The 121,896-nt window shown below is 43.3% G+C and overlaps 7 protein-coding genes, 2 non-coding genes and 1 pseudogene across 15 annotated transcripts; 6 read left to right on the forward strand and 4 right to left on the reverse strand.

Moving 5' to 3' along the window:
* Positions 1 to 7,807: 7,807 nt before the first annotated feature.
* Positions 7,808 to 7,914, forward strand: LOC136502444 (small nucleolar RNA R71). Its single transcript, XR_010770582.1, has one exon. It is a non-coding gene; the product is annotated as a small nucleolar RNA R71 (small nucleolar RNA).
* A 65,037-nt stretch (positions 7,915 to 72,951) lies between these two features.
* On the forward strand, positions 72,952 to 73,407 carry LOC136500190 (ethylene-responsive transcription factor ERF020-like). The gene has a single exon (XM_066495568.1). It carries the CDS (start codon positions 72,952 to 72,954, stop codon positions 73,405 to 73,407), a length of 456 nt encoding a protein of 151 aa, XP_066351665.1.
* A 2,532-nt stretch (positions 73,408 to 75,939) lies between these two features.
* TRNAE-CUC (transfer RNA glutamic acid (anticodon CUC)) lies at positions 75,940 to 76,012 on the forward strand. The gene has a single exon. It is a non-coding gene; the product is annotated as a tRNA-Glu (tRNA).
* A 236-nt stretch (positions 76,013 to 76,248) lies between these two features.
* LOC136501556 (uncharacterized) lies at positions 76,249 to 77,960 on the reverse strand. The gene is made up of 5 exons (XM_066497076.1): positions 77,349 to 77,960; positions 77,209 to 77,254; positions 76,959 to 77,044; positions 76,799 to 76,857; positions 76,249 to 76,536 (listed from the first exon to the last, which is right to left on the reverse strand). Exons 1-5 carry the CDS (start codon positions 77,901 to 77,903, stop codon positions 76,431 to 76,433), a joined length of 852 nt encoding a protein of 283 aa, XP_066353173.1. The 5' UTR covers positions 77,904 to 77,960; the 3' UTR covers positions 76,249 to 76,430.
* Positions 77,961 to 78,015: 55 nt separating this feature from the next.
* LOC136501432 (putative L-ascorbate peroxidase 6) lies at positions 78,016 to 82,370 on the reverse strand. Of its 7 annotated transcripts, XM_066496963.1 has the most exons (11): positions 82,148 to 82,370; positions 82,017 to 82,054; positions 81,417 to 81,507; positions 81,016 to 81,143; positions 79,829 to 79,899; positions 79,712 to 79,754; positions 79,517 to 79,613; positions 79,307 to 79,390; positions 78,983 to 79,104; positions 78,774 to 78,840; positions 78,365 to 78,614 (listed from the first exon to the last, which is right to left on the reverse strand). In XM_066496963.1, the coding sequence occupies exons 1-11, from the start codon at positions 82,228 to 82,230 to the stop codon at positions 78,551 to 78,553; spliced, it is 888 nt and encodes a 295-aa protein (XP_066353060.1). In that variant the 5' UTR covers positions 82,231 to 82,370; the 3' UTR covers positions 78,365 to 78,550. The 7 variants fall into 7 exon arrangements, with proteins under 7 accessions (XP_066353065.1, XP_066353063.1, XP_066353059.1 ...); XM_066496968.1 differs by lacking the exons at positions 81,016 to 81,143; positions 81,417 to 81,507; positions 82,017 to 82,054; positions 82,148 to 82,370 and adding exons at positions 80,377 to 80,391; positions 80,598 to 80,874 and having other exon boundaries at positions 78,016 to 78,688; XM_066496966.1 differs by lacking the exons at positions 81,016 to 81,143; positions 81,417 to 81,507; positions 82,017 to 82,054; positions 82,148 to 82,370 and adding exons at positions 80,377 to 80,499; positions 80,598 to 80,874 and having other exon boundaries at positions 78,016 to 78,688.
* Positions 82,371 to 82,860: 490 nt separating this feature from the next.
* Positions 82,861 to 84,653, reverse strand: LOC136500191 (chitinase-like protein 1; annotated as a pseudogene).
* Positions 84,654 to 87,009: 2,356 nt separating this feature from the next.
* LOC136500470 (chaperone protein dnaJ 10-like) lies at positions 87,010 to 91,528 on the forward strand. The gene is made up of 10 exons (XM_066495821.1): positions 87,010 to 87,310; positions 87,397 to 87,456; positions 88,558 to 88,640; positions 89,055 to 89,214; positions 89,385 to 89,514; positions 90,080 to 90,238; positions 90,397 to 90,575; positions 90,671 to 90,751; positions 90,831 to 90,968; positions 91,095 to 91,528. The coding sequence occupies exons 1-10, from the start codon at positions 87,224 to 87,226 to the stop codon at positions 91,188 to 91,190; spliced, it is 1,173 nt and encodes a 390-aa protein (XP_066351918.1). The 5' UTR covers positions 87,010 to 87,223; the 3' UTR covers positions 91,191 to 91,528.
* Positions 91,529 to 91,676: 148 nt separating this feature from the next.
* On the forward strand, positions 91,677 to 96,070 carry LOC136500469 (uncharacterized). Its single transcript, XM_066495819.1, has 3 exons — positions 91,677 to 93,552; positions 94,249 to 94,935; positions 95,053 to 96,070. The coding sequence occupies exons 1-3, from the start codon at positions 92,452 to 92,454 to the stop codon at positions 95,638 to 95,640; spliced, it is 2,376 nt and encodes a 791-aa protein (XP_066351916.1). The 5' UTR covers positions 91,677 to 92,451; the 3' UTR covers positions 95,641 to 96,070.
* Positions 96,071 to 96,412: 342 nt separating this feature from the next.
* Positions 96,413 to 98,291, forward strand: LOC136501670 (tetraketide alpha-pyrone reductase 1-like). Its single transcript, XM_066497186.1, has 5 exons — positions 96,413 to 96,538; positions 96,670 to 96,836; positions 96,957 to 97,151; positions 97,251 to 97,413; positions 97,739 to 98,291. The coding sequence occupies exons 1-5, from the start codon at positions 96,418 to 96,420 to the stop codon at positions 98,101 to 98,103; spliced, it is 1,011 nt and encodes a 336-aa protein (XP_066353283.1). The 5' UTR covers positions 96,413 to 96,417; the 3' UTR covers positions 98,104 to 98,291.
* A 20,625-nt stretch (positions 98,292 to 118,916) lies between these two features.
* Positions 118,917 to 120,102, reverse strand: LOC136500192 (uncharacterized). The gene is made up of 2 exons (XM_066495569.1): positions 119,140 to 120,102; positions 118,917 to 119,045 (listed from the first exon to the last, which is right to left on the reverse strand). Exons 1-2 carry the CDS (start codon positions 120,100 to 120,102, stop codon positions 118,917 to 118,919), a joined length of 1,092 nt encoding a protein of 363 aa, XP_066351666.1.
* Between the last annotated feature and the right edge of the window lie 1,794 nt (positions 120,103 to 121,896).

Below are 121,896 nucleotides of genomic sequence, written 5' to 3' on the forward strand. Positions count from 1 at the left end.
TATGAAGAAGGAATTGCTGCCTTCAAGTCAAGAACCACTCAAATCTAGCCTTAGCTCATGATGATGACTTCTATCTTCAAAACCCAACAGCTGCTCCACCCTCTTCGTCCTTTAAAACTATTGTAATTGTAGTCCTCTTAATCTTTGTCTGTCTCCTATGGAAGAAGCTCTGAGCTCGTGTACTGATTATAAGTGTGATGGTTAGACTTGATTTAGCTGGAATTGTAATGGTTATAGCTCCATTAACTGCTACTCTAGTTTGAGTTATATATATCTATGTGGTGCTACTCTAAATTTAGATGAGGTCGTACCATAAAAATTGTTAATGGTTATTAAAGTTGCACTTTGGTATGAGTTATGGACTTCACTAATGGATCTTTGTTGGATTATTTTCCTTAGTGATTTCATTACTGAGCAAGCTCTCATCTGACTGCATGCACACGATGAAATGGAGGGGGCCCCTATTAACATTTCTTAGCATCACTCTTTAATAAGTTGTCATCCCTAGCATGATGCTAGAAATGCGTTGTTGGTAATTATAAATGACACTTGAAAACTCAGACAAAAATTATATATATATATATATATATATATTAAAGTATCCGCAAGTGCACAGATAATATACCATTGTAGCATTTCACCCGAGAGTATGCCAAGTATCCTTATTTATATTTTATCCACATGGAGGAGCTATGGAGTTGTGCTAGCATAGAGATATTGACAAATATATATACTTATGATAAAACCACTCTCATGCTTTGGAAGATGTAAGTCAAATGATAAATGAATAATAAGTGTAAGTAATAATGGTATTCTAGAGATAGAAATAGAGAGTCATACAATGTAGTACGACTAAGCAGGAGATTTATTAAGGGCAAAAGATTTCTAAGTCATTCCTTATTTACTAAGTCTTTTGTACACCCAAGTATATACACTCTCATCTATAGCATAACTAACTTTGGATCTATGCATAAGGAACATTACTAAGGAAGATCAAGAACAGAGCTTGTCTCCCTTTGCAATCGCATTCTACTTGCTCTACAAACAGGGAGTGGACTACAAAGGACTCAACGAGAGTGTCACATCCACGATCTACCACATGAACTAGAGTGCAGAATGCAACCGCAGGCAAACAATATCTAAGCACCATGCTTACATAGTGTTGACCACTTAACTTACTCGAGTACTGAGCTAAGAGCTTTGCGACATATGCATAAATTCATCATCAATCATAACTATATCAAGCATATAACTAGAGCAAACTAGGAATATAATAAATAGCAACATAATATTAAAGTAGCACAAAGTCATCAATTTAGAGATACAATGGCTATACTAGTCTCCAGATGGCAGATCCGGAATCCTGAGCAATAGCTCACACTCTACTTGAACTTGCTAGCTAGCCAATACTAGAAACTTAAAGAATTGGAGCTCTATTCTCTTCTCTCTGGAAATCTTAATTTCTGGTCTAATCTTGACTTATGGTAGCGTGCTCTAGAGGGGAGGCAGGGGCTAGTTATATAGGCTAAAATGTCAATCCTAAGCCCTTAGATCAAATCGACTTGAAAGAATGGCATAGATGCAATCCTTAAGGTGGTGGAGAACTGATGTACGAAGGAGGGACTGCCAGGTGGGGATAGGGGGCCGGTCGACCTACAAGTGGGGCCGGTCGGCCCCACATGTCAGCGTCTCGGCCTCCGCTTTAGTGTGGAGTCTTCTCGAGTCTTCTGGAACCTTCTAGGGTAGTTTTTGCTGTGGATAAGCATGTTTTTATTTGACGATTTGATCCCTCTTGATAGTTTTCTAGACAAACCTTGCTGAAAACACAGATTCACCAAAACTTATGGAAATTGTAAGTTTAAACCCCTAAATCTATGTTGGTGATCCTGTTTATGCATTTATTCAAGTTAAGTTGATGGTTTATGATGGATGATAACTACCGTCAACAAAATCTCCCAAGCTAAACCTTTGCTCATCCATGAGTAAAGCTAATCTTAACAATAGATCAGGAGTTATATCAATATTTTCACTCCTCAAAAGTACACATGCGTTCAATCAAGAATTCTCCTCCGGATTAAAATTCATCGATCTGACTTTTAAACTTACCCATATTACCTTTAACCATGGGGCTTTTGAGCTTTCACTTGGATATTGAGCAATTAAAAGACAGAACGATCAAGCCAACCACTATGTCTCAAGTTCTTTGTTCAACCATTATTCTGGAGTTTTTGTAAGTTTTTCAAAATAAAACTCAGAGATTCTATTGTATGACACTCTCAAGTCTCTTAAATATGTGGTATTTGTGGATCTTCACAAGGCAATAAATGATGATATGCTTTTCTTTTCCTACAACTAAGGCTTATGTGGAGCTCATAGGAATGGAAATTGCATGAAACGGCATATATATATTGTAAAGTCAAACCTCGGATCCAAAGAGGGTTGGGTCATACAATCAAATCAAGATGTGCATGTGTGTGAAATATGGTGGATATATGGTGGCTAGCCTAATTCTATTATGCTCCTTAAAAACATATCTCTCTTGGAATCATCTTTGCAAGAAAACATGAGCTATCTTATTCATCTCATTTCATTCATTTTTCCAGACGGGCATCTAAGTACCCATTTTTTTAATACTTCAGACACTTGTCCATTTTTACCAATGTTTTTCTTTTCCCTTTTTTATGAATAATTTTTGCAAAGCCCATGCCTCTTTTCTGTAATAAAATATTTGAGAGATAACAATAGAACTTGAAGCATTTATGTGATGAAAACCTATGAAGCATTTTTTAGTGTTTTCTCCTAGTGTAGGAGTAAAACATTTTTGGTGAATCTAGATGGAAAGCATGTTTTGCGCCTATCCCCAATGTAGGAGTAGTGCATATGTGGTTGGTGTGTACGTGATCTTGATTTTAAGAGCATGACAAACCTCTCACAAGGCATCAAGAAAGCTTGACTAAACTCTATGCAAAACAAGTAGCATATAAGTAGAAGTTTTTCCTAGCCTAGATATCATGTTTGGCTCTGGTAGGAATTCAAGCTTTGTCATACAGGAACTCATCATGTTGCATTTTTAGGTTTTCAAAAGAAATCTCCAGAATTTAGTATCACTTGGAACAAGATAAATAGCAGCTTAGACCTTCTCATATCATATGTGTTAATTACCTAGATTTAGATCAAGCATTTGCTACCCACGAGTTTCAAGTTCAAAGTAAATTTTCATGTCAAATCAATTTTCATCCAAAACTCGGGAGAATTCTAGGCTAAAAACTAGGTACTTAAAAGGAATTACAACAAAGCAACTATTCATCATTTCTATCATGTGAGATCATCTTCAAGTTCTTATTCATTTATTTGACTCTTAAATACAAGAAACTAAGGCATACCTTAAGCAAATTAAACTTAAAGCAAACTTTGTACACACTAATATATATAGAAGATAAAGACAAATTTTTATTTTTGTTTTCTTAGTTTTGCATTTTTTTAATAATACAAAGTCAAAAATTAAATAAGCTAAAGAAAATAATAAAATACCAGAAAGAAAACTTACCCAAAGTAATGGGGGCTCCTCCCCCAATATGGGTATTGTTGCGGTCTCTCAAAAAGGCGGGTCAATGTGGAGACCGTGGAACAAGTATCGCCAATTGTAGTTCTCCTGCTCCTAGTGCTGCTAGATGGCGGCAAGGCGTTGTCCTGCTTCTTCTTGTCACTAGGAATGTTGGTGTAGGGTGTTCTGGATCTCATGCTGGCTCTCCTCGATGGTGGTGAGCCTGGTGTCAAAGCGAGCATGTTCCATATGCTGCTCATGGTAACCCATGGGCGGCGTATGGTGGCCCATGTCTAGATCATGATGGCCCTAGGGTGGTCATGTAAGCCACAAGCAGAGAAGGACATATGTCCTCCCTGGTAACCACTAGAGACCTCCTCATATGGCTGCTGCTAATAGTAGTCGAAGTTGTCATCCTACCATTGCACACTGATGCCAGGAACTCTCCGAATGATGCGGAGAAGGCTTCTCCCACCTAGCATGTTCAGGTTAGTGCATATGGGAAGATCTTGGCTGGTCCCAGCCTGCATGCATAGGATGGTGCACCTAGGAAGGTCCTGCTTGATCAAATCCTATGTAGCTAATGAAGGCAGGGCCTTCTAGAATGGAGTCGTCTCCATGGTATCGAGGCTACGGGTTGTGAGTGATCCTCGTAGGGGCACTCCTATGAGGTGCTTCCTCCTTTCTCTGTAAATCAAAGATAAACAAATCCACTACATACAAACCGAGGTTCTAGTCTAGTAACGGGAACTCGGTTGTATAATCCATATACATCATGACAAGTTTCCCATCCTTACCCTTTTTTAACATATCTGCATGGTTAAAATAGTCATAATCAATAAGCCAGCAGGGAACATCAATGTAAGTAACAAAAGCACTTGTAAGTAACAAAAGCACTTGCTAGCAGACCCAAATTTTGAGCTATCCGGGTGACCAAAAATGTGCACCCAACATCTCCCTTAAGACCAGGAATTTCTGACCATTGTGTCATCATGAATTTTATAGGTGAGACTTTTTTTCTTTTCATCATGGCATAAAGAAGTTTTAGTTCATCATTCCTAACTATGCGAAAATCACTTCTAGGAAAAAGAAAAAATCCAAGCCATTTGTGCATGAATCGTAAAGTAGGATGGTCAATTTCATTGGTGCAAGAGTGGTAGCAAACAATTTCTTTTGAAATCTCCCTCCAAAACTTATTCCTATCAAAGTCTTGTATAGCGGAGTCTGCATCAATTATGCACTGAGTGAAATCCAAGAAGTTCACTAAAATTTTTCTAGAGAATAGAAAATTCTATTTTGAAAAGTCTAAATGAGACTTCTGAATCAGTGGGTTGCAGAGTGCATAAAAATTCAGTAGTCAAAAGCTTACGCCCTGGCTCATCAATTTCCCAAGCATCCTCCCATCCTATGGCCTTAAAAATAAGTTTGAATGCAGTGGTCATACCTGTGGCTTGTAGTAGGGCTAGATCGTAGGCAGGAGTGAGGATGAAATCCTAGGTCTTTAGCATCTTGTAGATGTTCTTCTCCCTATCTCCCCGGAGCTTGAGCTGCTTCTCTTACAAAAGAATGTTCCTCTCTGCGGGGGCTGATCGGGATGGCGCTCCAATAGCGGGAGATGGAGGATCGGCCTCCATGTCGGTGCTTGCTCGGGATGAAGAACTTCTTGTTGAACGGAACGATATCGCCCGCTTGAGCTTGCCGACGATCTTGCTCATTTTCCTGCAAAATATACAAAAACAACATAACTCATGGAATGGGATTAGGAAAATAAAAATGTTAGTGGTTAGCTGTCCAAAAGTCAAGATTGTGGCATGACTTCCACCCTAATAATTTTTTATTTCCTCTCTTGATTTGGACAGCACTACCACTCTTAAATTCTATTTTTCTTGCTCAAATTTCAGCAGCACCTCTCTTTCTCTTTCTCAAGATTTTAACACTACTTTCACACCCAAACTTCCTCACACTCTTTCTTACGCCAACACTACTTCTACCAAGGAAATTTCTACTACAAAATTTTGAACTAGAATTTCAAACTTGGAAGATTATTTTGTGTTGTGCCTGAGGCCGAGAGCAACTAGGAAGAAGTGGTATTTATAGAGGGGGAGGTAGCAGGCTGGCCAGCCTAGTGGTGGGGTCGGCCGGCCTCACACCATGGCCAAATGACCTCTTCATTTTCCTGGTGGATCTTTGCTTTGTGGTTAAGTAAATGGAGTGCTCCTTTCAGTGGATATTTGCTCTGGACAGTGTAGAATGGAGATAAGTAGAGATATGGTGAAGATATGGAGGTGATGGTGGAGGTTGAGTGGAGATGGAGGTGACAGTGGTGGGTCCCAAGTGTCTGTGGGTCTCGGTGCCTATATTTCTACCGTATATATGTATAAAAATGCAATGCAAAAAATATTTTATGATACTATGAAATATAAGAAGATGAATGATGGTATTTTTAATTTTTATGCCTCCACGGTAAATATTTCTTTATGGGTTTATGTGCTCCATAAAAATTATTTTCATGGGGCTTGAATTTTTTTGAAGCCATGATATGAATTTTTATTTCATTTTTCTAAGTATTAAAAAGTAAACATGCCAAAGAAAAATATAACATGAAAAGTAATTATGGATAACTACTGAGCTACCTCCCGGTGAGGGTTCGAAATTTTGAGTCCATCAGATAGGACTTCTCTGTTGGAGTTTATTCTTCAGGTATATCCTTCGATCCTGGAGATGGAGACCTTGATACTCGTTTCTCATGCCACTCTAGATTGGAGCATTGTTCTGATCTTGGCTTGAAAGCGAACCACTCTTCCTTTCCATTAATATGGAATTTAATTACTCTAGCTCCGACATCAATTTGAGCATTTGTAGTACTCAGGAAGGGTCTCCCAAGTATGAGGGGTGTCTTCATGTCCTCCTACATGTCAAGTACTACAAAATCTACAAGAACAAAAAAATTCATATTTTTACTGGAATATTCTTAGCGATTCCTATAGGGTAGCTGATGGATTGGTCGGCCAGTTGCAAACACATCGATATTGGTGTGAGTGTTGAATAGTCGAGCTTGTCAAAGACCTTTTTGGGCATGACACTAGCACTTACTGCAAGATAGCATAACGCATTCTCAAAGTTTTGGCTCTTGATCGAACAATTGATAGTGGGACATCCTAGATCCTTCTTCTTGACAGGTGAAGTGTTTAGGATGGCCACACTGCACTCCTCTGTTAACTTGATTACCTTAGTGGAAGGCAGTGGCCTTTTGTTGTTGAGGATGTCTCTAAGATACTTCGTGCAGGTAGGTACATGTATGGCATCTAGCAACGGAATATTGATATATAACTTTTAAATTACCTCTATGAACTTACCAAACTGCTCATCCATTTTGGCTTTCTGATTTCTGCGTGGAAACAGTAGGAGGGTCATGTCATGAAAATCTTGTTGTAACTCTCGCTCTTATGGCCCCACTTCTTCAACTTCATCGGTTCTCTTCTCCTCTTCTTGTACTACCACTGGTGTCTTACCTGTCCTTGTCGGATATGATGGATCACGAGTAGACTTGCCACCTCTTGTAGTTATGTGTTTACCTTTGCAAGGTTAGTGGCAAAAAGGCAGAGCCACTAGGCTAATTGTGATTCTATCTTTTTATTATAGCTAAGTCGGTCTTTTATGACAGAAGAAAAACTATCCATTTTAGTATTTATGTTTTCTAGGACCTTATTGTTAAAAGCAAGCTTCTTAGAAATATTCTCATTAATCCTAGCTTGTTCTAAGATCAAGTCTCTCAAGGATGGCTGTTTAGAATTAGAAGAATTATTGTAACTACTCGGGTACTTACCTTGGTAATTTAACCATTGTTGTTGATTTCATCCTTGTCTCTGTTGTTGTAGAGCAAAATTATTGATGACGATATTTGCATCCTCCTGATATCTAGGGAATTCAATCCCCAAATATTCTCCACAGGTGTTTTGAGCATTAAATGCATCTTGAATGGCCTAATGATCACTCTTGTAATTGGCTCGCTATTCAAGCCAATTCAATAAGACGTCCATCTTAGTTGACAATGCACACACCTCTTCTGGTACTTCTTCTCTCTTATTGCATAATTGAATGTTGCTTGATGACTAGCCTGGATTAGAGGCTATCTTTTCCATAAGAGTTTTAGCTTTTCCAAGGGTGAGTGACATAAATGATCCTCCAATAGTTGCATCTAGTTGTTCATGAGCTTTCTGAGTTAATCTATGGTAAAAGTTTTGCATGAGCAACCAATCTTCCATCCCATGATGAGAATAATCTAAAATGTATTCTTGGAAATGTTCCCATGCTTCTGGAATGGTTTCTCCCTTCTGCTGTTGGAAATTGGAAATCTTTCCTCTTAAGGCATTAGTCTTGCCTATAGGGAAGAACTTTTCTAGGAAGGCCTTTGAACATTTTACCCACGTGTTGATGTGATCTTTGTTGATGTAGAACCATAGCTTCACCCATCCTTCAAGTGAGCATGGAAATAAGCGAAGTAGTATGATGTCTTGAGCAACGTCCTTGATGACGACGGTGCTACTTATCTCTAGAAAATTCTAAAGATGAGCACTAGCATCTTCATATGCATTTCCATTGAATGGGGTAGGTTGCACCATGTTGATGAGGTTCGGCTTGAGCTCAAACTTGAGATTGGTAGTTCTAAGTGTTGGTCTAGTACGAATGTTCTCGATGCTTGGAGCAGAGAACTCACGTAGGGTCTTATCAGCCATAGCTTCAGAAACTGGTGTTGAGCTTCTCTTGATTTGGTTGATTCTGATTGATGGAAATTATTGGTAAATCACAACCAATCCTGCAATACCCTGTATAAGATATGAACAAAGACAAACAAGGGTAAGCCTACTAAAGCAGAGGTGTTATGATTTTATCAATAAGTATTTATTTGGTCAATTCTCTTAGCCATGTGCCCCTCCCCAGCAATGGCGCCAGAAATGCTTGTTGACATTTCTTAGCATCACTCTTTATTAAGTTGTCATACCTAGCATGATGCCAGAAATGCATTGTTGGTAATTATAAATGACACTTGAAAACTCAGAGAAAAATTATATATATATTAAAGTATCTATAAGCACACAGATAATATACCATTGTAGCATTTCACCTGAGAGTATGCCAGGTATCATTATTTATATTTTATCCACAGGGAGGAGCTATGGAGTTGTGCTGGCATAGAGATATTGACAAATATATATACTTATGATAAAACCACTCTAATGCTATGGCAGGGCTAAGTCAAATGATAAATGGATAATAAGTGTAAGGTAATAATGGTATTCCAGAAATAATAATAGAGACTCATAAAATGTAGTATGGCTAAGCAGAAGATTCATTAAGAGCAAAAGATTCCTAAGTCATTCCTAATTTACTAAGTCTTTTGTACAACCAAGTATATACACCCTCATCTATAGGATAACTAACTTTGGATTTATGCATAAGGAACATTACTAAGGAAGATCAAGAATAGAGCTTGTCTCCCTTCGCAACCGTGTTCTACTTGCTCTATAAATGGGGAGTGGACTACAAAGGACTCAACGGGAGTGTCACATCCGCGATCTACCACATGACCCAGACTATAGAATGCATCCGTAGGCAAACAATATCTAAGCACCATGCTTACATAGTGTTGACCACTTAACCCACTTGAGTACTGAGCTAAGAGCTTTGCGAACATATAAATAAATTCATCATCAATCATAACTATATCAAGCATATAACTAGAGCAAACTAGGAACATAATAAATAGCAACATAATATTAAAGTAGCACAAAGTCATAAATTTAGAGATACAATGGCTATACCAGTCTCCAAATGGTAGATCTAAAATCCTAAGCAATAGCCCACACTCTATTTGAAACTTGCTAGCTAGCCTATACTAGAAACTTGAAGAATTGGAGCTCTATTCTCTTCTATCTGAAAACCCTACTTTCTGATCTAATCTTGACATATGGTAGCATGCTCGGAAGGGGGGACAGGGGCTGGTCATATAGTATAAAACGTCAATCCTGAGCCCTCGGATCAAACCGACTTGAAAGAACAGCGTAGATACAATCCTTAAGGCGATGGAGAACCGATGTATGAAGGAGGGACTGCTAGATGGGGACAGGGGGCTGGCCAAACTACAGATGGGGCCAGTCGGCCCCACATGTCAGTGTCTTGGTCTCCACTTCAGTGTGGTGTCTTCTCAAGTCCTCTAGAATCTTCTAGGGTAGTTTTCGCTGCAGATAAGCGTGTTTTTATTTGACGATTTGATCCCTCTTGATAGTTTTCTGGATAAACCCTACTAAAAACACAAATTTACCAAAACTTGTGGAAATTATCAGTTTAAACCGCTAAATCTATGTTGGTGATCCTATTTATACATTCATTCAAGTTAAGTTGATGGTTTATGATGGATGATAACTACCGTCAACAACCCCCAACAAGAGGAATGTAGTGGCCAGCCTCATGGATGATGTCTTTGTCAAGATCCTCCACTGCCTCCTCTCCTGCTCCTTATTGTGCTACAAATGTGTCTGTCGCTCCTAGAGATGCCTCATCTCGGACAACTATAAGTTGATGTCCTAGACTGTGGTCGACTTCTTCTACGATGAAATCTATGGCCAAAGAAACTTCAATAGCATCATCAGTGTTTACCCCTCCTTGTCTTTCTTGCCCTTTAGCATGAACAATATAGCTGTCTCAGATTGCTACAACAGCCTCATTCTATGCACAGTCTTGGGACTGATGGATACCGCTATGTCATCTGTAATTCGGCAACCCAGGAGTTGAAGGTACTACCGCCTAGAATCCATTCTGTTGGTGAGGCTCGATTGGGGTTTGATTCAATAGCCTCCTCACACTTCTATGTGTTTGAATATATGGAGGAGGATGGTCAGTGCATGGGTGTGGACATCTACTCATCTAAAATAGTAGCATGGATCTTCAAGGAATCTAAACGGGGCGAGAAGGTTGAGTGGACATTGTCAAAATCAACAACTGTGTTTCTTAACGGTTGTATGCACTATATTGGGTTATGTGAGGGTTGCCGTCGTATACTTGCTGTTGATATGGAGGGAAAGGCACGAAGGAAATTTTCTAACTGGCCACATGGTTTTTCACGCTCCATCCATCATGCTTAGGGTCACTTGTGTAAAAGTATTGTTGGTGGTCGCAATATGTCCAAGCTTTCGATCTAGATCCTTGAAGACTATGGTACTAATAATAAATAGACATTGAAGCATACTATCAGCTTGCGTAAGTTGTTTAGAAATACTAAGAAACAAATGGGTTACTTTGATTTTGAGTCATGCTACACAGCGGATATAATTCACCCAGAATGGAATTTTGTTTTCTTTGTTGGGGTTGGGGTGGAAGGAGCCATCATCGCATATAACATGGACATCAGAAAAGTTCATGTCATCCCTACACATTACATTCCATATGGTAGACATGACATCCTACCAGAAATCATTGGCAGACCTTACTATCTTCCCTATGTTCCCTTGTTCTCAGAGTTAGATTCATTAGCAAAGTAGTAAATAAAGCTGCATTTGATGTATCTCTCTGTCATGACATGTTTAAATGGATCAATGTTGTTTGATTGACTATGGACATGTTAATTTCCTCTTGGATGGATGTTGTCATTATTTTGCAGCAACTTTAACTTGTTTGTAACATAAGCTAATGTATGTGCAGTGTGTCAGATGTGTTCAAACGTATAGAGGTCAGACTTTCTTGCGTGTGCAGTAACATTTCAACACTAATGGCTCCTCTTTGTTCTCCAAAAAAAACACCAATGGCTCCTCTATAGTAGTGATATATTAACCGTCATGATCTCTTTCCCAACTCCACATGTTTTCCTTCCTTTCCCAAGCCCTCCCATTCCCACTGTAGATCTAAGATCACCAGGAACGTGTGGTTGCCTTCTCCAAACCTACTTCACTCTTAGCCACCGCCATGGTGAAGGGAAAGCCTTCTGCGAAGCGCGCACGAGAGGGGGATGACGCCTTGCCCGTGGTGAATCAAGATGAACCTCTGGTGGATCCTTTTGGAGATAGAGACGATTGGGCTATTAGTATCATGAGTAAGGCTTTCTTGAAGATCAGGCATGTGCTACAGAACACCTGGGTGGGCACCCTCAACCCGCCTCAGGAGGAAAAGGTGAGCATTTATGTCTTCATTTTTCACCAAATCACTGATGTCCTGGAAGAATAGCCAGCCTACCTAAACAAGAATCGCGCGGACAATGCAGAGTACATCCTTGCCTTTACCGGAGCCAAATAGATGGTTGACACTAGCATCACAATGTTGGGAATCAGCACCACCCACAACATCGAGAAACACTGGCGCAACCTGGTTCATGCTGATGCTGAGCAGGTGGCCAACCGCATCACCGCTGACGAGCAAAAGGGCCTCATGGCTATAGAGGAGGAGGGCGGTGACATTGATATGAATGACGAGGACGAGGATGAGGACAGTGATACTGACGATGAGTAGAGGAGTAAATAAAGTTCCATTTGATGTATCTCACGTTGCATTTGATGTATCTCCCTTATGTTGGGAGTATGGATGGAGTACATGTTGTTAATCTTCCTTATGTATCTTCCCTTGCATTTTATGTCAGACGCGTTCAAATGTATAGAGGTTTTGATTTCTGAAGTCTGATTTGCATGTCTATGTTTACTTTTGTTGCACTTTGTATTAGGTGGGGTCAAACTCTGTTGACCATGGTGTAGATCAGGTTCTTTGGTCAATTGGTAGCCGGTTTGTAGCCACTGTTGGTTGATTTTGCCTGCAGGTTTCTTTCTGGTACTCTTTCTAATCTGTAGTATGGTAAACATGCATAACGAAATTCATCAGATCAAGTCTCACGTTGATGTAATGCCTAACGTAGGAGCCACATAGCTATTCAAATTTTATAGCACATGTAAGAAAGTCCAAGCATCATAAATTTGACCAGACCAGACACATCTCATGTTATATAGGGAAACCTGTTTTATACAAATACATTCATTGAATCCCTAAAGAAAATAAATAAAATTGAAACTAGTTACATGTCTGGCCCGTTCAAATTTATGCTGCTCCGACTATCAGGCGAGCAAATGGTTTATAAGAAATAGGTAAACCTCATTTCGTCGAATATACTATAGGGACATGGTCAGGGGAAAAGTTGTGATCATTTGTTATAGAGTACACATGCGTGGTATGGTAACTAGTTGCCATCTGTAAGCATGATTTTGGTTAGTGTCAATAGACGGAAGGGGAAAGCCACTCAAGACTACTACTACTAATGCGAATGTTGTGACCGAGTGCACTTCATATGCAATAGTTTTACTCATAGCTCTGTACTGTATAGTGTCCAATGAGATCAAATGTGCTACATTCAAACTTTCTTGCAAACGTAGTAAAATATGGGAATGAAGCAAATGCGGCAGGAAAGCTGGACACAAGAAGTGAATCGAGAAAAAGAGCTTTTGACCACCATGACATGCTTGAGACTTGAATGTCTAGTGTGGTTATGATAGGTATTTTCTATACTTATTTCACTTCAATCCAAGCAGTCACGGCAGTCGAGGGGTAGACTGATTGCTACGACACTCTATTGTCCTATAAGATCAAATACACAGCGGCTGGACTATCTTGCATTCACAGTAAAAGTCAACAGCTTTGGCTCCTCCGTTCTGCATTAGATCAAGGCGAGACTTATTCAGATAAACTCCTCGCTACATGGTTCTTTCAAGTTCAACAAATTTTATCAAAGACATGAGTTGACTTTAACAAAGATCAAAGGCACTCATGAATGCTTAGGAAATTAAGTTTTAGATCAAAGACAACCAGAAAGAAATCTGCAATGAAATGAAACCAGCTACAAAATGACCAAACTACCTGAGCTACACCACGCTCAACAGAGTTTAACCCACCTAATACAAAGTGCAGCAAAAGTTCACACAGACATGCATGCAAATAAGAGTTCACATATTCACAAGGGTGTTCCACAGATCAAACCTAGTCATGGCTACTAGTACTACTAGTACGTCCCATAGATAAATGGTCAACGTGGGCATGTACGATCTCATCCATGTCCACCTTTGCTAAGATGGGTTGTCGGCTGGCTCGAAACTCTTGACCAGATTGACGATGTCATCGTCCTTTGATTCTAGCGAAAACCCCTGCTCCACCACCTGGACATTAACCACTGCGCTAATCTGAAGCTGAGCAACAGCCAGCACCGTGGCAACCCCTTGATGAACAACTTTGGTCACCATGGCTCGAAGGCAGGCCGGCAGGGCTCAGAACAGCTCCTCTGTGGTGAATAGATTATCCACTGCTTGCATGGGGAAGCCTGAGTTAATGGTGGCTTGCACGCACAGGATGAGGGTATCGACCCACGTCCTTAGATCTATAAGAAGGTTCATCATGTTTTGGCCCTGCTCCAGGTGGATCTCCCAGTTGACTTGCGCCTTGGAGACCTTAGTGACGAAAAAAATAATTGCGTCGCACGCGGCGTCCAGCTTAGCGCGCAACATCTCGGTGTTTAGCCTGGTCAATGATAAATCTGCTTGGGCCTCATTGTAATCCTTCAATAATAGGTGGTACTCTACATCATCTGAGGATTCACACTCTTTTGATGATTCGCCCACTTCAGAACCAGAGGGCTATGTAGGGACAGACAGGCTCAGCGGCGACAAGCGGCGATGGGATGAGTCTTCGGCACCACTGAGGGAAAGCCCCATGATTAGGGATGGTGCTGCCATGGATGAAGTGCTGCACAATGCAAGCCAAGTTCAATCCCATATAGGATAAGGGAGAGAGCGATCTGATTGAGAAGGCAAACGACTTTTAATGAACTAACCGACGCAGCAAGGCACGGAATCATGAGCGGCTGCCTCCATCGGGGGTGCCTCGTGGGGCCACTTTCCGAGCAAGATCGCGAACAAAGAACCAAGCTCTAGGGCCAATGAGGCTCGGGATGCCATCACGCCCACGTCCTCCTATTTAGATAGTAGGTAAATTCTAAATACTAGTTAAATTAAATAGTATGAACACAAATACTAGTGTGAGCATTGCTCGCATACTCTAGTTAAATGAAGATAAACAACATGAACAACGGTATGGTGATGATCCACCTCCAAAGGGGGAACTAGTGGGTGAGAGACCATGCCAACGAGATGTCCATATGTTGGTGGAGGATTGCAGGCATGGAAGGCCTCTGGGGCCTCCCCATCGACAGACAACCTTGTTGGCTCTCCCATGGTCCTAGCAGGAGGCATCGGTGGCGTAGTAGGGTGGAAGGCAAAAGCTTTGGGATGGATTCGAGAGCTCTGGAGGGAGAAGGCAGTAGGTGTATACCCTTCCCTCTCGCCCTTGTCTCTACTACTATAGTTTGGGTGCCGTCGACCACCCCACGCTCAAGATGTTTGCGAAGGTGGATGGTGGGGCTTCGCCCCATCACGTCAATGCGATGGGCCAAAAGTGATGCCCCTGCTATAATAGGCTACGGACGCCACCCATGCGTGCCGCCTGCGTAAGAATGCAGGAGCACGCCATTTGGGTAGTCAAGATTTTAGGTGGCTAAACCTTGTGTGATCCTATGAAGTATAAAAATTCTGAATAAAAATAATCTTTAATGCATGGTTCTTGCAAGTTCAAATCTTATCAAATACATGAAAATAAGATGAGTTGGGTTCAACATAGATCAAAACCACTCTATGGCAGTAGTTTTACTCATAGCTCTGTACTATATTGTGTCCGACAAGATGAAATGTGCCGCATTTGACTTTCTTACGAGCGTAGTAAAATATTAGAGTGAAGCAAATGCGGCAGGAAAGCTAGACACAAGAAGTGAATCGAGAAAAAGAGTTTCTGACACGCTTGAAACTTGAATGCCTGGTGCAGTTGTGATAGGTCTTTTTGTACTTATTTGATTCTAATCCAAGCAGTCACAGCAGTCAAGGGGCAAACTGGAGAGTGAAGAGTGAGATGTGTCCAGCTCAATTAGATTTGGTCTATTGGCTCGATCAAATTTGGTTCATCGGTGGTAAAGTCAGAGTGAGTTAATTCCCAACTACTAGTACTTGCATTACCATTAGTTGCACTTCTCCATCTTTGGCTGGCCTATTTAACCTAGGTCTGGATGCACCTCTTGGGCTTAATCCACACACTCTTGAATCCACACACTCATGAGCCAATCATCTTTCTTCATCGCCTAGAGGTGCTCGTGCAAGTTTTGTGAGGTGCTCCTTCTCCATCCTTTATGAGGTGCGGCCATTGAACAGGAGCTTGACCTAGATGATTGCAGATCTTGTGTTAACAAAAGATCTACAATCATCTGGTTCTCTCCTATTTAGGGGTTCCATACTTGACTGAGGGTGCTTCAAGTTTGCGAGGTGCTCGTTCTTCAAGATTGGGTGCTTAGAGCATCTACAAGAGTTTCTAATAATTAGCCAATTAGTTGTGTTATTAGTCCATACATGTTTGTGTCAGTGGCTCCTCTGATCTACATTAGACTGAGACGACACTTGCTCCTCGCTGCAAGGTTCTTGCAAGTTCAACATAGATATTTTGTAATTAATTTAATGATATTTATTTGATATCATAAACAATGAAAATACATTTTGCAAGATTCAAGAGAGATATTTTGTAATTAATATAATAATATTCAACAAAGAACCATCATCGCATATACACATGGACAGCAGAAAAGTTCATGTCATCCCTGCCCTTGCCATTCGGTAAAGTCCGGCCCGTGTTGTTTCACAGTGGCTGGACAATCCTACGCGCCAACCCAGATTTAAAAATAGGGTCCAAACTTAAAATTGTAAACGACACAGTAACTAGCATCATAGAAAAATGAGGGAAATGAGACTTGCTCGTATGAACTTATCACTGCCATTGTTCTTTTAAGTTCAACAAATTTTATCTAATACATGCAAATAAGAGGAGTGTAGTGCCATCCCACTACTCAATGTCATCCAACTACTACCAAGACATACTAGTTCTAACTACAGATGATTGACATGACTTCATACTAGTTCTAACCACTGATATGTCCCACAAATCAAGGGTTAAGGCGAGCGTGTAGGATATGCTCCATGTTCAACTTCGCTAAGATGCCGTTGGTGGCTGGCCAGAGGCTCTCGATGAGATCATCGATCTCCTTGTTGTCCGGTCCCAGCGGAAAACCCTGCTCCACCACCCGGACGTTCACCACCTCGCCAAATTGAAGCTGGACAATGACTAGCACCATGGCAGCCGCTTTACAAATGGCTTCGGACACCACGACCGCCATGTCTTCTCATGCCTATGTGGCTTCCTGCTAGGCCACGACAAGTGCGGTGCGCACGACCACCAAGTTACTGAGTAGCATGTCGGTGTGCAGCCTGGACGCACACAACAATGCTCGGACCTCGTGGTAATGCTTCAATAACTTATGATATTTTTCGTCACCTGAAGATTTGCCCACTTCAGAACCAGAGGGTTGTGCAGGGACAGACAGGTTTGGCAGTGGCGAACGGCGACGGGACGACTCTCCAGCCCCACTGGTGGGAAGCCCCATGATGGGGGGCGGCACCGCCATGGAGGAATCGCTGGACAATGCAAGACAAGTTCAAGCCCAGATGATAAGGGGAAGAGCGATTAGATTTAGAAGGCAAATGATTAACCAATCTAACCTGTGTCGCATGGCATGGAATCACCGGTGGCTACCCCCATCGGCGATCTAGCCCTGGTTCGTCGCAAGCGCACGATGCCAGATAATCTTCGTGTCGACAGCATACGCCCTATGTGGGTAGCAGTTGGCCCAAGCGAGGACATGCTCCCTGATGACAGACTGTGTCCAACAACATGGCGCACTCTATGGGCAAAGGGGGTAGACCAGCAAGCCATAGCGGTTGGCGCGTATCATCAGCTTCTGGCTCTCGGGGATGGGAGTTGCATACCTGTGTGGACGATCATCCTCCGAGTCCATCGTAATGCAGCCAGAGAGGGTTCAGATATGTCTTTGGTGGACACCGAGTGGGAGCACGAGGATACATGAGACCCGCTCAAGACATGGGCTAGCAAGAATAGACGAGTCCACACAACCTACGATGACGGCGAAGTGGAGCGCACCGGGAGTCATGGTGGCGAGGGAACCATTGATGCTGCTAGTGCCAGCATCACTGTTGAGGACAATAGGGAGAGCAATGGTAGTATAGGAGATGGTGGGCAGGAGCATGACGAGAACACCAACCTCCCGCAACTGGTCATTGATGCTGCCTCCGCTGACACCAAAGCAGGGCGCACCATCGGCCCCGCCTCCATAGAAGTGGGGAGAGCCAGTACACTATAGGAAGCGAGGACCAGAGCCGAGTGATCCTTCCTCGAGTAGCGCTTCATGGGCACAGCCTTAGTGGCAAATGACGGGGAGGCAGAGTTCAAGACTTTGCGAGGTGAGGCGAGGGTTTTTTACGTAATACAAGGTGGAATCAAACAATGGGAGCGAGGCCAGGCTTTATGTATACATAGGGCGGACCTTTTGCATGCTGTGAAGTATACAAGCTTTATGTATACACAGAGTGGCACTTCACGGATCAAGATTCTTGATTAAGCTCATTATCATATTTGGTATAAAATGTTGTTCTATTTGCATGATTTGCCAAAATCTTTTGTGATGTCCTAGATTGTACTCGTGTGATTGCATTCGCGTGAATTAGATATGATTAGCTTCAAATTGGTCTAATCTTTTATGTCATAGATGTTGTTACTATTTCCTATAAAGTTAGTCAAACTTAAAATTGTTAATGACACAGTAACAAGCATCACAGGAAAAAGAGAAAAACTACGGAGGATTCTGTCCAACGTGTTCAAATGTACAGAGGCCCGACTTTCTTACGCGTGTAGGGGTGCATGCTCGTACGGGTTTCATATATATATATATATATATATAGATGTTTAACACAACTTAACATGCACTAATTCAAAATTAATCTACCACACTGATGTGAATAACTTATAGCACTGTCTTGATATCCTACACTCCTCGCTACAGAACCTAGCCCACAAGTCTCATTCTTCAAATCCAATGGGCTCACCGCAGCCGCTGCTTGTGCAATGCATGTTTTGGGGAAGAACATGGCAAATAATGGGCTCTACATGCTATGGCACCATGTCCTACAACCACCAGTGCACATCTTTGTGGCACTGCGTGCAGGTCTGGTTCTTCCATGGTAGCGTAGCCAGCCCCACTATGTTAGCACCTTTGAGCTCCCTCAACAGGTGTCGGGCAATGTCGTCATTGCTACCACCGGTTTTGGACCTGTAGAGCATGAGGGTGAAGATGTACATACCAAGTTTATGGCCTACCTTGGCGAAATGCTCAAGTCATTCAATCGGCGGCGTCAATGACCTGTGGGCTTCCATGAAGACGGGACACAAGCCAACAAGAAAGCAAGCCTCTAGGTTGCCCACGCTGGCTAGCCTGGTGGAGAGCAGGGTGTGATAGTCAGCATCATAGTAGTGGCGCTCCTAGAAACCTTGACACTGCAGTACCTGACGTAGTGGTATGCGCCGGCCAACTTCGGTGATGCTGCACACCCCATGCATGAACGAGTAGGTTGCCCACAGGCTGGCATGGTCGTCCATGGGGGCATATGACTGTTCAGTGATGCGGCCAACGATGTCCATGGCCAACTCCATCTAGAGCCAATCCATCATGGCGTAGTCGAGGAAGAAGCAGAGTCAGAGTGCGTGCACGACGAACAATGATGGATGCGGCTTCGGAGTGGAGTATGAAGGTGCGACTACGATGAGGCAGAGAGCGCTGGGAAAATAGGGCCGGTGATTTATGTAGGCAGAGACTCTGCATTCTTGAAGGATCGCATATGCCATGTAAACGTGTCTTGGGGAACTGAATCGTCCAATACGGCGGTTCTTTCTCAAGGAACCAAACAACGCCTCGCTCGAGTTCCAGGTGTCCGTGTAAACATGTCTTAGGAAAGTGAATCATAGCAAATCTTGTGTTAACAGAAGATCTATAATCATCTGGTTCTCTCCTGTTTAGGGGCTCCATACTCAATTGGGGGTGCTTCAAGTTTGCGTGGTGCTCGTTCAGGGGCTCTATGTTCCCTTGTTCCTAGAAAATTAGCAGAGGAGTAAACAAAGTTCCATTCGATGTATGTTATAATGTCCTGCCTCTATGAGGCTAGGCCCACTTACATCTGGCATATTTTCTAGGACATAGACTACCCTCACAGACCCACACAAGTCTTTTCTACGCACTTTGTCCTCACTCGTGCGCACCCAAGAAAGATTTCCCGGTCGGTCACCCATCTTGAAATTGCTCTAGGCCAAGCATGCTTAACCTCAGAGTTCTTTAGAGATGGGCTTCTGGAAAAGAAGTTGCAACTTGTTAGTATGAGTATCCTATTAATCCTATTAAGCCCTAGGCCGGGATGTTACATCATCACCCCCTTAAGAGACTGACGTCCTCGTCGGTCAATCCCAAGCTAGGAACGTCCCCTCTTGGCCACATCCATGTGTCCAGTGCCAGTGCATGTGCCATGTTGTGTGACCACTCTAGGACCACTCTAACCATGCGCACCATGCCTGCACAACTACGACACACGCGCCTGTGAAACCACGAGAGTCGGCTCTAATACCATTCTATAACGTCCCACCTCTATGAGGCGGGGCCCGCTTACATCTGGCAGTTTTTCTAGGATATAGACTGCCCTCACAGACCCACACAAGTCTTTTTTGCGCACTTTGTCTTCACTCGTGCGCACCCAGGAAAGATTTCTATGAGGCGGGGCCTGCTTATATCTGGCAGTTTTTCTAGGACATAGACTACCCTCACAGACCCACACAAATCTTTTTTGCGCACTTTGTCCTCACTCGTGCGCACCCAAGAAAGATTTCTCGATCGGTCACCCATCTTGAAATTGCTCTAGGCCAAGCACGCTTAACCTCAGAGTTCTTTAGAGATAGGCTTCCGAAAAAGAAGTTGCAACTTGTTAGTATGAGTATCCTATTAATCCTGTTAAGCCCTAGGCTGGGATGTTACATATGTCACATTGCATGTTGCACTAAAGTCCGGCCCATGTTGTTTCTCAGTGGCCGAACAATCCTACACGTCGACCTAGATTTAAAAATAGGACCCAAACTTAAAATTGTAAATGACACAATAACAAGCATCACAAGAAAACGAGGAAAAATGAGACTTGCTCATATGAACTCATTGTTGCATGGTTCTTGCAAGTTCAATAAATTTTATCTAATACATGCAAATAAGAGGAGGGCAGTGCAATCCCACTACTCAATGTCATCCAACTACTACTAATACATAATAGTTCTAACTACAGATGATTACCATGACTTCATACTTGAGAAAAGGAGCTTTTGAACAAAATGACCACTTGAGACTTGAATCACTAGTGCGGTTATGATGGGTCTTTTCTATACTTGTATTTGACTCCAATCCAAGCAGTCACAATAGTCGAGGGCCAGACTGGTTGCTACGACATTCAAAATTGACGACCCTTTATACTGTGTCCTACGAGATCAAATATATAGCGGCCGAACTTTCTTGCATTCGTAGTAAAATTCAACAGCTATGTCTCATCTGTTATGCATTAGATCTAAGGCGATACTTGTTGAGATGAACTCCTCGCTGCATGGTTCCTGCAAGTTCAACACGGCCTAAGACTGTCTGATACTAAAGAAATCTTGACAGGCCAAATCATAGTTTTGATGAAACAACAAAATACAAATCGTGTCAACTCTTGCGCCGTATATATGGGGTCGTGGGCGTGCAGCCGCACGCGCGTGGGTCGTGGGGTGGTCGATCCCATGACCCATGAAGGCGCGAACTACTATATAATAGCAGAGACAAGGGATGAGAGAAGGCTCCCTAGAGCTCCTGCTTCAGTTCCATCCCAAAGATTTTGTCCTCCACCCTACTACTGGGCATCTTTGTTTTTCATTTTTTTCTACATATTATTTTCCTTTTTTACATAGATCATGGATAACTATGATCATTCTTGTGACATGTCTGTGTATCGCTACTGTCTTTCCGCGAGCTCTGTGTTCGCCATGGCCTACAAACAAGGGTTGTAGTGCTTACAAGTGCATTCTATCTTTTATAGTAGGTGGTACATTGCTTCTGTAGTTGTTCATCAAGTTCTTGACCATCGAAACTACCAGTCTTGCTGAGGATCATCTAGGACCCTATGTGTTTGTTGTGGTTTATTCAAATGCAGATCTCTAGACTTTGCTTTCATACTGCTATGAGTTCCATGGTGTAGAAGTATTTTCTCATCGTATCCGTTATCTTACAATCTGTCCGAACGATCTAGAGATTGGTGGAGTTTGTGCAGTTCCTTTTAACTGAAAGAGTAGCAACATGGTCAGATGATGTTAACGTTTAGTATCTATGGCATTAGAGATATGCCCTTGTTCTCTATTTCTGAAATAGGTGTGATGTTTAAGTATCTCATAACACTGATGTTCTGATTTGTGTTTTCAATATTCACTGGAGACAATTGTGATGTTGTTTAGTTTATCTTGTTGTAATAATATCCATGTAAATGGACTTTTGTTGAACTTTGTATTAGGTGGGTTAAACTCTGTTGACCAAATATATATAGACAAGTACTTCGTACAGTATTAACAAAATGATGTTTACCTATTTCTAGTAAATCGTATGCACGCCTCATAATCTGAGTCGTGTAAATTTGACCAGCCCAGACATTTTACTCTGCTACTGAGCTATGACTAGAACTTTTGCCTAGATCAGTTGTGCTACAAAGAATAGCTACACTGGCTGTGGCTGCATGCATGAAGTACTAGTAAGGTAGTTGGATTTGAAGTGGCATCTTTAGCCACAGTCGAGCGAGTGTAGATGATCAAGGCCTATGAAACCATGTAGCCCTCTCTAGCTAGCTGCTGCTCTGCAAAACCAAGTAGGAGAAATTGCTTATAGAAGAAAGAGCAACTCATCTTCACTCTTCAGTCTACCCCTCAACTGCTTTGAATGCTTGGAGTGAAATACCTGCAGAGGCTTTCCTCATGCATTCAATTCACTCATCGCAACCGCGCAAGGGTTGCTTTGTGCCTTGGTTTGTTGAACCAAACACGTATCAGTAGTACTAGTAGTAATGACTGGCTTTGATCTTGCAAGAACCAAACATGTATCAGTAGTCTTCAATAAAATTTGTTGAACTTGCAAGAATCTTGCATCGAGGAGTTCATCTCAACAAATATGCCTTAGATCTAATGCATAATGGATGAGACATAGCTGTTGAATTTTACTACGAATGCAAGAAAGTCTGGCTGCTATATATTTGATCTCGTAGGACACAGTATAAAGGATCGTCAGTTTTGAATGTCGTAGTAGCCAGTCTACCCCTCGACTATTGTGACTGCTTGGATTGGAGTAAAAAAAGTAAAGAAAATACCCATCCCAACCGCACCAGGCATTCAAGTCTCAAGCATATCATGGTGGTCAAAAGCTCCTTTTCTCGATTCCTTCTTGTATCCAGCTTTCCTTGCCGCAATTCACTTAACTCTCGTCAACCATGCAAGGTCTATATGAAAGGAGCGTCCCCCTTCCCTCGTCCCGATAGCATTACATCAATCTACTCGGTCCCCCTTCCTTCACCCGTTTGCATTTTCCCAATCATGTTCCCTGGTGGTTTTAGGATCTAGATAAAGGTAATGTGCTTCATATCAAACCATACTATTTGTATGAACTTATTATTATGTCTGCTAACCTCATTGCTTCCCCCCTTTCCTTGATTGTCATTTGTTCTAACCGAAATCATGTTTACAGATGGCAACTGACTTACCATACCACGAATGTGTACTCTACAACAAACAATGTGTTTTGGCAGCTAGGTGTGGAGCCAGGAGAACAGAACATGTTGCTTGTGACTTGGGGGCAGTCATGTACATGACCGAGCTATGCGAATGCCTAATCGTTGAAGCTGTTGTTCATGCGGTTGTTGGGCAACATCGTATTACCAGAGTTGTTGAAGACCATGATTCTAGAGAAATATTTGTGCTTTGTAGCACTGTTGCAGATGCATGTCGGCTCTCTAACTACAGTGTCGATGTCAGTGGAGATTGTGTAATTTTCAAGATGGTTCACCATCTCAACTTGATCGGAAGACCTTATGACCTCAACTATCACAGCAAGACCAAACCGATTCGATGACATTGAGATTTTGTGTGCTCTAGGTACTATTTGTTGTCCTATATCAGTAGTACTAGTAGTAGTAGTAGTAGACATGACTGGCTTTAATATATGGGATAGCATGAAGTCATGTAGTGTATGTGTTGAGCTCATATAGTAGGCACCCTTGCTAATATAGTATGTTGTGTTATTTGCATGTCTGTGTCAAACTTTGTTAAACTTGCTAGAACCTTGAACAAAGGAGCAAGTCTGGCCTTAATCTAATGTAGAAAAGAAGAGACATTGGTGTTGAAATATTACTGAACAAACAAGAAAGTCCGCCTTGCCATTTTTTTGAACGCCTCAGGACAGTGAAGATGCTATAGTGGATGAAGTTTCCTTAGTTGGTTTCTGTTTGTTTTTTTTTGTTACCTTGGGTGTCTGGCCTGATGGCACGAAGTCATGTATTTTATGTGTTGAGCACATATATGAGAAGGCAACCGCACGTTCCTCGTGGTTTAGATCTGCAGAGGGAATGGGAGAGCTCTGGGAAGGTAGGAAATAAAACAAGCGGAGTTGCGGAATGAGATCACTGGCGGTAAGAGCAACAGAGCAGAGATTTACTCAAAGATTCTGAATTTTGAACCAAATATATATAGAGGAGTATGATGTGTAATAAGTATTTTATACAACATAAAACAATGAGCTTAATCAATAATCCTCTTCGGTGAAGTGCGAGAGGAATCTATGCACTGCTAGGTCAAGATACATAGACAAATCTCATCAGGCACATTGGCAGGTGGATCTCCTAGGTGAACCACTTGGTGATGCACTTACGGTCGAATGCGTGGCCATAGCCAGGCATTTCCAAAGTAAGGTTGGTTGTAGGATTAGATGTTTAATCTTCTAGGCAGATGCTGCAGTCCTAACACCCTGCTGGAGTCACCTCCGCCTCTACCTCCGCCACCGCATAGAGCATCAAGAGCGCCTCTTACGCGATGAACTTCAACTATTCGTCGACCCGAAGCTCTAGCGTGGCGTGGACGATGCAGCCATCCCGGCAGGCCTCGCACGCCAGGGCCACGAGTTCTGGAACCTTAGGCTCGGGAAGGATGTCCTCCCACTGCTCATCGGTGAGGTCGAGTTGCTGCAGCCGAGTGAATGTCCTCATCAAGCCACGGAGGACATCACGGACACCTTCCTAGTCACTGGGGATGCCCATGGCTTGATTCGCCTTCAAGATCCTAGTGGCACTGCCTCCTTCGTACAGGAGGTACACCAGCTGCCAGTGACCGTTGGCTTTGAGGGTCTTGGTCACTGTGCATTCTAGTGTCATAGAGAACGATTCTTCAAGGACACTCTCCGCCAGATGGATCCTTGAGGGTGAAGATGTTCTTCGACATCGTTCTACACTTGACTGCTGTGTTTGAAAGTGGAAAACTAGGCAGCAGGATCTCTAGTGGAGCTCATGGGTCTAGTGGCTTAGTTTGTAGCTATGATTTGAATTGGTTTGGAGTTGGAGCAAGGACGATCTAAAGGGAACATGTTGTTAAATAGCTGTGGGATGAATAGGGGAATAGTTATGAGATGGAATCTAAAGTGAATCGCTTCGAATGTAGAGGACCTTAGATGGCTTCAAGTAAATGTCATCCTAGATTCTAGGGGTTGATCGAGCAGTTTCTAATACTAGATGTGTTGGGAATATTCTAGTAGAACGTAAGATGTGTCTGGACTTTCTTACTTGTGCTATAAAATTTGAATAGCTATGTGGCTCCTCCAGTTAGGCATTACATCGACACGAGACTTCATCGGATGAATTCTGTTATGCATGTTTACCATACTACAGATCAGAAAGAGAACCAGAAAGAAACCTGTAGGCAAAACCAACCAATAGGGTCATTTTGCTGTTGAATTTTACTGCGAACGAGAAAGTCTGGCCGCTGTATATTTGATCTCGTTGGAATCCTACAGCACCAATTGTGACTCCTACGAGGAGGATGATCCAAAGTACTAGCGAGTCGGCGAATCACAAGAGCGCTAGCCAGGAGGAGGATGCTTTAATTTTTTGTCTTCTCTGGAAAGTCAAAGCACCTTATAATCCATGACTACTTTTTTCAGGGTGAGAAATTCATGGGGATATATTTGAATATCCCATTTAGTTTTTTTAGGGTTTTCCATCCCTGGGCGTGCCTTCCCCTTGCTTCCTAATTATAGGCCTTAGTTCAAACAGTCGTAGATGCAGTCACACACTCAAAAAAATCACCAGTTGCAGCGTAATAAGCTGTAGCGAGTAGGTTTATTTTTTCTTTTTTTGGTAATTTTTAGGTGTCAATTCATGGATCTTTTAATTGTTTATTATTATGCCTCTTTTAGTTTTATGTTTATTTATATTATGAAAAACCAAAAAAGGCAACAACTAAGGCCGCCCAAAATTCTGGTCTTTTTTTTATTACCTCAAGCCTTTGAGTACAAGCTGTAGTATCTAAACTCACGCACCAATGCACACCACACGCACACACCCTAGCACACCCACTCACACCTCTAGTGCGCAAGTTAGATCTACAACCTATATCTGGGGCTAAGAGTACATGGCTAAGAGATATGACAGTGGTGGCTCATCCGTGCAAGGGAACTAGAATTATTAATAGGGAATAAACCCCTAGGTGAGGCACCCGAGCGAGTATCAGCACTCAAACCCAGGTGGGCAGCCTGAGCGCAAGCCCAGCTAACCATCCGAGCACCAGCTCGGTTCTCTATTGAGCAGACGGGGTGGTCTGCCCACCCAAAAATTTGATTTCGCACCGCGCCGAGCAGTCCTACCAATATGCGCTGAAAATTAGATGTCTCTCTTTTGCCCTCCACACGAAAAATAGGTTTACCATGCCATCGATTTTAGACAAGGGTATTTGTGGTAATGTGATGGCCACATAGAAGCGCAAAGAGTCACCGTCTCTGCCTCCATCTCCATTCTCCAGCCACAACGTCTCTCCTCCAGCTCCAAATCCTAGTCCCATGGCCTCCCTTTCTACTGTCCAGCCACCCCCTCTGCCACCCAGTCCGAACCCTAGGCGCCATCAGAATAGTAGCACGACTCCCTCTCCACTCTCTAGACACACACTCTCTCATACATTTCTAAACCCTAGCCATTGATGGATCCCCTTCAATTCGTCGACAGCAAGTCGATCAGCTGACGACAAAAGGACCGCTTCGACGATGGTACAAGATGGATCCGGATCCCCTACCTAGCTTGGCACCTATCATGATCGACTGGATCTGATCCCTAGCTAAAGCCACATCTGGTACCCCTTCATCAACGCTAGCCGCACTAGCTCCTCAATTGCGATGATAGGACGGTGGTGCCGATGACAAAGCAATGCCTAGGGAACACGGAGGAAGATACCCAAATTCCTTTTATGATGTGTGTTCTACTACAGTGGCTGAACCAAGGATATGTAGATAGCGATGGGGTTACATATTTTCTATAGTTGAGTGTAGCTAACATGTGCTTTATTGGATTAATGACTTTCCGTATAAGCTATAGTTACTAGTTAGGCGCTTATTTGCATACTCTTGCTCTGATGTGTTGACATTCCGTAGATGCTTTAGTTAATAAATGCTTTTGTAATCTAGATGAACAGCCACTAACTGCTTATGAATGAGCATGGGATGCACAAATCATAAGGAATTATAGAAAGATAGAAGAATTTGGAATATGATGTGTGGGCCCAAAACCTGTGTCTCCAATGGCAAAAAAGTCAAGCACAAAGGGTAGACACGGTAAAGATTTGGAATATATCCCTGAACCAGGGGAGGTAGTTGAGGGATTTGATGACACAGATGAAATAGATTCAGATTTAGAAGATGAGCTAGTGCCCCTATTAATTGATGAGGTGCTTGGTTCTATCTTGTATTTAGTTCGGAGAGAGAGGGGGCCACGGGGGGGGGGGGTAGGTAGCCATGCTTGCTGCTTAAGTTTGTATCTCCAATTTTAGTGTCTAGGTCGAAGAAGCCATAGAGGAGGCTCTACCAGCAGGACAAAAGGTAGCACTGCCATGAGTCTTGGGCTGAAGGCTCTCCAAGCGAGTGAGGTCAACACCACCAGAAGAGGCTGCTCATGGATTTTGTACTCGAAGGTCTTCGGCTAGGCAAAAGGGTGGAGGCAGCAACAGTAGGTGAACATAATTCTCCATCATAACCGACACCCAGACCTAGGAATCAATTCCAAGTTCATCAATTGACTAGAGACATTGGTCGAGATGGCACCCTACCTAGCCCTTGAGAGAGACTCCTCATGACCAGATGATGATAGCCCTGATAAGAGGAGCCCTCTCAGCAAACTCCCATCTCCCCCACTCGTAGAACGATAAAATTTGCCTAGGTTGGTATTGCCTTACAGATGTCCTATCAATCAATATACGCTAGCTATTTGATATCCATGTAACTTTTCTAATAATCTGAATGTATGAAAACTATGTAGTACCATTGTCGTGAAGAGCGAAGGAAGCCGAAGGCCTCGAACTCGTGGAATTATGCTTGACAAAATGAGCAAATCACTAGGAGGAGTGAGGATGCTGCATCTCTGTTGCTAAGGAGAACAAAAGGCCACAATGATCCTAGTGCAAGCTGTCAAGTTTGCCTCAGAGGTAGGTGTAGTAGTCAGGAAGGAAGTACCAATTTTGACTGCATTGGAAAGAATACAAGGGGGAGAAGCCCGACGTCATCTATTGCACAAGATTTGTGGAAAGGCTAAATGTATGTATGGGTATCCCCTCTTGACATTCAACTCTGCTTTGAGCAACTTTAATGGATTTACTTTTCATTTACACTACTATGTGCAGGGAAGGCTACGCGTTAATGGTGCCAACTCACCAACAAAAAAAGCTTGCTGGAATGTAATGCAATCTGTAGTATGGCACGAATGCCATAGGTTGAAGAGAACATACTTCAATGGTGTCCCTGCTAATCAGATCCATATGACCTCTCCTGTCTTGTCCATGAACTGATGCACAGTGGTGTGAACTTGTCAAGATTTGGTCTAATGCTAAGAACACGGTGTGTGAACCCATTGATTTCCTGTCTAGTCTTGCTATGGTCTACTTGTGCTTGTAGTCTAACACAAGTGAAGCTATAGGAAACATCTAAGAAGAACAAGCGAAACCGTGCAAAAGTGAAGAACCACCAGGCTATAGGATCTCGCTCCTATGTTGTCCTAGATGCAAAAATTTGTAAGTGATGGTTGTGTTTTATTGTCACTCTTGCCTTTGTATAAATATAAACCAAAACTCATGTGCAATGTGAATAGAAGGAGAACAAGAGGAATGCAGCACAACAACATCAAGGACTTGAAGAAGAAAAAGGTCCACCTGATGAAAATGTTAATGTTGTGGAAGTCTTCAGGGACTTCCATACTAGTACGAAAAAGGCCTAAGTGATGCTGCAAGAGTAGTAGTAGTAAGTACCTTCTTTTGCTTCCCTTAAAATCTATTGAAGCTATTGCCATAAAAAAGGAAACGTAGCAGGAGCCTAGTGTTATAGAAATCTACTAAAATCTACTAAACCTTATGTAATCTCTATCAGTAGTAGACTAAGGAAGACCTATGCATTACTTGTTATGAATCAATCTCTTGGGTTTTCAATTGAAGTCCTTTTACATTATCTATAACATAATGTTTTACTGATTGAATTTCACAGGAAGCTATGGAAACTATGCAAGCAGAACCTGTTGCTGATGGGCAGCAACCAATTACTAGTGCTAATGTTGTTTGCAAGGTCCTCTGTGTCCACCAGGCAAGGCCCCCTCCTAGGGAAGCGGCAACAACCTTTTTTTGAAGAATGTTGGTATCCAGACAAGCTCCACCAGAATAGAGACATCGACGGAGAGAATGCTTCGGAAATAGCTTGCTGCTGAACAGAAAAGTTCCGCTGCCCTCATCGATCAAGACTGAAAGGGAGCTTGAGGAATACAAGAAATGGCAATAGGAGGAGTACAACAATCTCCATGAGCTATGCACGCACTTCAGCTCTTCTGGTAACTCTTAGTCTTCAACTCATGTGGCTTGATGCAGTGACCATTATGGTTTGATGTGTGGACTCATATGTCGATTGGATGTGTGGACTCGTATGCTGGTTTAATGTGGTGATACTCTGTTAGTGGTTAGCTGCTGACGTGTGAAATGTAAATTGTTGTTATTTGATTTCCAGTCTAATTAGTTATGTAGTCCGTCTGTGCAGTAATGATGATCTCAAATTACTTTTATGATAAATTGATTGTAATCCACACGGTAGAACTAGGACAGGCCACGTGATCAAATAAAAATGTGACACATGGACGAACCAGTGCATGACACGTGAATTGGCTAGGGCACGACATGTGGACTATTAAAAATCCGACACGTTGAAGGAAATCGTCAAGCCACGTGGATGCACAAAAATACGACACGTGGACGGACAGCATAGTGACATGTGGTCAAATAAGAAACAGACATGTGGACCAATAAAAATACGACACATGGTCCAATGAAGAAGTGACACGTGATCCAACGGCAACATGACACATGTGCTAATAGAAAACTAACATATGGAACAACAGGGAAATGACACGTGGTCCAATAAAAACCTGAAACGTGCAAGAACTAAAGATGGCCACGTTGTGCAATAAGAAGGTGACACGTACCTAAACCATCTCCAATGTAACCAGCTATAGCATGTACACGTGGAAAGCATCTCCAACAGAAGCGCCCACCAGCGTGGCAGCCCCCTACCACTCATGCCAAAACAGTTCTATGATGATCTATTTTTTGTCACATATCAAGGCACTTCTATGACGATTTTGTAAGATTCGACATAGATATGCAAGAGTGATGCGACTACTATGATGAACCAGTTTTCGTCATAAATTCATCATAAAACTGAAATTATGATGAATTTGGCTCCTTTAGTGACGAAATCTATTCATCATAGAAGTGGATATTTCTAGTAGTGAATCTAAGATCAAAAGATGGCTTGTTTGTTTCAACCATGTATTATATAAAAGGTAGAATCCATGGTCTCTAGTTGAAACGGACAAGAACATGGATAAAAATATCTTAACCCGCATTAAAATTTATGCCACTTAGGTACTCTATTAGTCTTCCCTACCGACACACAATAACTAGAGCTAGTACTAAAAATAACTCTTATCCCAACCAGGATAAAAAAAGGTAGAGATAGGTCACCTATATATATCCATGTTACTTATTTTCTGTCGTCTCTATAACCGGCATGGATGGGTTTGAACTTTGAAGCTGAAGGGGATGAGGGTTTCCATGGTATTCAATCTAGGAAAAATGACAACTTATTACGTGCAAGGTACCATATGAACTTTCCCAGTTTTGCTCACTTAAAATTATGTGCAATTAATGTTTTAACAAAACATGTAAGGTATCCTATCAATAATTACCACCATATTCCCCCACAACACTACATAGCACTACAAGGATTTTCCTCTAATGCCACGCCACACGATTGTAACACCACTAATTTGGTTGCCATAGGGGGGTCATATTGCAACATTTCCGTAAAATGGTTGCAATATATGCCTATAATGCAACGGACTAAATGTGTTGCCAATATGTGTGGTTTGTCGTTGCAACAGGAGTCTGCTACTGCAACTATTTTAGAATTGTGTTGCGATTAGTTGGCGTTATTGCCATGGCGCTTTGGAGTTGCATTAGTATTGATTTTCGTTGTAATTACTTGGTGTTATTGCAACTATATTGAATTTGGTTGCTTTTGCTTGTAACTATTGCCATGGTTATTCTGGGTTGCAATAGTCTTCAGTGGTGTTGCAATTGCTAGGTGGTTGTTGCAACAAGAATTCTGAAATGGTTGCAGTAGCATGTTCCTATTGCCACAGTTTTTTGGGGTTGCAATAATCTTCTATGGCATTGCAATTGTTAGGTACTTATTGCAACTATAATCCTAAATGGATGCAATATCATGTTACTATTGCCACGTTTTTTTGTGTTGCTATAGGCTAAAGTATTTGGTGGGCCTTTCTTAGTCTAGAACCCAACAGCATATGTGAACGTTATGTTGGTTAGAGATGCATGCGACTCTCCCCGTAGATCGATCATCATCTGGATCGGGCGCGCCTGGCCAGCAACCTTCGGCCGGCGCCCTAGATGTGTCGTCTCCTAGAATGCCAGTCAGGCCCGGTCCTAAGGGGGGTCGAGCTCTGCGGCCACATTGGGCCCTCGAGGCCATGGGTATATATATATATATATATATATATATATATATATATATATATATATATATATATATATATATATATATATATATATATATATATATATATATATATATATATATGTTCCCATGTGTTGCATGTTGTCACGAATTTTTCCCACATCTGCAACGGCAACGGTACCTGCGTGCAACACGGCAACACATGCATCGGCGCGCGCACCTACTTCCACGATGTCGAGACCCAAGGTGACGATGTCGCTTTTTCAGACACCTTCATCCAGGACACCTCTTGCCGATGAAGATGGAGGTGACGCCAGCCAAGGACGAGAAAGCCTGCCAGGTGTTCCTCTCAGACAGACGATAGGTAAGGGCACAAAATATCCCCTCCCTTCCCCAAGCGCAACTGGCTATGCAGTTTTTCTCATATATTTGTAACCATGCTCCAGCTTAGAAATGGTTCAGATTATGTCTACTTGGTATGAAAGTGTCTGAACTGTAACCTAATAATAGGCTTAGTTGTATTATATTCATGCTCTCTTTTTAACTGACTGACAGAGCTCCTTGATTTTATTCTTCTCATGTAGTACTTGTGAGATTAATTTCGCCATCTCTGTTTGGATGCTTGATGCATTCCTTTGGAGCCTAACAGAGTAGAAAGAAGTGTCTAATATTCATAAATATAACTATAATACATCTGCTATCTGAATAAAAGTTTCAAGGTTACACTTTTTTTTAAAAAAAAGTCTATTAGAGTACAGACTTTTGATGTTTTCAGGTAGCTACGTGAACCATGAATTCGCCAAACAATGCACATCATATCCTGCCCTAGAGGCTCTTTCTGATTTTTTTTTCTCAAAAGTACAATCCACATAGCCTAATATGTTTGCTTTCCACTATAAGTGTTGCAAAGGCCAAGGCTTCTGCAACATCCCAATCAATTCCTTCCGCACTAAGTTAAATGGTTTTGCAGTTTATTTTAAAAGATTTTATAGTTTATTGTAACCATGTTGCTGGAAATTGGAAAGGTGAAACGCAAGCTGTGACTATATTTTTTGCTGACATGCTTTGGCTGGTTAATGCAATGCCTTTTCGTATTAGCTAAAGTTCATAAAATAGTTTCTGTTATAGCACAGTTGTTATTCCAAGTATGTTTAGATTCTGGTTGTGGCTTCCAGCTTGTGTATGCACTGGTTTTCAGCAATCAGTTTGATGAGGACTGCTATATGCTATTATCTGAATCAAGAAATGCCTTTTTCCTATGCATCTAATGTGTTCCATTATTTCATCACCTGTCCCCAAAAGATGTTAATCCTCCCCGAAGCCATTCTCAAGTTGTTCCTTCTTTAAATATTGTTTCATCACCTGTGCTTATGTTTCTCATTATATTCTGTGACAGCTCGGAACAGACATGGATTATGTCTTTCACTTGCAAGGGGGCACCGGGGGGACAAGAATTTGCTTCAGTAATACAATAGACAGGGATTCGATCGCATTTGGTAACTTAATAACAATGAAATCAAATTTGGGGTATGGTGCCAGGGACTACTTGTACTACAAGAGGAGATGTGGTAATGTTGTAGCAACACTAAACGAGATCGAATATAATGTTGATGCAAATGCAATGTTATCAAGTAATGCGGAGGAGAGGGGAAGTATTGTCAAGGGATCAAATAACAGAGCGAAATGTAGAGATAACACCCAGTTAAATTGTCAAGAATGGCATCAATTAGTGAAGACTCCACAGATGAGTCAATTGATGATTACAAGGTGTGGCTTAACAATATGAAGGAAGAGAGGCCAATGCATGGGTAAGTTATGTTGCTTGCCCTATTCTAAATGGTTATATTATATTATATTGCAATGGCCACATCACTTATATCAGCATGGTTTTCGCAGATTTTAAAGATATATACAGAGAAGACACAGTCAAGACTTACAAAGAATGGTTAAGGGTGCAAGGACAACTTGATGATATTACTAATATAACAACTTTTACCCAAAATTATTATCAGTCCTTCGCAAACCATTTATAGCTTACACATGTGACCTATTGTCTGCAGGTGCATATGACAACCATAGGAATCAGGATAGATTTACTAAATTCAAGTCAAGATAGGCAATCCAACACCACCTCTGAACCTACCATCTCATGCTCGGCGTGAGAAAACACAAGGAAACTAGTAAGTAATGCTTATTGTGATTTTATTTAGTCACTTGCAATGTATATTATTTCGATTGACAAGACTCCCAAAAGAGGAAGGCATGAGGTGCCATGAAAGGATTGGCAGCCACCCACAAGAGATCCAGGCAGGGCAGTCCGAAGCTTAAACTCCAACTCTCTAGACTTGGAGGAGCTGCAGGTGAGAACACACGCACATTTACTGATGAAATAGTAGTGTTTACAAGGAAAAAGCACCACTCATTGGAGTAAGAACATGGAGAGATATCCACTGAAGATGTAAAAAAATCAATAGCATCTGATATGATGGTAAGCTTCTGATTTGTTTTTGGTTGTGAACACATTTTTGTTACCAAACTATTTAAGAAGTGACCTAGTATTTATGGTTTATGTTGAACAGCATTAGTGGGACATTGAGGATAACGAGGAAAATAGGAAAAGATATGGACCATCGCAAATGAGTATTATAAAGGATGGAGCTCAACATTTAGTGCTACGTACAGGGCGTACACCACCTATGACGAGAGAATGAGGCACAAGCCTAGAAGAGTTGGACATTGTTGAATGGCACTAGTCTGGTGTTGTATTTTGGTAGTGAAGAATTTCAGGTTTGATGACATTTATTTTATTCTTGCCAACTTGCACTTAATGAAATAAAGGCTATGTTTCGAGCACTGCACTATTTTTTTAGAATCAACTACTTGTGCAGAGGATTAGTAGCAAGAATTCTCAGAATCGGCAGAATGTAAAGATACAGCCATCTGATAGGATCAAAGTCTTTTTCTTAGTGTAGCTATGAGTAGGTAATAACTTCATAAGCACATGTCCATGCTTCCTTACATGATGAAATATCGCTAATTTATTACATTCTTGCCAAATTAGAGGGACCCTAGTAGCTGGTGATGAGTCAAATGATTTGGAGCTTTTTATGTTGACGCACAGTAACAATGGTTGATGGACAAGCCAAGAATCTAGGGATGTCTATGTGAGTATACAGTTTGTACAAACCTTATTAAGTGATGCAAAGTGAACGCCTAAAATTTCATTTTCAATTAACTACTTTTATTGTACTCTCTTTGTTTGGATAATGCAAGTAGTAAAATTTTAGAGAGGGAAACAAATGAAGATGCAAACATCATCTACGTGGAGCAAAACCAGATTTTCTAGTCAGCCTACAAGGAAACAAGAAAATGCAAATCAACCAAGATCCTTGCTAATGGATACTTGGCAAGGTACCCAACTAGAAGGTAGCTATTGTCTGAGGAATACCAGTATCGCGTCCATCAGGATGCGGCACTCATGGACACAGTTTTTGAAGCTACAAGAAAGAATTGAATCTCAAGAGGCCGAAAGGGAAGAACATAAGCGTACAGATGGAAGAAATGATGAAGGCAACATAGGCCGATAGAGAAGCACTTAGACAAGAGTTTATGTCAGTGTTACAAGCAGCACAAGGACAAGCATCATTACAACAGGTAGTAATGTAAAATCTTAACTTGCCCAATAGATTTAGTTAATGTGTTTATGTGTCTCTAGGTTCTATACCTACCCACTGGTTTAATATTTTGATAGTTTGTTGAACTGAAATCAATGGCTCAGGTAAGTTGGCTACAAACCATGCTGGTAGTAGTTTATTTCTCATATATTGCAAAGGCATTGTTTTGGTGTAGACATTATGCATATCTGCTTGAAATTTGAACATGTAAACAACATCATTTTTGTACTTTCAAACTCCACTCATGATTTTTCTGACCAAATTTAAATGGAGGCCAATAAAGATCAGGAGTGGAAGGAAATGTAACAACTATAGAAAGTGAAGAAATGTCACATCAGCAGGTAGTTTGAGAACTGAAGAGTGTTTAATGTTGTCATGTGATAGTCCATAGTATGGGGACCTAATTTTCCCTCCAACTATTGATTCGTAGGATAAACCAGGTAGAAGCCCGCCACTAACACAACTCATAGCTACCACAGCAGGTAGGTAAAAGTACTACTCGCACAACTAGAAGTAGTGCTACAAATAAGTCACAAACAACCCAAAACAAAGGAGGGAATAATGTAGGATCACTAGTACGCCTAAAGGGGGTGAATAGGCCTTTAAAAATTCAACTCAAACCAAAGTCAAATTCACCCATGGCACTGCCGCTCTATGAGTGTGGCACTGTCGCACCTCCAGAAGAGATTAGTTCATAGTTCAAAATCTACCCAACAAAATTTAGATCGAGTAAATTTCTTAGCTTCCTGCAGGGGAGTAGATCACAGATCGACAGCTGAAAGTGGTGGGAACACCACACACAAGTAGATCAGCCTCAATCCTAGAAATCACCTCAACAACAATAAGAACACAAGTGTAGCAACACAAGCATAAGATGACACAAGGATTTATCCCATGGTTTAGCTCGCCACCAAGGCTTACCTAAGTCCACGTTGTTGAGGTATACCACTAAGGCTTAGGGCTGTGCAACCCTACCTGGTTCTTAAGTCAAGAGAGTGAACTCTTGAGATGAGGGGTGAGTTTACTAGCTTCAAGAGATGGTTACAAACCTCTTGGTGCTGCCACACAAGTTGGTAAGCTCCACGGGCGACGCTCTAGCCGGCTAGGAGCCAAGCTCCAAGAGTAACAAACACAACCGTCAGGCTAAAACATGAACCAAGTGCTCTTTAGAATTTGGGAATCAATGGAGTTGCTCTCTAATTAAGTTTTGGACCCTTTTCCCTCAAGGATTGATGAAGAAATCAATGGATTTGCTTGGGGGCTTTAGGTCAATAATCGAGTGAGAGAGAGAGAGAGAGCTCCTACTCTATTTTGGGCATGCTGAAGTGAGTAAGAAGAGAGCAGGTTCGTTCATTTTGGGCTGTGCTGAAGTGAGGAAGAAGAGAGCAGGTTCGTTCATTACTGTTAGAAAGGAAGGGGAAAGATATATATACCCCCCAGTCCCCAACGGTCACTTAAATCACAGATAGCCATTGGGGAAGAAAATGAAAGGTATATATGTCCCCTAGCCCTCAACGGACACTGCACCAAAGAGGTCAGGCAAGATGAAGCCCTTGACCAAAGGGTCGGGTGAGTCAGAGCCCATGACCTTAGGGTCGGGTGAGACGGAGCCCTCAACCAAAGGGTCGGGCAAGCCTGAGCCCGTGACCTTGGGGTCGGGTGAAACGGAGCCCGCAACCAAAGGGTCGGGCGAGCCTAAGCCCGCAATGTTGGTGTCGGAAGAGACGGAGCCCATGACCAAAGGGTCGCACAAATTGGAGACCATGCCCAAGGGGTTTGGTGAGTCGGAGCTCGCACCTAAGGGGTCGGGCGAGTCGGAGCTCGCACCATGTAAGACAGCAAGGGTAATAGTGAAGTGTAGACTGTCTTGGCTATGAATCTAAGGATGCTTGTGGTTGTTTGACCACTTGGTAGCACATATTAGCTTAAGCATTGTGTCCCCCTTTATAGTATGGCTTTTCCTCTACTCAAATTCAAGATATAAAAGAATCTTAAACCTCTTTTGAGTTTGAAGCCATCTATATTTGTAATTGGGGGCTACTCCATTTCGTGTAGCATCCTTGAATATAAATTCCATGCTTGTCATCTCAATAAATCTCATTAGTTCTCTAATTGCATGGTCATTATCACCAAAACCCACAATTAGGGCTTGATTGCACTTTCAAATACGATAGTTAGTTTTATTACTACAAAAGCACTGAAGGATAATGCAGGCTAAGAAATGAGCATTATTGTCCAAAAGGAATCAACAAGTTGCACTTTCAATCTCCTACTTTTGGTGATTGATGACAACCCAATTAGAGCTTACTAAAAGATATGAAATAAATACTGAGATTTTTGAGCCATGGGTGTAGAGCCTCCCCCTAAGTATGTGAATAGAGAATTGAGTTCTCAAATTGGCATAAGGAGCCAAGATTCACATTTTAGTGAAAGTGATGGGGCTCCCCCTACATCCATGCTCTTATGGGGTACTGCATACTGTGTCAGGCATGTAAAACATGATGCAAATGATAGTTTATGCAGACATGTGCTTGCTATTGTGCGGTACTGCCACACCTGACTGTACTGAGCAAGACAGAGTTGAGCACCACACATCTAACTTAGACAAAAAAAGATATGCAACCTAGCACAATAAGATGACTTCTAATCCCACATAATGATAGATGACTTCTAATCCACACTAACGATAGATGGCTTCTAATCCACATAACGATACATGTCCATATCTGATACGCAAAGAGTCAAATAGTGGCATTATTTTAAATTTAGAGTTTTGAGCGACTCTCAAACTTTCCACCTAGCGAAGACTAACACTCATCAAATAGGACATGAAGCGCAGCATCTGCGAAAAGTTGTTGACCCCTCTAATTTTCTCCCCCTTTGGCATAAAGCACCAAAAAGAGAAGAAAAGAAGAAAGATCAACACCTACTCATCATCTCCCTGGATGTCTGTCCAATCAATATCATCACCTCCTATAGCAGTCCCGGCACCACCATCACAATCATGGTCATTGGAGTCAATACGTGCATGGCCCTGACTGGTGAGTAGTGGTGGTGTAGCGAGTGGAATGAGTGGAACGCCTTGGCTCCGGTCTCTGACGGTATCCCTTAGGGTCTCATCCCAATATGCTGCACGTCCCTACTGCTCCTCCTCATCATCATCATCCACATCATCTGAATTTGTGTTGGAGAGACTTGGAAGGTCATACTATGGAGGAGGTGGAATAGGAGGAAGTGGTGGAAGTCATGTCCACACTATTGACGCTGCTCAAGTTGTGTCTCATACGCTCTATCAGCTGCATAGGTGCACTTGCCGAAGATTGCCTTCAACCACTTACCAAACTTCTTCATCTTGCCTCCACTACGAGACCTAGAGGGGGAAGATTCAGAGATATCTACATGAGCATGAGAGCTCCCCGCTCCCTGAGTAGCTGCAACTGGCTGGGTCTTCTCAATTTTATAGACGATGTGCATCCCATCCTTCAGAAAATAAAATCCAGTGACCCTCTCAATCATGAACATGAGGTAAGGGGCATAGGGCAGCCCCCTCCTCCCATCCTCCACTGCAAATCTCAACTCAGTCCACATGAATCTAGGGACATTGAACCTGTCCCCACCTAGAGCAAATCTAGCCAACACATTTCTCACATAGCCATTAATATCTGAGGCTTGCTCCATCCTTTAGGTTGATGGTGTTCCCGATGAGGTTGTTGAGGATATAATAGAAGCCATGTAGACCTACTCCTCTTGCCATTCGCAATCCTTCTATCTCTCCACATGTAACTGATATCAGCGGATCTCAGCTCGAGGCTCATCATGAATGTAAGTGTAACCTCTATGCTCCTCTCCCCAAAGCCAAGAATCCGGCTGAAAGTGACAAAGTTGACTCGGTACTACCGACCATCAGTCATCTAGTGAATCACATCAGAGGTCTGCTCATAGAAGTATGTGGCATGAAACTATGCAAGGACCTCCTCATTCCAATTATACTAGAAACCCATGATGTCAGAAAGCTTGGAACCTGTCACAAATTTTAATTACCTTGTCAAACTCAGGCTCCTCCTTCTCCTGCATCTCATCCCAATCAATATACTACATCTTGATGATCTTGGTTTTCTTAGATGCAAGAATGGCAGTGGCATAAAAATTGGAATGAAACTCATTCTAGAATTTGTAATCAATGCCCAAATCCTTGTGCACTACATAGGGATTGATCCCCCTTGCCTCTTCCACCAGCTTCCAACTTTTGGAATAGTTGACAACTACATGCTGGCAGGAGTCATCTGGAGGTCTCATGATGATCTTACCCTCAAAATCTCTCATGTATCTACCATCAAACTCAGAGAGATGTTGTGGGGTGTCAGGAATGGCATCAGTGGTATGACCTGTCATCTCCAACCTCTCCTCATCTTCAATGTATTGCTCATGCCTCCCCCTATCACCAAGTCCCCTTGGAGCTGCACTACTGCCTACTGTTGTTGACCTCCCTCGACCACGGAGAGGTGGATCCTTGTCTCTTTGCTCATTCATCTTCATTTTCCCCCTTCAGTCATAATCTTTATGCTCCATCTTCTCAAAAGAGGATTGAAGAGGAGATGGAAGAAACTGCTTGGGCCAAGGGTAGTAGCAGTCGTCAGCGACGTTGAGGGAGTGTTGGAAGTTGCCGCGGCACTGCCAGAGATCGGCAATGCACGGCCAAGTGATGGCGACGGTGCGGGCGCAAGATGAGAGAGAGGCGCGGGGCGTCGGCATTGGGGGGAAGAGAGAGGGAAAGAAGTTATTGCGGTCCTGAGGATAAGAGGAAGAATAAATGGGCCCCGTAGTAAAACCATTTGGGCCAAATTTCAATTGAGATTCAAAGTGTGGCACTGCCACATGCCTAGCCCGGCACTACCACACGGCAGGCGTGACACTGCCGCACTCCCTAAAATAGTGGGAGTTAGCTACAATCTATATGACTCTCTCTATATAAGATATGGACACATACTACTTATATACCATGACTAGAAACAAATAATCAATACAGACCATGATCATGATACATAAGTTGCCTTTCATAAATTATTTTCATGCACAATATGAAAATTTTCAACTCTTTTGCCTAGATACTAGTTTATCAAACAGAGGCATGCTAAAATTCAAACCATGTTATGAGAATCAAGTATATTTAGCTCGCTATGCAAAGCACAAAACCTTGACTCGTCGAGGGGCTTTGTGAAGATATTCGGCTAGTTGCTTTTCGGTGCTCACATGGCGAATTTCGATATCTCCTTTGGTTTCGTAGGTCTCTCCAGAAATGATGATGGATGCCAATGTGCTTGGTTCTAGAGTGGCTTACGGGATTAGTTTGTAAGCTTAATGGCACTCTCATTGTCACATAATAATAGGATTTTGGTAAAATGACATCCGAAATCACGAAGAGTTTGCCTCATCCAAAGTAATTGGGCACAACATGCACTGGTCCGCAACAGTACTCGGCCTCGGCAGTAGGAAAGGGCTACACAATTTTGCTTTTTAGAACTCCAAGACACTAGGGATCGTCCAAGGAATTGACATGTCCCCGAAGTGCTTTTTCTATCTACTTTGCAACCGGCAGTAATCAGAATCCGAATACACAAGTAGATCAAACTTAGAGCCCGTATGATACCACAAACCAAGGTTAGGAGTGTCTACTAAATATCTCAAGATTCTCTTAACGGCCACCAAGTGACACTCTTTTGGGTTAGCTTGAAATCTAGCACACATGCACACACTAAGCATAATATCATATCTAGATGCGCACAAATAAAGTAGAGAGCCAATCATGGAACAATATACCTTGGTATCCACGACTTTCCCTTCAATGTTGAGATCAAGATGTCCATTGGTTGGCATGGGAGTTTTGATAGGCTTGTCATTCACCATGTCAAACTTCTTGAGCATATCATGGGTGTACTTTGTTTGACTAATAAAAGTTCCATCCTTCACTTGCTTGATTTGAAATCCGAGGAAGAACTTCAACTCACCCATCATTGACATCTCAAATATCTTGATATCAACTGTTCCTTTCTTTAATTGGCATGAACACCTGCTGCTAAGCCTGTAAACAATCATGTTGGCCAAGATCAACTGTCTCTTGATATCTTATTAGCTTGTTCTGAAGTTGCCTTGCTGTTGCTCATGTTAGTCACGGAAGGAATTTTTTATTGCCGAAGATCATTCATTAACTAAAAGTTGGTCATTTGAGAAATAAAAAGAAATTGATCATATAGTCTTTCAATGGATAATTTTACTTTGAATGAATCAACAAATTTGCAAACCCGTTACTCTTTAATTTATGATTCCAAATTGCTTACCTTTAAAATGGTTTAGTCCATGCCGCTGTTGCCAAACTAAAACAATTTCAGTTTACCTATTGCATATACAAATGTTAATGATTTTTTCTAGGAGCAAGATAGAGTTTGAGTGGAGCGCACAAGCGATGGGACGGTCAACATCAAGCCAACCATTGTTACAGTGCTAGACATAGCTCATTACATTTTGATATGTTCAAACTAGCTAGTGTGTGCCGGATACCTTATGTGTTAAAGTTTTGCGTGTGTTATCGACTAAGTTTGACATTGGATGGTTTCATTAATGATTTGTATGAACAAAGCATATTTTGGTTTAATGGATGTCTACTTGCTTCATTCATCATATATTGTTCAGGCGTGCAATTATTGTTTGAAGCTACCAAACAACGTGTTGCAATATGGACCATCGGTATAATAATTTGGCGTTGCAATATATGCTACAGCATCAAACAAATGGTGTGTCAAAAAACCTCATACCAATGAAACAGTGGGCGTGGCAATAGAGTCTCCAAACTGTAGTGCAACATAATAGTAAGCGTGGCAATAGAGGGTCCAAGTATGGCATCCAAGTATTGATCGTGGCAATAGAGAGGCAACCAAACATTTATCGTGGCAATAGAGGATTCCACCTATAGTAACTGCAATGTTTAGTGTGGCAATAGAGAGGCTACCTCTAGCACAATAGAGGGTTCCACCTATGGCAACTACATAGATAGTGTGGCAATAGAGAGGGTAACTATAGCAAACAAATATTTGTTGTGGCAATAGAGGGTTCCACCTATAGCAACCACAGAGATAGCAGTGGCAATAGAGGGTCCATCTAATGCAATGCTATTGAAGTATGGCAATAAGGTATATTGCAACAACCATTTTCATTGCTAGTGCACCTATTGCCACTATTTATATATGTGGCAACAGGTACCTCTAGCAACACCGGCTGTGTTGCAATAGTTACTATTGCAACACCCACTGTGGTTGCTTATACTATGGCTTACAACACTACACGGTGTTGCAACAACACTCGATTGTGTTGCAATAGGGGGAAACCTATTGCAACACCAAAATGAGTTGTGGTGCAAACTTTAGACCACGGTTACTGTGGCAATGCCTGCCAACGAATTTTTGTTTTGCAATTTTGTCTATTGCAACCATTTTTGTACATTGCAACACTTTTAGGCCATTACATCAGGGATGAAACCTTGTAGTAGGCTTATTCAAAATAACAATTTGTACCAAACATGCTAGGAGCGAAACCTCAAATACGCAATGGGTTCCCATTCTTATATCTGTGGTGTGTCACCATGGAAATGTAGGTGCATTTCTGAATTCTTTCGTACATGTGATGAAAATTGGCAACATTGTACTATTGGGTAGGTTTGTCATCACATTAGTTGCAGATGGCTTTTGTCCACCTAAAACCCTAAACCCTAAAACCCTAACCCTAACCCTAAACCCTTAAACCCTAAATCCTAAACCCTTAAACTCTAAACCCTAAGGGTAACTTTAGTTCAACTGGACTACTAACAAAGGTGGCATTGGACATGACTGATGAGGGACACTGATGATATATTGTGTGGGGGTGACTACACAATGAAGGCTGGTGTGTGTGCATGTGTGTGTGTGTGGTGGTGGTAGGTTTTGGGTGTTCAGATGAGCTCATGTTAGGAGAGAAATTAGGGAGAAAACTTGGAAGGATGGGACTACATGTAACATGGAAGAGGAAATAGTTCTTTTGAAAAAACAGTGGTAAGGAATTACACACTTGACGAAGGCTGCCACTAGTTAGTCCATTTTGGAGACCTACGCTAAACCTAAAGTAGTTGTTTTATTGCTTACATGTCATTCAATAGAAACATCGGTCTTTCTAACGAAAAACAAGTAGCGAGAAGTCAATTGTAGGCTATACCATGGAAGGAACATCTTTTCTTTCTAGAAACAAGAAGTAACGAGAGTTACTCAGAAGGAATGCATATGATTGTATCAAGAAATGACAAGTAGCTGGAGCTATGAGCTCAATGAAGACATGACCTGATAACGTCTTATCCCATTCCTTTGGGAGCTACTCAGAAGAAATGTTTATGATTATTTCGAGAAACGACAAGTAGCGAGAACTATGAACTCAGCGATGACATGACTGGTAACGTCTTATCCCAGTCCTTTGGGAGCAAAGACATCCATGACTGCTGAACCCGAACTTAAGGAGACATGCTTGCGTGCCATTTGATAACGGATTGTCAATGATTGTAGTGGTGTCACCTAGCATATCTTAACTACTCCTTCAGTTTTAAAGTTAACTTCGGTTTTGCCCTAAGTCTTATTTCTTTATTTTTTTTACCAAGTTTATAGAAAAGTACACCAATATCTACAGTATCAAATTAGTTTCACTAATTTTTGATGAAATATGTTTTGATAATACATTTATTTGAACTTGTAGATGTTAACATATTTTTCTAAAATCTTGATTGAAGATAAACAAGTTTGACTTGACAAAGTAAAAGTGCGCTATATTTTGGAACGGAGGTAGTAGCAGGGTTTAGCTGTTGCTTGTTGTTGTCACTACGCCGTGGAATATTGTTAAACCACTAGTTTTTCGATGACCCGCTAACGAGGCTCCACCGAATGTCAGTCACGCCCCCAGCGCCCGTGGTCGGCTGGCGGCCTGCCGTGGCTAGCTTCGGCTGGCTGCAGCGGGCTGCTGGCTGCCATGGCTGGCCAGCGTGCGGCCATTAGTGGCGGCACGCTGTTGGACCGAAGTGGCAGAAGTTTTGGTGGGCTGATATGGGCAGCTAGGCTGGCTTGGGTAGCCAGCGTGTTGTTGGAACTGTTTCGGTGACTCGTGGCCTCCCTGGCCGGCTGGCAGCCTGCGGTGGCCTGCTTCTGCGGGCTGCTGCGGGCAGCTGGCTGCCGTGGGTGCATAGCTTGTTGTTGGAACGGTTTCAGTGATGCACGGCCTCCCTGGCCGGCCGGTAGCCTGTGTTGGCCTGCTTCTGTGGGCAGTTGGCTGCCGTTGGTGGCCAACGTGTTGCTGGAAAAGTTTCGGTATCTCTCGCACTCTATGGACCTTCGGTTGCTGTCCTCGCAAGCAGACTCACCGTGCCAAGCGCGGAGGGATAATTTGCCAATATATCTATATGGTAGGTTTTTTGTATTGCAAATCTTGAAATATATACAAATGTTCCCAACCAACTACATTTATATATCTAGAATTGGCAATACACAAAAGCATTTGGTTTATGTTTGTTGTGTAGCTAGGTTATTTCCCTTAGTAAGATGGAGATAAATAAAACAACCAAAAAGTAAATGTGAATTGTATTGAAATGAAGTAGTATATAAGTTTACTTTACAAATAGAAATGGATAGAAACAAATATAATAATTACAAAAAAAGAAGAAATTAATAGAAATGCTAATTTAAGGCCACATAATTGGTAGTGTTAGCATAGCCACTTAGTAGTTAGGAATACTTTTCAAGGCAATTAGCACCAAGTTAAGTGTGCGGCCCTTTTGCAATTGATGATTAGTATTGTTCTTTCCCCCTAGAAATCCGAAGCATGTCATACTGATAGAGTTGACTAAGGCTGCATGTTACTGTATAGTGTATATGTATAATATCTTTAGCTGACCAACAGATATGGTTGGATTGATTATAGCTAAGAATAGATGCAGAGGTGGATAATAGATCGATATGAAGATCATGAGTTGTCCCATAATGAAACCACCAGTAGTCGCGAATATCTCCTTCTTCCCTAACCCAAGATTGGAGAAAGAAGATCTAAGAGGGACCTATGGAGAATGTGGTCAGAAATCCATAATAGAGTCCGACCACAACTGGCCGAATTAATTATCCTCATCGAGAAACTTAGACTACTTAAGTGGAAAAGATTTGAAAATCATGGCATGGGTCTCCTTTTTTTCTTTCTTTAGAGTTTTCTATATGCACAATTTGCTTCTCACTTTGGGCAGTTAGCAATAATCTTTCTATGGACGTTCGGAAATCTGTTTCACGTAGCTTGGCAAGGAAATTTTGAATCATGGATACAGGATCCTTTACACGTAAGACCTATTGCTCATGCCATTTTGGATCCTCATTTTGGGCAACCCGCCATGGAAGCCTTTACTCGAGGAGGTGTTGCCGGTCTAGTGAATATCGCTTATTCTGGGGTTTATCAATGGTGGTATACAATTGGATTGCGCACCAATGAAAATCTTTATACTGGAGCTCTTTTTCTATTATTTCTTTATACGCTATCCTTAATAGGGGGTTGGTTACATCTACAACCCAAATGGAAGCCAACCTTTCGTGGTTCAAAAACGTCGAATCTTGTCTGAATCATCATTTGTCAGGATTTTTCGGAGCAAGTTCTTTGGCTTGGACAGGACATTTAGTTCATGTTGCTATTCCCAGATCCAGGGGGGGTACGTTCGATGGAATAATTTTTTAGATGTATTACTCTATCCCCAGGGATTGGGTCCCCTTCTGACTTTTTTGAGAGTGCTACTTAGTAATTCATTTGTGCTTATAAAATACTTAAGTTAGATCTGCCCACGCTTTTGATTTCTTTTTGACCAAAGCCTGGAGTTTTAGCTTCACTGATAATGTGCTTTGGTTTTAAAAAAATGCTACTTAAGTTATACAATCTCACTCCACCGAATACTATTATATCTCTAATTCAATGCATGCAATGTAAATGCCACAGTATCTCTTCTACCAAAAACGTATCCTCCATCTCGGCCTAGACAGTAGATCGAGATCAATATCATCATCAGACACCACTCTGCTTGGAGATAGATAGGAGATGCATGACGAACTTACACTCGAACTAGATAGAAGTATAACTCTAATTGTAAAGGATCGAGAACTATCGATTAAGCCACCTCTAATAACCTTAGGAAAAAAGTTTCATTCAAAAAAACCTTAGAGAAAAACTGGAAGTGGCCTAGTGTCAGATGTCTGTTCCTCGTGTCTATCTGACTGAAGTGTATCTCTGCGATGCAAGAGATACATAGTTGTAGATGTCATCTACGGAAGCATCCATAATTCATAATAATAAATGAGAGTATACCAAAGAAAATCTGAGTAATTTTTTGATATTTTATGAAAAGTATTTGCAGATATACCTGCTACGATGCATGGATACACTTGGGCTCTCTCGTAACCGCGTCAGCAAGCGCGCGCAGGCAGCCACGCCTCCGCCGCTGGTCGCGCCTTTAAAACCACCTCCCCCCTGGCGCCATCCTCATTCCACAGTTCCACACCATCTCTTCGATCCACATCACTTGTGTGTGGTTTCTTGCATCTTGTAGGTGATCACCATGGCGCAGGGTGCCGCGGGGCAGTTGGGTGGCGAGGAGGCGGGCGCTGGACCGGCTGCGCCGCGGCAGCGCACACTCGGCGGCCAGTAGGAACCATCCCCAGGGGTGCACGTGGACGGGCGTGCAGGAGCGGGTGCGGGGCCGGTGGGCGGCGCGGATCCGCGTCCCGGGCACCCACACCAGGCTGTGGATCGGCAGGTTCGAGCAGGCCCTGGAAGGCGGCGCTCGCCTACGACACCGCGCTCTTCTGCTTCCACGGCCCCCACCGCCTACCCAGCCCGAGCAGGTTCAACTTCCCGCGGCGCCGCGCCCCAAAATCCTCGAGGACGTGCGCGCCACGCTCACCCGTGCCGACATCAAGCGCATCGCGGAGAGCCACGCCCGCTTCTTGGCCAACTTCTACGTCGGTACGCTGCCCGGCGTCAGCCCTGCAGCAGCTTCACCACCACCACCACCGGCGGCGGCGGCGGCGGGGGCAGATGGTGCTGCCTGCTGTTGCCAACGAAGCAACCTGCTACTACTGATGGTAGCAACGGCAACAACTGCATGGGTTAACAAGACACATCTTGACCGCTGCCGACTGCCTACTATATACAATACTTTCAAGTTTCTAGTGTAGTAATCGATTGATCGGTGATCGATCTTTAGCATCATCGTCCTGATGCCTAGCTCGTGTGTGTCTCTGTGTGAAGCTACTAGCCATATGCATGTCAAGCGATGAGGGTCTCACAAGAAGACCCCAGATAGTCTGGTTATACAATGAATAAGTTACTAGTTTAATCTGCAGTCTGTCAGTGTGTAAGATGTATACAACAAGATGAAAGTCTTGAAATGAAAACTGCTTTATGTGTTTAATCAATGGCTCAGTGTTGCAAATTGTCAATTGCCGGCATCAAGTATGTACTCCTGAAAATTTGAAAGGAGGGAACAGAAGAATTAAAAAAAGGAGCGAAAACCGACCTATGGCGCGAAATTTAATATTTAAAATATGAGATTGGAAAAAAAATTAAAAATGAGGGCCTAATTAATCTCCTAGATCGAATTCAGGCTTGAAACAGTGGAGCATACTATATAGGATTGTACAAATTAGATCATGAACAAGATCTTTGTGGTAGAGTTTCCATGATAGTCACTCAGCTCCTTTTTAAGCTCACCGTGTGTAGGTCCAAAAATTACTATTCAGGTTAAGAAACATTCTAGCTAACTTCTATCTCTAAGATGTGTTTCACCATATCTTGAAGACTCAATGGCCATATACTATCTTCTATCACCAAATTAAATCTTTCCACTTAATAGACTTTACTTATAATTTTTTTTCCAGTTTTGTGTGTTCTTTTCCTTTATTTGATGATCAGCAATTAAGCTGAAAACTTCGTAAAAGTTGGCTATACGTGATTGTAGAGAGCGAAACTATCCCCTTTTTTCTAGAAAACTACCAAAAATTTTCAACATCTTTTTGTTAAAAACGGGAAGAGACTTGCATGATGCTAGTATATAAGGATTTTTAATTTATTACAATTTCCCGCCTATTGCTATTATATTAACTACAAACCTGACTTTTTGCCATTTCTTTTTCACATGGCACTACCAGGAAATCAAAAAAATCCTAACAGGATTTTAGCATTTCAGACGGTTCACGGTTGCATATATATCCCCTGTGTCACGAATATACGTTTTCCTGTTTGTTATGAACACCAATGCAACCTACTGTTATGTGAATCATGCATCTCTTGTGTTATTTTTCAGAAGAAGCATTAGGAATGCTATTTCCTACCATTGTTTTTTCTCCTGTCTGCTCCCTTCCATCCTAAAAATGTAATTCTAGGTATAAACCTTAATAACATTTACCCAGAATTGTTCTTATACAGACGGAGGAAGTAGGTTGCAAAAATTGCCCATGATGAGTAAGCATCAAAGAGCTATTGGCGTGAAGTTACCAAGCTATTTCTCCCACAACTAAAAAGAACAAAACTAAGACCATCCAATAGTGCGACAATTGTTCGGGTCGTCGCTCTGCCGTTCGACATGCGATCCCGCGAGGGGAAGTCGCGCCGCCAGGTGGGCCCTTATCTCCACACGTTGATCGCGGATCCTCCGAGAAGGAAACAACACCGCGGGGCACCATGTTGATCGCAGCGCCTGCTCCCTTCCTCGTGCGATCCATGGCCCTGCTCCCTTCAGCGGGGGCTCTCGGTCTCCTCCTCCTTCAGATCTCGCGCCCTCTCCATCCCATGCCCACTCCGCCCCCCCCCCCCCCCCCCCCCCCGGATCTAACCACTCCGTCCCTCCTCCCGTCTCCGTGGCCGGGGCTGAGATCCACGGCCATGGCGGGCGCCGCGGGCATGCTCAAGGAGTGCGCCGCCAACCGTGGCAAGTTCACCGCGCTGCAGCAATCCATCCAGTCATACCTCGGTGCGTGCGTGCGGCCCCTTTCCTCCCTCTCCTCCCGCGCATTGGGATCTCGTGGTGGCTGATAATGGAGCTGTAGTGGTCTCTGCGTGGGGCTCATGTCGTTGTAGAAAGCATCAAGGGGGCTAAGGCAGAGGGCGCGGTCATCACGGAGGCGCTCGCGTCGGCTGGAAGCGTGCTCGACGGGCCGCAGGACGAGCTGGTGCTGCAGCCACTCCGCCTCGCCGTCGAGACCAAGCACGTCAAGCTCGTCGAGCCCGCGCTCGACTGCCTCCACGTAATTACTAATCATCATCATCCCATTTCTGCCCTTCATTTGCTTGCCTGCATGCTTGAGGCTCATGAAGCGTCAGACGTGTTGCATTGACGTCGAGCACCGTGATGGGTATAATAAATGCGTGCTGCTGGAGGGATCATTCGCTCCAGCACCATGGATGCTTTGGATGTTAGCAGGCTAGAAACACATTTCCTTGTCTAGGGTAGATACTCGCATCGACCGGTCCTCATTTTCTAGGTTTGGGTTAGGGATGGTAGATTTCCAGGTTTATGCCATTTGACTTATTTACAATTTTGAGAAGATTATGAAGATGATAGAACTCAGGATGGTTAAATGAGTGTGCAGTATGAACAAGTAGCTGTCTAGCCATTAAGTTGATACATCAACTAGGTAGCGTGCCCGTATGTTGCTACAGGATAACTAAACTCAGGATAGTTAAATAATTTTCTTATTCTAAGGTTTAATTCGGTTTTCAATCTAATCCAAATCTTTCCTCCACCCATTAATTTAGTTGTCGAAGCCATCACTTGGCGGGAGACCACGACGCGAGCGCCTGGCAATGGTTGGGCTGCGGCGTGGGCACGGGCACCAAACGACCCTGGCCCTTGACTCTGCCATGGCGCAAGCGCGGCGACCTTTGCCCAGCCTCGTCACGGACACGTATACGTAGGCTGCCACCGGCGCTGGGAGTAACTACGGCGGGCAGAGGCTGGACAAGTGGGACTGGCAGCGACGTCAAGGCTTTCGATGTCGCATGCTCCCACAGGGAGCTTGCCGCGCGACCACCTGCAACTGCAGGGAAGGATCGAGTCCTCATTTTCTCATGTTGTCAAACTATCTATTAAATTCACAACCAATGAGATGAATACTGAGCTGATAAATTATTTTGAGTTCCCTGTATATATAATTCCTTTTTTTCCTCCCATGTTCTCCAGCAATGAACTCATTAAAATATGCATGATTATAATATAATATAAAGCTATTCCTCACCCAAATATTGAAACCAACATGATTTCAATTATTCAAGCTTTAGCAACAGGTTTCTATGATGCAATTGGGTTGCAGGAACATTGCAAGATCACACTCAAGACTGATTTAAACACATACAATATATGGAAGTTCAGATTGTCCTCTTTAAAATAAGGAAATGTTCTGTTTTTGTTCCTTGTGACATAATGATTCTGCTAAAACCTCTGAACTCTCCTTATTACTGGTGATGCCTTGCAGCACAGTCTGCAAATAAATTTCATAGTCAAACTTCGAGGCAGCATTGCACTATAGGGTTTCAGTATTGGCTTCCTTGCTGATATAGCCTATTTTGTTCTTGCAATTTCCAATAACAGATTTTTAAATATTAGCATAGACTATTTGGGATCCAACAGTGATATCTTTTCCTATTGTCAGTGATGCAATGCAGGTCTTGCCTACAACACTCTGACACTTCCAATTAACCTAGCGTTTTAAGTCATTGTCAATCTCACATATGCAAAAGGTTGGTGCGTTCATGAAGGCAAGTGAACCTTAACTAAATCCAGTAAACTTTCCATATTTCAATTACATTTTCTGAATATTTGTATCCCAGGAACGTATATTGGCCAGTGTATCATTTCGAGCATGCAATCTATTCCCTTGAGGTAACCACTCTCGTAACATGGGAAATTGATATAAAAAATAAATTAATCAGTGTTCAGGGCAAACTAATAGTTCAGGGTGTCCGATAATGTTCTTTTTTTTGTTTTGCAATACTATTTTGTACCATGGTTGGAACCCTACTCTAGATCAATGTCTTTGATATTGTTGTCTCCTAGATCCACATAGGTGACTTTTGGAAGTTGATGAATATCCTTCAACTCTTGTTGTTTTCTCTACTGTTGTAAAAAATATCGATATTGGTGATTACAGTATCATTTCAGTGCTCACATTGAGATGCTTAACATGTTTTATGTTTGTATTTTATTATATTGTTAGCAAGCCCCATTTTGACATGTTTAATGATTGTAGAATATGTGAAGGAAATCGAACAAAAAGCTTCTGGTCAGCATGGTGTGACAATGCAAGAAGACCCCAATCAGACACCAAACACTAATTAAGCATGGTGCTGATGAAGATGTAAATATGTCAGCATTGTTTATTACTCCAATTTATTGACAGTATTTTGATATCAACTCCATGGTGCATGCGTTCTGTATTGACATTTTTTTAAAGTGAATTAGATAACTAGATCATTTTCTAACATATGAAGTGAACTTTTTACTCGGTAAGAAGTTGGGTGGACTTCCCTGAGCTTGTGTGCTGGTAATTTAAACCACAAAACTATTTCGTAAAGATGAAATTAATTGCTGGATCTTGGTTACATCAGTTCTTCAATCTACTTCTCTTTTTCCTTACATTTAGTTGTCATGAGTACAGAGATTGTACGTCATAAGATTTTATAGATGTTTTACCCGTGTGACATAGTATCATATAATTCTACATATATAGCCGTACAACAAATGTACAATACTATAAATGCATACCTTGATGATTGCAAACCATCAATGAGAATTTTAGCCATGCACAAAATTCAATTTGTAATATTAATATTCTGAACATCACGCTCTCATTATCGTTTTTTTGTAACAATACACATGTTCATGCTCAAACTATGGCATTATTTGTTCCCGTTGCAACACGTGGAAAGGTCTATACACTAGAGTTGGTGAGCCTGCGACGCCGCGCTCTCCGTGACTGTGTTAGTTTCACTAATTTTGCTTTTTGGATTAAATATCACTTTAACTTCGGTATTTAATTTCACGGTATTATTATCTTATCGTGTGATCCATATGTTTTTAGTACAAAAGTTTAGTTGTCCGTAGCAATGCAAGGGGCACGCTACCTAATGAACAATTAAAGGCAATTGTACGTGATCTAATTATTTGAGGAATAATTAATTGTAAAAAATCATGTAAAATCATTTTGTTATAAAGATATGAAATATAGGTATACACTTTGTGAAGCACAACAATATTGTGCAGTTTTGTACGTCTCCGAGTTACCGAGTACTGAACCTAATCACTGATGGATGATCATTCAGTCCACGCCCAGCAATAATACAAGAACTAACTTACGCAAAGATTAAGATACTATTCCCCTTTGTTCCAAATTGTAAGTTATTCTGGCTTTTCTAGCTAGATACATAACTTTTGCCATGTATTATATATTTGGGAGTTGTCTACAAGCAGTAGACCCAAAGTTGCATCCCCAAATTTGGATAGGGGCGAGTGCGATATGTTGGTCTATTTGGCTGAGTAGAAATGATGTTGTATTTGATTAAAAAAGAATTTGTTCTTATATGCAAGTCATTTTTAGGGAACTTACTAGATTCACTTTTGGACACAAATACAAAAGAAGAGCATTCAGCCAATTATGAAGTGCATGCTACTACTCATGGTAGCAAGGATAACAGCAACACGGGTTATTAACAAGACATCTTGACTGCTGCCGACTGCCCACTATAGTACTCTCTAGTGTACTAATCGATCGGTCATCGATCTTTGGAATCATCCTGATGGCTAGGCTCATGTCATGTGTGTCCTTGTGTGAAGCTAGTCATAAGGATGTCAAGCAATGAGGGTCTCACAAGAAGACCACATCGTCTGGTTAGTGGTTATAAAATTTATAAATTACAAGTTAAGTCTGTGTCAGTGTGTAAGATGTATACAACAAGATGGAAGTCTTGACATATGAGAACAATTTTATGTCTTTAATCAATGGCCCTAGTGCTGTAAACTGCCAATTGCAGCAAGCTAATTATGCACTCCTGAAAATGTAAAAGGTGGGAACAGAAGACTGACAAAAAAAAGGTGCGAAAACCGACCTAGCTATGGCACAAAATTTGATATTTGAAATATGAGATTCAAACAAATTAAAATCCAGGGCCTAATTTCCTAGAATTCAGGCTTGAAACAGTGGACCATATATATACTATATAGGATTCTAAAAATCATGAACAAGACCTGCATGTTATAGAGTTCGTGGTTGAATGATTGTCAATCCTTAAACTCACCATGTGCAAGTCTAAAAATTACTATTATTCATCATGTTAAGATAAGAAGCATCCTAGCTAATAACTTATTATATCACTAAGATGTTTCAACATAGCTTGACTACTCAATGGCCATATATTAACTTCTATCACTACAATTTCAACTTATAGGTAGACTTTGCTCTTTTTTCCATTTTTGTGTGATCTTTCCATTACTTCGATGATCAACAATTAAGCCAAAACTTTTGTAAGAATTTGCTATATGCGATTGTAGATGCCGAAACTATTCCCTTTTTACAAAACCACCAAAAATTTTAACATCTTCTCGTTAACAAAGAGGAAGAGATTTGTATGATTGTATATAAGAATTGTAATTTCTTACAATTCCCCTGCCTATTGCTATTAACTAGAAATCTAACTTTTAATCAGTATTGCCTTTTCACATGGCACTACTAGGAAATCAGTTTTTCCCTGACGGATTTTAGCGTTTGAGACCGGTTGCATAATCCCTTGTGTCATGAATATGGGGTTTTCCTATCAGTTGAGAACACCAATGTTGTTATATTCTAAGGTTCCACATGGTTGAATATATAGATGTTACTATCATGTTAAAAATTGTGCATCTCTCATGCCATTTTCAAAAGAAGCATTAGGGTTTACTAAGAATGCTATTTCCTGCCATTTACTTTTTAATTCTCATGTATCCGTTTCTCCTATCTACTCCCTTCCGTCCCAAAAAGAATGTAATTCTAGATATTAATCTTGACAAATGTTTATCTAGATTCATACCAAGAATTGTTCTTTTTAAAATGGAGGTAGTAGGTTGCAAAAATTGCTCCCATGATTTTTTTGAAACGAACATATATAGCAGGAGAGCTACTGATTATATTAATAAAGAAGAAAATCTAGAATGGGCAAACAATGGCTTTGGAGGGGTTATGATAGAAAACAACACCACTGAGGTGCCCTCATGGACCTCCACTATTCACTGACAAAACGGATGTTTATACCAGATGCCACCTCCATTGAGGATGTTGTTTTGGTGGAGGACACATCTAATGATGAAGTTGATACACAGGTGATAGTTAGGGAACCCATATTTCTCATAACCATCAAAGATTGCCCCTACCTATTCCACGACCGAGGTCAACATAGAAAAGCCTCAGTTGACAGTGGATCCACCAATAGGGTAACATCTCCTTTGGCTGCCACACCTAGGGAGGGCAAAGATCTCGCATGACATCCTATACATCCCACTTCATCATTGACTATGACAGCAAGACACCAACGTAAGTCCTATGATATAGATCATCACTTCATCGGAGTGCCATGTTTTGCACAATATGTAGTGTGTTAAAAGATTTGGGTGTTGTTGGAAATGATAGGACGCTCAACGAGGACGCGATGCAACACTATGGAAAATGCCTAAAGGAAGTGTTGTCACCTGACCTCCTCAAGCCACTAATGGGTTTAAAAGATCATGCCTTTTGGAGCATGGTGGCAGAGGTTTCTTGGTCCTTTCTTTAGGGCTTTGTCTTTGTTGCGGATTGTTTCGTTTATAATATTGCATTGAGAGCTCCCCCATGATGAGTACGCTTGAGGAACTAAGATAAAGCATGGAACTAGAAATTTTGGCATGGTTATGTGTGTGTGTTGGCATCAAGCCATCTCACTACTTGAGTTATTAAAGAATCACACATCTTATATGGTATATGGCCTAATTAATTTGAGGAATAATTAGTTATAAAAAATCTTGTAAAAAATCATTAGAGATATGTAATATATGTATATGCTTTAATTTGTGAAGCACAACAAAATTGTGCAGTTTTGTACATCTCTGAATTACTGAGTAGTGAACCTAATCGCTGATGGTATATTCGGTCCATCCACCAATGCAACAACTAACTATGCAAAGATTAAGATACTACTCTCTATGTCCATAGAAGGATACAATTATCAGTTTCTGAGGAGTCAAATGATTTGAAGTTTGACTAACATTATATAAAAAAGTACTAACATTTATGATATAAAATAAGTGTAATTAAATGAATTATAAATATATATTTTAATATTTTATAGTAAAACTGGCTAGAGACATAAATGTTAATAATACTAGCTAGGCTTGGTCTAATTTTCTCATATTTTTCTGAATTTAGAAATTGCACAGACATATATGTTTACATTTTCATGCATTTTCTATCAAATGTAATTATGATTAACTCATTAACTTATTCAGTATGGCATAGTTTCTTTCTCTATCTTTAGTTTCTTCCACTCACTCATCAATTTGTTCAATAGGAAACAGGAAGGTTCAACTCATGCAAAGGTTCATATCATTCTTGCTCATAAAGTTTACACAAAGTTGTCACCATAGTTCCTTCCAACCATCCGCCACCTTGGCCTGGCAAAGAAGAAGTATACGTTCAGACTTAACCCATGCTAGGTATAATTATTTCATACCTTTTCTAAAATTAAATGTGCACAAAAAATGAATGTGCACACAGTGGTGGAGCATGGTGCCAAACGAGAAGACAGGGCCAGCCTGTCAGGTTGAGTTTACATTCAACAAAGTAACACTACTTTTATATGTCAGGTAGAAATGGTGACAAGCAGTGAAGCATAGATGAAAAATCACAGTGGATAGTGCATGGGGGAAGGTAGGGGGCAGCGTGCCTAGCTTAGTCTCCACTACCGTCTACAGGTGCGTGTACATTTGCATGCATGAAGGCTATCTGATGTCGATATGATTAATTTCTTCATCTTATATCTGAAGTGGATCGAGTTAACATTTACCAACATCAAGGCCATAACTGAAAAGTAAACCATTAGCCTCATTGGTTTTCTGGACCTTGCCCGGGGTGCACCTTGCAGCTACACCCATGGTGGCATCTGGTGACTCGAGCTGTTAGTATTGACCATGGCAACGAGAACAATATGATGCACATGTTGACAACACACTGACTATTGCTCTCCTGTTGCCCTAACGATTTCATATAAGAACATTAAAAAAGGATTTCATATAAGATGTGTGCTATGTGAATACACATGCGCATATATACATATGGTACATAGTTTTGGGAAGTACTCTTGTTTCTAAGAATACCTCAACAATATAGCATGGGGCAATAAACAATGAGTTAAGTCTCATCATTAGGAAGTCCATCATGTAGAAGGTTAAAATTAATATCATGCTTCAGTGATATTGATATTAGCAATTAATATATATATATATATATATATATATATATATATATATATATATATAGTGAGTTAAGTTGTGACAAAAATGTAACTCTTCTCCACTAGATGAGAAGACAACTTCCCCAGTTTTGGTCGTTGTTAAGGTTAAGTCCAATTATGTTTCAACACAACATGTAAGGTACCATATCAATTATCACCATATTTTTCCTTAACAACAGTGCATAGGCCTATTCAAATGACAATTTGTACCAATAATATTTTTTAGGAGCTAGCAAAAGTTCAAATATGTGGCACTTATAATTTATAGTGTTAACTATTGATCACAGAAGAAAGTTTAGATAATGCAATTTGTTAGTTACTAACTCATGTACTGGTTATGATGTCAATTAACCCTTGGCTAATTGGGGCCTTTTGCAATTGATCACACTCCACCCTCCTTGGAATATACGATGACTCTCTCATTTAGTGTCTCTATTACTAATTTGATTTGCAACATTATATTTTCCCATGATGAGATCTGCAACTACATGAGTCATTTGTGTACATTGCATTGGCAAGTTACATGTAACTACTAGTGGCAGACTTTGTGTAAGGTTGGATTGAATTATTCATATAAGTTTCTACTAAACATGCATTAAAGTTGACATCGAACACATAAAGTTTCTATCAACATTAAGAAATTATGTAGTGAAGTTGTTACCAATTTACCTAAAGGTACTGCTATAGAAGTTGCTACCAAAGCATTTATGCAAAGCTCAACATTCTCCGCATTATTTGCTACTATGTGTGCAATGAAGTTCTTACTATACTTTTGTTTACTAGTACGTAGCTTATTCAACAAATTATAGCAATTGACATGGAGTCATAAAATCAAAATAGCCATATCATTTATTTTTTCTGAGGGAATCATGATAGCATGATGCTTATGCATGGATAGAGTTGAGGAGCAACCAAGGTAGACCGTGAAAGTACCAGTAAGGGTGACTTTAGTTTCACGGACTACTAACAAAGGCGACATTGGACATTAGTGATGAGGGACAATGATGATATATTGTGTGTGAGGTGGGTGACTCCACAATGAAGCCTGGTGTGTGTGCGTGTGGGTCGTGGTGGTGATGGTTGAGGGTGTTTATATGAGCTCAAGTTAGGAGAAAAATAGGGAGAAAGCATGGAAGGATGGGACTGCAGGTAACATGGAAGGGAAAAATAGTTCTTTAAAAAACCAGTTGTAGGGAGTTACACACGATGAATGTGCCACTGGTTAGTCCTTTTTGGAGGCCTGCGCTAAACCTAAAGTAGTTGCTTTATTGCTTACATGTCATTTAATAGCAACATTGGTTTTCCCAAAACAAAACAAGTAGCAAGAAGTCAATTGTATCTACCATGGAAGGAACATCTTTTCTTTCCAGAAACGACCAGTGACAAAAGTTACTCAAAAGGAATACTTAGAAGGTTTGCTTGCGTGTCATTTGGGAGCTACTTAGAAGAAATGACTGATAACGTCTTATCCCAGTCCTTTGGGAGCTACTTAGAAGAAATGTATATGATTGTTCAAGAAATGACAAGTAGCGGGAGCTATGCGCTCAGTGAATACATGACTAATAACGTCTAATCCCAGTCCTTTGGGAGTGAAGACATGACTGCTAAACTTAAGAAGGTTTGCTTGCGTGTCATTTGATAACGGTTTGTCAATGGTTGTAGTTGTGTCACCTAGCATATCTTAACTACTCCGTTGGTTTCAAATTACAGCTAACTTTGGTTTGGTCCTAATAAATCTTGTTTGTTTATTTTTTACCAAGTTTATAAAAAAAATGCACCAATATCTACAGTATCAAATTAGTTTATCTGATTTCTCGATGAAATATGTTTTAATAATACATTGATTTGAACTTGTAGATGTTAATATATTTTCCTAAAACCTCAACCAAAGTTAAAGAAGTTTGACTTAGGATAAAATAAAAGTGCGCTATAATTTGGAATGGAGGTAGAAGCAGGGTTTAGTTTGTGCTTGTTGTTCTGCACTATGCCGTGAATATTGTTATTAGTAGATAATTTGCCAATATATGGTGGGTTTTTGGTATTGCAGATCTCAAAATACATATGTTCCCAACCAACTAGCAGCTATATCTAGAATTGGCAATACAAAAAAAACTTTTGGTTTATGTTTGTTGTGCTGGTTATTTCCCTTTGTATAAGATGGAGATAAATAAAACAACCAAAAAGTAAATGTGAATTGTATTGAAGTGAAGTAGTATGTAAGTTTACTCTTACACATAGAAATTACAAATAAGAAGAATTAATAAAAATGCTAATTTAAGGCCACATATATAAGTTGTAGTGTTAGCTAATAATTATTGTTTTGGCTTTTTAGATATATAGGTTTTACTTATGTATCTAGACATAGTGTATATCTAAGTACGTAGCAAATGTCATGTATCTCGAAAAAATCAAAATGTCTTATAATTTAGAACGGAGGGAGTAGTAGTTAGTAATAATTTTCAAGACAATTGGCACCAAGTTTAGCGTGGGGCCCTTTGGCAATTGATGATTATTGTTCTTTTCCCTTGGAATCTGGAGATATGTCATACTGATAGAGTTTTTTTTTTTTTTGATACGATCATACTGATAGAGTTGACCAGGGCTGTATGTTACTGTATAGTATATATATATATATATATATATATATAATCTTCAGCTGACCAATAGAGATATGGTTGGGTTAATTACTGATAATATGCATGGTTTTGTGAGTACTACTTAATAATTCCTTTGTCTTTATAAAATACTTAAGTTAGATTTGCCACTTTTGATTTCTTTTTGACCAAAACTTGCTGTTTTAGCTTCACTGACACTGTGCTTCAGATTTTTTTTAAAATGCAACTTAATTACATCCCACCCCACCTAATACTCTATCTCTAATTCAATGCGTGCTACGTAAATGCAGCAGTATCCCTTCTAGCAAAAGCGTATCCTCCATCTCGGCCTACGCGTATATGAGTTGCGTAGACATCAATACCATCATATACACCACGCTGCTTAGAGATAGAAAGGAGATGCATGGCAATTAACGCCAGGCTTTCTTCCCTGAGAACCCTCGTCGTTAGAGAGCAAAGCGGCCGCGTGTCAGCTCCTGGCGCCCTATAAAGCCCCCTCCCCCTCCGCTCCCTTCCCACATCACACACTGACCTCGCCGGCCCTTCACACTACCCTCGTGCTGTTTTCTTGCAGCTTGCAGTTGCAGGTGAGCTGACGTGACGCCAGTATGTGCGGCAACGAGAACGGTGAACTGTTGCTTGCGCCGATCAGCAGCGCCGCGGCGGCACGGAAGGGGAAGGGGAAGGGGAAGGGGAAGGGGAAGGCGAGGGTGAAGAGCGGGCACCCGGGCGTGGCGGCCGGGAAGCACAAGCTATCGGTGTGGACCGGCCTGAGGTTTCGGCACTCGGGCAAGTGGGCGACGGAGATCCGCATGCCGCGCACCCGCGAGAAGGTGTGGATCGGCACCTTCACGAGCCCCAGGCAGGCGGCGATCGCCTACGACGCCGCCGTCTTCTGCTTTTTCGGCGAGCGCGCGCCCAAGGCGCGCAAGACCAACTTCCCCGCCGCGCCGCGCCCGGAGATCTCCGAGAGCGAGCGTCTCAAGCTCAGCGTCGCCGACGTCAAGGTGATCTGTGAGAAGCACGCTCGCGAAGTCGACGCGCTCCTCCCGCCGCTGGACGACGCGGACAGCACAGCTGCACCTGATGATCTGGTGGTGACGCCGGCGACGCCGGGGCCTGTGGATGCTCCTCCTGCCGGCGCAGGTGGACCTGCTCCTCCTGACAGTCTGGACGAGGACGACGAGCTCGATCAGATGATTAGAGATTTTGACATCGAGGCCTTCCAGGCTGAACTCGATTCCGTGACGTACCTTGTGTCCGATGGAGAGTATACTGAGCTCTCTGCTTAATTCGATCCTGGCAAGTGCGAACTGCTATATATGCTTTTGCGTCTGTTTCTTTCAAAAAAAAATGGATCTGCGTCTATTTAGGGCTCCATGGTCTGGTCAATAAATCAGTACAAGTGTCTGTAGCTGATATCAATGTCTATAAGATGGAACAAGTTCTAAAATGGGAATAATGTTTTAGTTTGTGTGTCCAATCGATGTCTACAAATACATACGGCGTGATTCTGAGTATTCTTTGCCTTGTCATGTGGATACCTATTTCTTTGGGAGAATGTGAAATTTGATTTGAAATCTGAGAACTGTGACATTAGAATTCTGGGATCTAGTATCATATATGTTGAGTAATCTTTGCTATGTGAATGCCATTTTGTTGGGAGAGAACGTGAAAGGACGAAATTAAGAGGAAAAAAGGCGCAGAAACCAACAGTTGGCGTGCGAAATTTGATTTGAAAATTGAGAACGGGGGCATTAGAATTCTGGGATCTAGTTTCCTAGAATAATTCAAATTTAAAGTAATAGTAGGGGATGATATATGAGGATGTGCTACTAATCATGAACAAATCCAAGTTCAAAAAAAGTCATGACTCATGAACAAATCCACAAGTTTCCAGCCATGCATACCATCCAGCTGCATGCCTCAATGTCTCATATGTGCTCTCTTCGCTAGATTTAGGATCTATTTGTTTCCACTACAGATTGTGAAAATGGTGATTTCACAACCACGAGTGCAAACAAACAACTAGATTACACAATCTTTTATTTCTCACAATCGAGCCTTTGCTAACAATAAGCAATCTATTTCCCCTTGTTTGCACCATACTGTGACTTCTAACCAAACCAAAGTAGACATCAAATAAGTTTGAAGTATTTCTTTTGGCTACTGCTTCATGACAGATTAAGTACAAGAAACATCTTGAGGAGGAAGCATGTTTCTGGAGTCCTACAATTGTGTTCTCTGTCAAGGAGTTGAAGAAAGCTGAAATCATCTGTTCCTCATTTGTACCTTTGCAAGAGAATGTTGGAGCTTGCTTGGACTAAATCTTCCACTTCAGTGCTCCTTTCCAGAGGTGATTCTAAGAATGAAGGCACATCTTCAAAGGGACTTCTTTAATGCAGTAATTCTCATGTGCTGGACGATTTGGGGTGCTATAAACAACATCATCTTCAACGGAAGACATCAAAGTATCAATGTTTGCAGAAGGGTGTTCATGGAGGAATTAACCCTCACATCTCTGCGAGCAAAAGCCAAGTAGCCGCTTTGTTTCATCAATGGATCCAGAGTCTGTTGTAGCTTGGCTGGTTAGCCGTATGTTTTTTGTTTCCTTCTTTTTCTTGAGTTATCTTCTTTTTTCTTCTTATCTTTGATCCCATTTTACTAATAAAGCTGTAGGGGCTTTGGCCCCTCCAGATTCCTCAAAAAAAGCATACATATGTACTCACCTTTGCCATTGGTTAAACAACATGTACCCATTCGTTTTCTTTCTTTATAGATTCACGTCTACACGTGCCTAGCTTTCTTCCCTATCATCATATGCCTATGCGGTTACCCTAGTGCGCCACCACCTTACATGTGCCTATATATGTCCCAGTCCTAGAACACGCCATCCAAAACACAGCCTTCAGTCCTGGCCCGTCCACCCTGCATCTCCCTCCTGTCTGACTAATGCACTCAACTGGCGCTAGGAAGTTTACCTCGGTGGAAGCCTACTCCTCAACTAAGAGCAAGGCTAATAATACAGCCGGCTTGTTGGTTGTAAGGTTCCTTACAGCCTTCTCTCAGCCTACTCATACAGCAGTTAGCTTTTTACAGTTAATACATGGTCCACTTGTCTCTCTCACAGATTTTCTTCGTTCTTGTGCCCAAGCCGGCTGTAAGCTTACAGCCCGCTTCTCCTCTCTCTCCTCCCCTCTCTCCTCCACCTCAGCATTTAGTCGGCTTACAGCCTACTATTATACTTGCTCTAAGGCAAGACTAGATCGATGCTAGACCAGACCACCGCCTCATTTTCACTATCCTATGGCAGTATATTCAGGGTTTTGTGTACTTATATTGATTAAATTACATTCATTAAACCTTTGTTTATCCATTCTTTAAGTTTACTACTTGTTTGAATGGATGGATGCATTATGGATGATCTATATTTGGAAAGATTGATGTATACAAAATGAATGCGCTTTTCATGTGAACACACAACCTGTGTAGGAGTATGTTCAAATTTGGCTGCAATGTTAGCTGTATCATTGCGCAACAGCAGTTTTCATTGTTTTGGCTAACCTTCTTTCAATTATTGCAACCCTAGTATTAGGGGTCAGGTCTTCAGTTGCTTGGATGAATTATATGTAGCTGATGCTTGAATGTATTATTTGTATTAGATTAGATGCACTATGTTCATCGGATGATGTATCATTTTTATGTAAGTCTATGATGATTAGATAATTTATCATTTTATTCATTTTTAATTGGATGTAAGACAAATAATGCTACAAAATGGATAAAAAGAAATAATTATACACTCGTAACATTTGGCGTACTACAGACATTGCACAACCGATGATACAATCAAATAATACTACAATCCATGATGCCAAAAAAATCCTAGCCTTTTACAATCCAGATTGTTTTAATACATGTTTTTCCACAATCGCCAGTGGAAACTTACAGCTTTCTCTTAGGCCTAGTATAACCCATGTTGCATCACACTCAGAACTGATGGAACTTCAATTCTCTTGTTTCTCAGTGAACTTGATCTACTCTACAACTCTTGACTCAAGAGTTTTAGGAAAATCCCTAAAATGAGGAATTCTTACCTAGTAGCTTTCAGTGCTCACAAAGATGATGGTTTTGCAACTGCAATATGGAAACATTTCGTGCAGAGATTAAAACTAGTTATCTCAACATGAGGGGCAGTACCCTTTTTTGTTTAGAACGGGAGGATTGCTTCTATCTTCTTTAAGTTGCCGCGGGGGTTCAGAATTCTGGTGCTGCATCATCCTTGATTTGAGTTCTCTCTGGCAAGCAGTAGACAACCTCCTCCAAGAATAAGGCATGAAGATTAGAGGCATGGTTCTAATATATGCATCCTCTAGAATATTCAGAAATGTAGGAACTCAAGATTTCCAGGCACAATGATGAAGCAATTTCCTAAATTTATTGTCTTTAACGTGATGAGCTGCTATTATTGTCATATAGTGCCATAGAACTTCCGATGGAGAGTGGTTGAATGAGTGGGGTAATTCCTTTTCTATGTAAGTTAGGTTGTTTAGCTTGACAATTTGTTTTTCATTGCTTTGCTGCTTCTCTCCTTTCCCTAATGTAATTATCTCTTGCAAAGCTTTGCCTTGTTTTCGTAAATGTTGCTCCTTTGCAATAAAAAAAAGTTTAGGCAACCAATCTGATTGCCATAGTTTTCCTAAAAAACTAATAATTAACAAAAATTGTGGGCGAAGTTGAATATGCCTATAGTCACCGAACTATGAAAAATAGTAAAAAGTGTTAGTATTCCAAAGAATAGACAATATTTGAAAATTTTGTCACACATATCTATCTTCTTCGCATATCAATTTCATTGTGTGCATGTAACATATACTCTAATATGCAAACACTCACTACTGGATTCAGGTTCTTTACCGAGTGCCTGAAGCACTCGGCAAAGGCCTAAATTGCACGCGGCAAAGCCTTTGCCGAGTACGGCACTCAGCAAAGAACACACGGCAAAAAAATTGATCGGCAAAGTCCTCTTTGCCGAGTGTCTTTTATCGGGCACTCGGCAAAGGCTTTGCCGAGAACCCCGGGGGCACTCGGCAAAGAAAAGCGACCGTCACGGCACCGGCCCCGTTGACGGTCGATTTGCCGAGTGACAACCCTGCAAGCACTCGGCAAAGATTTTTTATTTTAAAAAAAAAATCTTTGCCGAGTGCCCTCTATCCAGCCCTTGGCAAAGTTGTTTTATTTTTTTTTCTAAAAATTCTTTGCCGAGTGCCCCCTGGCCGACGCTCGACAAAGTTTGAATTTTTTTAAAAAAAAATTCTTTGCCGAGTGCCCTCTGGCCGGCACTCGACAAAGTTTGAATTTTTTATAAAAAAAATTCTTTGCCGAGTACCATGGTCATGGCACTCGGCAAAGCTGAAAAAATGGTTTTTCGAGCGCCCATTTTTTCAGCTTTGCCGAGTGCTGTGACCATGGCACTCGACAAAGTGACTGAAAACAGTCTTTTTATTTGTTTTTTATATTCCATCCAAACAAATAGAAGATATATATAACAAACATCACAAATTGGTGTCACATTATCGTTGCATTAACATGCAGTACAACTAATAATACACCATACCAATCATAGAAACATACATTGAGTTTCATTTATTAGCGAGTCCACTGTTGTCACATAGTTTGAGGACAATCAATTCACGATCAAGCTAACTAGTATGTATCAATTCACAATCAAGCTAACAAGTATTTTGTCCTATATATCTTTTCTAAGGCAAATGGGTAGCACTTCCCCTATCTCGGCATCAACATCTCTTGTCTTTGGTTAGAATCTCTTCTAGAGAGATGATCTACAAAAATGGTGAAACACGCTTGCAGATAACCGCTGGGCCTCTGCCTCCACGCACCGCACTGCTGCCTCCTCAGGCCTTCTACAGCCAGATTGTTCTACAAAATAAGACCACAAATCAGTAAGCATTTCAGTTAAATCAACCATAAGTTCATTCATAGTAAAGTGGAACCAAAGACAGATGTTGATTGTAAGACATCACCAAAACAACTTAATTATAGTTCATCATAATAGGCATGTACACTTTTCATAAGTCAAATGGGCAAATGACAAGTATATTGAGAGCTCATGCCTTTTTCATAAACTACAGTCCAATATCATGCATTAAAGATATTTTCTAGCATTATACTTTACACATGAATTTAAATCTATCATACACCAGTAAGTTGAAAGCAGCAGCAGGTATCATCAGACAATGTTATAAAAGATGTACATCTATGAACTAATGCAATTTAGATGAAATGTTGAAGACAGTTTCTAAAACTACTATACTCACATTTGCTGAAGCATGAGAATCGTTCGATGCCGCCGATTGATTGTGCACACTAATATTAGTTAGTAGTTACTAATAGCTCGTCCTGTTAAGACGAGAACTACGCACTGATTAAATGTAACTTTGAAAGTAGTTAAGACTAGCATGTCCGCTTTCTACCTAAAATAAAATCAAATAATTTTCTATAATTCTTTGTAAATATGATAGGAACTAATATCTCAAGGTTTTTACTGGAACATACAAAGCACAGTGACATTGGCTACAAGTACCACACATAGTTTCTGGAGTCAAGAAACATGAATACATTCTATACTAAATCTTCAAACCTGATGGTGATGTGCATCACTGTCGTAAGACATATGTTACAAAGGTCTAGAAGCAGTTCTCTAAAATATTCTATGAAATTCATGTGTTATATACATGAAAAAGAAATAAGAGATTATATGCTGATTTTGAAGATTGTTGATTCTCACAAATTACACAAAACAGATCTGCCAGCTAAATCTTCAGAAATGCAACCTAGTTGTAATTTTTGCTTTTCCAATCATATTGTCAAAGGTCACTTGCAGATTTGCCATGTTAACTGATCCAATTTTACACTACAGTATAAGAGCAGTTAGATATTCATTGCAGATTAACTGACCTCTGCCGATGCACTTACATGGAACCACAAATGCATGTACGTCAAAATGCCTACTCGTCAAAAGAGAAAACCAAGAAACAATCAAGCCCGTATGAACTCATACAGAAAAATTGGTAGAACAGACCAGTTGCTAGATGGCAGAAACCGCTGTGATCTCTTGATCTCTGGTAGGTAGCAGCATGTCTGGTTGCTCAGGAATCTGCATGACCAAGGTGGAGGAGGGGAACGATTAAGAGTTGTAAGGCTAAGAACTTGAGAAGGCGATCAGAAGGGAACCGAAACTTAAGCATATGGGCATCTGGAGGCCGCCGCTGTGGGCTTCAGCAGAAGCAAGGAGCGCCTGGTGCTAATCCGGCTAGAAGCCCCCAGCACCCCACCGCTCACCTCCAATCTGGCATGCCGTCGGCTGCAGGAGCAGATCCACGGCCATCAGCAGTTGGTGCTTGGAGCGCAGCGCCGCCGTGTGACCACCAGAATATAAGATGCGAAGACGACGAGGGCGGCACGTGGGCCTGTACCTGCAGCAAGAGAGCACTGCCGCGGGGGCTGGCAGCTTGCGCGAGGACGCCGGCGGACCTCCGTGGCCTATCCCTCGAGCGCGAGGATGACGGGAGAGAGGGAGCGGAAGCGGAACTGCGGACCAGAGCGGCGGCCGCTGGGGTGAGACCGTGAAAAGTGAAAAGGTTAGGGTTACCGTGCGCTAGGCTGGCGGGGTTAAATCGCCGCTGCCGAGGGCCCCCGATCTAACACTCGATAAAGTATTTTTTTAATTTTTTCTCAATTCTCTGTCGAGTGTCACCTGGCTTGGCACTCGGCAAAGAGAGTTTTTTTAAAAAAAATCTTTACCGAGTGCTCCCGATCTGGCACTTGGCAAAGTATTTTTTAATTTTTTTTAAATTCTTTGTCGAGTGTCACCCGGCCTGGCACTCGGCAAAGAGGGTTTTTTTTTAAAAAAAAATTTAAAATTCTTTACCGAGCGCCAAACGTAGACACTCAGCAAACCATTTTTATTTTTTTTTTCCTGCCCCTAAACTTTTTCTGTAGTCCTCATACAATACCTGATACTCCATGTTCTAATGTGGCACATTTCTCGGACTTTTTCTATATTTCTTTAATTTATTTTATTTAACTGAATTTTCTTGGATAATTCAAATTATAACTGCTAGTCATTCGAATAATGAAAAAATAAATGGAAAAATGATATTCATGTTATTTAGTGTAATGTGAGGCCGTATCTAGGAACAGATCACCAATTTCGAACCTCTTGTTCACGAAATATGACCACGAACTTGCGGTCGAGTTATTTTTAAATTCTATAAAAAGCAAACGAAGTCCGAAAATCATGAAACTTGTCAAGATGTCATGATATCATATGTGGAGGCTGTGATAAAAATTTGAGAATGTTTTGCGCAAGTTGTCACGTACGATGCTTACCACCTCGTCGGTCTCTTCACGAAATCATGAAACTTCTTCGGAGATTCTTCGGTTTGTAAGCATCGTAAGTGACAATTTGCGTAAACCTTCTCAAATTTTTATCGTAGCATCCACATACGATATCACAACATCTCAACAAGTTTCATGATTTTTAGACTTCATTTGCTTTTTATAGAATTTAAAAACACTTTGCACGCAAGTTCGCGGTCATGTTTCGTAAATAAGATGTCCGAAATTTTGGGTTCCGTTCTTGGATACGGCCTCACACTACACTCAGTAACATGACTATCATTTTTTGAATCATTAAATTCCATTATTCGTACCACGTGCAGTTCAAATTTATATTTTTCGAAAAAAAATCAAGTAAACGAAATAAAGTAACTAAATATATCAAAAAGCCACAAAAAATCCCCAAATTCTAACGAGGAGTTCCTAGTACTTTAAAAGGGCTGCACAAAAAATTTGGAGGCCAAAAACAAAAAAAAACTTTATCGAGCGCCGGGGCATGGCACTCGGCAAATGGGGTCTTTGCCGAGTGCCAAGAATAAGGCGCTCAGCAAAGAGGTTTTTTTAATTTTTTTTAGAAATTTCCTCTTTGCCGAGTTCCTTCACAGGGGCACTCAGCAAAGGTAATTCAAATAAAAAATGTAATTTTTTTAATTCCTCCCTTTGCCGAGTGCCGAAGCTGTTAGGCACTCGGCAAAGATATTTCAAAAAATATATTGAATCTTTGCCGAGCGCCGTGTCAGGGGCACTCGGCAAAGTATTTTTCAAAAAAAAAATCTTTGCCGAGTGCCTAACAGCAGGCACTCGGCAAAGAAGGACGTGGCCGAACACCGTTACGCGGAGCAGCCTATGCCAAGTGCCGCGCTTTTGCCGAGAGCCTGGCACTCGGCAAAGAAGTCCTTTACCGAGTGCCCTTTTTTACCGAGTGCCCGGCACTCAGCAAATAATTCTTTACCGAGTGTAATTCTTTACTGAGTGCGGCACTCGGCGGCAAAGCAGTTTGCACTCGGCAAAGATTCTGTTTCTAGTAGTGACTTCATGGAAAAATAAATGCCTACAAAAAATTTTTTGTCCAAAAGCTATTGCTGCATATGCTATGTCATCAACTTTTTTTGTGCCGGTACACTTGATACTCGTATGGTCATGATGGGAAATTCTAAACTTTTTTAACTAAGGGGGTGTTTAGGTAGGACAATTTTAGATGGACTTGTACTTTGTCAACACAAAAATATTGCTACACCGACCCACGTTGAATGCATTGTAATTTGGTAGACCTTCCAATTCATATGCTACAAATGTGAGTTATGCATATAACGTTTGATATATCTATGCATCTTGGAATTCAGCAACATGTTACATGATTTTTTTAATGCTATTATTTCCTGAAATAGAATGGATTTAAATGATAAAAAACATTTGATTAAAGAAAATACAATTCCTTGGGCAGAAACCAACAGAGATTTTGTGCAAAGCCAACATATAAATATTACAATTTCTTTGAAGGTTGACTGATAGAGAAATTCCTAGAAACCTATATGAAAAATTAATAATATCCCAAATGGTAAGGCTGTAGAATAATTCACATGATGGCTCCTGATGGTTTTGTAAACCTAATGGTGCTACAGTTTCTTATCACCTTAATTATTATTATTACAAATAAACTTTCTATTAGGAAACTCACTTGCAAACTTCATTTCTCTGTTGATCTATCCTTGATGGGATTTGCCTATCAGGTTCCCAACATAATTAATTTCCCTAACAATTTTCCTTATTTCCTGGACGGTTCTTGGTGCATAGAAAATGCAGTTGCCAATAGTGATATATAGTCAAAGAACAACAATTTGTCTGAAATACTTTAAAATTAAAAGTGATAGTACTCCAAATAGTAGACAAGATATGGAACATTTGTCACATGCTCCCTCCGTCCTGGAATAAATAAAGTGTCTTATGACATCTGAAATCTGTACTTAAATATAAGGCATTCTATGTTGTGCCCATGCTCAGATTTGGAAGAGTTTGTTAAAAAGAAAATCATAATTTGAAGAGGAACTCCTTTATTGGGTTTAAATCCGATCCGTGGGTATATGCGTCATTTGAGTAAACCCTTAAGTTGTCTTAGAATTTTTGGATGTACAATATCACAGGATGGATGGAGTATCCATCTTCTTCACATGTCAATTTCACATTGTGCATATAACATATAATCTGATATGAAAATATTTTATGGCCAAATGAAACGAATACAAAATGTAGTATCAACTAGCTATTACTGTAATGCTATGTCATCAGTTTTTTTCGGTAGGTAAACTTAACAGCCATATGCTCACCATATGGAAATTCTCATCTTTTCAAATATAATTTGGGTGGGGGATTTTTATAAGAATAATGTTGTTACAAGTACTCTTGATGAAAGCATATTCTTTTCTCTACCCTCTTCTTCTCCGCGCCTGACTGCCCCTCCGCCCCTCTTCCTCCCCGCGTGACAGTTGTCTTCCTCCTCGCCCACTGCACATCGCGCCTGCAGCGGCCTCCTTCTTCCCCTCCCCCTCCCGCCGCCGCCATGGCCATGGGTGCCGGCAAGCACCGCCGCGACGCCCCTACCCCAATCTGGCCCGGCTGCACCCACCGACGCCAAGACCCTAAGTCGCCCGCCCGCCGTCCCCACCTCCTGGACGGCCTGTCTCCACCACCACCACCACCAAAATCCCTTCTTAGCCTGCTGGAGTTGGAGAAGAAGAGGGGGAGAGACCGGAGAGGGAGGTCGTCGCCGCCGTCACCGGAACCCTAACCATCGTCGTCGTCGTCGTCTCTGGCGGGGGCGCGGTGTCGAATGGGAGCGGGAGAGGGGTTGCGTCGCATGGGTGCGGTAGTGAGCAGAGGTGGTGTCCGGACTCGGCGTCCATCCGGATGCCTGAGTCCCATCATGACCTCTATATACACTGAGTACTAACCATTGATCCTGGCAAGAGCTGTGCGAACTACAAATATATCGAAGCCATATCTAGGGTCTGCTTCTATATGGGTATCAATAAGATTTAGACTATTATATATGTATGCAATAAATCACAAGTTTTTGTAGTTTGTATCAATGTGTAAGATGTTATGTGTAAAATAGACACTTCTTTGTGTGCGTATGCAATTCTAAGGGCATCCACAATTGTTAGCACAAGCCATCTGAGATCGATCTAGGGGTTGCTTGGTTTCTTAGGGACTGTGTCGTCTTGCTTGATGAGCGAGGATATGGAGCAAGCTTGCTTGTTTGGATATGTTGCCTAACCTCCTCAGGGCTTGTGCAGGCTGGTTTTGCCTTGCTTGCCTGAGAGAGCCAAATTGGCTCTCCTGGCCAAGCAAGGTTTTCATGCTCCATGCTAGCCTGGCGAGGTGATTAGGCATGCCCCTAGTCACCTTTCCCCTCTTTAATTTGCATGTAGAGAGATATGCTCTCTCTCTCTCTCTCTCTCTCTCTCTCTCTCACACACACACACACACACACACACATTCATGTTTGTACATGCAATCCTAGAGCATCCACAATTGTTATTAGTACAAGCCATCTGAGAATTAGTTACCTCTCCCTCTCTTTGCATATACAGATATAAGGGCAGTCCCGTCCCATAGTTTCCATGGATAGTTTCTAGAGGAGAGAGAGCAATAAATAACCAGTGAAAACTATCACTTCCAACCCATAGTTTCTATAGTAGTTTCCATGTGAAAAAGAATTTAATGACACCACACTTGAGAGGCTGATCAACTATGGTAAGCAACTAATAAGTAGGCAACATGATTATATATCTTTTGGTCTATTGTTCATCTCATGCAAATATGATCTCACACATATGTTGATAGTGAACCTTCTATCAATCATGGTAGTTCTCAAATTATGAAAACTTAAAATAGAATTTTCGTGCCTTAAATGGTTTCAATTGAAAACGCCAACCAACTACAAAATTGTAGATTTTCTTCGAGTACTACAGATTTTATATAGTTTATACTCACCTAACTTAATTCAGAAAAGTCATGTCTCATGATTTTTACTATGTTGTACCTATTTTTATAGGCGAACCAAATTACCAACTACCTTGTCTATAGTAATCTATTTCTAGGCAAGATAAGATTTTTAGAGCCGGCTAGGCTTTGTAGCCACCTCTAAAAGTTGATTTGGGTTGGTAGAAATCATTTGTAGACTCGGGTTTTGATAAATTTGCCTTTACACTAAAAGCGAGTACCCTCTAAAAAGTTGTTTATTAGTAGGACTTCTATGCCCACCTAATCTCTTCTCTATCAGCGGTGCACGCATGCATGCAGCAACGTAAATGCAACAATATCTAGTTATAAAAAAACAATATCTCTGGTAACAAAACCACATCCTCCATGTCGACCTACACGCGTATGCATGCATCAGTATATATAGACACTGCAGAGTCTTTCTTAGAGATTTTTTTAATAAGGAAATAAAGTTCAGCCTCTGCTACCCGCAGTTTCTTAGAGATAGATATCGAAGATATAAAGACTCATAAGCGGCGGCTGATCTGACTACTGTTTTTATCCGGCGTCAGTGATACACTCGGCCGGTCTCTCTTCACCCTCACGACTCACGTACATACCCTCGTGAGTGAGCTGCGTGTCATCCTCATGGCGCCTATATATAAAGCCCGTCCTCACAAGTCACACACCGGCCGTGCACTTGCCTTGTGTGTTTCTTGCAGCCTGCAGAGGTGACGTGCTATGACGACAAGCAGCAACCGGACGGCGCGGAGGGGGGCGGCGAGGAGAGTGCCGGCGCCGGCTGGGAGGCCGCAGAAGCCGTCGGAGTACACTGGCGTGAGGTTACGGCAGTGGGGCCGGTGGGCGGCGGAGGTCCGCGTGCCGGGCACCCGCCAGAAGCTGTGGATCGGCACCTTCGAGACCGACAGGCAGGCGGCGCTCGCCTACGACGCCGCCGTCTTCTGCTTCTACGGCGTGCACCTGCCCAGGAGGCGCAGGTTCAACTACCCCGGCGCGCCGCGCCCCGACATCCCCGCGTGGGTGCGCATCCAGCTCAACGTCGCCAGCGTCAAGGCCATCGCGCAGAGGCACGCCCGCGCCGTCGACGCCCGCCTTCCACCGCTGATGGTGGCGGCGACGGCGGCAGCGGCGGCGGATGGTTGTTCTTCTGCGGGTGAAGGTGCATCTGCACCCTAGGATGAAAACGGTACGGAAATATTCCGAACCGACCGCTTTCGTTTTCTATATTATGATACCGTTTTCTATATTATGATATTGTTTCCGAATTTTGCCAAACATAAAAATTTGTCATTTTCAATTGGTTTCGCAACCATTTTCAACCATTTTTTGTACTCTTTAATTGCTAAAATGTAGAAATATCCCGAACCGACCGCTTTCGTTTTCTATATTGTAATACCGTTTCCGACCGTTTTCGACCGTTTTGTCATCAAGTTCTGCACCAATCTACGCCCGCTCTCGTATTTCGCGCCTGCCGCTCGCGCCACTCCACTCCCACACGCATGCACGCGGGCCTAGCAGCTGCAGGTGGCTGTGGCAGATGGGTCCCACTACAACATTTAAACATCAGATCTACTTTTGCAACATCCGGATGAAACATTTGCAACATACATATAAAACAGATGAAACATTTGGGACATACTGCTGAAACACCATTGCAACATGTGTAACATCCCGATCTACTTTCGAAACATCCAGATGCAACATTAATTTGCAACATACAAAAGAAGATAGAAATTATGACGAATCTGGCTTCTTCAGTGACGAAAGTTGTTCGTCATGTAAGTGCAAATTCCTAATAGTGTTTGCAACATACAAAAGAAGACAAATGAAACACTTAAGACATACGTCTAAAACACTTGCAACATACGTGTAAAAAAACAGATGAAACATTGAGGATAGAGACTCGCAACATACGTGTACAACCATTTTAACATATGCAACATCCGCATGAGACAATTGAAACATACATATGAAACAACTGAAACATTTAAAACATAAACTTGCAACATGTCTGGAAAATGTCCAGAAACACTTGAAACACAGCATCGCCGCGTAGCTATGACCAACCTGGTGGGGAGCTGCGGTGGCGCAGGCCTCCCCTTCCTGCCGACGATGCGAGGTGGATGGGGGTGTAGGCGTAGGCGCAGACGCAAGCATAGGCCTCCCCCGCTTCCCCTTCCGCGATGGGCCAGGTGGATCGGTGCGACGCTAGATGGTGGCGCTCCCGATCTCGTGCTAGCGCGAGCTGTTGTTGCTCCATTGGAGGAGGCCGTGGCGGGTCCGGCACGAGCTGTCGCTGCTCCGGTGGAGAAGGCAGCCGACGAGCTAGAGAAGGCCATAGCGGGGCGGAGGCGCAGTGGAGAGGGAAGAAGGCGAGCAGTCGGGAGGCGCGATGGAGAGCGATCAAGGCGGGCGGCGCGCTCGGGCACAGTGGAGATACTGGCCATCAGGCCCCCGACCACTGTAGAGAACACCGGGGCGGCGCGGCGAAGCGCGGTCGCAGCGAAGCGTGGTCGCAGCGGAGCGCATCCGCTCGAGCTGCGGTGATTTTTTCTGGAGAATGGAGACAGCAGTCTACGGTTAAGGACTTATGGACAAGAGGCTACGACTATTGAGCCATTGGGCCGGTGTTGCGGCCTACGAACAGGAACGTCCGGAGGTTTGGACGTCCTCACAGCAGCATTTCGGTATTTTATGCGTCTAACGGATGCATGCGACAGTATTACATACGGAGTATATGGCAAGTATTTTGGGCTGTTTGGATGCCATTTTGTTGGGATAATGTGTGAAAGGAGGGAATGAAGAGCAAAGAATAAAATGAGTGGAAACCAACCGTTGCCACAAAGTTTATGTGAAATCTAAGAACGCAAACATTAAGAATTCAGGATCTAGGCCCTGTTTTGTAGAGGCCCAAGCTGCAAGTCTGGCTGGCCCACGCCCATCTGCGAGTTTGAGCTTGTTGGATGCACCAGATGAACAGGTTGTCTTCACTTCTCCAACAGAATCCACATATGCTGACTTGTGATTAGAGATGCTTGGCCACGTTCAGGTCCTTGTGTTGAGGTACCTTGCACCCTGCATATATTAGGCAGTTGGGATGGGTCAGGAGTCAGAATATATAGCTGGGAGCCTGGGACGCAGCAAAACCGCGCCCTAGGCCGATGGATGAAATTGAAATCCTGTCCGGTTTGAATTTGGTCCGCATTCCGTAATGGTTCAGGTGGGTTGATGTGAGATTGTATAGAAAATTTAGCCCACGTAACTATGACGGTCTGGTTTAAATTTGATCGTTGTGCTGTTGGCAGCGTGAAGCGTCATGCAGTTGCAGGACTGGCGTCGCCCGTCTGCTGATCAAGCTTTACCAATCCACGCCATGCAGGTGCTTGGCTTGCTTGCTGGTTTCAAGATTGCTTGTACGAGCTAGATTGGCTGGATTTGAAAAGTGTTGAGCACTTGGACTCCTTGAAGTAGTCGGGTTATCCTCTTCGGATAATCTATGTTCGTCAGATTTCACTAATTCATATCCTACCCTGGCACCCTGCACGTACACCTGCACAAGAATATCAGAAAAAACTCTTTGTCTAGAAACTCGGATTTAGATCGGAGAATTATTTATGTTAGTTTTGCCGTTATTATTATTTAGTAGTACATGCTTTCAGAATTGTTTTCATAAAACAAATAGGATTCCGTTTTGCACCTTACAACAGTTCCGTTGTAGTCTAGCTGGTTAGGATACTCGGCTCTCACCCGAGAGACCCGGGTTCGAGTCCCGGCAACGGAATTTTTTTATCGTGCTTTAGTTATTTTTGTACTCCTGACTTGAATCAGTTTGTTATTGCTGTGCCTCTGTACTTTTTCACTTACTGATGAAGTAATAACAGCAGATTTTTTATTTACTGGATGAAGTATTTTTTTATGTACTGGATGAAGTATTGGATACATTGATGAAGAAAAAACGGCAGAATTTTTATTTACTGATGAAGTACAGCACACAAGCACAAATTGATGGCCAGTTGGTGCACCAAAATCAAGCATCTTGATTAAGGAATTCTTTTATATCTGGATTTGCTAAATCCTTCGACAGTTGTACTGTATATACATGAGCAACCAATTTTGCAATGAACCATCCCTAACATGGATCCCCAGAACTCCTCCTTCCCAGATCTCTGAAGGATGGGCAGTGGTCTGCCTCGATCTCATCAAGACGCTTCATGTTGCTGCTGAAGCTGAACCCAGGAATGGTAGTCCCTCAGCAACTGCTCTCCCAGCATGGGAACAAGCCTGTCCAGCAGGCCTTGCATCAAACTGCAGCAGAATTCAGTGCAAATGTCAAATCCAAGTGTCATTACCAATTCTGAAAACTGATCACACTACGATATGAGCCAACATAGTTTCATATGTTCACTATCAGTTTTTTTTTTTTTTAGTAGTTCACTATCAGTTGGTAAAGTGTCTTTCAGAGCTACTAGTTTTTAACAAGATTCAGGTGGCCACTGGTGCTCTCTTTCAGATTTTGCTCTTAAATAACACATGGAAATGTGAAGAATGTACAGGCAGGCATACATACAGGTTGCCTGGTTTCTCCACTGCTGACAGTGGAAGCATGCTGAATGGCTTAGTGTAGACCTGTAAATTGCAATCGGCACACTATTAGCTTCGTATATTCTAACTTGAAAAAAAAAAGAATATAAGAAACCTTACAGCCGAGTAGTGAATGGAAAGCATACCTCCAGAGTGACCTCCAAGCTGACATCGATGTCTAGGCAGGGCTCCTCGGCGTCGTCGCTCCACGTTATATGGTTACTCATAAACGCTGCCGAAATTTAGTAGATTCAGAAATCCGAATGGTGGGGAAAGAACACATCATAGATTTTGCAGAATCGCTAATCGATCACATTCACATTGATTGTGGAAGAACATTTTATTTTCAGAATGGCTAATCGGTGGCACAAGTGATGAACAGACGCCTGAACTTACCTGAAAAGAATTCATTCTGCTGCTCGAGTGCTTCTGAACCCTCAAACTGAAAACATGCAGGGAAGAAGCTCAGATCAGTGAATGTTCCGATCCCAAGAGCAGACGAGGATCAGAAAATCATTGAGGAGGCGGCCACGTACCCTGCACGACAGCATCTCGATGGTACAGTCGGTGCTGGTCGGGGCGACGCGGAGGTCGAGCACCGGCGCGACCTCGAATCCGAGGAGCCCGATGCGGCGCAGCCCGCAGGTGAACGTGCCGGGACCGGACCCCGCGGGCGCGAAGCTCTCGAGCTCGCCGGTGTTGAGGAGGGACTCCACGGCGTCCGGGTGGCGCAGGAACTCGCCGACGCCGTCGCCGGAGACGCCGTCCGGCAGCGGGACGCGCTCCCGCCGCCTCGCCGACAGCCGGGCCCGCCGCCCTGCTCGCGCCGTCGGAGCCTTGGCGCCGTCAGACTCGGCGTCGCCGCTTGCCACTGCGACCCTCCATGCCCGGTCTCCACGGCTCTTCTTGCAGCTGGAGCTGCATGTGTGGATGGGGATCGGCTGGCGCTCGGTGAGGGAGATGGCTGCAGGCTTGGCTGCGGCGAGCCTCATTCCATCGCCTGCTACAGCTTCAGCCGCGCATGAAACCAACCACTGGCTGTAGGAGCTTATCGTGTTCGAGACTTCGAGCGCAGTTGTACTTGTACACATGGACAAAGATGTGTGTGGTTCCTCCTGGCATTGCTGTCCTGTCTGAGTGAACCAGTCCCCCGCCGCGCACCCCCCCCCCCCCCCCCCCCCCCCCACCCCCCACCCCCGAGCACTCCCTTGCTCCCAAATTGCAAGTCAAACTCTTTTATATTTGATCAAATTATATAAAAGAACATCAATATTTATGACGTTAAATTTGTATCACTAATAAGTCATGAATTATCTTTTTATAAAGTATCATAAACATTATTACCGTTTTCTATAAAGTTTGTTAAATTTAAAAATACTTTGACTTATGATGATTTTAGAAATTGATTTATTTTGAGACTAACGCAATAACAATCTACAGCTCACTAGTAATAATCTTCAATCCGCTCTCAGTGGGTTCGCATGGTGTTGTAAACTCCTGTCTCACAAGTTTTGTGCAAGAAATTCTTATTCATTGGTGGGGAGAATACAGGTTGGATGAATCTAAAATAGAGCCTTTTTTCCAATTAACCTTCTGCAAACAAAATGCTTTGTGCTTTGGTAAAATTTCAGTGCAACTCGTATGGTCCAAACGAGACACTGGTACAGAGGAGAAATTCATTAACATTGTAGAGAAATAGACGGTTCTAATTAAGCCGCTCTCCACGAGGCTCCACTGTCTACGAGCTTGATGTATGCATCCCTGAAGTCGTCGAAAATCTAGCTTGGTCCTCTGCATAGACCCTGATCCATCAGCAGATTTCAAGTATGCAACATTTAGCATTTTCTTGGCCCATCTAATTCCGTGTAGCCACGTGCTAAATACATTTTGTTACGGAATCAGTACTCGAGGAAAAGATGTTATCAAGGAAAGCCGATGTAGTTCAGATTTCATAAAACTACCTTAAGCACTCGTCATCTTCGGTGAGTGCCCAGTCCGTGCGCAGCCCAACCATTGCTGCCATGCCAGCTTCACAAAGGAACACGATAAGACCACACAGTAAGTTTTGATAAGCATAGACATCAAATGGGTTATGATGGACAAGTCGTCTCGAAAATCCAAAGGAGATGGAAAAACAGAATCGAAACAATTGATAAGCACATGCACTTACTCGAAGATGTTTGCGGCTTCTCAAGGAGCACCTTGAAATAGGTGTTATCGAAAACAATTGGACTCCCCAATCCTTTACCTCCAATTGTGTGTGCTCCAGATAAAACAACCATCTCCTGTGCCCTGTTATGTACCAAATATAACTTTAGACATGGGCCTAATTAACACAACCTGCTTTATGGAGCAATGGCTAGAAGGCAGAGGGATTAAACATAAAATCTGCTCAAATATTGCCAGGTCAGAGGAGATGAGGTCCACTAAACAGAACAAAATTAAGAACTGGAATTCACAAAATATATATAACTTGAGAAAAAGGACAACTCACGAAAAGCCCTTTTTGCTGAATAATGTTTTTAAGGAAGTTGCATCCAATGTTTCTTCAGGAAGTTTACCAGTTGGATCAGCAGTGCTGCAAAAAGAATGGTGTTCTTCAGAAAACTACTGATACAAAGACAAAAACACAATCTGGATTCTGGAATGTATAGCTTTCTTAAAATTGTAAGTTGAAGGAGTAAAATAAAATGTGATGTCTCACCTAGAATCTAATCTTCCTAGCCTTACTGGAATTTCAGGCCCACCACAGAGCGCAACTGCCTCAGCACCAGCCACGACAATCAAATCCGCCCATGACACTGTCAGCACAAACAGCAGGAAATTTGACTCATGTGAATACACCCAAACTGGAGTTCATAAAGAAAGTGCAAGCCAGCAAATGGCATAATTTACATACCTTTCTGAACGTTGTCAATTCCTTCTTTTGCTTTTCTTAGTATCTGTTCAATTATGAGCCAATTAAATAGACATCAACTGAAGGAAAGATAAAGACACACCGGGAGAGGGGGGGCACCTTTATGGATCTATTCAGCCCAGTATTTTCAGGTCTGTCAACTTCATAAATTATAGAGCCATTCATGCCACCTGAAAGGTATCAATATTAGTAGTCTGATGAAAGGCAAATATGTCTCTTTGCTGAACTAGTATAGCAGTGAGGTAGCAATCTTACCAAGTATGCACCACAAATGATGTTATTTCTTTACTTTTACAAATAGAATTTTATATCTCCTTAGCAATACCATTTTGCATAATTTTCGTAGACAAATGATTTTTTTTCTCGAACACACATAAGAGATGCGTATCATTATATTAAGAAGTCTTCTTATACAAATGCTACTCAAAAACCTATCAGTTTTCCAAAGTTTTGCTAGGCGCTAGGCGAAATCTAGGCGATGACCCTTAGCCTAGCGACTAGTCCAGCCTAGGCTAGCCTAGGCGATGCTAGGCGTTTTTCTAGGCGTTTTGCCAATTTATATTTATATATCAATATATAATATATACATTTATAGCACAAATCATGAATAATTTAGATAAAAAATAGGGAAGGACCAGTAGACATACCTTAGGTCCTTTGTCCTTAGTTGCAGTCAACAATTTAACAGATTCATCATAGTAGATACATGGAATCATTCAACAATTTCAGATTTCAGAAACAGAGGAGAGGAGAGCACGGAAAAGGAACAACTGCAGGGAAAGGAAACAGAGGAGACCGGCTGTATATGTTTGCAAACAGACAAAGCAGGGGAAGGAAACAGAGGAGCAGGGGAGGAGGACATACAGACCTTGGGAGGAGACCGGCGGGGAGGAGCTTCTGGCGACGAAGACGAAGAGACCAGCGAGGAGGAGCATGACCCGCGGGGACGAGCTCGTCGAGGAGGAAGGAGACCGGCGGGGAGCAGCGCGCTCGCCCGCGGAGCCATTCTTTCACGCGCGATGGCCCGCGTCGCCCGCCTAGCTCGATTCCGCGCCGCCTAGGGCTCCTGGGCGCCGCCGAGTCGCCGCCTAGCTCCGCCTAGTCGCTCCGCCCGCCTAGAGGGGCGATTACCCCCCTAGTCCAGGCGCCAGGCCATAGCCTAGCGACTAGGCGCGCCTAGGCGAGACGTAATCGTCGATTTTCAAAACTTTGCAGTTTTCTTAATCCAAAGAATTTGATAGTGTACTACATCAACCTGAAATCAACCATGGTATTAAGAGGCTAACCTGATTTGTCACCAATTTCGAAAGTCCCTGCATCATGGAAAACCAATCGAAGCACACCAGCAGCCTTGGCCTTGGTTAAAACATTCCTCACACCACTTCGAATAATTGAAGCATCAGATATCTCAGCCCTGTGAAATCAACCAGATAACTTCTCTTATAAATAACACTTGTTTTAGGAGCAAGAAACAGATTTAAGGATCTTTTCCTTTACTAGATCACTGTTCCAAGTTTACTAGATTCGAGTATGGCTCCTTTCAAATATGGCTCATTACATGCTTCTCCTTCTAAATCCATGTTCACACAGTATTTACCATTTGAAATATCAAGAAGATGCTCTTTTGAATGTCGGTTGGTAATTTTAAGAGCTGAATAGCTAAATTCAGTGATAATAATGCACTTACGCGATAGAGATGTTAATACGAGGAATCAGAAAAGGGAGTAAAATGGCAGAAGCAAAGTCTCTCCTTCTTATACGCCAGGAAGATCTAGGACCTGGAGCCACCAGAGAAGACAAACTTTGAGTTGACCATACTAATTTCCATGGTCTGGCATCAGCCCAAGCAACAAAAAGTTTACCATTGTAATTCAAATATTTACAGGTGTACCCAGAGAGCTCCCGCTCTGTGCGGGGTCTGGGGAAGGGTGTAAGTGGCAAGCCTTAACCTCGCCTGTGCAATGCGAGGAGACCGCGACTTGAACCCGGGACCTTCCGGTCACAGGCGGTAAGACTCTACCGCTTGCACCAGACCTGCCCTTCAATTCAAATATTTACAGATTCAGAAAAAATGATTTGGAGCCAAGTGATATGAGGTTCTAACTGAAACACAAAGCATAAGAACTGCGATGTGTACCTGAAATGGAATCTTCAATTTCCTGCTCAAAGAGTTGTGAACATACTGAATCAGTGGTATAAAAGCTGATTCAGTATGTTCGCGATCTACCAGCTGATTCAGTGAACATCTTGGTAGGTGTGACTTATGAGCAGGAAATTCGCGATCTACCAGCTGCAGCAGCTTTTATTACCAGCTTCCCATCTCTTCTACCCTGTACATAATGATTTCTCAGGTTATTTGTTTCCATGCAGACAAGACTGCATCATATGCATACGGGAATGAGAGTTCTCTAACATCACCTGCAGGCACAGCGACTGTAGCTGTAATAGAAACTGCTGGAGGACGAAGACGACGCAATATAGGGGATGTTGGTGAGCTCCATCCCCTTTCCCGGCTTGCCTTCTCTGAGTTTTCAGTAACAGCTACCAGCCTACCACAGCGCTGAAATGAAAAAAAAAAAGGAAAAGGACACAACCCACTAGTCAGGCTATCTGTTCCTGGCTATCCATGTGTGGTTCCCAACTTCCGGTCCCCACGAAGTCACTTGGATAAGCTGTGTTCCAGAGATATTTATCCCTCCATTTTTTTTGTCCAACAGCTATGCCTCCAAAGACCCTTGCTTATCTCTCTAATTCACAATGGAATTTCACTGTCTTTGATGTCTTTTTCACTGTGGCACAAACATACCTTGTCTTTTTGTTTATGATTTTACAAGAATGAAGAGTTCTCCAAAATTGTGCCTCTCGAAATAGCCTTGCAAGAATAATATGAAATACAAAATGACCCAAAAGACCAAAACACGCACCGCCAATTGACCGAATTCACAAAACAAACCAACCCACGACCCTAATTTTAAGCTCAACTAGAAGTGACGGATTAAACTATACTAGCTCAAAACAAAAGGGGGCAAGCCACAAACAAAAAGATTATTGCTAAAACAATATACATGGCAGCCGAAAAGAAGCAGCAACGAGGAGATAATATAATTTGTACATTTGACACATAACTGGATTTTAATTCTCTCTGCTTCAAGAGTAGAGAAAAGCATTGCATTGTTTCACAGATATGGTCTCAATAGACTGGGGAAGCCAATTAGTGGGCCCAGATATACAGGGTAGCATTCAAGGATTTTGAAACATATTTCTTAGAAGTCAGAACTCTTTGATGATGGATTGAAAGCCACCTGGTCACCACAATCCAAGTTATCTTCAGAGCACTCACGGCCAACTCCCATCAAGCCGAGATAATGTTGGTAATGGGATATAATGAAGTTCATCTTATCGGTGGATCCTTTACCACAGATGGCATCACCATACAGGATGTTCATGGTAGCACCAAAGCCAGGAAACCTCTTGGATAATGTGTCCTTCTTGGTGGGTTTCCAGTTACCAACAAACACATCATGAGCAGATGGCTGCTTCCTCTTCATTGGAGTCATCCACCTCCAAATGGCTGCTTCAAATGCAAGTGTGGCATTCTGTTCCAGTAGCTCTGGGTGGTTCAACAAATCCTGCTTGATACCCTTCCCAACGATACCGTAGTTGTAGTTCCTGGGAAACATCAACAACATAGCCAATCGTCAATCACTTAACTTACTCAACTCGTAACCAACAGAAGTGAAGACAGGGCATATCAGCCTCACCAGTAAACAGGAAGAGCACCTCGGCCATAGTACTCAACTCCTTCAACACAAGGGTATAATTAGTTGCTATCATCACAATAGCTCTGGCTTGGGCTCAATTCATGGTTGTAGCAAAGCCCCCAAGCTGTTTCAGCATCAGGCGCTTCCTTGTATCCACCTAACGGAACACACCATTCCAGTGTTAAGTGTATTATAATAACAATATCAGACAAAATTCAGATTAATCTACACAAGATTCCAATCAATCAAACAGAACTACAGTGTGTAAATCCAACCTTGCCAACCTCATAAGTCACACCTACCAAGATGAAACCAAAGTCCATTATAGTGTCGTTTTCCTGGATTAAAAAACAGATTGCAAATCTAAGACCCAAATACCAAAAGAACTATCAAGGGTATGCCATTGCATTCGACAGTTAGATATAATTGAAATGAAACAAACATGTGTTTCCAACTTTCCATTGTCTGTGCTTGTGATCCTAGTGCTGAAGGTATTCTGTGAAATTCTTTGGAGAAATCCCAGATAATTGAGATTCTCAATTCAATATCAAGCAAATCATGTTATCCTGGAATCCTACACTCATCTACATAAATCTGGCTACAGATCTCAGTGCACAGGAACATGGCTAAATGCCTAGATCGCGAATTCTACTAGTGAGCACGCCTGCGTCAAGCGATCAGTTCAAAAACCAAATCATCTGAATCTATCAGTCGATCCCAGGGCATCGGATTGCAAAATTATAGAGTGGTTAGCAAAGAGAAGAGAGCGTAGTACAGGATGTCTTGGCGCCGACGTGGCCAAGGAAGGCGGCGACCTCCCTCATGCCCATCTCCTTGCCTCCGGTAGTGTCGAACCCGCGGGGCTCGAAGAGCGCGGCGGCGGTGATGAAGGCCTTGTAGTCCCAGAAACGAGCGGCGTGGGCGAGATCGGAGTCGCGCTTGGAGAAGAGCTCCTCGAACTGGTACGCCTTGAAGAAGTCGCCGATGGTCTCGTTGCAGCAGAACTGGCTGCCGCTGCACTCCCACCCTTTGTCGCAGACCTTCTCGCCGCCCGCCACCGCCGCCGCCGCCGAAGTGGCCAGCAGAAGAAGCAGCAATGCCGCGCCCCTCGCGTCCCCGCCATCGCTGTCTTGGGTGGTCTCTCTCCTTACAGACGAACCAACTCAACACTGTCTGGCGCGGCGAGCCGAGGAGTCAATGGAATCAAGGAGAGAAAAAAGACGGTAGTGGAGGAAGAAAGGAGGCTGGAAACGGTAGCGACAGTCGTCGACGCGGAGGGAGACGGTGAGCTGTCACTCCGTCACCCTGTCACTGACTCGTTGCTCAGGGTCAGGGCTATTCTCGTCATTTTGTACCTTATGTTTTTCGAAATTTTGAAGTGCTTCCACAATTATCGTTTAGTAAAGTGCTTCCACAATTATCATTTAGGCCCTCTTTTGATTGCAGAAAAAACAAAGGAAAATGTAGGATCCACGTTCCTATAGATTGAATCACTATAGCGCTCTTTGGTTTAGAGGAATTGCATGTAGGAAAAACATAGAAAACTTTCCTGTGTTTGATTTCATAGGAAAACCATATGAAAAAAAGCATCCACTCAAATCTCATGTGTTTGGTTTCCTGTGTTTCTCCTACAGGTCATCCAAACACCTATTCCTACAAACTTCCTATATTTTTCATTCCTCTGTTTTACATATGTATTCATATTCTATTCATGCGTTTTTTCCTCCTCCGTCATTTTTTTCAATCCTGTGTTCCAAAGGGGGCCTTAGTAAAAATATCATGTGTTGCAATGCAATTCAATAAGTTTTGGAATTAGATTTTATACCATTTTTAAATGTGATTTGTTCTAACTCATGAGAACGGTCGTGATTCCGGATCGACATGGAATGCAAGCGCACTTTTGATAAAAGAAAGGCAGATGAAAAAATCACTTCGCTTTTTAGTATTAGATTAGCAAACATGCCCGTGGACTACAACATGATCTAATATGTCTTGAAGTTGGATCTCGTACCATCGTTGGACACGAGCAGTTGGGTTGTGATGAGTCTGGACCACATACTTTTGAGAATAAAAACGGATTGGAAGAGACCATTTGCTCTTTAGTACTCTTTTTTATGACACCATCTTCTAAATTATACGTCGACCATGCAATTATATTATATTATATTATATTTCTATAGTTATAAAATTATGATTATTGGATAGTAATTTTACTATAGATATAATATTATCAAGTTTGTATACAATAGTTAAGAGTTGTTAGCCAAATTATTGAGCAAAGATTATAAAGTTTGACTCTTGACCAATATAATAAAATGTCTTATAAACTGGAGTGGAAAAAGTATTTGGAGATAGAGATATATATACAGATACAGATATAAATATAGATATAGATACATGTAGAGATATAGATATAGATGGAGATGGAGATAGAGATAGAGATAGATATGTATATGCTTAAGACATTAAGGGTGTCTGCGATGGTGGGCGATGTCACGAGACGCCGGTCCTTGTCCATGTGGATGACAGAGCAAGGAGAGATAGTTTATTAGTGATGAACAAATAGCCAAATGATTTTACACGTCTTTTGAGAATTTGAAAGAAGAACATGTGAGACCAAATAATGAAAATAAAAAAGGAGAGTAAAATATTTTTATTTCTCTCATTCAGCTCACCTAGCGACGCCGGGGCCTTGTAACTCAATCGTTTTCCCACTAAAATAGACAACATTAACTTATTTGTTTAAATAAAGTAAATATTAGGATGCAAATTGGGTTGCTGTGGTTTCTTTCTTTGGTTTTTTTTTGAGGGTGCTCCTCTTGGTTAAGCCTGTTGTAACTTTCTTCGCAAAAAAAACTGTTGCAACTTTTATAAGTTACTAAAACTAGTGATAAGACATCGTATCGACTTGCTATAATTTCTTTGTAATATTAATTAAATCTTACTAGGTCCCCTCTCTTAAGTAATCAGCACCGGCAATAATCAACACTAAACTAATGTGCACATATACTAATAAAAGACGAGAGTGACAATCCCTAAAAGTAGAGTTTTCAACAAAATTACCATCGCCATAAAATTAGGATCGAAATGGCGGGTTTAGAACCATTTTTAGGTTTGGAATATTCTGGGGTTCTGTTAATCCAAAGTCTGAAGCCCTATCCCACCTACAAAATGCTAGTTTTAGCTTCAACAAGTCACTCGATCGGGCTTTGTTATTGCAGTATTAAATACTAATTCCTATGTTAATGTTGACATGTTGTGTCCTACTAATATGATAAAGTACCTAACATCAAATTGTTCCTTTTGAGCTGTAGGCTTGAATTATAGTTTATTTTTGAGCTGTCATTAAGGACTATTTAGTTTTAGCAAAATGCAAATGTGGGAAGATATGGATTTCGTCGTTGGACTACAGTCACGGGCGGGTCCCAGTCTAACTTGGCAACTTGGCCAACGGCCTGTGCGCGTGGCAATTGACAAAATTCTCCCTGAAAACTTTAGAAAAAGTCTAGTCGACGCGCTGTGTGCGTGGCCGGACCTCAAAAGCCGGCTTCTCCCCCGACCCCGGCGCCCCCACCGCCGCCGCCGCCACCGCCACCGGATCCCACCGCCTGGCGCACCCCGTCACCTCTCCACCGACCGGATACCCGGACGGATCCGCTCCCACCTGGAGCCTGATCCGGGGGGGGGGGGGGGAGTCGGAGGGGAGATCGAAGCTTGAGCAGAGGGAGCCAAAATGGTGAAGGATACGCGCTACTACGACGTGTTGGGCGTGGACCCGTCCGCCACCGAGTCCGAGATCAAGAAGGCGTACTACGTCAAGGTAAGCGGCCGGCTCCTCGCTCCCGCTTGCTCTGCCGCGGGCGTTTGATCTGATTCCTGTCGCTGCTGCTGGTTGTGGCTGTGCAGGCGAGGCTGGTCCACCCCGATAAGAACCCGAATGATCCGCAGGCCGCGGAGAAGTTCCAGGTATAGCTGTTTTTGCCATTTCTCAGCTTGTGGTATCTATGCTTTGCTCAGCTTACAGATGTTGCTGCGAGCTACTCTGCCTGTAGTGTACAATCCTCGATTCAATGGCTCAGCTAAGAGATGCTGCTGCTAGCTACTCTGTCTGTAGTGTAGAATCCTCGATTCAATCAGATTAGGGACTTATTGCTCGACGCCAATGCCCAAAAAGTTTAGGCAGTGCTAACTGCCGGGTTTACTGGTTTAAATGGGTTTTATTAGGTGGCTAGACTTAGTACTTTGCTATTGAACGACTGTTCACTTCAATGATACCTTAATATTGCTAACAGGATAGTCAAAACAATCTATTACAGGAAGTATGATTAATAGGAATCTAGTTCTTAAACAACAATTTTGACGAGTGAACAAAATCTAATTCTGACATATATGACGCATTCCGTTACTGTTTTAGTGTTTTATACTGAAGAGTTGCTCCATATCATTTTGTAATGCACATTTAGATAGTCATTCTTCTTTGTAGCCTACAAAATATCTGGCTGCTGCTTTAAGAATGGAGACATTATACATGTATCATAATGTCATTTTAAAAAGAAAGGTCACGTTGAGACTTTTCATTTGTCTTGTTTTTAGAAATAGGATTGCTCATACTTGAGACGTGAATTTCTCAATTCCGCAACAAACTCCTTTATCCAAAGTTAACATCCTCAATGTAGGTTGAATGCTCTTTACTTGTTGCATTGAGCTAGGCTATTTCACTAGTATGGTGTCTGTGATTGTGTGCAGGGACAATTATGATGACATTTTACTTGTGATTCTGATGATATTATATACTGACAAACTGTGATATGTGACTCTCTCCCTCTATCTGAATATGTGACATAGATGCATGCTTACAGTGAAAACACTTCTACATCACTAATGAACATGTTGCGCGTTGCTACTGAATGGCTATATATACCTTATATGATTCTTCATGACCAATCTTAAAATACGATTTGATACCATTACGTGGCATTACTTTATGAGGAAAGATATGATGCTCTTTCCAAAGTTTTGTTTGCAACTTTGCATACTATTTCGTTCTCAATAGAATTTTCATAACAGGAACTAGGAGAAGCATACCAAGTTCTCAGTGATCCCACACAGCGCCAAGCTTATGACTCACATGGGAAAGACGGCATCTCAACGTATGTTCAATTACAAATAAATTACATGCTGCCGCTTGTCAAAGGAACTAGGGCTTGTTGGAACATGGGAAAATTTTCCTATTCCTATGTGAATCAAACTATTTCATGTTGTTCCAAACCAGTCCAAGGCCTTCTCTTTTTTGGCACTGCTTCGGAGTGCTACCAAATGGCATGATCCTGCTGCATCTTTTGAGTAGGGAGCAGAGGCTGTACCAAAAGGGGAGGGTGTTAAGCTCATAGAGTCAGGATTCATGATTAACCATCATGGATATCGTATTTGGAACTTTTTTAGAGCAAATAATGTTCTCCCATCGAAGATGGGATTTTGTTGGGTTAACCGGTGATTTCACTCATGCTGCAGATAATCTTATAAGAGAGCAAAATCCCTACTCACATGGTTTCAACATTTGACAGGGAAGGAATTATTGATCCAGCAGCAATTTTTGCAATTCTATTTGGTAGTGAGCTTTTTGAGAATTACATTGGTCAACTGGCAATGGCATCAATGGCTTCACTAGATAATTTTGGTGAAGATGAGCAGATTGATGCAAGAAAGCTGCAAGAGAGAATGCAGGTATGTTCCTTTAGCAGGATTGTTATATAAACTTCGAGATAGTTGGTTAATAACTTAATATCATCATGGTTGTTGGTTGGTCAATATCCCATCCATGTTTTTCTTTTTTCTTTTGCATTTCATACTCTTTCTGCAATAATATCATGCTGAATGGAAAACTAAAACTGCAGGCTGTTCAAAAGGAACGGGAAGAAAAACTTGCAGAGACACTGAAAAACCTGCTAAACACTTATGTTCAAGGAAATAAGGAAGAATTCATCCAGCATGCTGAAGCAGAGGTGTCCAAACTTAGCAATGCAGGTTTTAGCCGTTACGAATCCCTTCTGTCGCTCAATGCCAAATATGTTTTTCCTTTTAATCCCATGCTGTCTGTTTTCTTAGTTGGCGTATGGTATTGAATAAGTTTTTCTTGTCTCTTTTATTTATCATATGGTTCAATAGATAGTTAAATATCTTGACAAGTATTACTGCATTTGACATCACTCTTAAAACAACCACTTATTGAGTTTATTCGCCTAAATGAAGCAGAAAATAGAAGCACGAGAAGCACATTCGAATTTCTTAATGCCCTCTTAACTAATAACTGAAAATAAGGTTTGAAACCGACCTCTTATCTGAAGTAAAAGGTGTACATAAGATCACAGCTGGCAGATATGCCATTCTTCCTTATCCCTGAAGTTTATGATAGTGTCATAATCCATCGGGAAATATTTTTTTGGCCAAACCTGTTGTTTAGTGTTATCAGTATGCACTCAATCTTTGTTCACTTCAGGCTACTCTTTTAATCTGTTCTTTCCAGGTAAGAATTTGTGCTCTGTTAACTGAAGTTTTTCCCTCTTTTGGTTCTGTTTTGCTTATATGGCAGCATATGGAATTGTTATGTTGAACACTATTGGCTATGTATATTCAAGGCAAGCTGCAAAAGAACTTGGAAAGAAAGCGATGTTTTTGGGGGTTCCATTTATTGCTGAATGGTTCAGAGACAAAGGGCATTTTATCAAATCCCAAGTAACAGCTGCCACAGGTAACGTAGAACTAATCATTGTTTAACTGGACTTTTGTCTGAAAATTTTGGAAGCATATAATGCAGTTTTTGGCATCATCTATGTTGATCTGCTATGTTTTTCATGAATTTTGTTGTCTCCTTAGTTTTTGACACATTGTTGTTTCCTTATTTGGCAGGTGCAATAGCTCTTATGCAGTTGCAAGAGGACTTGAGGAAGTATATGAGTGCCGAGGGCCAGTACACAGAGGCAGAACTTGAAATGTACATGGAAAACCACAAGAAAGTCATGGTTGATTCCTTGTGGAAGCTTAACGTTGCTGACATAGAAGCCACATTATCCCATGTCTGTCAAATGGTCTGTCCCAACAACTGCACCTTTCCCTTTGCAGCCATTAGTACTTTATTAACATGGCTAGTGTAGCTGTAGATTTCTAACACTACCAATACCAGGTACTTCAAGACAGTAGTGCCAGGAAGGAGGAATTGCGCCTTCGTGCTAAAGGCTTAAAAACTTTAGGAAGAATTTTTCAGGTATTGCTCGATTTCTGTTTGTATAGCAATAAAGCCGTTGACATTTCCAGTATCTGAGTTTTATTCTTGCTCCACTTAGCGGGTTAAGCTCAACCCTAGTGAGGGGGAAACATCACAAGTGAAGAATATAGACAACATGGACGACAATGATGGCAGCTCCCCTGATTCATCCCCAAAGAGGGAGGCACCGTTCACTCCTAATCAGCCTCCTGTCCCGGTAACAGCTCCTCTTCGTAAACACGATTGCTTTGCCATTGTAACACCATCAAGTTATTGATATCTTGGAAAAGCTTCCTGACTCTTTCTCATGCAAACCACTGACTTGCTTTCTTCTGTTTTCTAGAGCCCATATGTGGAGGCACCTCATGTTAACGGAATCTATTGTCCGTTCCCAATGCCAGCTGCTCCACCTGGCGCACAGAGGGATCGAATCCCATGAGTCGAGATGAAATCTGCTTGTCCTATTGGCTATGTTTAACATTGCCTGTAATACTAGATCATTTGCATGATGCGCAGTTTGAACCTGAAGTAGAGGAAACACAGGATTCCGTCAGGTGTCCTCTGCACTCCCTATTATTTTGGTCGTGTATGCATAGACTGTCGATAGCAGCCGTGTCTTGTGTACAGGTGTGTTTTGCTTTTTGTTGACCGATGCAGCTGTAGGTGTACATGTTATGATGCCCATTATTCTGTTGTCGACTCGTTCTATTTTAGCATAAACAGTGGTTACATTTGCATCCATGGGAAATGAAATGAAGTTCTAGTCATTGTTTTCCATCATTCAGGAGTCGGTGTTAATGGGGCTAGGGTTTTCATGAAACAAGTTTGTTCAGGCTTTCGCACAAATGCGTGGAAAGTATTCAGTGGATTATTGCAATTCTTGTAAGATCCATTACTATTACTATATTATTATAGCCAGGGGCCAGGGCCTTGAAAATGAGGATTGCCTTCGGAATCTCACCGATTGAAGTTCCACCTGAAATGCAAGCAAATTTTTTTCCCCTGCTAGAATTTGGAACTTCATGTAAAGAGGCCTTCTCTGTTTGTATGAAATGAAACACCGTCCAGTTCTGACAACGGATGCTTATGATACCTGATGATCCTACACATGAAGCAAAGAATGAAATTCCTGGCATGGACTAGCAGAGTTTGCTGTTTCCAAGCAAACAAGGACGATTCCCCCGGTTGTACCAAAATTCTAGCACAAAATTAGTAAGGTCTTTTGTAATTTCATAGAAATCATATATGAGTTTTAGATGAATCAGTTTATTTTCACAGGAGAAAATGTGGAAAACAGGAATTTTAGATAATTTCATCTGGACCTTACTTTTTTTTTTTTTTTTTTGATAGGGACCTTACTAGTTTTAGATGAAAACAGAAAAAAAATGTGGGCTAAGAGAAGCAGTCCACGTAAGCCTTGCAACGCAGGCAGGCAGTTCATCATCGTCCTCCGCATCCGAAGCAGTTCCGTGGTAGTACGAGACAAAGGTAACACCGTGACTGACTCGGATGATCACGGCGATTACCGCACGAATTACTCCTCGATGATCTAATCTAGCAACGCACGCAGCGGCGGCGTCGCCCACGTCCCATCCATTATTGCTCAGTCCACTCCACCGCCCACCTTGTAGTCGTCTTTACTCTTTCCGATCCGTCAGCCACCGATTGGTGACGTTGGTCAGGCGGCGGCGGCGGCGGCGATGGCGTCCCAGGACGATCGGTGGGGAGGCGGCGAGGACGGCAGCTCGCTCTTCGAGGGCATGGTCCTCTTCGCGCCAGAACCCGCCGCCACCGAGGACCCGGTCCCTGCCCCCGCCCCCGCTCCTGCCCCTGCCCCTGCCCCTGCCCCTGAGCTGCCACCCGCCGCCCGCCCCGACGCCGACGCGGCTTCGTCCGCGCCACCGCCGCTCGACGAGGACCTCTTCTCCGATCTCACCCTCCTCGCCCCGCAGGAGCCGCTCTCGCTGGAGCAGCCGCCGCCCCCGCAAGGCGAGGATCGGGGCCACGCGCCGCTTGCCCCCGCGCCGTCGCCCGCGCCGCAAGCCACTGCTGCGGCGCTCTCCCGGCAGCCGTCCTCCTCTTCGCTACGGAAGAAGAAGAGGGCCGTGCGCATCGGGTACGGCCGCTCGCCGCAGCCCGCGCCGCCTTCCCCTCCTGCCACGGTTCGTGCCTCCGCAGCAGCAGCTGCGATCTCCGCTAGCAGTATCGCCTTCCTGGACGCTTCGCCGCATCCGGCCGCTACTCGTACCATCGATCAGCTCCCTGATCAGCAAGTCGATGTCTATGCCAACGGCTACGAGGCGCACGCGGAGGCGGTGTATGTGGATACCAATTCACCGCCGCGTGTAGAGGAGGCGGCAAAGGAGGAGGACGATGATGGGAGAGAGAACGAAGATGCTGGAGTTGCAGCCTTGGGGATCGAGGAGAGGCTGGCTCTCCTCAGATCCCAAATCTCCGGCAAGCTGGACTCCATCCAGCAGAGGGCTGCTGCCGTGGCTGCCAAGAGGAGGCTTCTGGCTGGCCGGCGGAGGAAGGTGGCGGAGGAGGCGGCCTCCGTGGCATCCAGGCACAAGGATTTGGAGAGGGAGCTGGAGGAGGCCTGTGAGGCCGAGGACTTTGAGAGGGCAGAGAGGATCAGTGACTCCCTCGCTGCTCTCGAGAAGGAGAAGGATCGGCTGTTGACGGCGCTGCGTGATGCTGAGCTTGACTATGGTTCAGTGGATTCGGAGCTGCAGGAGGTGCTTGAGTCTCGTATTGCTGCCGAGGAGGAAGCTGCTGCCCTTCTGGAGCAATTTGCAAAGGTAAATTATCTTTGTCAGTATTGTTTTAACTTGGCATAGAATTGTAGCTCCAAACAACCATTGCTCAAACATTAAAGAAAACACATAGGCATCTGAATTTCCACTCTCAAATATGAATTCTTGCTACTTATATACCATCTTTACAATTTTTACCTTGTAATACAATCTTGGTGTAATCTTTTCTTTGTTTGAAGAACACTTATAGACATGATCTAGTGAGGGGCTAATTTCAACACAAGATAGAACGTGTAAATTATGGAACGTCCTATCATATTATGTGTGTAGTATTGATGCAATTTTTGTTAATGCTCAAGGAATAATCATCCACTATGTTTACTATGTAATTATTGGCAAGAAGTTTCAAACAAGATAATATTCCAACCTTTTGACTACAGGCTACAAAAGTGAGCTATCCTATATGATTGAAAAGGATACATTTTACTATTTTACATGCGACTGGTTGTTGCTTAAGTTTCTGAATTAGGTCTGCATCACATAGCTTTGTCCAATATATCTTTTCTTCCTGTTATGTAACTTGTTGGAACCATCTAGTGCCCAAAACCATAGTTAAAAGTCGATGCAAGATAAGATGATCTACAATACAAACTTAAACAACAAACAATTGCTATTTCTTATGGTATAATTGCAATGGCTTCTACTCTTTTATCTTAATTCGTAAAACTCTACCTTTCTTAGGATGCCATTGAGCATGCTAATTCGGAGAGCAAGCAAGCACAAGAATTATCCTCGAAAGAAATAGAAGGGTGGCAAACATCAATGGAGTTACTAGAAACAAAGAAGTTAGAAATTGAAGTTGAAACACAGTTGGTTTTAGAAGCACGTTCTGGGTTGGAAGGGTCAATAGAGCATTTGGTTGAAGAAGACAAACTGGAGAAAGATACACTTAGTAAAAAAGGAGAAATCCTCGCTAAGGAGTTAGCTGAGCTTCTAGAGTTGGTGAGGTTGAAAGAAGCAGAGATAGCTGAAAACAATGCCCGGATCCATGAAGTTCAAGAAAGAATCAGTTCAGTGGTCTCCAGATTCCATGGCTCTCAGTCAGATATTGACTTGAAGCTCAATTCCTTGAAGGAAGCCCAAAGTAAAGTGGATCTAGAGACTGAAGAACTTGTGTTGAAAAAGAATGAAATTGACAAGTTCATTTCTTTAACAGAGCAAAAAGATTCAGAGTTGAGGGAAATTATTGGTGCTTGTTCCTCTGAAGCAAAAACTTGCCAACAATCAGTTGAAATAAGAAGAAAGCTTGCATCATCGATTTTGAAGTCAAGAGAGGATAGAATTGAGTTGCTAAAAATGGAGGAGGAATTTTTGCAAGACATTCAAATGCTTAGGCAAAAAATTGCAGATGCAAGAACTACTCTTCAGGTACACCAACTATTCTTTTATTTTTTTTTAATATTTGTATTATTTAAATACTGAGCTTCATGTTTTGTTTTGGATGTAAGCTATTCTAAATATTTTATACTTGATTTTGTCTTGCAGGAGGTATCGTCAAGGAGAACAAGCATACAGCAAGAAATGGATTCATTTAAGCAGAAATTGAGCTTCATTGACAAAAGGGGCCCTGAGCTAGAGGCTGAAAAGAAAGTTGCGGCTTCTGCAAGAAACTTTAAGGAAGCAGGAAGGATAGCTGCAGAGGCAAAAGCTCTTAATTCCGAAAAGGACGAACTGCATGGTAAGTTGGAGAAAGCTGCTACTGATCTAGAGATAATAGAAAAGGACATTGTAGCAACAACAGACAAGATACAGGAATGCGAAGGGCTTATTGTACTTAAAGAAAAAGAGTCAGCATTGACAAGTTACAAAAGACTCCGGTTAGATTGTGCTGCTGCTAGAGCAGAATTGACTGCTGCAACTGAAACAGATGATACTGATGAAGTTGAGATACTACGCAAAGAAGCTGAAGCTACAGAATCTAAAGCAATGGAACTCAAAACATGCTATGACCTCCAGGTGGAGGACGATGAGTTCATGTTTCAGCCTGTAGTCCCTATAGCATTCATAACAAATTCAACAGGGCAGTACTTGGTAGAAATTGCTTCTTCATTCGGCCTATCTCCTCAGAAGTGAAATTGGACAGTGGATTTGCACACTATCAGGTCTGCCTGTTGCACTGTGATCCAAGTCCTACCTGTACCTGCTCATATTGAGGGGAAGATCTGTGCTAGTGTGAAACTCTCTCCTTCCAGGATACCCTCCTCAACGGCCCCTCTTTAACTCCCAGCATTTGGAATCTACTCCGAACTAGAGTAGGGATCCTAGGGAAGATCTACTGTACAACATACATTTTGCATGCTCTGTAGGAATTTAGTTTCCCTACGCATTTTTTGTGTACATTGAGACTGTAATTTTTTTGTTGTGACAGTTTTGATTGAATTGCAGTGACATGCCATCATCAACCAGTATGTAATCAGATTTTTGTTTCGAGAAAAAGGATGTAATCAGAATAAAATGTCCAGGAATGAAACTTCTTGTGCATTGCCTCATTCTGTTAGGGACAGTTGCCATTGGAATAAACTAACCACTAACCAGTAACTTGAACTGATGAAATTACACATGTTTAAGAAAGTTTTGGTAAAGCAGCGTCTCAGTAGGAAGGAAGAAGGTTCCTGCAATACAGGTTGGTAATTCATGCCTTTCTAAGCTGTGAACTTTTGTAGGATGGGAGTGGTTTAATCCAGTGGAGTGCAGAAGCTGTGAGCCTCACATGACCAAGCCAACTCTCCACCTGCCCAACTGAGTCACCAAAAAGGGGTGACACACTAGCCACACTGGGTACTTCAATGTGCATAATATAAATATAAACTACCTTGGATCAAATCACAGGAGCACCTGGAGTCTGAGAGAATGGCTAGCGCTGCTAAGGGTAAAGTCTGTGTCACTGGGGCGTCTGGTTTCATCGCCTCCTGGCTCGTCAAGCGGCTTCTTGAGTCTGGGTACCATGTCCTCGGAACAGTCAGAGACCCAGGTCAGTTTCATCTTATTGTGCTGATCTGAATTAATCTATTAGTAATACCTGGTAACGGTTTATGTCCATTTTTATTACTTGTCAAATAAATCTCTACTGAAAGCAAGGTAACTTGTTTGATGTCTTGATAGGGAATGACAAGAAAGTAGGACACCTCTGGAATTTGGAAGGCGCAAAGGAAAGGCTGCAGCTTGTGAGAGCTGACCTCTTGGAGGAAGGGAGCTTTGACGACGCTGTGATGGCTTGTGAGGGCGTCTTCCACACTGCATCGCCTGTCATCACTAAATCTGATTCCAAGGCATGCGAAACAGCAATTCTGACCACTCCATTTTTGTTAGAAACTGAAGGTTTCTCATGTTTTCAGCTTCAGAAAATCTTGAACAAATAGCAACTGAAATATGACGATGCCACTTTGCAGGAGGAAATGCTTGATTCAGCAATAAACGGCACTCTGAACGTGCTACGCTCATGCAAGAAGAATCCATCCCTTAGGAGGGTTGTCCTGACATCTTCGTCGGCGACCGTGAGGATCAAGGATGAAGCCGACCTGCCCCCTAACGTGTTGCTGGATGAAACGTCATGGAGCTCCATTGAGTACTGCGAAAGTCTCCAGGTGAGCGTAAGGTTATCAAATCTAAACTCAGGCTATGATCTTGTGCGGTGATTTTCTCAGACGAGTAATTTGGATCGTGCCAATGTGCTGCTCCCTTAGATATGGTATGCCGTTGCAAAGATCCGCGCCGAGAAGGCGGCCTGGGAGTTTACCAAAGAGCACAGGATCGACCTTGTGACTGTTCTTCCAACCTTCGTTATCGGACCTAATCTGTCTCCTGAGCTCAGCCCCACTGCTTCTGATGTCCTCGGCTTATTCCAAGGTATGCAAAATTTCTGTCAGGACAGAACCCTCATCAGTCTTTTTTAGAGAAAAAAAAACCTCATCAGTCTCATATATATCCTTATCAGAATACCAATGAAACACTGTTTTCTTTAAGGGGCATACTGGATAAATTTATAAATAGTTAAAGAAAGAACAGGAACAGGAACAGGTGAAACACTGTTTTCTAAGAACAACTACGGCACGGGATTACCGGACTGAACTTTTTTTTGTAAACAATATGCATGCAAAGGTTGATTTGCGGCATGCAAGGTTTATGAAAGAAAGGGTGACCAATGAGACGCACGCTGCTGCTGTGGTTGCAGGAGAGACGGCGAAGTTCACGGTGTACGGGAGGATGGGGTACGTCCACATCGACGACGTGGCGAGGTGCCACATCCTGGCGTACGAGTCCGCGGGCGCCCACGGGAGGTACATCTGCAACGCGGCGGTGCTAGGCTGCGGCGACCTCGTCGCGCTGCTCGCGCGGCGGTTCCCGGCGTACCCGATCCCGAGGAGCCTGCCCAGCGTCTACGGCGAGCAGTCGTACGGCTTCGACACGTCCAAGGCCCGCGCGCTGGGGCTGGCCGATCTCAAGGGCGTCGAGGAGATGTTCGACGACGCCGTCGACTCGCTCAGAGGCCATGGCCATCTCCCCGCCGCCAAGGACGCCGGCGCGCGTAGCCTTTGATCTGAAAAGTTTGTCAGTCGCTTGTGGAAAGCTTTTGATTCGTACTCTGCTCATAGACCATGGCTAATAATTTAGCTGAACGCTAGTGCACTGTCACCTATAATAACTAATATATGAAGGTCCACTTACATGATAGTTTTTCTTCTTTTTTTGAGGTGGCAGAAGCCTTGCCTTTCAATTAACACAGAAAAAAGAGTTTATACACAATTTGAAGGAAAAAAAAACAAACAGAATTGCTATATCTTGCCCGGTTGTTTTTTGTTTATGTTCTAACCGATTTTTGGGCCGACGATTGTTGTCTCGTGGCGCGTTTTCGAGACGTCCGATCTTGGTGTTTGGTTGTTGTTTCTATGACATGTGGGTCCTGCTTTTTTTTTTGTATTGTTTGATTTTTGGGGAGCCACGCCTGATTTTGTGTCGTCCGTTTCTCCCTCTTCCCATTCTCATTTTGTTTCGGCTTCCTCCCGTCTTCATAGTTTTCATTTTCTGAATTTTGTTTAGTTAGTTCAGTTTGTCATTGCATCACTTTAACTGCATTATAAATTTAGGTTAGTTCAATTTAGTATAATCTATTTTTTAGTTTCAGTTTTGTTCAAGTTCAGGTTAAGTTTAGCATAGTATATTTTTCGTTATAAATTCAGTTCAAGTCCAGTGGAATTAATTATCAGTTCTACTTCAGGTTCAGTTTTTTTAGAATTTAGGTCGAGTACCATCGAATTTCATTGAATTGCATTAGAGTTTGGCTGTTATGTATTTCAGTTTTCTTGTGATTCAGTGTTAAATCTAGGTTCAGTTAAGTAGAATCTATTTTCAGTTTTATTTTCAGGTTAAGTTTAGTAGAACCTATTTTCAGTTTTTTTGTTCAGTTCAAGTCTAGTAGTTTTTTCTCTGTCTCTTTATTTATTCTATTTATTTTCAGTTATCAGTTTCAGTCATGTTTGTGAGGTTCAGTTTAGTTTTGTAACCTGCATTAGAGTTTCAGTGAATTAAATTTCAGTTTTTTCGTGTAGCCGAAGTTCAGGTCTCTATGTTGTACTTTAAGTTCAGGTTCAATCACGTAGAATCTAGGTTCTCAGCTTCAGTATTTGAGTCTCAGGTTTATTATGGTTGTGCCCATATCTGCTACGTTATTTTTTCATTTCGATTTCAGGTTTAGGATTGTTATCAGTTCAGTTTTTATTTTATTTTTTAGTTTTATAATTCCAGGTTTCTAGTTCCTAGACTTTAGTTTCAAGTTCAGGATTGTTTTTAGTTGAGTTTTAGTTAATTTTTTTATCTTTAATTGTACTAAGGTAGTCTTTATTTTTTTTAGTATCCTAGTTTCAGTTTAAGTAACTCAGCTCCATTATGTTTCAGTTACTAAGTTTTAGTAAATTCGTGCAGCAGCTGTAGGTTGCCTTGGTCTAAAGCAATGCAGCCTGATTGCTTGATTCAGTGAGTGAAACTAGTTGTAGTTCGGCAATAGTAGCAGTGGCATTTCGGTCTTGCAGAGACAATACCTCAGTCTATCTTAATGGTTTTGCATTGTCACTCCTAGCAAGTCAATGTGTATTCAGTTTGTGAGCCATGTCATTTTCATATTATATTTTCATATTGATCCTTAGTCTATAGCTTTGGTTAATTTATTTGGAGTAAATTGCACGGCCGATCCTTAAAGTATTAGGCTGATTTCGTCTGGGTCCCCAAACTATGAAATCGCACTCTTAGCTCTTCAATCTACTTAATTCGGTCCATATAGGTCCTAAACAGCCTAGACGGTGTCAAGCAATCGACGTGGCTGTCCATGTACGTAGAGGAGGCACATGAGGCACACATGACCATCGGCAGCCACTGGCTTTTTAGCCAAAACCCCCCGCACGATCTCATCTTCTCCACCTCAGTCCTTTCCTTTCTCTCGGACCTCGACGAAAGGGGGAAAAGGGGCGGAGCGTGGCGACACCGGCGACTCGTGCTGTTCGCGGAGGCGGCGTGGGCGGAGAGCGAGGACAACTCGACGGCCGTGCCTAGAGGGCCCTCTAGGCGTGGGCGGTGGGGGAGATGGCCGCCGAATCAAGCTCGGTGGTGGCGACCAGGAGGCGCGGTGATAAGCCGCGACTAATTACGTGCCCGAGATGCCATCGTCATAAGGTAGTAAAGTGTCGTTCGAAGCAGTCGTGGTCCTTGGATCAGATCTTCTACACCTACCTAGATCACAATGTAAGTTAGGTTTGCCAGTTTGAGTTCATTCCAAATCCGAGTATTAGAGTCCAAGTTTTCAGTATGTGTGCTTTGTCTGTTTGATGAATCTACAGAAGGATGGAACTGGTTGCCCATTTTTTCTTTGGGAGGCAGGACACTTCAACCACTTGGAGACAAAAGCAGCAAAAGAAAAGGCAGCTGGGATGCAATCTGATGAAGTTACTGAGAGCTTGTTGGAGAAGAATGTCGACCTAGGAAATGGAGATGCCACAACTGTTGAAGTAGAGCATGCCACAACTGTTGAAGTAGAGCTTAGAACTTTGATCAATATAGGATATGATATTGCAGAGCTCTTGAAATGCATTCTCTGTATGTGCTTGATAATTGTAGTTGTGCAACTGCTGCTGGTGTTTGTTTAGATGAAGAAGTGAATGTTGAATGTGAAGTAGGTTTGGGGAGTAGGAGTGCTTTTGTTTATGTGTGAATTTGTAATATTTCCATGTAAGAACTGGTAATGCTTTATGGTATTGATCATGTATGTTATCTGACTGAAATTTGTGGTATCTATGGCTGTAATTTTAGAAGAACACATTTCACTTGTGCAAACTACATTGTGATGCTTAGCAACCAAAGTTGTACATCCAGTCATGAAGTTGTACATCTAGTCAATTAAGGGATTTGAAAAATCATAGTTGTAAATGAATATTTGTAATTCATCTTTCTGAGATTTCGCTCAATCGGCCAAACCAACAGCTTGCAATAATTTAACAGTAGGCTGAAAACAACAACTTGCAATTTTATCTCTCAAAAGTATAAGTAATAAATGACAAGAAATGTTCCCATTCTACTATCTACATCTATACATAGCGCTTCACCAAGCTCTGTAATTTAGCTACACCAAACTTTGCAATTCATAGTTTGGGGGCAGAGCTGTGGTGCAGGGCTATGCACAATTCACATTTTGGGGCAAAGCTGTGGTGCGTGGCGGTGCACAATCGCTATCCCTATTGAGAAGCATTGCAATGGTGAGATACTCGAGTCGAAGTAGAGGATATGAAGGTCCTTCGTGATACTCGAGTTGAAGTTGAGAAGCATTGCAATCGCTATCCTTGCACATTAAAATCTGAATTACTCATAAACAAAACTACAAATGGCTTAGCAGTGATTCTGATATCTGAAGGTAACCATAAAGTTCTATTGCAAATAAACAGTTATACATTGTGTGGCACCATTACTGTCAGGCCTGCTTTCTCAAGGAACTTCAGGCCTCAGCCACCCAAAACTGCATTGTGATGCTTAGCAACCAAAGTTGTACATCCAGTCATGAGTTTGTAGCCTAAGACAATGGCATTGCATCACATGCATACATCCATCTATACAAGATGTCTAGACTTTTGGCATGCATACTAGTGTTTATGCATTACAAAAGATGTTGCTATCCACAAAAGCAACTATACGGCTACCCTATTCCATGTTGCTATCAACAAAAGGCAACTATATCGCTTTCCTATTCCAGTCACAAAAGTCAGGTTGGCATGTCCACAGTTTCATGCAACATTTTTAGCTGTGGTCTTCTTCCCTTGAACTCCTCTAGTCTTCTTGCCCTTCTTCCCTCCACCTTGTCCAGCTTCTTTGCTCTTACCGATAGTAGTTACTTTCTTCTTGTTTACTCTTGCCCCGCCTGCTTTAGTTGTGTAAGGAAAATGGACCCTAGGCCCATTTACTTTGAATTTTGGTGTTTGATGACCAACACAACCAAATTGGACTAATGAATTTGCAAGTGATTATTTTGTAGTTCAATAGGATGCAAGACGTGACTTGAATGAAATGGTATCCTTTCCATGTTAGGTAACTAGATGTTATTACTTTCAATTGGTATTTCCTACAAGTGGTATTTCTTACAAAATGGTATCCTTAAGCATCTAGTTATTTTCATGCCTAGATTTGTATTTGCATGCTTATATCTTTTGTCATGCATATACTAGGTATATCTTATGGTAGGCTTGCTCGGTTTCATTCTTAACCCTTGGAGCAAACCTACATGGTTTAAAATTGTTTAGGAGCATGGCACATAGCTTGTCTTACAATTGTTCATCTAATATGTGCCAAAGTCCAAATTGTAGATAATCTCTCCCAAATATCATCTTCGAAAATGACTCTCACATTCATGTGATGTCATCTTTCAAGTGGTATTTTGATCCTAAAATCAATGTGCATGATTCTTACAAGTATTCCACACTTGTGTGCACAAATTTAGGGGGAGATTACTCTACAAGTTGGATGCTTTGAGACTAACATTTTTTTAAGCTTATCATATGTGTAGTAGTCTCATTGCAAGAAAAATGGAGTCCCCAGAGTTAAGCATCATACTTCAAATATCCACCACCTATTGCAAGTGGTAGAAATTAAATTGGGTTCCACATGTAGTATTTCTAAACCAATATCATCATGTTGATTTCATTTTGATATTTATATGCTTTCTCCATGTATTATATAGATTAAATTCCCTTGAGCAATAATTTGCCAATTATACATATGCTTTGCCTTCTACCATATGTATACATATATTTAGGGAGAGTTTAATCTATATAATGTGAGAGTCAAATTTGGTGATATATTCTACTCTACACACAAAGGATCACAAAGTTTGACCCTCCCTTGTGCTACTAATGTCTTTCTTTTCGGTGTTTGATTCCAAAGGGGGAGAATTTAGAGGACCAAAAGCAAGCATTAATTTGTAGGACCAAAAGCTAGACTATAATGGTCTACAAGTGGTAATGGTCCGAGAAAGGGAGGAGAGTGGATTATGGATTGCCTATGGAATGGGGAGAATTTATAGAAAGCAAGACTTAAATCCATAATACCACATGGGGACATTTGCAAGAGCAAGATAAGTTTTTGTATGATATTCCTTAGTTTTACAAGAAGTATCTTTTAGCATCATATAATCTTGCCTCTTGCATTGCATCCTAGCAAGTAGGTAGTTTTTAAATTTCAAAATTCTATTATTTGCTTGCTTTGGTCGTGTTGTCATCAATTACCAAAAAGGGAAGATTGTAAGGAAAATGGACCCTAGGCCCATTTACTTTGGATTTTGGTGTTTGATGACCAGCACAACTAAATGGACTAATGAATTTGCAAGTGATTATTTTGTAGTTCAATAGGATGCAAGACGTGACTTGAACGAAGGCGACGTGATAATTCGATGATCAACACCATAAGCAAGACCTCAGAAGCACAAGAGAACACCCAAGATATCAAGCAAAGTTCAAGCACGAAGATAGAAACCAAGTCAGACGCAAGATCGTAAAGAAATGAGCTCACAGAGGTGATCGAACGTTGCACCGGACGCTGCACCGGACGCTTCGATGCACAGGACGCTGCACCGGACGCTGCACCGGATGCTCCGATTCACAGGACGCTGCACAAGATGCTGCACCGGACGCTTCGATCAAGAGGCTCAGCAACAGTAGAGTCAACAGTAGCGACCGGACGCTGCACAGGATGCTGCACCGGACGCTCCGATGCACAGGACGCTACACCGGACGCTACATAGGACGTTGAGTGCCAGAGTCCGGTCAACATCAGTAAGATTCTAGAGAGCCGTTTTCGTGACCAGACGTGTCCGGTCAGTGCTGATCGGACGCTGGTCAGAGTCCGGTTAATAGCAGAAAAGCGGGATTTCGTCCCTAATGGCTACTTTCTCAGTGGGGCTTATAAATAGACCCTCCAACCGGCCATTTGAGTAGTGTGGAGCTAAGAAAACACATCTAGGGTGTTGATACACCATTTTAGTGATCTCTACTTGCATAGTGCTTAGTTTTTCATTAGGTGATTAGCGTAGGTGCTTCGCGAAGTGCTTAGGTTGATTAGACCACCGCTTATGCGTTTGCTCTAGGTTTAGGTCTAGTGTTTAGTGAGTGTCGACGAAATATGGTCGGCAGTCTACCTAGGGGTATGCCCAAGGTAGTAGATTATCGGCAGGCAGATGCGCAAGCCCCAAACAAGACGGTGACGCAAGACAGACACGAGGTTTTATCCAGGTTCGGCCGCCAAGAAGGCGTAATACCTACGTCCTGCGTCTGATTTTTATTGCTGTATGTCAATGAGAGATGTTTTTTAGAGGGGTCCCCTGCCCGCCTTATATAGTCCGGGGGGCAGGGTTACAGATCTGGAAACTAATCCTAGTCAGTTACAATTGCCATATGTGGCCGGATAAGGATTCCTATTCTAACCGACCAGGATCCTGCTTGGTCGCCAAATCCGTCTTGATTCCTTGTGCGGGACTCCGATCAGGTTAATTGGGCCGCACGTCGCCTTTCGGGTGGACTGAACCCATCGATCCGGGCTAGCCCAAGCTTAGCCGTAAGGGTATAGGGGTTAATACCCCCACAGCTAGTCCCCGAGCATCATGTATTATGCTGCGACACGCCATTTTAACCTTCTCCGACAAACGAGGCTTGAATCCTTGACGCCTCCGACCACCGTCATCACCGGAGAAGTAGGTTGTTCGAAGAATGTATGGTGCTCTTTAAGAAAAAAGAAAAAGATTTCTGTCCTGAGAAGTGTGCCCACTTGTATTTCTGATAAGAAATGTAAGTGGTCTTGAAGCATAACGTCCTTGAACATCAGAAGCGTAGGGGTCGAAAAACAAACACATTCACCGCAAGGTGAAGTGTGCCCACTTAGTCCCCGAGCCTAGTAGTAGGTGACTTAGGCACGTGGTGCCAGGGTCTAAAAAGAATTCCCAGTTAAATTGAGAACCCAATCGTCGTACAGGCGATACGAAATGCACCAACAGGTGCATCGTACCGATGTAGTCCCCGAGCTTGCTGGAAGGCGAGGTATGAGCCTTGTAGCAAGGTCTAAAGAAATGTCTCTTAACTGTATGTGAGTATAAATCACATGTAGCCAAGGAGAACCATTATTCAAGCAGTGGTCGGGGCAGTCCCCGAGCATATTAATAATCCTTATAATAATTCAGAGCACAGGGGTCGATTTAAACAAACACATTCACCGCAAGGTGAAGTGTGCCCACTTAGTCCCCGAGCTTGCTGGAAGGCGAGGTATGAGCCTTGTAGCAAGGTCTAAAGAAATGTCTCTTAACTGTATGTGAGTACAAATCACATGTAGCTGAGGAGAGCAAAACTATAAGAAGTGGTCGGGAGAGTCCCCGAGCACGGCGGTGGTCATAGTAGTTCCCAGGCGCGGCCGTGGTCGGAGCAGTCGCCGAGCACAAAAGTGGTTTGGGAAGTATCCAAGCACAGTAGTGGTCTGGGCAAATCCACGATCACTTGCGCTGCTTGTACTATTATTTGGTGTACTTATTTTTCTATTCTTTGCCAAGTCCAGTCTGACACGTCTGGTCAAAAAAGTAAATAGGTGTAGTACGTCATTCTGTCTTTTTTTTTGCAAACAGTCGGTTGACACCTGTATTGAGGTGTGTCAGTGTGGGCCCTCTTACACCATCAACGAAGAGGCGCGTACACTGTTAACGAAGGAGCGCGTTTATTGGCATAGATTTCGAGGTTGTGTGAACAACCGTCTGCGGCGCGTGCGCACGACTCCCAATATTCTCGGGCGGACGAAACAATGGTGCTCTTTGTTTTATATAATGTAGATCTGGTAAGTTACTCACACCGTTCCCCATTGCCATCCGCCGCCACAACCTTTTTCTTCCTCCTGCCGAAACCCTATTCCCCCAAAAATCATCGCCAATCCCCTCGGTCTCCCGCATCCACCCACTTAGTAAGGACGAACTAATGGCGAAGAGAGACGCCCAGAAGAAAGGCAGGGTCATGGCGAAGGAATGGTGGAAGTCGCGGAGCAACGAGCAGACCATCGAGGACCTCGTCGCCATGGGAGTGCTCCACAACAAGGCACTTGCGGGATGGCGTGCGCCGGAAGGAGAAAGCTTCCCCGATCCACAACCAGGTGAGATTGTGGTCTTTGAAGACTTCTTCAAATGGGGTTTTGGGATTCCAGTGCACCCTTTCCTTCAGGGTCTCTGCTTGTACTACGAGATTGGGATTTGCAATCTGCATCCCAACTCGATTCTTCTTGTCTCTACCTTCATCCATCTCTACGAGGCTTATGGTGGCTTCCAGCCCCATTTCGACCTCTTTCGCCACCTGTTTTGTCTTCGGAAGAAAGGAAGCGGTGGCTCGAAGATCGCCGGAGGCGTCTACCTGAACCTGCGTGACGGCATGAAGGCTCAATACCTGCACTGCCCCTGGAACACCTCATTGGATGAGTGGTACAAGAAATGGTTCTACATCCATGAAGAGCCGAACACCATCACTCTGTGCGATGTGGGGCTGATTCCAGAGAAGAAAAGTAGCTGGTCGGAGAAGCCCGAAAACTTGGAGCAGATCGCCGAACTGCTCGGCATGATCTCGTGGGGAAGGCTTGATGGCCCAAGCGTGGTCGATAACTTCATCAGCCGAAGAATTCAACCCTGCCAGAAAAGGATTCATCCTGGCTTCGAGTACCAAGGAGGCGCAGATCCAACGAGGACCAGGAAGGAGCCGCTCGACAAGATGGAGATCAAGGCCAGGATTGGAGAGCTGTTCAACCTGGCCGATCCCAATTATGTTGCACTGAACGCCATCGAGCACGCCTTCAAGCTGGCTCGTCCTCCCCCAAAGGTAAATGACGCCTCCTTTTAATTGTAGAGTCATGTTGTATCAAGAAAATAACTGTCTTTTCCTTCATTTTGTGTCTCAGTGTAATGGCCGTGACCGAGCAGAAGTGTTCGTGTCGCCTCCCCCCGGTGTAGAATGGCCGCAAGCTACCGGCCCAGCCGCCCAGACCAGTGCCAGGACCGACGACATTCACTGGGCGGTTCTCGAGACCGTAGAGGATGCCTCGACCAGAGCCGCTGGCAAGCGTCCGGCTGCCAGCAAATGACGTCAAGCCATCTTCCCCTTGTCGGATGACGAAGCAGAGGATGCGGACATCTTCCGGCTCGTCCCCCGACAGAGGAGAAGGCAGGTGGGACCGTCGGAGCAGGGTGGCTCCTCTGGGCCAGCAGTGGTCACAGCACCGACCACTGCGACATAGAGGAGAGATGAAGGAAACATGCCACATCATACTTCGACGCCCGTACCGGAGGTTGAACAAGTCCCGGTGGAAACTGCCGAGCAAGCGGAGCAGGGGCGGTCGAGGAGACGTTCCTTCGCCACATCCTTCTACAAGTCGAAACTGTAAGTATCTATATTTTTTATGTAAGCTTTGCATTTTGCATTGGATGCTATTGTCTTCTGAATTTGTCTCTGAATTCATCAGATCGGCTTCCACCGAAAGCCCCGACCAGCTAACTGGGTGCGGAACGTCCTCACCAACAACAGCAGGACAAACTGCTCAGCAACCAGCCGTGGAGGAGCCCATGGCAGGGACTCCGCCTAAGCCTCAGTAGGTGGACGACCAGACGCCAGTCCCCGAGCAGCTGGTCGGGAAGACAACCGAGCAGAATACAAGTGCTCCAAGCACGAAACCTGCTGAGGCGGATACCACGACGCCAAGGAAACTGGATCTAGCCGAGGGGCAGCAGCCAGAAGTTGCCTAGAACATGGTTGCCGACACGACGGCCCGTGGGAAAGCCCTGGTGGTCGTGGAGTCTGAGAACTCCAGACCAGTGCCGCCTCCCGAACAGGAGGCTGAAGAGGAAGAAGTGGAAGAAGTCCTGGGCCGTCCCTAAGATAGGCGACAACATATATATGTGTCGCGCTATCGGAACGACGAATGGGTCATGCACGAGGAAATCCCAGAGGTCGAAGAGACCTTAAGAGTCGAACGGGCGGCCAAGCGTCTGGTGACGGAAGTCCAGGTATATTTGGCTTGAGTCCTTTGACCCTGTTGTGTAGTTGAACTGTCTGACGTAGCTTGTCTGAATGCAGGACTTAATGAAAACTGCCAGATATCGAAAAAGGTGCTTCGACCAGATAGAAGGAATCACGACGACCAATAAGGAGCTGACGGCTGAAGTGGAACGCCTACGGCACCAACTTGAAGCCGCCGACCAGGAGAGGACAGTCCGAGAAGCACAGAACCAAAACCTGGTCGGCCAGCTCAAAAACAAAGAACATGAGAAAACAGGTAAGTGTTCACCGTATCATAACAAGTGCGGGACTTGTGTTATTTTGTTCTTGACAGTAATAGCTGTAATGTAGGTTTAGAAGCTGAAGTGACCCGCCTCCAGGGGGAGAACAGCCGTGCGCTTGCAGAATGTGGTCGCCTGAAGGAGGACAATGAGAAACTGGCACGCCGCCAGTCGGAACTCCAAGACCACACTAACAGAATGAAGGACGACCTGAAAAGTAAGCACTCCAGACCACCTTTCTGATTCAATTGCCCACATTGCCTTGTCGTGTCATCACGTTTGATGTCTTGTACTGTTTTTAGTTTTGAAAGTCAATGCCAAGAGGCACCTTGAGGCAGTGATCAAGGAGCGTGACGACTGGAAAGCACAATGCCTTAAGGCCACCGAGGAGCGGGACACGTGGAGCAAGCGGTGCCAAGAAATGGCAACTGGCATTGTGCCCGTCCTCGACCTTATCGACCCAGCGCTCACAGAGGAAGAGCTAAGGACGCCTCAGCTCAGACTGGTCGAGAGATGCAAGCAAGCATGGGGATGGTTCCAAGACTTCGTGAAGGAGGCGGGTGAGTACACGGGTGCTCATGTGCTAAGCATGGTGCGTGCTCACTACCCCCTGATCGATCTCAAATGCTTGGAGGCTGGGTACCCGAAGGAGATAGACCCAGACAAGGCCGAAGAGCTTCAGACGGCCCAGCTGGACTTGTCGTCAAAGATAATTAGCGATATTAACCTGTGCGGAGGTGGGACAGCACCTGTGCAGGGTATGCCATCGACAAGCCAGCTGGAAATGCCACCAGCTGCAAGCCAACCAACGAAGCCTGCGGTCTCGACCAGCCAGGCACCGGCGAGGCCATCCCCTTCAGCTTGACTAGCTCTAGAGTCCTCGAGACTTGAGTAGGGTATCAGAGGCAGCGAGCAGTAAATGCCATGCGCCCCGACCAGCCAATGTAATAGGCTTAGAGCTGTAGAAGGAGGACATAGTTGTGTTATTGTAAACTTGAGCCTTTTCAGGCAAGCTTGTAATAACGTAACTGTATATCATTATAAGCTTGTTTGTTTTATACAAAACGCACTTTAAGCTTGAAATTTTTTGTTGGTGTAACTAAGTGGGAACGCGTTAACATTCTGTTTAGTTGTACCGTTTTGCTCGACACGTCATCCTGAAAAGTTTGTGCGGCCCTAGTCTGGCATGTGGTCGGAGTATGAGGTACTATGACCTGTGCACACGTGGACGCAGACAAGTCAAACCAGGGGGGACCTGCCGATCACCCGCAACGTAGAGAGCGGATCCTGTGCACGTGTTGGGAGGAACCGGAGACAGGGCCTGCTCCGAAAACCGTAGAAGGAGTGGTGGTCGGCTTGTACTGGCTTAAGTTAGAATAACCATAAAATTCGGAGTGACACATTAGAGTGGTCAGAGAAATCATAGTTGCTTTAGTAAAGTAAATCGAAAATACAAGTAGAGTACATATCTCAGTAGTTAGGCATAGAAGCGTCTAAGCTTGTCGATGTGCCATGAGTTCGGTACGTCCGTGCCGTCTAGATGAACTAACCTGTAAGACGTTGGACGTGTGACTTCCTTGATCATGAAGGGTCCCTCCCATGGGGTTGCGAGTTTGTGGACACCAGCCTGGTTCGTCTTCCACTTCAGGACTAGGTCCCCGACCATGAAGAAACGCTCTTTAACGGTCTTGTTGTAGTACCTGCGCAAAACAGCAAGGTATTTGGCCGTGTGTACGCAAGAATCAAGCCTTTTCTCTTCTGCGCTGTTAACTTCTAGCTCCCGTACTTCGTTGACCTTGCCTTCGTCGAAGTTTTCTACCCGTGCTGATCTGAAAGCTATATCTGGTGGGAGGACTGCCTCAGCGCCGTAAACCATAAAGTATGGTGAGACGCCGGTGTTACGACTGGGCTGAGTTCGGAGGCCCCAGACAACGGCTGGTAACTCCTTGAGCCATCTTCCAGGAGCTTTATCGTTTTCTCTATACATCCTCTTCTTCAATGCGTCCAAGATCATGCCATTTGCCCGCTCGACTTGTCCGTTAGCCCAAGGATGCGCCACCGAGACGTATTTTACAACTATGCTCCTTTCATCGCAGAAGTCCCAAAAAGCGTTCCCGGTGAACTGAGTTCCCAGATCAGTAATGATGCTGTTGGGCACGCCGAAACGGTGGATGACCTGGTCGAGGAATGTGACAGCTTTCTCTGAAGATGCCTGTACCAGAGGCATGTATTCTATCCACTTAGAAAACTTATCAATTAACACGAAGACGCATGTAAATTTCCCAGGAGCTGGTTTGAAAGGCCGGATCATGTCCAGTCCCCAGCATGCGAAGGGCCAAGAGGCTGGAATCGTCTGGATCTCATGTGCTGGTACATGGATTCTCTTGGAGAAGAACTGACAACCCTCGCAGCGGCGGACTAGCTTCTCTGCGTCGGCCACTGCTGACGGCCAATAGAAACCTGCTCGGAAAGCCTTACCGACCAGTGTTCTTGAGGCCGCGTGGTTGCCGCAGGAGCCAGAGTGGATTTGGTCTAGGAGATGCTCGCCCTCCTCCTGGGTTATACACTTCATCAAGATTTCCTCCTTAGCGTTTTTGTGCCATAACTTGCCATCGACGAGCAGATACTGCTTACTACGACGCATCAGGCGCTCATTTTCTGTTCGATCGACATAACCGCTACCATCTGTCAAGTACTTGATGAAAGGCGTTCTCCAGTCCGGCTCATGAGTGGTCGGAAGCGGCTCGGTTGTGATCGGCGCCGGAACCGTAGCCACTAATTGCTGGTCTGAAACTTTGTCGGTTGTTGAATCTTCGTCTTCAATGGAAGGCGTGAGCAGGTCTTGGACGAATACGCCATGTGGGATTTTGGCTCGGGATGATCCTAACTTTGACAACGCATCCGCTGCCTGGTTCTTGTCCCGGACCACATGTATGTACTCGATGCCATAGAACCTGCCTTCCAGCTTTCTTATCGATTTGCAATATGCGTCCATCTTTTCACTGGTCGTGTCCCAGTCTTTGTTGAGTTGGTTGATGACCAGAGCCGAATCTCCGTAGACATAGAGACGTTTAACTCCAAGCTCAACCGCAATGCATAGACCATGCAGGCATGCTTCATACTCGGCGGCATTATTAGATGCTGGGAAATAAATCCTGAGGACGTACCGGAGCTGCTCCTTGGATGGTGATACGAAAAGAACTCCTGCTCCCGCATCGTCAATGTTGAGAGAACCGTTGAAGTACATCGTCCAATATTCGTCGGATCCCGGAGAGGCAGGCGTGCTAAAGTCTGTCCACTCGACGATGAAATCGATGAGTGCCTGAGACTTGATTGTAGTACGGCTTGCAAATTCCAAGGAAAAGGGGCATAGCTCCATTGCCCATTTGACGATGCGCCCGTTCGCATCCTTATTGCGAATGATGTCCCCCAAAGGATACTCGGTCATGACCACCACACGATATCCGTCGAAGTAATGTCTCAACTTTCGGGATGTTATCAGTATGGCGTAGAGCAGTTTCTAAATCTGTGGGTACCTGGTCTTGGATTCGTTGAGTACCTCACTAATGAAATAAATTGGCCGCTGTACCTTGTAGGCGTGGCCCGGCTCGTCGCGCTCGACCACCATTGTAGTGGAAACCACCCGATCGGTTGCCGCAATGTAAAGTAGGAGAGTTTCGTCTTCTCTGGGAGTAGTAAGTACTAGAGGTGACGTGAGGTATTGTTTCAGCTACGTGAAGGCAGCGTCTGCCTCCTCCGACCACTCAAACTTCTCGAACGATTTGAGCAGTTTGAAGAACGGTAGTCCTTTTTCTCCTAATCTTGATATGAAACGGCTTAGAGCAGCCATGCAGCCGGTGAGCTTCTGGACATCCTTCACCTTTTTTGGGGGCTTCATGTCTAAGACAGCTTTGACTTTCTCCGGGTTAGGGCGTATGCCATCGTAACTGACGACGTTGCCGAGCAATATGCCAGAAGGGACACCAAAGATGCACTTCTTTGGGTTTAATTTCCATTGGAACGTATTAAGGGCTGCGAAGGTGCGTTCCAGATTGTCAACAAGGGTATGTGCTTCCTTGGTTTTGACAACTACATCGTCGACGTAAGCCTCGACGAGGCCGTCTTTTATCTCGTCGTTGAGGCAGGCCTGTATAGCGCGTTGGTAGGTAGCACCGGCGTTTTTGAGCCCGAACGATATAGTCGTGTAGCAGTAGGCGCCAAAAGGCGTGATGAAAGATGTCTTGATCTGGTCGTCCTTTTTGAGAGCGATCTGGTGATAACCAGAGTAGCAATCGAGAAAGGAAAGCAGCTCACAACCGGCGGTTGAATCTACGACCTCGTCTATGCGAGGTAAGCCAAAGGGGTCCTTAGGGCAGTGTTTGTTGAGATCAGTGTAATCAACGCACATTCTCCATTCATTATTCTTTTTGCGTACAAGAACCGGGTTGGCTAACCATTCCGGATGATACACTTCTTTGATAAATCCAGCTACCAAAAGCCGTGTAACTTCTACCCTAATCGCCTCCTTTTTGTCGTGAGCGAACCGTCGTAGCTTCTGCTTGATTGGTTTGGCTTTGCTGTTGACATTTAAGGAGTGCTCAATCAAGTCCCGAGGTACACCGGGCATGTCGGAAGGTTTCCATGCAAACACATCCACGTTGCCCCTCAAGAACCTGACGAGCGCGTCTTCCTATTTGGGATCCAGGTCGGCCCCGATGAGGGCCGTTTTGCTGGGATTGCCCTCGACCAGCTGGATCGTCTTGTGCTCCTTGGATCTAATGTTCTTGCGCGGAGCCTTGAGCTCTGGGATCTCCAAGTGGTCGGCCAGGGTCTTCTTAGTGTCGAGCATGGTCTCAGCCATGCGAATAGAGAGGTCGTGGGCCTCTGCTATTTTGAAGCTGTCGTCCTCGCAGGTATAAGCTGCGTATACGTTGCCCCTGAGGGTTAAAACTCCTTTCTCAGTAGGCATCTTGAGCACCAGATACCTGTAATGAGGTATGGCCATGAACTTGGTGAGCGACGGTCGACCAAGAATAGCATGGTAGGTGCCATCGAAATCAGCGACCACGAAGTTGACGTAGTCGGTGCGGAAGTGGTCCGGAGTCCCAAACTGCACAGGTAGCGTGATCTGCCCGAGAGGTGTGGAGCTCTGTCCGGGGAGAACGCCCCAGAACTGTGCCTCGTACGGCTTCAGGTCCGCCTGGGCTATTTTCAGAGCAGGCAGGCTGTTCTTGAACAGTATATCAATGGAGCTGCCGCCGTCGATCAGTACCCTATCGAATTGAACCTTGTTGATACAAGGATCGAGGACCAGGGGAAAACGCCCTGGCTCGGGTATGGCGGCCCATTGGTCCTTCCTGCTGAAGCAGATTTCACGGTGAGACCACGGAGGAAGCCGCGGATCGGTGAGAAGGTTGTCGGTCTTTGCCACGTTCAAGCAAGCACGGGCGAGCAGCTTGCGTTCTCGTTTGGTCTCAATGGACACCTTGCCGCCGATGATGGTGTGCACGCGATCAGTCGGCTTGACGTATTTATGACGAGGATCTGCATCGTCGTCGTCGTTGTCCTCGTTGCGCTGTTCCCCCGCGTCGTTAGGCTTGTCGGACGTATCCGGAGCCTGTTGACGTGTGTAGATAGTCTTGAGGACGTGGCAATTCTCCATGGTGTGGTTCGACTTGGGATGGAGCTGGCAGGGTCCCTTCAATGCTTTGGCGTAGTCGTCCTCGTAGTTTCGACGTCCGCTGCCCTTTTTCACGGTATTGACCTCGCCGTCGTCTTCCCGAGCGCGCTTGCTTCTATAATCGTCACGGCGGTTGTGCCGCTGATTACGTTGATCACGGTGGTCGCGGGAGTCGTTGCGCTGGTTGCGGTGGTCAAAATTGTCGTTCCGACCACGATTGCTGCGGTAATCGTCGCGGTGTGGAGGGTGGTCGGAGCGTGGAACCCTTGCTGCTTCTTCAACAATTATCTTTTTAGCGTCGTCAGCGTCCGCGTATTTCTTAGCGGTGGCCAAAAGCGCTGTGACTGATTTGGGTCTCTTCTGGAGGAGCTTGTCTCTTAGGGCGTCGTGGAAGCGGAGGCTGGTGACGAAAGCCTCGATTGCTTCATTGTCGGAGATTGATGGGACCTTGATGCGCATCTCCGAGAAACGCCGAACGTACTCGCGCAGTGGTTCATCCTTCCGATCTCGGATCTGCTGCAGATCGTACTTGTTGCTGGGTTGTTCACAAGTAGCGATGAAATTGTCGATGAAGGCCTGCCTGAGCTCCTGCCAAGAGTCAAAATAGTTCGCTGGCAAGCTAACCAGCCATTGGTGACCTGCATGACCAACAGCGACTGGGAAGTAGTTAGACATGACGTGCTCGTCGGCCATGGCTGAGCGGCACGCAGTTTCGTAGAGCATGACCCATAATTCAGGGTTTTCCTTGCCGTCGTACTTCTGAAGCTTCTCGAGCTTGAAATTCTTGGGCCATATGACTTGGCGCAGGTGTGGAGTGAACTGCTTTAGACCCGGCGGACCATGGGCGGTGTCATACTCCATACGGCGATAGCTTTCATGGGATGCACGATCGTCGGCTCTCTGGTTGATGTGAGCACGCAGATCACGTCCACCGAGGTAATGGCGGAGATCGTTATTGCCATCGCGGCGATCTCGATTGCCATCTGGATTAGCCCTGCGACCGTGGTTATCACGGCGATTGTCGCGGTTATCTCGGCGATTGTCGCCTCGAACGTCGTGGCAGTTATCCTCCCGACGGCGGTTGTCGTCCCGACCACCATCATGACCACCGTTTCCACCTTGACGGTTGTCTGATGGGTCATTATTGCACGAGCCACGTTGGTCAAGTGGCTGTGAGCGACTCAAGTATTGGCGGCTGTGGCTTGATTCGACAGAAACGGATGGAGCCCGAGCTTGATTCATCTCTGCGGTTTGAGCCATAGCAGCTGTCAGATAAGCTTGTATGTCATCACGGACTGCTTGGGTCTCGGGAGTGTTGGGCAACCGCTGCATTGTCGCCATGGCGACGGCTACGTTGGCGCTTGGGGTCTTGAAGACCTGTTTGTCCCCAACCCTGTCGAAAGCATTGTTGAGGTCACGAGGTCGGAGCCTTATGCGTCGTGCCTCCTGGTCTGCTTCAGCTTCGATTTGCCGGCGATTAAACCGGTCAATATTGCGTGCTTCGCGTGCAGTCTTTTCTTGTTCTGTTTTGCCAACTGCTGGCGGCTTGTCGTTGCTGACAACATGGATCAAATCCCCTCGTCTTGGCGGGAAAGACGGAAATTGGGGGAAACCCGGGGCGTGGTCTGGTAGATCCAGATCGTATTTGACGCCTTCATCTTCGTGACGCTGAAGCTCGGTGTGGACAGATGCGTTGGATGCGACGCCGGATGAGGAGCTGGAGTCACCCTCTCGGACTGTGTGGACGGATCCTTCTTGATAATCTTCAATCCGGACCATGTTTACGATGTTGCATGGCTTTGGCCGAGATCGGTGGATAGGACATAGGTCCGAGCGGCGTCGTAGGTTGTACGCGTAGCTAGAGGCAGCGTTTCGCAGGCCGTAGGGCTAGACCTGGTGGTTCTCCGTCGAGACTTCGTACTCGCAGAGTCGGAGACCCGTTGCGAAGGCTGGCTGGCGACGAGCGGAGCGCCCCACAAGATCTGTTCCAAGCCGTGTAGGACGACTGGCCCGAGCTGGTCGGATAGATCTGTTGTGGGGAGCTGTTACCTGCTCATTAGGTTGGCTTTGAATCGTACTTACCAGAGCTAGGGTTTCAGCGAGTTTGATGCCGACCCGATCGATGGAGTCGTGCAGGTTGGTGTCGTCGATCTGCTTTCCTCTGTAGCGGGGAAGCGGATGACGGGTTGTCAGCGTGGCTGTGGGCGTGGTCGGAGCCAGATGTACCGTGGTCGGAGCCAGATCCATCGTGGTCGGAGCCGTGTTCGTCGTGGTCGGAGCCGTGTTCACCGTGGTCGGAGCCGTGTTCACCGTGGTCGGAGCCGTAGCCGATGCAGGTGAAGTAGTCATCGGCGCGGGTTGAATCCACGCCTCCTCCACGGTCATGGCGATGGAGACGCCAGGGCCGGTGGTCCAAGTGATCTGGCCGACGGTGAACGTGAGGCCGTTGGGCGTAGCCATGGAGCCGAAGATGATGACCATCTTGTTTGCTTGGAGAGCAGTACGCACACCCCCTACCTGGCGCGCCACTGTCGACGAAATATGGTCGGCAGTCTATCTAGGGGTATGCCCAAGGTAGTAGATTATCGGCAGACAGATGCGCAAGCCCCAAACAAGACGGTGACGCAAGACAGACACGAGGTTTTATCCAGGTTCGGCCGCCAAGAAGGCGTAATACCTACGTCCTGCGTCTGATTTTTATTGCTGTATGTCAATGAGAGATGTTTTTTAGAGGGGTCCCCTGCCCGCCTTATATAGTCCGGGGGGCAGGGTTACAGATCTGGAAACTAATCCTAGTCAGTTACAATTGCCATATGTGGCCGGATAAGGATTCCTATTCTAACCGACCAGGATCCTGCTTGGTCGCCAAATCCGTCTTGATTCCTTGTGCAGGACTTCGATCAGGTTAATTGGGCCGCACGTCGCCTTTCGGGTGGACTGAACCCATCGATCCGGGCCAGCCCAAGCTTAGCCGTAAGGGTATAGGGGTTAATACCCCCACAGTGAGGTTTGCATACCTCTTACCACTCGGTGCTTGCACGCACAATTATTGTACATCGGAGGGGCTTATAGTCTTGCGAGATCATACCAACCGCGTTTGTGGTGTGACTGCCACTGTGTACCAGAGGGAATAAGGCCCACGGCGTTTTGGTCAGAAGCTTGATAGTGAAGACGGCGGGGAGCTTCTGAGAGAGGCTTACCAGAAGGCACGTTAGAGACCTACTTGCGTGTGGGGAAGGCCCGAGGTTATCCACGGAGTTACTCGACCGGGAGCTTGGCCCTTGCGAGGGATTCCTTGTGAGGGGCTCCAACGAGGACTAGGGGGAAGCTTGCGCGTTTCTCGATACCTCGGTAAAAATACCAGAGTCGTCGATGGGAGTTTGCATATCTCCACCTTGCTCTTTAGCTTTTGCATTTACATTGATTACATTACTCCTTTTGCGGTAGAGATAGCAGCACATTAGCAAAACCGTAGTTGCACATTTAGATAGTTTATCTTTTGCATAGGTTTTGCTAAGGGTAGAAAAGGAGGCTATAGTTTAGAGTTAGAATTTTAAGTTGCCTAATTCACCCCCCCCTCTTAGGCGTCACGATCCACTTCAATTTGCCTAATTCACCCCCCTCTTAAGCGTCACGGTCCACTTTAAGTTGCAACAGTGATAACTACTGGCCTTGCAGTTGGCTGGTTGGACTAAATGAAGGTAGAGTCTGGCAAGGGTCCTAACTGCTGATTTAGGCTGCTGCATTGAGTGGGCTACAGGCGGTAAGAAAAATGTAGATTGACATTAGTAGAGTAAAATTGGTCATGCAAACAGTAGAGTAAAATTGAAATCACAGAAACATGAGAAAGCATCTGTGAAAGCATTATTTCATGTGTCATCTCTTCTTGCATTGGGTAATCAAAAGGTGGTGGTGCCTCGGCCTCTATGTCATCCTATAAGAACAGTAATGTTAACAACTGAAGTGATGACTGTCTAGTGTAACAGAACATAACATAGTACATACACCATGGTCATTAGTAACTATTGGAGGTATTTCTTCAATGCCACTTGGACTGATGCCTGCCTTCTTCAATTCACATGTCCTCACATTATGATCTGGTGATTTGCACCAACTGCAGTGCATTTTGGACCCATGCTTTGTTAGCTTAGGTCCATTTCTGCCTTGAACCTCATATGCTTGTTTTTTTCCTTGCCTTTGGTGGCCTCCCAATCCTTTTCTCATAAACTAGTGGAGCAACTGGAGGTCCATCAGTCTTCTCCTAGTTAGCCATGTCCTTACATGGCCAAATGTTGTTGGCATATGTAGTTGCAAAAGCTCCAACAGAGTAACAGACAGGGATCACTGTCTCTGGAGGTATCCTCTCATGTCTCAAGCAGGAAATGGCATGGGAACATGGAATACCTGTGAGATCCCACCTCCTATACTCACATTGCTTGTTGAAAATATCAACAATGTATGTGTTTTCCTTAGACTGCACTTGGAATATTCCCTGACCAGCAGGCATGGCATAGTAAATATTAGCAAATTCAACATTCTTGGTAATTTTTCCTTATCTTTGGGCAAACAGTTCCAACAAAGTTTTTTGCTTCCTTTTGTTTGTTGTAGTGTTTAGTCATTATTTGGTTTTTGATCCTCTCCAACATACTTAGGATGGGTAGCTCCCTAGCCTCTAAGATGTACTTGTTAAAGACCTCACAGTTGTCATTGAGCAACACATCACATTTTGGGAAAGTGCTGAAAAAGGCTCTGACCTAGGTATTTGGTGCCATTTGCTCCAACCATTGGTGGGCAGCTGCATCTATTTCCTTCATTTTCTGCATGTTCTTCTCCCAATGCCTCACATAGGTGGACCTAGCACATGTCCACAACTGGTTTTTGAGGTTGTAACCTTTGAAATGGACTTGGAAATTTTCGTACAAATGCCTCACAAAATTTGTGCTCAGCCTCAGGGAACACTTGTGCCACAGCTGGGATAAGACCCTACAAAAATACAGTGGTAATGTGTTAGTGAACAAACATGCAAATGTTATTAGTCACTGATTGTGTAGAAAACTTTATGCAAATGTTATTTTACCTTTTGGTTGTCTATCATGATAGTCCATGGGAATGTGTTGTCAATGCTGAGGTCGTCTTTTAGGCTATGCAGAAACCATTTCCAGGACAAGAGAGATTCAACTTCCACCACTGCAAAAGCAATTAGGAAGATGCAGTCATTTGGATCCATCCCTACAGCAGTAAGCAACTGCCCTCCAAACTTTGTCTTCAGGTGACATCCATCCAAAAAGATGATTGGTCTGCATCCACTTAAGAAACCTCTTTTGTAAGCATCAAGTGATAAGTAACAACTACTAAATGCCCCTTCTGTTAGATTAAGGTAGAAGTTGCTACCAGGATTGGACCTTCTCAACTCTTGCCCATAATCCCACAACTGAGAGTACTGCTTCAACTCATCACCATATATAGTTTGCAATGCAAATTTTCTTGCTCTCCACAGCTTGGTTCTAGATGGAGTAAGGTTCCATTCCTTTTGAACAATTCTTGCAAAGTTAGGTAGGGTCATCTTGTTGTCTGCCCTAAATGTTTCCAAGTACTTCTCTGCAAGCCATTTGGAGGTACAAGTCTTGATCATCCACTTTTTTTGGCAGTTGTGATGGCCATTGTATGTCTTCACTAGAAAACAATTTGTCCTACTATCCATGGATGCATAGAAGTTCCATGAACACCCTTCAGCACAATGAGCCTTGACTCTCTTCCTATCATTTCTAGGCATTTTGAACTCTACCCTATCCCTAAGGTTGTACTCTATGATGGCCTTCCTCACAAGCTCAACTGTACCAAATACTTGCCCTACACTAAATGATGGATTTAGCAAATCTTCCTGCCGAAATTCCCTGAACCTGTTCCTATTGCTACCTTCATCAGAATCTGCCAAGTCAATCTCTTCCTCTTCTGTTGATTCATTCTCATCTCCAACTAACATAGTCATAGATTGCTTTCTCTTGAGTTTGTTGTCCGCAGCCTTCTTCCATTTGAACATTTTACAACCCTTAGTTGCCCCTTCATCAAACACACCAGCATCGACATTGTCAGCAAACAGGTCATCATCAGAAAATCAAATCTCATAATCACTATCATCAAAGTCTGAGTCATCTGAATTACTGTCATCTGCCTCAATGCCATCATGTACTTTGATCTTGGTTCTACTCAGTGGCCTTCCTCAGGTTAGTGTAAAACACTGGCAATTTCTCCCCTTCCTTCCTTTCAGCTGTCACAACCTTAACAGGACTAAAGACCTTGGGCAAACTACAAACATGATTTGCTACAATGTCATCCCAATTGATACCAGAATAAATCATATCATGATGATCAAGATAAATGACTAGGTTCCTCACCCTATCAATCACAGACATCATGACCAGTGTGTCACTATCAGTCTCTATTAGTCTCAAACCATCTATTATTGTCTTCCCTAGCAATAACCAATGCACCTTCAGTATACGTGATTCCTTATCATAACCTAACTCTTTCACAAAGTCCTTTATCCATAGGGGTGACCAAGTATCAGCATCACACTGATCAAACCAGTCAATTTTTTCATCGAGGTAAGCACGGTTCTCCCGAACACCAACAAAAAAAAACCACCGTGATGCACCTCTAGACTAAACTGGTTAGACCCTGAACCTATATTTCAACCAATTTTCAACATTCAGTTCAAAAATTTTCTCATCCATACCAAGAACCCTAGAACACCGCCATTCATGCCTACAAATCAACTACTTTCAAATGAAAATGGCCTAAATCTACGGTAATGTCCACAAATCCATAGCAAAAATTCAATAGAGGGTCCAGATCAAGATAGGGTTTCTTCAACTCATCGTATTCAGCCGTCGGCTCTCCTTTCTGACGTAATTTGGCAGCCATCTCCCCCACCGCCCGCGCCTAGAGGGCCCTCTAGGCGCGGCCGTCGAGTCATTCTCGCTCTCCGCCCGCGCCGCCTCCGCGAACAGCACCAGTCGCTGGCGTCGCCACGCTCCGCCCCTTTTCCCCCTTTCATCACGGTTCGAGAGAAAGGAAAGGACTGCGGTGGAGAAGATGAGATCGTGCGGGGGGGTTTTGGCTAAAAAGCCAGTGGCTGCCAAGGGTCACGTGTGCCTCACATGCCTCCCCTGCGTACGTGGACAGCCAAGTCGACTGCTTGACACCGCCTAGGCTGTTTAGGACCTACATGAACCGAATTAAGTAGATTGGAGAGCCAAGAGTGTGATTTCATAGTTTGGGGACCCAAACGAAATCAGCCCAATACTTTAAGGACCGGCCGTGCAATTTACTCATTTCTTTGCAACTCAGTTTATTGTGGTTCAGTGAGTTTTAGAAAATTCGTAGTAGTAGCTGACTGAGATGAGTGTGGTTTTTATTTCGTGTGCAATGTCACTTTCAAGATACTACAATCTACGTTTAGAATTTGTTGCAAAGTAGTAGCTGACTGAGTTTCAGTCTTGTTTGTGTTATAGGTTTTATGTCTTCTTTATTAGCTATTGATCTAATTCAAGTAGTGGTATGTTTTCTCTCACACACTCTGTTTTTTGTGCAGTCCCCAGTCAGTCTGCTTGTTGCTCTTCTGAAAAATTCATATATCCATCAGTCATATTTTTTTCCTTAACATGGATTTTAGAATGTATCTTGCATCTAGATATCTTGTGATAGGCTGAATCACTTTTGTTAAAGTCAGTATGTTTGCAGTATCAAAATCTGGTTCATGTTGTTTCTCTTTGTGAGTGTGAGAGTTTCCTGAAAATAGTTGTTTTTTTGGCGCTGATTCTTTTTAAAAATA

The sequence above is a fragment of the Miscanthus floridulus genome, chromosome 13 (genome assembly GCF_019320115.1).
Source record: "Miscanthus floridulus cultivar M001 chromosome 13, ASM1932011v1, whole genome shotgun sequence".
NCBI lineage: Eukaryota > Viridiplantae > Streptophyta > Magnoliopsida > Poales > Poaceae > Miscanthus > Miscanthus floridulus.

What these genes read in the sequence shown, in the direction of transcription:
- LOC136500190 (XM_066495568.1), top strand. Translation starts at nt 72,952, where the DNA reads ATGACGACAAGCAGCAACCGGACGGCGCGGAGGGGGGCGGCGAGGAGA.
- LOC136501556 (XM_066497076.1), bottom strand. Translation starts at nt 77,903, where the DNA reads ATGTGTACAAGTACAACTGCGCTCGAAGTCTCGAACACGATAAGCTCC. An exon ending in TCGAGATGCTGTCGTGCAGG is followed by an intron (nt 77,255 to 77,348) that starts GTACGTGGCCGC and finishes GCATGTTTTCAG; the next exon opens with TTTGAGGGTTCAGAAGCACT. An exon ending in GCAGAATGAATTCTTTTCAG is followed by an intron (nt 77,045 to 77,208) that starts GTAAGTTCAGGC and finishes AAATTTCGGCAG; the next exon opens with CGTTTATGAGTAACCATATA.
- LOC136501432 (XM_066496962.1), bottom strand. Translation starts at nt 80,664, where the DNA reads ATGCTCCTCCTCGCTGGTCTCTTCGTCTTCGTCGCCAGAAGCTCCTCC. An exon ending in AATTGACAACGTTCAGAAAG is followed by an intron (nt 79,614 to 79,711) that starts GTATGTAAATTA and finishes TTGTGCTGACAG; the next exon opens with TGTCATGGGCGGATTTGATT. An exon ending in TTCAGCAAAAAGGGCTTTTC is followed by an intron (nt 79,105 to 79,306) that starts GTGAGTTGTCCT and finishes GGTACATAACAG; the next exon opens with GGCACAGGAGATGGTTGTTT.
- LOC136500470 (XM_066495821.1), top strand. Translation starts at nt 87,224, where the DNA reads ATGGTGAAGGATACGCGCTACTACGACGTGTTGGGCGTGGACCCGTCC. An exon ending in GTCCAAACTTAGCAATGCAG is followed by an intron (nt 89,515 to 90,079) that starts GTTTTAGCCGTT and finishes CTTATATGGCAG; the next exon opens with CATATGGAATTGTTATGTTG. An exon ending in CTTTAGGAAGAATTTTTCAG is followed by an intron (nt 90,752 to 90,830) that starts GTATTGCTCGAT and finishes TGCTCCACTTAG; the next exon opens with CGGGTTAAGCTCAACCCTAG.
- LOC136500469 (XM_066495819.1), top strand. Translation starts at nt 92,452, where the DNA reads ATGGCGTCCCAGGACGATCGGTGGGGAGGCGGCGAGGACGGCAGCTCG. An exon ending in TTCTGGAGCAATTTGCAAAG is followed by an intron (nt 93,553 to 94,248) that starts GTAAATTATCTT and finishes TACCTTTCTTAG; the next exon opens with GATGCCATTGAGCATGCTAA. An exon ending in ATGCAAGAACTACTCTTCAG is followed by an intron (nt 94,936 to 95,052) that starts GTACACCAACTA and finishes TTTGTCTTGCAG; the next exon opens with GAGGTATCGTCAAGGAGAAC.
- LOC136501670 (XM_066497186.1), top strand. Translation starts at nt 96,418, where the DNA reads ATGGCTAGCGCTGCTAAGGGTAAAGTCTGTGTCACTGGGGCGTCTGGT. An exon ending in TCACTAAATCTGATTCCAAG is followed by an intron (nt 96,837 to 96,956) that starts GCATGCGAAACA and finishes GCCACTTTGCAG; the next exon opens with GAGGAAATGCTTGATTCAGC. An exon ending in TGTCCTCGGCTTATTCCAAG is followed by an intron (nt 97,414 to 97,738) that starts GTATGCAAAATT and finishes CTGTGGTTGCAG; the next exon opens with GAGAGACGGCGAAGTTCACG.
- LOC136500192 (XM_066495569.1), bottom strand. Translation starts at nt 120,102, where the DNA reads ATGTTCAAATGGAAGAAGGCTGCGGACAACAAACTCAAGAGAAAGCAA. An exon ending in TCATGATAGACAACCAAAAG is followed by an intron (nt 119,046 to 119,139) that starts GTAAAATAACAT and finishes GTATTTTTGTAG; the next exon opens with GGTCTTATCCCAGCTGTGGC.